The 144,179-nt window shown below is 40.5% G+C and overlaps 4 protein-coding genes across 12 annotated transcripts; 1 reads left to right on the forward strand and 3 right to left on the reverse strand.

Annotated features, from left to right (window-relative positions):
* Positions 1–30,234: 30,234 nt before the first annotated feature.
* Positions 30,235–36,708, reverse strand: LOC311222125 (uncharacterized protein C3orf38 homolog). The gene is made up of 3 exons (XM_084306255.1): positions 36,524–36,708; positions 34,706–34,926; positions 30,235–31,740 (listed from the first exon to the last, which is right to left on the reverse strand). Exons 1-3 carry the CDS (start codon positions 36,654–36,656, stop codon positions 31,165–31,167), a joined length of 930 nt encoding a protein of 309 aa, XP_084162381.1. The 5' UTR covers positions 36,657–36,708; the 3' UTR covers positions 30,235–31,164.
* Positions 36,709–38,472: 1,764 nt separating this feature from the next.
* On the reverse strand, positions 38,473–74,085 carry ZNF654 (zinc finger protein 654). Of its 2 annotated transcripts, XM_084300156.1 has the most exons (9): positions 73,953–74,085; positions 62,966–63,111; positions 58,406–58,487; positions 56,220–56,355; positions 52,125–52,327; positions 51,230–51,369; positions 46,682–46,823; positions 42,843–45,144; positions 38,473–42,408 (listed from the first exon to the last, which is right to left on the reverse strand). In XM_084300156.1, the coding sequence occupies exons 1-9, from the start codon at positions 74,070–74,072 to the stop codon at positions 42,401–42,403; spliced, it is 3,279 nt and encodes a 1,092-aa protein (XP_084156282.1). In that variant the 5' UTR covers positions 74,073–74,085; the 3' UTR covers positions 38,473–42,400. The 2 variants fall into 2 exon arrangements, with proteins under 2 accessions (XP_084156282.1, XP_084156283.1); XM_084300157.1 differs by lacking the exon at positions 73,953–74,085 and having other exon boundaries at positions 58,406–58,484; positions 62,962–63,085.
* A 248-nt stretch (positions 74,086–74,333) lies between these two features.
* On the forward strand, positions 74,334–81,442 carry CGGBP1 (CGG triplet repeat binding protein 1). 2 transcript variants are annotated; one of them, XR_014618406.1, is made up of 3 exons: positions 74,334–74,405; positions 76,575–78,116; positions 79,245–81,442. XR_014618406.1 is itself a non-coding variant. In XM_084286658.1 (2 exons), exon 2 carries the CDS (start codon positions 76,605–76,607, stop codon positions 77,106–77,108), a length of 504 nt encoding a protein of 167 aa, XP_084142784.1. In that variant the 5' UTR covers positions 74,544–74,953; positions 76,575–76,604; the 3' UTR covers positions 77,109–81,442. The 2 variants fall into 2 exon arrangements, 1 of the variants encoding a protein (XP_084142784.1); XM_084286658.1 differs by lacking the exon at positions 74,334–74,405 and adding an exon at positions 74,544–74,953 and having other exon boundaries at positions 76,575–81,442.
* Positions 81,443–93,325: 11,883 nt separating this feature from the next.
* CD200 (CD200 molecule) lies at positions 93,326–142,647 on the reverse strand. 7 transcript variants are annotated; one of them, XR_014619195.1, is made up of 9 exons: positions 142,493–142,647; positions 140,548–140,629; positions 139,468–139,794; positions 138,551–138,817; positions 136,466–136,582; positions 105,628–105,900; positions 105,381–105,485; positions 103,943–104,076; positions 93,326–96,622 (listed from the first exon to the last, which is right to left on the reverse strand). XR_014619195.1 is itself a non-coding variant. In XM_084303066.1 (6 exons), the coding sequence occupies exons 2-6, from the start codon at positions 140,618–140,620 to the stop codon at positions 96,585–96,587; spliced, it is 822 nt and encodes a 273-aa protein (XP_084159192.1). In that variant the 5' UTR covers positions 140,621–140,629; positions 142,493–142,647; the 3' UTR covers positions 93,326–96,584. The 7 variants fall into 7 exon arrangements, 3 of the variants coding, with proteins under 3 accessions (XP_084159192.1, XP_084159194.1, XP_084159193.1); XR_014619194.1 differs by having other exon boundaries at positions 105,381–105,819; XR_014619196.1 differs by having other exon boundaries at positions 105,381–105,900.
* Between the last annotated feature and the right edge of the window lie 1,532 nt (positions 142,648–144,179).

The following is a 144,179-nucleotide window of genomic DNA, read 5'->3' on the forward strand; positions in this document are numbered from 1 at the left end:
CAATTCAATTTCCAAAATTAGAATTTGGAATCATTCCAAGCATATCCCATTAAGAATATCAATCCAGTGAGAACAGTGAAACTAAACATCTGAAAAATAAACTCTTAAAAACTTTTTCTTCTTACACTGAAGAACATAAGGTTCACTCAGACAGAGTAACCCTCAATTAAAAACAGGGAGAGGTAACAACACCTAATCGTGGAGGCAAACGTGTGACAATAGCTCTAAAGCTTGTTGTCAATACACATTCCCCATTCAAGTAAAGGCTATTAGGCCATATTTTAGCCTGACGTAAGCAGATGAACTCCACTGTATTCCTGGATTTCCATCCAGTTACACTGGATGTGTGTTTTTCCATATTAATTATAATATGGAAAGGATTTTAATAAAGAGGAGAGAGGCCACAGTCAGATTTGCACTCAGAATTACCAGCTGCTGTATGGGATATTGCACAGGCATCAGGTCATGGCCTAGACTTATGGACACACTGTCATCAAAATGTAGGCTCCTGGGTACATGGCAGCTACTGCAGGCTAGGTCTTTTATTCATGTCAACTTTAAAAGTGCTTCTTCAGCCACCATATTCAGACATTCCCTTCTGTTGTCAAAAAGAACTATCAAACCTCCCCAGGAAAAACCTTGTGTCTTCCCCCAGAACACCTAGAAGTGATGGGCTTCGAGAAGGCTGGATCCATCTCTCAGCAAAGTCAGTTCACATTTAACCTAGCTGTAACATTTTAGACAGCACATCCAAATATAGCAAAGACAATTCACCAAAATATGAATTTACATGCACGCCTCTTTTACTTCAAGCCAAACAACATAACTCTTCAGATAATGCCTCTGCAAGATTAATGCAACACTATGCATTAAATGATGAATAAGCCTGTCCTCCTACTGTCTCTTTCTCTCTTGCCCCACTCAGCTTCTTCTCTGTGGTGGAGTGGATTTATTTAAAAGTAGGGTGTAGACTAACTGAGGGCTGCCCAATAATTTCTGCTCTATTGTACGCAGGCACTATGTCTCCCTCCTTAAAAAGGAAGAAAACCTAGGTTGTAGAGCTCTGGACATCCCAAATTGTGTTTGCAGGATAATGCCTGTGTCATATTCTCATAGAGAAGAGCAGTCACATACAGCTTTCCTACTCAAATGACACTTCTCATCTAAAAAGTCATTTTTCAAGTAGGTTTTCTCTCTCCGAGTGCTCAGAGTCACACTGCCAGCAGAGGAGAACAATCCCTTCTGGCTCCTGGCCCCGCTCCACATGCCAAACATCCTCCGGTGGCACCTCAACCACCTTCTCCTTTCTGTCATTACCATTTCTTCAATCATTTAGTGTTCTGCTAACCCAGAAAAGCAAAACAAAAAAAAAGTACCTTAAGTGGGGGGCTGCAAAGCCAGGCTTGTCACCAAGAGCCCTCCACCACGCTGGAGGCTGCAGAATCAATGTGCAGGATGGTGAGAGGGAGTCTCCTGTTGGCCACCACAGCTCTGTCCCCAACCCGCATCACAGCTCCGGGTCTCCTGCCTTAGCTCCCTACCCTCAAATCTGCCAAGATCTCTGCTAGGAGACTGCAATCCACCTCTGCTGGGAGACAACCCCAGCCACAAGAGAAAACAGAATTTTCTGTTGCCCCTCAAGCCAGTGGCCCATCTTGCTGCCCAGAACAGATAAGTATCTTCACTCCTTCCCTTCACTCTCAGGAAAACAGAAGCGTACATCCAGAGCAAGGGGTCTAAAGGTACTTTGGGACCAGCATCAGAACAACACACACATCATCATGTAGGAACACATGCTGAGCACATGCTTAAACACGCAATAAAGCCAGGGAGGTGCAGTGACAGAACGCAAACCCAGGCCCACCAGGTACCATCACGTGTCGGAGTATCCCCTGCACACTGCTTCCCACCAGCCAATGAAGGAGGCAAGATGGATCGCACAGGGCAGCTCCTTGGGCCCTGCCAAGCTCAGCAGCTGAGGGCAGCAGCAAGGGTTGGGGAGAAAATATGCCGGGCAGTTGAGACACCTTCTTAGCACAACCCCTCTGGGGAAAGCATTAAGTCACGGTTACTCAAGGCAGCATCTGAAAGGCTGTACAAATGGCAAAGCAAAGTTTCCACTGAGCGTGTATTGGCTGAATATTAACAAAATGCAAGTTGCTTGACAATCCAGATACAGGTGTAGGACAGCAATGGATGTAACTACAGCCTAGTGAAAACCTTATGAAGACATGAGCTGTTTGTTGTTATGCTCAATATTTTAGTGCTGTATAGTATTATGTGATTTTTTGTGAAGCTGTTGTTTAGCCTTCTTCCTCCTAAAACTTATTTAGGAAGAAATGCTGCACGTTTCCATCACCTAATTCTCTTCAGAAGTTCTTTTTGAAAAGACAACACATGCCACATACAAGGGGTTGAAGTTCTGGCTGTTCCCTACCTAGACCTCCATCCCCTGAGAAATTTTATTGTTTTCTTACCTCCAGGGACCTTATAGACTCATGTCTCCCTGGGTTTCTGATGCATGTGGGGGAAATGCCAGGGGTTAATGCAAAAATGGGTTTAGCTGCTCGCTGGGGAGGGAATACCCTTGTTCAGAAACTCTTCTAAGACAGCGCAGCCACTATGTTGCATTCAGCCAAGAAACAAAGAATATTAACCAGAAAATTAAGTAAATATGTTTTTTGCATGCTTTTGGAGTACATGAAGAGAATAGCTTCCTAAACAATTCTTGATGTTGCTGGTGCAAAACCAGAAACTAAATACATGCAGAAGCAACCCATCTTACTATTTCTGAGCACCCCTGAAAGTTTAAAAGGAGTCTAGCACCAAACATCAGCCTTCTCTCTGTTCCATAAAACCTATTCCAACAAATCCAGCGAGAAGATGGAGAAAATCTGAAAATAAATGTAGCAACAAGAGCACAGCCCCTTTCGCCAAGCCATGCCAGCAGCAGGCCCCACAGGGTGGGGACAAGATGTCGCCACAGGCCCTGTGCTAGGCTGGCCAGACCACTGCCACCCCACACAGCTTCCTTACATGTTGAGAGCCCGGGAGGGCTGATTGATCACATTTAATGGGGGAAACGGGACACCACACGTTGGGGGAAACCGATCCTCCTCTGTGGCAGTAGAGGCCCTGCCTGTCGCAGCAGTGGTGCTAAGCAAAGTGGAGTGGTTAATAGAGAAGAATTGATCCTCCCAGTCCTTGTCAGGCGGCCAACTGCTGCCTTAAACAAAGACGCCTATGTGTAACTCTACCAGGCAGTCGCTCAGATCATGCCACAGTTTATAATTCCTCCCCATACAGCCTCCACTTAAATCCGCCCTTCCTCTTTAACAGCTACTTATGCCCTAGACAACCTTCTTTTCTCCACGCTTTGAAGACTGACAGCAGGAAAACATCCCTGAGGTACGGCAGCATTATCCCCTGGCTCCCCTCAGGTCTCTTGCGCTTGCTCTCAAAAGCAGACCCACGGAAGTACTTTCAGAAGAGGCAAGGGAGTGCAGACCAAAGGATCTTCTCCAAAGAAGAGAGAGAGATGGAGGGATATCTTGTGAAACTTTCCCATCCTAGATGAAGTCAGTAAACAAAGGAGCTAGGCAGGAGGCTATGCGTACCCTTCCATGCTAAAGGGTATTTTGCCAAAACCTAGCTTAGGCCAGATACGCTGAAGTATGGCCTGTTGCCTTTTGGCAGTACGTGTCACATCTATTAAATTTATTTTAAATCTTGATGCATTTCCCTGAATTAACAAGAACTCTTTTTGTAATTCCTTGGCACAGTTGGGCAAGAGAGTCACGTCAATCCCCCCACGAAGGGCAGAAGCACACCTCTCCTTCAGCTTTGACCCTCAAAACTCATTAATTGTGGCAGCATCCATAGGGCCCAACATTTGCACATGATGTCCCCGAAAGGGGAAGGGATGGAGAGTAGACGAGAGCACCCGCAGTGAGAAGACAGCCGGCTGCTCCCCGCAGCTCCCCTCACTTCCACTGAATGAGCCCCCAGGGCAGAGCTCAGCGAACAGCAAAAAGGGGGTTGCAAAATCCCTGCTAGATGAGCACAGTTGCACATGCAGCTTTTGGCATCTGTTTATCATTAAGGATAACCTCACCTGAATGGCTGGGGAAACAGCCCACCTGCTTTTAAAAATAGGTTTCATCTCTTTCTCACAGCAATATGCCCGTGCTGAGTGATGCTTTAAAAATATACCAAGACACAGTGCTAACACTGGAGCATTTCCCTACCCAACCGGGCAGGGATAAGACCTGTATCTCACAACAGGCCAACATATGGTGCTGATAGCTCCCTGATTATGTCAACATTTATTAGGTAAGTAAAAATCACCAGTCTTCTTTAAAGGAAGGAGCCCAGATGCCTGCAATTAATATTTCTCCACCCCACTGAAAAAACTGTAACATAATTCCTAATGTCTCTACTTGAAAAGGCTCAAAACTCACAAATTATGTCATTAGAAACAGCAACGGGTAACAAGAGGTTCAGTATAATGTATTTTCATTAGCTGAGGCTAATTGGAGCCAAATGAGTAAAACAATGCTGTAAGGGCGAGCAGCAGAAATCCTTGGGTCTTTAGGAGACGAAATAAATGAGGGTAATCAGTGGCGTATGCAGAATACGGCATGTTCAATTAATATAAATAGGATAGCAGTCAACTGCAGCGCTCCACCGAGGCGCAGATGAGTGCTGGTGGGCAGCAGATGTCTTATTATATTGTACAAACACAAGCAGTATGGCAGACTAAACCAGCAAAAACACTCTGGTTTGAGGGACACCCAAGAAACAGAACCAGTGGGTTAAAAAACCCCACAGATTGCCCCAGGAGGAGACACTGCCGGGCTGAGCGTATGTGTTCAGAGAAGCCAGCGTGGTTGCTATCAACAGGGACCTGGGGAGGGGATGGAAAAAAAAGAGGAGGCAGCTGTCTGTCATGTTAGGGTAAAGACAGTCGTGGCAGCTCTACCCTTGGCAGCTTTAACACTTGCCACCTGCACACACAGATATTTTGTGGGGGTGGATTATCTGATCCATCCTCCTCCTCCTCCATCTTTTCATCACGTCAGTTTAATTGTTACAGTAACGATAGTAAATTGATTTTGCAATTTCAGCTTTCAGACCCTTCTGAAGTGAGAACAACCAACCTTGTCTTTCACTTCAATCTTCTTCTCAATAAGATCAAATCTGCTGTCCCTCAATTTTCTCTTCTTTTAGAATAGAGAATAATGATCCCTCTTCAGCTTTTGCCTCTGATCTAATCTGTGGTAAAGAATGACTTTTTTATTATTATTTTAATTTTTTCTTCCCATTAAGCAACCCCCTATTTTAGTATTATGCTCTGGAACTTATGGCTTTAGAGATTGTTATTTCATGCGTGTGTTTTCTAAGTTACTGGTGTTTGTATGTAATTCCTGGTTTGCTTGGGGTTCTCTGTGCAAATCATGAATAGGAATTACCAATAATTCTATTATTGTTCTCCAAGTACAAAGCTCAGAGATTCACATCCCTGTGTAGCCAACAAAGATTGAATTGTACCATAAAAAACTTACCAAATTTAAGCTACTTACATCAACGCTTAATGAGCTATCATTTATGGCCAAAGACATTCTGGCTATTTTTCATATTCTGCAAAACAGTAATAACGTTCTGCAACCGTTAAGAACATGACCATTTTATGATTAAGTCTACACTGACTCGGCTTACATCAACTAGCACCACCATCACTAGATGATACTCTGGTGACTTCAGCAGTGCACAATAAAAAGTCTTTGACTGAGAATGTGTATCTTTTACTAATTCATTAATTTTTATCATTTGATACACACAGGCTTTGGGGTTCTTTGTCGTACTTCCAAGATCTCCTCTCCCAGCTTGTTCTCCCCCTCCCCCCCCCCCCAAAAAAAAATCTGTCACTTTAAAGGAAGCTGCATAAAAGACAGATATTAAATGCTAAGATCAAGAAGTTGTTTCATTGTCAAACTGAAGATGAGTTAACATTTTTCTTTTGTGTTGTACTGCATGGACTAGTGTCTGAAGAATAAGGCAGATAGCAAATTATGCAGGGCCTATTTATGCAATATGGCCACAAGAAAAAAAAAAAAAAAAAAAAAAAAGTCAAGTATACAAGATGGCATATCAGGAATAGTTTAAGAAAGAGTTGCATACAGCATGTGGTGTTTTTACTGAGCTGGGCAGCTGAACTTTGCCACAGCTGCCCTTTCACACCCCCACCTCCCACCCCCACCCCACCCCCCAAACGGAAAGACGGAGAAAATAGAAGGAAAATGGCTCAAGGGCTGAGATAAGGACAAGGAGATTGCTCAACAGTTATCAACACAGACTCAGTATAGGGAGATTAATGAAATTTATTACCTATTACTAATAAGCTAGAGCAGGGAGAAACAAAAAAAACTGAAAACACCATCCCTGACACTTCGTCTCCGCCGCTCCTTCACGGCCCCTCTCTGCCCCTGCTCCCTGTGGGGTCCCTCCCACGGGATGCCGTCCTTCCCGAACTGAGCCGGCAGGGGCTGCCCACAGGCAGCAGCTCTTCAAGCACTGCTCCCACGCGGCTCCGTCCCACGGGGTCCATCCATCCCCCAGGAGCAAACTGCTCCAGCACGGGTCCCCCACGGCTGGGTGGCAGCTCCCCCCAGACCCCCTGCTCCTGCATGGGCTCCTCTCCATGGGCTGCAGCTCCGGCCCGGGGCCTGCTCCACCGGGGGCTCTCCATGGGCCGCAGCCTCCTCCAGGCCACATCCACCTGCTCCACCGAGGGCTCCTCCACGGGGGGGCTGCACCGTGGAGATCTGCTCCATGTGGGACCCATGGGCTGCAGGGGGACAGCCTGCTCCACCAGAGGCCTCTCCACAGGCCGCAGGGAACTGCTGCTGTGTGCCTGGAGCACCTCCTGCCTTCCTGCTGCATTGATCTTAGGGGTTGCAAGGCTGCTTCTCACTCCTCATTCTCCCGGCTGCTGTTGCACAGCAGGTTTCCCCACCATCACCCTTCTGTCTGCTCTCCCAGAGGCCCAACCAGTGTCACTCACTGCCTTGGCTCTGGCCAGCAATGCGTCCCTTTGGAGCCAGCTGAAACTGGCCCTTATCTAACATGGGGCAGCTGCTGAGCTCTTGTCACAGATGCCACCCCTGCAGCCCCCCACTACAAAAACCTTGCTATGTAAACGCAATACACAGTAGCAAATATTTGGAAATAAATGTGTAAAAAATCGTACAAAATTACTGAGGAGCAGCTGAACATTCATAACCATGAGCTGTTAAAATAACTTCCCAGTTCCTGAAGTTTGCCTAGACATTTTTCTCTTAACTGCTATATGTCAGTCCCAGATGCCTGTTTCTTAAGATAAAGATTTATCCTACTCATATAAACTCTCATAGTTATTTTTATAGTTAACTTCTCAGTAGTGACTTGTGGCTGGCTTAGGGAAGCCATCCTTGTGGCTGGCTTAGACCTTGATCATTTTCTTCTACTATATATCTAAATATCACACTCAGGTGTCTAAGGTGCATCTTGTCCCTTCCTTGGGTTCTATGAGCATCTCATCATCTTTTGGATTCACATCTTGACTTAAGGCAGATCTCTGATCCTTGGAAATGTCTTGGCTGACCATCCATTGGGTTCACACATGTGACTAGCGCTATTTGTTTTTTTTTGGCAAACATGGGACAGGTGGCATGCTGTAAATAAAGTTCTGCCAACATGTAAATTCAGTAATAATTGTTGTCTTAACACAAAATATGCACCTGATCTGGGGAGAACAATTTCAGGACAAAATTAGATGTCTTTCTAACCCCATTCTCATAGTTATCGAATAAATGTGTATTAACAATATACATCCAATAAAAATATATATATTCTAGTATAAAATCAAACAGCCCTCAACTCTTGCAATAAGTTTTTAGAAGAGGCTTGAGGCTATATTGTCCAGACTGCTTTTGAGCCTTATTGGAAGGCCACACATAGGCCCTGCTATTGCTGGATGTAGAACAAGTCCAAGTCCATGAAACCTTCAGCAAAAAAAGTTAAGCTGAAAGAATGAATCCAAGTAATCCACTAAATGCTTCATGAGCAGCAGTTGCTGCCTCTGTCTCTCTCCTGATGCTATTTTACTTATTCTGCACCAGCCAAATTGTGCTGAGATATCAACTTTTCTGCTGTCCCATGTGGAGGAAGTAGAATGAGTTATAAAGCAGACCACGCAGATCACCTGAAGTGACAGCGCACGCCTGAGCCGACCGAGTACGTTGGCAGCACAGACAGACAAATGACCAACTCCTTGGATCACTTGCAGACTCTACAAAAGAAATCTGACTTAGTTTAGTGTGTCCCTCCCTCCCCCAGTATTTCATGAGGAAATACCCTCAGAATGCAGTTTTCTATGAAAACAAAAAAATAAATAAAACTGTCTGTGGCATCCATTAATTTTTTTTTGTCCTGATGTTGTTGAATGGCTATTAAAAAAAAAAAGATAAATCTGCTTTCTTTCCTCAGCAACTTATAGCAAAGAGATAGTTGGAGGAATAATCCATAAACCAAAGACCAAATTTAAAAACTTTTAGAAGAATCACCTGTGAAGATGAGACAAAAAAACCTCAATATTTACTTGAGAAGAAATCCTCAATTAAGACATCAATCCCAACTAAGACAATGGTGCAATTTCAAGAAGTCTATTGATTTTTCCCTTCTGCTTTTTTTTTTTTTTTTTACTTCCCTCCATTTTTTAAGCAGCTGATTAAAAAAACAGTTAAAAGGAATTGTTTTTTTAAACTGTATTTAAATATTTTCACCATCATACAGAAGTAAAGCAGCCAGTAAAACTACATGAATACTTACTTTGAAAAGGACAAACTCTGATGACATATATTTCCATTTTAGAAATGAATCAGGATGGGTACTTTTATTAATAAATGTATCCTTTGATCTGGAGATGAGAAGGTGTTTTTTTTTTTTTTTTTTTTTTTTTTTTTTTTCAGAAGACCATAGAAAGAACATAAGTCAAAAGGTGTTACTCCCAAGCATAGGATCCAAACTATCTCAAAAATCAAATTCTACAGATTTTGCTGTTAGCTCTGTGTTTATTTCTCATAAGAAACAGTGGGAAGAGGGGTAGGAAGATGCTCAGATGGAATGAGCTGCACGTTTTTCTGCGCATAGCTGCCATCTACCTTTGTAAGCTTTAAAGTATCTTGGTTAAGTATCCCATTAGGAGGGGCCTGAAGGAGCTGCTCAAGGTCAGGAGCTTGAGCTCCAGGAACTGTGCCCTGCCTTGGTACTCGACAGGAATGCCACGCTGGGCACCAGCCGCCCAAGGAAGGATCCTGCCAGCTTTGTAGGAAAGAGCTAGGAAAAGAAGAGAGAAGATGCAGTAAGCAAAGGGTGAAGCCTTACACATTCAAAGAGAAATTTCTTTAAATCTGACCTTAAACTAGTCTACTTACTATAACAGTGGATACAAGTTGATTTTTTTTTCTTTCTTTCAAGTTGCTCTTCTAAGAATTGCAATCTCTCTTCCCTTCCCCCAAATAATCTTAATAGAACAGAGACACTTCAGGTTTTCCACATAAACAGAACGTGGAAAAAAAAAAAATGTTCTCCCACATTATATATACAAGTGTGTATAATTAAGTTGGTCTAGCTTTTATTATATAGGTCATGTTATGTAGGGCAAGTGACTTATGAGCCAGATCACTGTGACACCAGCGAGACCATCTGACAGGTTTATCCAACAGATTGCTTAGGTTAAACCTCTGTACTCCATTTCCCACTAACATACCTGTTTGGTCATCAGCATAGAAAGGCTCCCAATTTCCCACCAGCCCCACCTCCTCACCTTCCTCAGTGTCCCCTATATTGTCTTTCTATGCGGGTAGAAGAAAACAGTGTCTTACAAATACAGTAATAGTGATTTTTCAATTAATGAGCCCTCTTCTGTCTTGGGCTCAAATATCAGCCAAGAAAACTACAAGTGCTGACCTAGTGACCTTTTGGAGCCTTTCCATCAATATCAGCTAAAACACAGATCACAAATTCTTTCTCCTGGAACAAAACACATGAAATACTACTACTCACCCCCCTGTATCACTCTATAATAGAAGAATTATACAGTTATGTGGTGCTTGCATTTTACCATATTGCCACTCCAGTAGGACAATAGCATCAGTGACCATTTCCATTGCATCACAGTCAGAGAAACATAAGCCACTGGACACTTACCAATTAAATTTTACAATCAAAGAAGATGAAGACGCTTAGTTCAGATTATGTTTATTTTTACAGACTCACAGCTGGGGTTCATCTCCACAGTGCCTCACTAGGCAGATTAGCAAGGCATCAGTGAATGCTCCTCCACAGATGCTCTTTATTTGCTGAGCAGGAATTGCAGCAGGGTCAGGCTATCTTGGGCTTTCAGCTTTATTCCTCACACACCCATCTTTGCCAGTGAACATGGAGACTCACAGAGGCTATGGGAAGAGTCCTCTCCCCCAGTGAGGAGGCTTGCCATTCAGGAGTCCCATATCTGATATTTTTGAAGAGCAATCTTTTATTCTCCATCTCTCCTCTCTGGAAATGGTGTCAATCATCCACCCTTTCCCCCAACAGGCGAGAGTGCTCTGCAAGTTTCCGTCAGCACTGCAAGTCTGAAAACTATGTTATCCATGGTTCATTGCTTTGCCTTGACACATTTAGGATTTTCCCTCAGAGATGTAAGTTTTCTTTGGGGGCAGGGAGAGAACCTCAGCCACCACAATATCCCAAACACACACACTTCTCCTTTCAGTGCTCCTTGGAAAGGCACAAGGAAACAGTGCTGCTAGCATCACACACATTTACAAGCACGATGAAAGTCTTAATAGAAAGCTACAGACAGTAGCGAGGTGTCTCCCCCAACACACACACATTACTGATGAAGTGCTGATGAAGTTGCATGTAATTACCACTTTCCCCTATGCTGACTCAGCTATTCAAGTACATCTTCAGACTCAGATATATCGCTGCACTCCTACAAGGGAACCTACATAAATGGCTTTCTTTAAATATGCATTTGCTACCAACAGAACACAGTTTTCCTGTTACCATTTGTATGCCACCCTTGTCCTGATTTCTACCTCACACTACTAAGCTCACCCTCCTAGGCTCCTAACATGATATTGTTTGTATCAGTAAAAATTGAACCTAGAATCTGGCTGAGATAAGGTCTCAAAGGTCTTATGAGCAACTTCTAACCCTGAAGTGGATTTCAGCCACAAATAAAAAGAGCTGTGTTCCATCTATTGTAAAAAATATGTTTATTTCAGTCACTATTGTCACAGCCTTAAGCAGAAAAGCACTAGATGAAGACCATGGTCATTTTTAACTGCGCTGTTAGCATGCAAGGTTCAACTCTGATTCCTCTCACCTTCCTCTTGCACCAACAAGTGCTTCCCAGTTCTTTTTCTGTTTAAAAGGCAGATTGTTTTGATCTTGAGTAATACCACTAATAATTTAAAGCTACAAAAGAAGTAGAAAAACTAGGAGATGAAAGCAGGGAGAGTGAGAAAGAGGCAAGACTCTACAAATAGACTTCTCATAGATCATACATAAAAAGGCATTAAGGTTTCAGAAAGGTCAGCAGCTGTATAAATGCCCTAACATAAATAGAGGCTATATTTATTTCCAAACAAAGCACATAGTCAAAAATGCCTCATACCCAGCAATATCATTACAATAGCAGAAAACTCAGCAGCCTCTAAATAATAAGCCCAGAATTTTATTGCATTCAAGAGCACCAGAGCAGCCTTTACTGTCATTACACACAGGTAGCGTCTCTCATAGCTCTCAATTTCAGACCACTTTAAACACAATATTTTGTTTAGAACACATCAGAGTTGAGTGACACTTCAAGACCAAGTTTCCTTTCTGTAGTTTTTAATCACTTCAGAATACCTTAGCTCATCTTCACTAGGCACCATTCAGACCCTTTTTTTCTGCAGATGAGGAAGAACAAAGCCACCACAGCTGCGCATCATGAGGCCTCTTCCTCCTGGCAAGAACTTTCACCAAGATACTGAGGACCACTTCTGCAAGGAGCAAGTTCATAGCTCCATCCACTGCTGTCACCAGCTCACTAAGCCATACTTAAAAAGCCAAACTTAAAACCTTTACTCCAATTCCTCACTGCAAACAAGTTCAAACAGCTTTCCTATCTCTGAAATGACCAAGTAGGCTCTTTCTAATAATTAACTCTCTCCCTGACCATCACTAGAGCCTCTAGACACCTGAAAGACCAACGAGCAGAGAAAAGAGGAAAGGGGCCAGCTCACAAGATCTGTGTTGGTAGCTACATAGGCCCTGCAGAAATGCTCTAACCACACAAAGCTTTCCCCCCAATCTAGATTCAGTTCCTTGAAACCACATGGGATGAGATTTAATACCATTCAAACTGAGCCATGTACCATGGGACGGGGTCGTTGGGAAGTTCAGGCAACAGTTGTGCTTTACTCTGTTGTTCTCATCAGATATTTCTGTAAAACACTACAGAAATAACCCAGGCACCCCTCCTCAGGGGTCTCACTCACCAGCACCAGCCTTCTCTGCGCCAGGCCAGGGGCCACGCTGGGGACACTCAGGGGAAGAGCTCGCTCCATTTGAACAGGACTTCTTCCAAAAAATTCAAAATAAGCCTTGAGAAAACTGCTTTCTACTCCAGGAAAACAGAAGAGCTTGACCTTAACTGCTGCTTAATTTTTGTATTATGCTCCCATCATTCATTGCTATTGACAAGTCAGCTGCAATTAATATACATGATTGCATAAACCAAGACACTCCACAAAATAATAATTAGTAGATTAGCATACAGCTATAGCTTTGTACTCTCAGAAACCCTTTACAAGTGTTAACTAATTAGTGTTTCTGAAACTTCTTTCACCTGGCTCTCACCTGGCTCCTTTCCACTTTCCTTCCTCTTCTCCTGAGCTTTTGCTTGCTTTCAGGGAAACTTCTTTGCCTCTCCCAGCTGTAAAATGTGTATTCTGCCCTTTCATACCACACCTTCCTGCCCTGCTTGCTCCCTCACCTTCTCTTTTCTTCTTTTCACCCTCAGCCATCCTTATTCCAATTAAAAAATAATAAATTAAAAAAAAAAAAAAAGCAGCTGGAAGAGGCCTAAATACCTCAATGAACAGTGAGATATGGCAAAAGAGATATTTGCACCCTTATGACAAGGTGAGCAACAGAGAGGGAAGGAAATACAAATGACAGAAAATAGGATAAGGCACGTTAGCCTTAAAGTGAGGACAGCAGAGAGCTATGGGAATTAAAGAATTAGGAGAAGAGAAGAAAAGAGCTGTGCCCTTAATGTTTGCCTTTTCTTATCACAGAGGTGTCAGGTGTGGTGAGCTCTCTTGTTGCACAGTGCCCACAGAGACTACAGAACCTGTAGCAAAGACCAAAAACTGACAAATATTTAAAATGCAATCAAATTTAATAGTTCATGTTTCATTCCCTATCAATTTCCAGATATTTACAGAATTGCGAGATGTGGTTAAAAATCACTTTTTGTTCAAGAAAGAAAGAAAAATTCTAAAACATGTACCAACAATTAAAAAAATAATAATAAAATAAAATGCTACATTTATTTCGCATTCAGTATGAGTTTAAAAAAAAAAAAAAAAAGAAAGAAATTTCAAGGAAACATAAGAACCAATTAATCTGAAAGTAACACATACACAAAATCAGAGAAAATCAGAGATTTATAAATTGCTTATGAATAAGTTTTAAAACAACCATTTGAAAATTTATAAGAACTAGAAAAGTGAAGTTCTCAAAAAGCCTTTCAAGTAAAATGACAAGGAACCTCTGCTGCACCAGCTTAAGTTCAGTAACCTGACGGAAGTGACTGTACAACAGACTAGAGGAATCCACAGAGAAATAAAGCTCTGCTGGTGATACCAGACCCCCAGTGTCTCTGAGGAGGTCCAGAAGGAAGTGGGTCACTCCTAGCTTCCCCCTTAATTATGCTGCAGCAGCTCCATGCATCCAGGTGTGCTGTGGTCACATACGAGGGCCAGCATGGATTGTATTTCTTCCCTTGATACATAACTTGGCTTTTTCAAGAAAAGATTCAGGGCTCCTGTGAGGTGTTGAAGGCAGAGCAGAAATCTAAGTGGGAATTTCCTTGTGCTCTTACTACATGCTCTTGCTACTCAGGGCCTGATTGTCGGGTTTGAGGTAAGGCATCTTCCCCAACAATGAGACTGACAGGACCCATTTTGTTTTTAACTTTCGTCCATGAGATGCAGAAGGATTTGGTTTCCTGCAATCATCTGGGAATCTGGCATTGGAAACCTTGTATTTTCCCAGGGACCTACGACATTGGCTGATGGCATCCCCCTCCTCTGCTCTCATCCTGTGGCAAACAGCAGCTGTAACTATTGGCCCTTCCTATGAGGCTGTGTATGTGTTATGTCTGGGAGAACACCTCGGAGTTTGTGGAGAAGATGTTCTGCAGATGCAGACAGAATAGGAAAAACAAACGCTGGCTGCCCAGAGAAAATCAGCAGCTTTCTGGTATCGGAGAAGCCCTTCTGAGGCACTCCTGCTCTTCTGCGCAGGTCTTCTGCTGGAATACATCTCTGTAGGAGCCCGAGGTACAGGTGAGGGCCACACCACAGGGCAGCATCTGCCTTGTTCACACGGGGTGAGGCTGACTGGAAACCAGTGCATAGGATGCTCAGGCTAGGAATGACTTCTGTTGGGAAACAAAAAAAGTATTGTGGTGAAGCTGGCTCAATAAATTATGTGCAGTGGAGTTAATGCAGGTGTGCTTTCTTGGCCAGGGCTTTACGTGGAGCAGGCAGGGGACTCAAGTAGCGACTCTGAGGCAGGGAAATTTGAGATTAGTGGTTCTGCCTTCAGCAGAAAACTGATTATTTGGAATTAATGTTAATAAATCTAGCTTTCTTTTCCTATACTTACTCCCCCTCTGCCACCCCTTCCACAAAGACTCCCTGCGTGCCGCTGGCCGATTACGGTAGCCAACACAAAACGAAACCTCTCTCCTTTTCTGTGTGTCACGTACATCCAACGATACAAAACCTCTGTGTCTTTTGCCATGGCTGACATGCCAGTCAGCGCTAGCAATCTTCACTTGGCAAGAATTTCCATGTGAAAGGAATATTCTGAAGAAAGCCTGTGGGCCAGAGCCAAGGTAAAAGCTCCTCACTCCTCCCGCAAATGCTGCTTTTCCAGTGTGAAAGCGCGAGGCTCTGCCCCACAGCCGCCGTTCCCATGGATTTGCCCCAGGTTGAAGCTTGTCATCTTCACAGCAGGGACAGGACCAGGGTTTTGCAGTGGGATGCGGAGCGCCAACAGCACAAACATTGTTTCTTTGAGACAAAAGAAAAAAAAAAGGGCTGAAACTTCAGGCAATCATTCCTCTCCAGTGCCAACAGTCCTCAAACATGTCACTGTGGTGTGTAAGGATCCTTCAAGGGGGCAGAAATGCCAGGTAGCCAAGGGCGGCTCAGTCTAGCAGGGAAAGTTGTAATTGCAGGCAGTGGCTGGGAGCTAAATCCAGGTGATTTAAAATAAGAAGCAAGGTACATGCTTTAAACAGTTACCCACTGCAATGAACCACCAAAGGATGAAGCTGGGCTCCTTGCTTGCTTTGTTTTGCTTTAACTCCTCAGACCAAGGGTAGACGCCCCTCTCTGTGCCAGTCATTGAGCCTGAAAGGAAAGCAGGCCTGAGGGGACTGAGTGAGTTGCCAACATCCTCACACCACAAAAGAACACATAAAGCCAGGGTTTCAGCAAAAATATTGGAAATGACTGGTATTGGTGCCGCTACACTTGTGCCATCAGCAGGATTTGGGACCTTGCCACCTCGTCCTGACCCGTGCCACGGACAGCGGGGAGGCTGGGGTGTGCTGGGCCAAGGGCTCTGTGGCAGGGACAGGTGAATGAGATGCTTCACGGAAGATCCGGTCTGGAGAACATTACTGTGATTTTTCTCACAGCCCCACACTTGCTTTGTGCCACGGCTGGGCCAGGCAACGCAGCCGGCGGCAGCTTTAGGAGCGCTTGTCCTTACACGGGGATTTAAAACACCCATTTCCATTCCCTGCCCTTATTTAGGGAACACAATTCGGTTTCATCCGTAACTACCGGCGGCAGAGGCTGTAATTGCATTGCGGCCCAGGTTTATCGGTCCGTGTGTTAATTGCAATTAACCCCCCACACGCACCGAGGAGCCGGGGCCTGCTCCCCGGCCCGGCCGCGGGCCAACACCGCCGCTCGGCGCCCGAAGCCGGCACTGCTCCGCCTCGCCTCGCTTCGCCGCCGGCGGGGGAGGGGGGGGCAGGGGTTTTGGGGGAAAAGCTGGGGGGTGAGGGCTCTCTGAGGGCCACTGCCTGGCCTGGTGTGGAAGAGAGCTGCTGCTGGGCGGTGGGACGGGGCGCTGGGGTAGGGGGAGCCGCTGACTGAACGTGGGAGAGATCATGGATGGCATGTAGGGAGAGGAAGAGGGACTGCCATGCTGCGTGTGCTGAGGGATCCCTGCTCCGTGGGCTTGTTCTGACTTCCAAACTAGGCTCACGTAGGGTCGTGGCCTCTGTCCTCAGGGACTCTGACAGACACAAGGCAGCCACAGAGTAATACACACACCCCACATGGGTGCAAGGCACCCACACATGAGGGCAAGCATCACCGCTGCCTTCCCTAGTCCATGCCATGGACCTCTCCTGTCAGCAACCAGCCCAGGGTGCTGCCACCTTCCCTCCCTCGCTCCGTGGGTGACGCCAGATGCTCCTCACCCTTTCGGTTCCCCTGCACCCTTAAAGCAGCCAGGGGAAGCCCACAGGGGCTCCTCATCTCCTACCCTGTCCCCACAGTGCTGAGCTCAGCTGCTTTCAGATTTGGGGGGGAAAAAAAAAAAAAAAAAAAAAAAACCTCTGGGAATAATAAAGAATTCAGAAAGCCTTCAAATTCAAAAATAAATAAGTAAAGGGAAGGAGGGAGGGAGAAGTGTGTGCTCCTTTTGATTAATTCCCTTTCTTCCCACCCCAAAGGCCGTGCGGTAAATAACGTGAAGTATGGCCCCGACAGACACAAACCTTGACTGTCTGTTTACAGACGGCATGAGTGCCAATATTCCAGTGGGACCGTGCAAAACGAATCTGTCAGTGAATCAGAGCACATGTTACGGGGTGTGAAGGTACATGCTTCACATTAAAAACAAATCCTTCAGAATGTGCAGACTACCCTAAATCTACATCTGCCACACTAGTTATTTCTACTACGTTCTTAAAATTCATCCTGAATTTTATTTTCCACATCTTGGAAGTGTTAGATCTGCAAAACCATATTACAACTGCAGCTGTTGTGAAGTTTGGGTCCAAGTAAGTCTGTAGCTGAAGGCAGGCCAGGATTCTGCTATTTACCTCTGAATATTTTCCCAACCATCTTTTGGAAGCTGCCCTCTTTGAGAAAACCATCACTTCTGCCCACCGTACCACAACCGCTGACACCTGCCTCAGGCTGATCGCAAAGTGCGACTTCTTTGTGCCTGACTCTTTCCAGCTCCGCCATCTTTTCCTACTCTTCTCCTTCCAGCCCCTCAATATCAACCCGCTGCACTGCTGCTGCTCCTGCTTCCCTTACTTTGGCCACAGGAGCCACATTTAATGCCACTGAAACCACAGCCATAAGAGTGAGCTTCAAGGAGCAGAAAGCAGCCTAATACTGCCAGGCAAATGGCTAAATTATTTTTTTTATATCATTTTGTGACCCATCACCAACTACCGACAAAGGAAGTGGGCTGGAGGAGTGTTTACACTGGACAGCAATTTACAGTGTAAATTCTGAGTCAGGTCTTTGATGACACCAGAATTCATTCATATGCATTACAAAGCAAATGCAACGTAAGAGAAACATGTCCAATTATATGAGATGTTTTAGTATCAGCTAATAACCCTATGTACTAATTTTTCTTCATAACGAGTTACAGCTACATTATACACAGCCACTCACACTGGATTGAGGTTTGATTTTCAAACCTCATTTTTCAAGCATGAGGTTTTTATGAGAGTTTTCCTCACAACAACCACGCACCTTCTATCACCATAATAGGACTGCTACAATTTTGCATCTATAATCCAAAACCAAATTCAAACCTTTTTTTCCTCTAATCTGCACAAATACGAAAGCAGGTTGGACCACAGCAAAAGTACTGTGCTGTTGATAGCTACAGAAGAAGCCAGTTTTGCCCCCATCTGATCCCACTTTTGCTTGCAGGTGGGGAAGAAGGAACATTTCTTCTCTGCTCCTACATGCCAGTGGAGAGAAGAACTACAACCTTCCTCTGGCTGGACTCTGCTGACTGAACTGGGATAAAACATCATAGATCAGAGCTCCTGCTGTAGTTCAGCAATCGTAAATCACAGCCCTTCCTACAGTGCTTGGTCTGAAAAAATCTGTTTCCTCAGAAAACAGCTCAGCACTTCCCCAACAAGGACCAAGAGAGGCAGCCAAAACTGCCAGCACTCACCAGTTTTCAACTGCATGAGGCAGAGTGCTCCGCATCCTGGCCTGAAACAATACCTAAAAGACAACAAGAAATAAAAATAATAATAATAATAAAAAGACATCTCCCCCAACATAAACACACTACTGAAAGGATTCACTGCTTGTATGTCAAAGCCCACTGACACTTTTGGGACAGCCGTGGCAGCTCAGGAAAGCCCCCTGGATTACAGCTCTGTCCACACACACAGCCAAAGACACTCCACTGCCCTTGAGGATTTAGGATGTGGTCATACAGGAAAGATGCACTGTACGCTCACAAACTTCTCTCTACTCAATATTCAAAGCGGTGGTTTGGGGTTGACAGACTCCTCCTCAAAGCAGCTTCACTGCAGCAAAAGATCTTGCAGGATCCTGGCAAGCATTACGAGAGTGCACCCAGCTGCCCGGCGTGCATCCAGAAAACATTTGTAGCTCCCGTCCTGCTGGAGGAAAGGAGCAGAGAGCTCAGTTGCCACCAAGCCCACCCGACCTGACATGCAGAGGCAGCAGTGCTGTCAGAGATGCATCAGCAGCCCTGAGAAAAAGGTCGGGCAAAGAGCAGTGTGACTGACTGCTCAGGGGTAGGAGCAAAATTGGAAGAGGAAAGTGACTCGATCAATGCCTCTTCTCTTAGTTGAGAAGAAAAAGGGTCACTTCTCATCGTACATTAACTATCAGAACAAATGCTTTCAGGCACAACATTTGATGTAGCAAACAAGGCAGCAGTCACCAGTGTTACTGTGAAAGCCATCTCATTTCCTCTTCTACTCACCTACCCACCTCAGGTTTTGTGATACACCTCCAGATTTACAAGCAAACAAACAAACAACAACAACAAAAATGAGCTTGCAGTATCCAGTTCTACCCTCTTTGCTGAGGACATTGCCTGGTGTGTATTCAGCAGCTGAGATACTGCACAGAGCATAGAAGCTAGAGAATAGGAAAGCGGACAATATGCAAGTCAGTAAGAAAACCAAAGACAAATATAGCAGCAAGCATGGTAACTTGTACCTGTAGAGATCAAACTACACCGTGTAAAAAACAGTTACAAATAGAAGTCCAACCTAGCAGCCCTTCACATTTTGGGATCTGAAACCGTACCTTTCTGGCCCAATTTTACTTTTGTTCAAAAACAGAAGCACTGAAAAAAGCATCTCTCTACAGACAGTAGTACATGCAGTGCTCACCTTTGTACCTGGCAAGTCCACCTAACCTAGTTAGGATTTGCAAGATTAAAAATAGACATCGAAGACTGAAGCACAGCAGGTGACTTCAGCAACCACTGCCTCTCGCACAAAAGAATACTCCTTATAGGTGAGGGGATTTTTTTTTTTTTCCCAGACACATCCATGATGGACATCCAAGCCATTTTCTTGCTGGGTTGAACTATGGCCCATGGTGCAACAGAGATCCTTCCACGCTACCGATGATGACCCAAGCACCCAGTGCTCATCAGCAGGAGGGGGAGAGTCATGTTCCCTTTGTAAGGAATGCAAATTTAGCTCACAGAAGCAGATTTTTTTCTTCTTCTTCAGACAAGCTACCTTACTGGGCATGGGAAAAGGCGAACAGCCTCTCAGGACTACTGTTTCCCTCTGACATACTGGAAGTGTTAGGGTTTTGTCAACAAGGGAACATGTTACTAGCTTGTGGTGACACTGGGAGCAGAAGCGACCTGTAAGTGAAGCAGAGAACTCAGGATTTCAAGATGAAAGGGTTAATGCATCCTTCTTTTGTAGCTAAAGCTTTCTCTTGTATTGAGGAGAAAATATATATAGTATGGGGAGAAAACTTGGAAATGTATCCAGCATGAAAGTTAAAGGAAGGAGAATTAGAGAACTATGGAAGTAAAACTAAATTTCTAAGCCATGTATTTTTAGGCTAAAAAGGGAAAACCCTAGCTTTGAATGTTTTAGTTACTGTAAGCAGACAGGAGAATACAAGCAGTCTAATCCTCTGTGGCCTTCCATAAGGTGCACGAGACCAAGGGACATGACAAGCGCTTTCAGAAACGGTGCTGATTTAGGGTGCTCTGTGCCTTAGACACATGTTGCTGTCCCAAAACACTACCTATAGGTAACTGCACTATCTCCATGCGCCTGCAACATGGCACTTGCTAATTAAACCTTCAGGTGTGCAGCTTGTTCCTGCTGTTTGGGAGGCAGGAAATCACTATGTATTTCTTCGTGCATCTCCACAGTCATGCAGGAATAGGCACGTAACAAAAAGGCTGAGGACACTTCTGCTTAGCAAACTTTCTACTTGTGGAGTCACACCCAAAAAGCATTCCAGGATAACCAGACACACTCACCTCTGCCTAGGGCTGGTGGGGTATGGGTCAGTGGGCTTTTCAAAGGAGCTACAACGCCGTCTCTTCTGTCACAGGAGCACCAGGAGGAGTCTTTTCCAAACCAGTTTCTCCCTTTGGAGCCTTTGTTTACTGCCAGTATTTCCCATCACAGGGTTTAAAAAATTACATAGTTGATGCAGCTAAGAACAATGTGACTGCCAACATTTGTCAGCTAGAACTGAGCACATCCAACTTTCTCTCCCCTTGAATCAAAGCCCTGTTACATATGTAAAAGCACAAACACGTTCGCGTTCCCAGTGCAAAACCGCTTGTGCTTGCTTTTCCCTAGTGCAAAAACCTCCATCTGTGCTTCAATTAAAGTGTTTTAATGGAATATTGTTATGAACTGCTTTGTTGTAACTGCTCAGTGCACTAGTGACAGACACCGCTTGTGTGCACAAGTCCCCATTTACCATCCAGCTGCAAACTGGTGGCAGGCTGGGCTGAAGCGAGCGGTGAGCACGGCGTGCTGGCTTCCAGCTGCAAAACCTGACAGAAAACCCTGGTTTGGGCCAAGAGCATGGAAGCCCAACTAGTACTAAATCCCTGGCAGAATACTTTGCCTTTAGGTCCAGGGAAAGCAGTAGCTGAAGGCAGCTGTAAACAGCCTTTTCTGGTTATTACATTATTCTGGTTATCATGTTACCTGTGAAGTCAAGTGCCCCACAGCCACAGTGGGTACCTACCAGGTTGTGTCACGGGCTCAGCAGCACCCCCAGTATTCATGGCGTGGAGTCAGGGCTGCGGGAGGTGAGGGCAACCCAGCATGAGGAGCCAGCCCAGGCATATTTAAGGCTGAGGCAGCTGCCGGGGCTGGAGGTGGCCCAGGGGGTGCCACAGGAAAGGTGGAAGGAGACCTTGTAGGTGCTCCGTGAGGAAGGGGGGCACAGCTGAGGGACCATGGCACATGGGTGAACCACACCAGGGCAGGGACACCCTGAGGGACTGAGGGTGACATGCGGCCAAAGCAAGGGATGTGGAGACAAGGAAGAGGGCAGACAAGGTGTTTGACTGCACTGACCCTGGGGAAGACAGAGCAGGAAAGGGGCTTCCTTGCCTATTTTTTTAATTTCTTTCTTCTCAACACCCAAGTCAGTGATTAGAACTCTGTGTTAACTGGCAGTAAATTCAGTTCCGTAAAAAATTCCTCAAGTTGAGACATTTTTGCCCACAACCCCAAACTACACTTGCCCTTACCTTAAAAGATTCCCAGCTTATTTTCTGCTATTTCACGTGCATCTTTTACAGAGGTGCAAAACTAACAGATGCATCACTGTACAACGTCAGGTGCTGAGCGGGCAGGTTTGCACCATGTTCCCATTTCAGGTTCCTTTACATTACCTTTGTAGTCAGTGCATGAGGTGAAACAGGCAAAATCAGTCTTCACAGACCCTACAACTGCAACAAAGGGTGCACACACAGCACAGCCCTTGATGAAACTGGAGCTGACGAGGATCCATGCAACTACCAGTAAGGGGGACTGGGAGACCTCATAGTTCGGTCACCATCAACCTGTCCCAGCTGTGACAACATGTGCCACAGACAAGCATTTAAAGTGTTTGCATGTCATGATCTGAAGTTTCTTATTAAGAAAAAAAAAAAAAAAAGGGCTATTCAGCTGAGCTTTTCAGATGCATGTCACCTAGCAAGTAATTGAAGACAAACTGTTTTCAAAGTGTTTTCTCATAATAAGCCTCCATAAGGAAAACACCAGAGTAAAATCCTAAAGTTCAACTCAATGCATCACACTAATCTGCAGAATGGGATTTTCTCACCACTAATCTTGTTAGAGCTATGGCACTGTGCAAATACATCTAAACCCCTAATTACTGAAAAGATATTAAAAGGATCAATTTATTTCAATAAAAAACGCAAAATTTGAAAAGAATTCATTAACACTCAGAATCTGGCCATGCAATAAATAATACTAATGAACTGAGAAAAGGGAATAGATGAACAAGAACTGACATGATGTCTTATGCTTATTGCTGTTAGAGAAGGACTGACAATTACTGCATTTGAAATCTAATTCTGGTGAGGGAAATGCTAGAAAGTGAAAGAAAGATGTGTTAAAAGTACATACGCACACACATGCACATTTTAAAAATGAAATACGATGAAAACTAATTTAATTTAGCCCTAAGAAGGCTGTAATACCATTTTCAACACGATAAGCTGTGTTTATATTCGCAAACAGTGCTGTGCAACAGGAGCATAAAACAGCTGTTGCTGAGGTGCCGCCAGCACACAAATTACATATATATTTGGGGGGCTTGCTGCCAGCTAGCTCCAGGCTGGTCCTGTGGACTGAATGCCTCGCAGTGAGCAGCACAGCTTAGGGGCAGTGCTGGAGCATGTCTCTACACTGGTTTCATCCAAAAGGGATCAGAATACGTGCTCCAGGAGCGCTATGTAACATGAATGAAAACACAGTGATTGTCTGTGTGGCTGCAGTCATGAGATTTGCTTCCAAAGCAGCCACATGACTTGAACTAAAACACTTCCTCCATTGGAGGCAATCAGAGCACCACAGACAGTTTGCTCTAGGACAAGAACTGTGAGGGGCAGCAGAAATTTAAACACACCACTCACCCACATTAGTCAGACGAGAGCGGGACAACAAGGGGTAGCTGAAATAGCCTTCTAGGTACCAACGGGCTGCAATAGCTGTCAAGACAGTTTGTAAGAACATGTTTTTCCATACACATTCAGCAGTTTGCAAAGAGAAAGATCAAACATTTGGCCTGTTATTTTGGAATTATTTCTATGGCTATATTAATGGCTCTTGCAGTTAGCCAGGCTGCTTAAATTAAGCTTGTGATATTTTTTTATAGACTTCCAGTGCAAACTGAATCAAATTCCACCAATATCCATATGTTCACCATTCCTTAATTACAACCGGCATTTCACAGAAGGAATTCGTGGTGCCTCGGTTGCGATACAAAGAGCAGATTCACAACCTGATGGGATCTGCACTTAGCCACAGGACACGCTTCTCCACAGGAGATTAAAGCTTTCTGTACAACAGGATAAGACCTGGTCACATCCTATTATCTTTGAGGAATAACTTGAGAAAGAGGAAGGAGCTAGAAATGCCAACATGCAAAAGATGGCTGTCATAAATAGGCCAATGATCTATTATTATTTTTACCCCAGAAGCACCTCCCTCCCCCTTTTTCTGTAGCTGAACGGATGTACAGCATCTACAGCAACTCCTCAAACAAGTCACAACACTTCTGAAGACCAAAACTGCCTGTCCCGAGGGCTGAGACACTGCGATCTGACCAGATACGAGAGGTAAAGAAAACAAGTGGGAAAAGTGTAGAAGAAGACATATTAAAAGAAAAAATACACACATTGATCACTCTTCTCCAATACTTAACTACATGGGAAGAAGCATCTCCTCAGTGTTCTCTATCTGCTGCATGCGAGGTTTTCTCAGTTCCTCAGGTCTTACATCAGAGGAGGGGAGAGTTATTATTCCCTGCCGCCCATGGGTTTATCACCTTCCCCTTTCTGCCATCACCTCTCCCAGCTGAGGAGCCCCCTCCACTCACTCATTCCTCGCATGAAAGCTGCTCCTGCCCAGTTTTAAAGATGTAACTGCGCTTTTTTTTTTTTTTTTTTTTTTTTTCCTTTTTGAGTTTCTCAGACAATCCACTGGGCTCTCGGCAGAGGGAGAAAGCTCTGAGATAAAAGATGAGCCTTTCTTTTGTTTTGTTAAATCACGGTTAAGTTATTAAAAATCACCATATCCTTTCTCTCGCTAGTCTCATGTGGGAAAACACTGGCAGGGCACCAAGCCCTCGTTTAGATGAGAAGCTTGGGTTTTTACTGGTTTTAAAGTGAGTGATTTACTGCTGCACATACACCACGATGTTATTCCCTCACAAGCACACTCTCGCAGTGCAGAGAGCAGGCGGCTATGCACGAATTACATGTCCCTTGCTCTTTCCACCAGATGCCTGCCTCTCCCGGAGCAGAGGCCAACCAGACCAAAGTGCAGGATCGCAGGATCCATCTTCAGGCTGTACTCCAGCCTCCCTTCTCTTTTGAAATGACATAAACCTGCCTGGCAAGCTCAGCAACTGCCTACATGAAAAACAACTACAGCTGCTTTAACTGATGACACTGGACTTCTGGATGCTTCTTACTGCAATTGTACAACTGAAGCCAATGCAGCTTGAACCATCACCTCTCCACACAAATAAGAGTTTTCCACACCAAAAACTCCACTTTGCTCAAATCCATGTCTCTAAAGAGACATTCACAGGACAATTATTGTTGGCAACAATCCCAATAATTTTTGTATTTTCATTCTCTCCCTAAATTTATCACAGGAGGTTGGAAGTTTCTTTTCATTCTGCTCTGCAAAATGTGGTGGGCTGGGCTTGTCTAACTTGTCTGCTCAAATATAATTTCCAGCATATTGGATCTGTTTTCTTAGCATGTTCAGTAAGGACTGAGAAATCTGAAAACAAAACAAAACAAAACAAACAAAAACAAACAAACAAAACAAACAAAAAAAAAAAAACACAAAAAAAAAAACAGAAGGAGCACTGAACACAGCACAGCACAGAGAGCTACAGACTATCGCTGACCGTGGGCCATCTTCTTCCCCTTGAATCTGAGAGGTGATTAAGATTTGCAGTCACAGGCAATATTACGAAACTGCAGCTGTGCTGCCTTTGGCATCACAGGCACTTGAGGAAGGCAGTCTGAAAAATAACAATAAAAACAAAATAAAACCAGGGGAGCAGATACCAGACAAGGCAACCGAAATCTTGCAGGGAATCCTTCTATTGGCCATAATGCTTCCCTCTGTAACCCTAGAACAACAGGTTTCCTGAGTATCACAGCTTGGCATCGCTGATGGCCTGCTAACTTCAAAACATCCTTAAGATCCTTATCAAGGGCTAAAGAATTGCCTTCAAGCCTTCCCTTTGATCAAGGCAAGGGAGCCACAGGAAATGTTGGGCAACTAAATCACCCCCAAAGGGAAGGGATAAAATAGGCATTGCGTTCAGGGAAGAAGCTCCTCTGCTTTCGCCACAGCGAGCCGTAGGTGGCTGTGCCTGCATCGCTGCACGGATTTAAGTATAGTAACTCCGGGCAAACAAGGAATCTGCCACCAGATGTCACCAAAATGCTATTATGCCTGCTGAGAGGAGCCCGACTAAATCACACCTCTGGATTTGCCGGAGCTGGGTCAGGGATGATCACAGCACTCTTTAACCCTACACTTGGTTACAAGAGGTCATTCCTCCCCAGTACTAACAGCTGAGAACGAGTAAGAAAAAGAAGATTCTTTGCAATTGACTGGCAACACTGCCCAAAACAGGTTTACTTAGGTAACACATGCTAATTAACCTTTGCAGAGAGAGCCTTTAACTTATGTCCGTCCGTAGGATATCCATATGTTCTGGGTTGCTGAGTACATCAGACTCAAAGCTAGAGCCTGGCACTTCAGAATTAAATTTGTTTTGAGAAAATACTTGTTTACAGCAGATCCTGTTGATTTCAAGCTGTGTGAGAAACAATACATTTAACTTGGGATTTCTGCTTGGTTTTCTGAAAAAGAAACTTCCAAGCTGCAGTAAGTCACTAAAAAAAATCTTTTCAATACTGAAGTATATAGCATGAGCTGAAGTCCTGTGACATTTGTTCCCTCTTTACTGAAGGCTTATGTTTCTCTTTTTAGAGAGCTTGACTGCCTTGCAGAATTCACCCTTCTCAAACACGGGATAAGGCACCAACTATCAAGATAGATAAGGGACTGCAAGAAACAGCAAGCAATGCAAAAAAGCATCAGAAGGGTCTCGTGACACAGAAACATGGAAAATTTGTGTCCAGAATGAAGACAATTAGAATAGAATAAAATAAAGTAAAAGCAGAATAAAGAAATACTAAAGCTCCTCACCTGGAATGCTTTATTTAGCTACTCAGGCCACTCGTACTCCTGCAGTACTCAACACTGAATTTCAAATATGAGCATGCATTAGAGGAAATAACTAACAAGAACATGGCATTACTTCCCCATCTGTAGATCCCACTCTAATAAATATACCTGACTTTTTAAACCCGATTTGTCAAAAGTGTGTGCAATTTGTCCAAAATAATTGGGAAGCAGAGAAAAATATGTATTTCAAGCAAGCATTCTTCTCCTCTCGTTCTTCATACATAACAGTCAAACCTGTCTGCCTCAGTTCAGTTTGACAAGATCAAGAAATCAGTCACAAGCTAAAAAAATTGCAGCAGGTGATGCCTGAAGACTGGTACAAGTAAATACTGCAGTTCCCAGTGATGTCATGCTGGCAAGGCAACTGCATTTGCCCATCATATGTAATGTTAGACCTCCGCATCTAATAAAATATACAGACAGGGTAAGCCTATAGCACCCTGCAATCATATCGTTTTGCTGCTGCAATCTTCTTTCACTTTTTCTTCAAATTAAAATTTAAATTTACATTAAAATTTCTTCTGCCACCAGTTAGAGCAGCACATCACTTGGTAGGATACACATTTTACCTACTACTCCATCACCATCTTTAGATCTGTTGGTCTCGCTAAAAAATTATATAATTTGTACGAAATCAGTTTTCAACTATAGACCACAAAACTCAGCACTTGATTTTATTAAGTGTTCCAACTGCCGAAAAAGTCACTGAAAAGGTTACTAATAAAGTCAAATTCATATTATTTGAAAAGCATTAAATCCATGCCTACGAGGTGTACTAAATCAAGATAGGTTCCTACAGCCTGTTCTGAAAAAAACACAACAGATAATCTGGTCAAACAACTCAGCAGCTGATTCTCCTTGAAACACCTGCTTCCCCTCACCGCCTATAGCAGGGCTGTACTTGAACTTCTGGTCTTTTTATGGCCAGGTTGGATGGGGCTTTGGGCAACCTGGTCTAGTGGGAAGTGTCCCTGCCCATGGTATTTAGATGACCGACAGAAGTCAAAACTTGTTTGATACTCTGTGTAAGGTCTCCTTGTGTTTTACCTTTCTTCTTTCTGTATAAGGAGAGTAAACACAGCCAAACCTATACAGCATAACCTGCAGTCAGGTCTGCATAATCACAGAGGTTCTGCTCATACACAGATTTAATAAGCAAGCTTCCTACTTTAGAGACAAAAATATTAGATCAGTCAGGTGTGGCTGATTACAACAGACAGCTATGATTTCCACTGTTGAACAACCATATAATCCAGCAAGTTTTGCATGCTTTGTTGCAAGTCAGTGTTTTGCCTACTATCACATCACTGTTCAGAGACAGATCTAGAAAATGTAAATTCAGCAGCATTTCAGCTTAAGTCATAGTGATAGATGTAAGAAAATGTTACAAAAATATTTCTTAAGCCTTGACTAAATAGTGATACACGGGAAAACTGATGAATACAATTTTTAAAAAGCTTCATTTATGTTTTTCTGATTCTTCTAAATGCAATTAAAATGGTCACTGGCTCCCAAAGGCAAACCAGCTGTAAAAGTTACTTCTTCACTGAACAACAGCATCTAGAGCATGAGACAAAATCACCTAGATAAATATTTCAAGTACGTTTTTTCAGCTGCACTTCATTTACACAAGTCCTAACTTTTTCATTTAAGTCCAGGTTAAAGTAAAAGTAGCTGCTCAAATCTACCCTGCAGTTAGTGGTATTCTATGCTTAAAAAGAATTCAGAACTCTCACTAAGGACACGAATGTAAATAATAATCAGAACAGAAAAGTACCTGAGACATCCTGCTGTGCAGCAGCACAACCATGACCTGAGAAGCCTCCTGGGGCATGAAACAAGCATGCTTCTACGCACACAAAACCTGAAGGAGCAAATGCAGCATCTGCCCTATGACCTGAGGTGGTGAGGCTGAGAAGGGCAGACACTGAACTGGTCTAAGCATTTTAGGGCAGCAACCTGGCATAACCGCTGCTGTCTAGTTGTCACTTATGTGGGTTCTTAGCAGCCTGATCAACACCAGAAGAGCAGCAACAGCACCAAGAGGTCTCACCAGTGAATTACACAGCACCTACTCCATTCCATAACACAACAGGAATTTATAGACAGTGGTCACATTACGGTGACAGCATAACAAAAATTTTTTGCATCCTTTGGGTAGGAGAACTGAAAGAGTAAGAAAAATTTCATTAGCAACAACCTTTAGTAAAAAGCTGATTGAGCACAATTCTCCTCACATTCATTACTTCGAAGTAACCAAGAATGAACATTTTGAATGTAAGAATCAACTAAGACTGGTGTTCGATCACTTGTTTAATTCCAGAGAAGTTCAGGGTGGCACCACAAAAGGAAATTCTCATCTCTGTTCCTTGTGCTGGCACTAGCACTCACGTGGCCAGCCTTGTTACGGAGCTGATCAGCTGGAAGAGTTTCTGAGGATGTTAGTGTTCCCTGGGATCAGTCCCCACTCCCTCTTGTTCAGTTAGCACTGTCGTTAACGCTGATACAAGGATCCAAGGACACAGCTGAACAGAGGAAGGGGACAGCTCACACCACATCAACTTGCAGGAATAATGAATACTACACCCTTAATTATGATCGTATTTAACACAACTACATTAAGTAGTGGTTACAGTGCCAGTTACAAATGGTACTTCTGCAAAAGGCAAAACGTTGTTGAATCACAGATCTGCATGCTAAATGTTGAAGAAGTGCTCAGTCAGTTAAGCCCTTAGGCAGGCTTCTGTCCTCATCTTAAAAGGAATGTAATTCTTAATACACGAGGCAACTGCTTCTTCTGATATTTTAAATGTAGGTTGTTGTTTATTTATTATCAATTAGTAGCTAAAGAAGTCATACCACAACCGTGTATAGAGAATGCACATTCCAACAGAGTATTTGAACCTTTACTTAGAAATCATTTATTTTAGTTTTTGTTTGTTTGTTTGCTGAAGAGAGTTTTAGATTCAGACTGTTTGTAAAAATCAGTTTGGGGTACTTCTTGGTATATCATGTACCTGAACCTTCTTGTTTCCCTCCTCATCCACAAAGAATTTTACCATTTGTCTTGATGTGTTTGTCAGAAAAACAAAGAACTCTTCCCATGTTACGGGGAACATTTCCCTTTTCACTACTTGTACTGGTGAAGCTACAAAATTAAAACACAATTCCCAAACAATCCAAGCAAAATGTTAGAGAAAGATGTTTTATCTGGTATCAACATTAATAACTTATAATAATAATAATTAAAAAAAAAAAAAGAATGTAAAAAGCAGTCAAGTTCCACAATACTAATTATTAATGCTAGGAAGTGGTATTTGGATTATTTATTTATTTTATATCACCTCTTGTTGTAAATTCCCACTGTTAACAGGTTGACTTCTAGTCAAGGTAATAAAGCATTCAGGAGTAGACAAAGCTCCTATTTTGAGAAAATATACAAAAATCACTATTATTATATTAGAATCTCTGTTGTATGTATATACAAAATAATTACCTCAGCATTTGGTTCAGACAGTGCTGTTTTAAGTCACGGAATCAACTATTTGATCCAAGAGAGTCAGTGCTAGAAATGGATTCCTAGAAAGCCATCTCCAAGTTGGAATTGTAAAGTACGAGAAAGGAAAGCTATTAACCTAAACAGAACAGAATTAAACAATGCTAACTTCCCTGCATCGTCCTATTAAATTACTACTACTGGTTAGTGAAGAAACCACATTCAGAACATAAAAGGCAGCAATGTTCATTCACATTATTTTCCCTGTTCCCTTCAAAAACTTCCAAAAGAGCAGATGGTTTTCTCAGGACTTTCAGAAGTCCATTTAGACATTCACCGGGTCCAATTTCAAAAAGCCAGCAGCAATGACTTTCTGTTACAACTCAGGAGGAGTTTAAACCTGTTTCCTGAGAAGAAGCAAACTACAGCTTGTGAGCTCCAGGTCATCCAGTTCATTATACACCGTAGCCTTCCCATATTCAAAGGTAACCCATGTTCTGTAAGCAAGAATAACCTAAGTAATTTCATTCCTAACTTTAGTGAGTAGTAATCTAAAGTAATCTCAAGTAATATTTTGAAAAGTTTGTTGGCTGTTGGAAAGGTGCCTGAAAGCAGCACCTGTATAAGTACTTCAGACTCTTTATCTCTGTTTGTCATCTGGCAAATCTGACTCAAGAAAGAGACAACATCGCATGGCTGCAATCATTTCAATATTCAACCATGCACAACAAGTGCTGTACGCTTCCCCGCCTTCCCACCAGTCCCTCAGTTGTGGAAGAGCTGCTCAGAATCTATGAGGTTCAAACACAGCCAGTTCTTTCCCATCATACAGCTCCTGCAGTTGGTTTGACTCATATTTTATGGAGGGTTTTTCAATCTGCACTCCAGGCTCCAGAGCATTCTGTCCAATGATTTTAAGATTTACAATTTTTATTTTCCAGGTATTTCCCCGGATCGGACAGCTAATGAGTCCAAAAATTTGTTCAAAGATGCCCAAACAAACGTTGCCTCTATGTACCGTACCAGCCACCGCTACTAGTACTAAGCCATGCCGAGACATGACACATTTCAGTCCATCAGAATTCAGATTGGGGTTGAACAGAAGATATTCTTCTTTCACTAATGAGAGCAGACGAAGGCTCACCATTTCTGCACCAACATATTCTTCCATGTTTTTTTCTAACGTGTTGTAACAGAACTTCAGTTTGGCATCCTCCCAGAAATGCTGTGGTCCCCATTTTTCTTCAGATTTAACTCCCAAAGGATGTTGAGAATTCAGGAGTTCAAAGAACCATTGGCAGAATTCTTCTCCTAGATAATGAACATCATCTTGTGGTGACTTCGACCTCTTTTCATGACTCTGCAATCAAGAACATTTTTTCTTAGAATATTTAGTCTTAACATGTGAGTTCATCAGTTAGAATAGCCTAAAATTCATTTAATTCTTCTCTTAAACATTCTTTGTCTCCTTCAAATGTTCTGAGATGGAAAGGAAAAAAAAAAATGCAGTAAAATCTCATTGTATTTTAAAGATCATAATTACCTAACAACTAGAGAATCGGGGTAGGTTCTCTGAAATTCAGTTAGAACAGTCCTTCAGTTTTGTCTTGGTCTGCAATTTATAATCTAAGAAGGAAATCCTGGTTCTCCCCCTTTGGCAGGGGAAGTATTTTTAAAAAATTTCTGTGAGACCCGAGTTCTCACACCACGAGAAAAATCTTCTGCGTAAAAAGTACACTGGCCTTCCTGTTTCCAAAAGAAGTTACAGAAAAAGAAGGATACAGAGCCATGCTTAAAAGTTAATCTCATATTAAAGGATACCAATTCAATATAAAGTGCCTATAAATTAGGAAATACACCTTTTTTTTTTTTTCCCTCCTTTATCTTGCCTTCGGTCTCTTCTTTTTTCCTACCTTTTAAGCTTGCAAATTGTGGCGTTCTCTGCACCTTCCTACAGCTGATAAGAACAAAAAGTACTTACATGGAAATCACCTTTTGAATCAGCCACCTAACACCTGAAACTGACAGAATACTTCTGATTCGTGGGGTATTTCAACCATGACGGCACAATACGCTAAGAAAATATGCAATCGATACATTCCAGAACTTTCTCACCAGATCATGTGCCTGAATTTAGCATTTACTGTATGGCAGTAAAATTACTGAAATCATCCAAAAGATGACATTTGTAGCCTTCAGCATATACAAGAAGACCGGAAGTCAACCAAGAGTGATAGGTAAAAAAATTTTAAAGCCAAATGCATGGCAAATATCATAAACAAGTATCAGTTAGCAACCAATGATCATGTTAATCATCAATGATCATGTCAATGATCATCCATATAAAAGAGGGTTGCAAATCAGTCCAAGAGTTATATCAATAAATATGCACTGCATTATGTATTTTTTAAACACTATTATGGATCAAGCTAAAAAAAGTCTACTCCTTGCAGTCCTTCCTGGTATTTCTACAGCCCCATGTAGAGGAACAGCAAAAATTAGGCATAAACTGTCAGGAAACTAATCGCTTTGCAATTAAATATTTAAGAAAGGTTTTTAAGTCAGTTATAAAAACATATTTGGTTGAGAAGACACTTCTCTCCAAAGGAAGTGTCACTGTAACAAAGGCAGGAATCAGGTGCTCAAGTACAGTCTTGTTGGTCCATTTAATTCCTACATATAAGTAGTTCACCTATCCTCTGTTTTTTGCTTCTTTGTTTGTTTACAATAGCAATCATTTTTTACTTAAGAAAAATCACTCGAACTTTCCAGTGTAAAGACACATGCCCTCCAATTGTAAGGTGAAAAGATTTTTGAACAAAAACTAAATGTACAGTTGTTCTGATCAAAACCTGTTCCTAGAATTAAGTATGAAAAGTTTGGAGACTTCTCTACAGAAATTCTGTAGTTGTTAAAAAGCAAACTTTAATTCCTAATTCTGTTATGTAGCTTCCTGCTACCTGTGTCTTCAAAATGGTGAAGACCACATGAATTAAGAGAAAACAAAGTAAGATGTATATGATAGGTAAAGTAGCTGAATTTAAACAATTATTTAATTTAATTTTAATTTAGTAAATTAAAAAGAATTTAAAACAGCTGTCTTTAAGTACTTACTTAGGAGAATTTAATTTGCTTACCTTCAATCACAAAACTTCACCATTGGTGAGTAATTGGAAAGTGTTCTTGCAAGAGCATTTTTTTTCCAAACATGCCCACAAAATATTGTTTTAAAAGCAATTCTCAGCTAAAACATAATTTTAATCAGTTAATCCCTGAGAGAGAGAGAGCTGCATTAAATTATCAGCAGCTACAGAGCTCCAGCAGTCCAGCTGGTGGGGCTGTTGCCCATTATGTCTCTGGTATACAATAGCTGAAAGAGCAAGGCTATTTAGAACTTCATGGTAAAGATCCAGGAATAATAGAATGCTCAGAGTTCATTACACCACAGCAATCTTGCTGCATGTCATTATTTTGAGCCTCAAAATAACCTGTAATAGCCCAAACATACTTAGTTTCACAACATTAAGTGTTACTAAGATCAAGTAAAAAATGACATGGAACTGGCGCTATTACGGGCTTCACATTTCAATGACATGAAAATCCTCAAAAATTTATTCTGCGCCCTATTAACTGCAAGACATCAGGAGCAGAGCTTACAGACAGAGCTATTTTGATTGCACTGTCTCTAGAAACAGACCAAGGGCCCTTCCAAAAAAGCCGTTTTCTCTCTGTTCCCTCCCCCACAGCATTTTAGACCCCACTGACAGACCTTTCACCCAACAATCTACTCTAGTGTCTCTTTGCTCCGCACTGGGATGTGCCCCGCTGATAGTACTGCCAAAACCTGGTGTGACTGGGTGAAGACTGAAAACCCTAGGCCCATCGTCAAATTTCTGACAACATCCACCACACTGAAAATTAGTGAGGGACTATGCAGGGCTTTTACCATTTTACCATTTTTTACCATTTTACCATTTTTTACCACTTACATTGTTTTCAGTTGTCCTCAAATCCAAAGAATTACCTGTCAATACTCCCTATTCCAGTACAATTTAAAAATTATAAGTGTGAAGACTTCACATGGAGTTCAAATGCATTAATATGCTTTGCAAGATGGAGCAGAAGACTCTGCTCTGCAAGCTATGTGCTTGCACAGACACCATTAAATAGTGTAATTAAACAAAAATAAACAAGAAAAGAGATTCAGCATCTTCATAAAACACACATGAAGAGCCTCCTTCTGGACATAGGTTAGAACATTTACACTAGTTATTCTGCAAAAGCCAAGCTGAGCATCCACGGCTCTTTCAGAAAGTAGCACTCACCTCTGTGTGTGTTTTTCTCTCCCCTGACTCTGAGCCGTTTGATGGGAGCTTCCCGTCCCAGTACTGCTTTACATAAGCAATGAGTTGATGTTTCTCAGAGGAAGGAGGCACTGCAATTCCCTGTACTGCCAAATACTTAAAAATTGTTTCTCGATAGACTTTTCTTCGTTTCAGAAGTTCTTCTACACTTTGGCTGTAAACCAAAATGGCACTAATGGCTTCTGCAAGTGAAGAAAACAAAGTTAACACTTACTTTTCTCATCAATAAACTACAAACCTCTGCTATTTCTTATGCTCCTGACCAGCACTCCTAACAAAACACAACCCTAAGTGAAATGCAATTGATTATAAATTCATTTGTAAACTGAAATGTGAAATAACTAGATATAAGTCACATTAGACACAGTAAATAAACACCTGAAGCCTTGCAAACATGTTTAAGAACAAGTGGTGTTTTTACTGAAGAGCTAGCTACCTTATAATCTCTATTACCAGAATCAAGGATTGTTTGGAACCCCATGTTATCTGAGTTTGATGAAAAGGATGCAGTTTTTTCTTCCAAATGAAATTATGAATATTCCTTAAGTATGTTGAGATTTTCAAGCTCTGTAGAAACTCCAAGTGCCTCCAGAAGTATAAGGATTCTTGCACACAATGCATTTCACCCATAATTCCACAGACACAACTAGTCCTCCTTCCAAATTTAGTTGATCTGATTGTAACATGAAACTATTTTGGCCTTCCAGCTGCCATGCAGCAACTTCACTAGCGGAAGCTAAGTTTAATTTCATTCTCCATTTGAAGAGCTCTGGAATATTTTACATTAAGCCTGTCTTCTACCTGTCTTCTTGAAGGCAGGACTACACAAAGAAAGAACAAACAGACAAATCTTTTGTTGCTCTGCTGCATATGGAATTTGAATCTTAATTTCTGCATCAAATGGGTAGTTCGGTGATCCGGCCAGAAAACATTGCTATTTTGAAGAATGTGCCAGTATTCAAATGTTCCCTGAGAACAGAAATTTGTCAGAAATGCAGAAAGATAACCTCTGATTACTCACACACTAAACAACAATTCCAGTACCATAAGTTCACAGTTTTTTAGATAAGGCAGCATTGTTTGTGAAAAGGAGGTTCCCTCTGGGCTCCAGAGGATTGATGGAAATGAAATCCAATCTCTTCTACCTCTGTACTAGTCATATTTCTAATCCCAGGTTCATAAGAAACATCATACTCAGTAACACAATGACAGAGCACTGCAATGGGACTTTCAGAAATATCCAGCTGTGATATTCCACAGCAAAGTTAGGAAGACAAGCTGAAATTCAATTTTAAGGCAGTTGTGGCAACCAGTTCTCACCAAAACTGAGGTGAGACAATTATCATCACATATATTAAAACTGCATAAATGTGAAAAGGCCATGAGCTTAAGTACGAAATTATTTCGACTTTTATTTTACCCTATAACCACTACAATAGTAGATAAAACGTGAGAAAAAAAAATGCAGGCATATGAACTTTTGAAAAAAACATGCCCGACAAACCGTACTGGTTTGAGTTATACTGAGAAATAAACACACGCAAGGTTTTTGGGCGAGCTCGTTACAGGGCAACGCACTGCGCAGCCCTCAGCCGAGCACACAGAGGTTTCACTTTCACGAATGAGACCTGAACACCAGGCTCCGAGGCGCACCCAGACCAGGCGGGGCCGGGCCCGAAGCGGCCGGCCGGAGAGGGGCTGGGGGCTGAGGGCCGCCACCCGCCGGCGCCCAGCTCCCCCCCCACACACCGCCCCCGGCCCGGGGAGGGGCTGCGGCACCTTGGCGGCTCTCCGGGTGGACCAGGCGGTTGGTGATGGTGTCCGTCAGCGCCAGCAGCTCCTCGGTGCCGAGCAGCTCGAGCAGCTGGCGGCACCCGGCCTGCTCCCGCTCGCTCAGCCCCGCCGCGGCCATGGCTCGGCCCGGCCCGGCCCGTACCAGGCCCAGCCGCCGCCGCCGCCCGGCTCGGGCCCTTAGAGACGGCGGGCCCTAGCGACGGCCGCTTCCGGTACGGCGCCCCACGCGGTCCCCCAGCGCCGCCCCGGCCGCCGGCCGCAAGGCGCCGGGGGGAAACGACGGCTGGCACTTGAGTTCCGCCCGGCGGCACCCGTTAACTCCTTCCTGCCCAAATAGCACCGTGCCCAAGGCAATAAAACAAAATCTAGTAACAGCTAGTACGCTAACAGACGCGGCAAGGAATTTATATACATGGTATATACGTTCCCATTTCGATAAACATTTCGCCTGCAATGTGCACTTGCCACTGGATTTGAGAACCCTCGCCCTTATGCCAAACTGGCAAAGACTGTGTCAAGATTAGACAACATAGAGAATTAAACCAAGTTTGCAGTCAAGGTTACAAAGAAGTCACCATTTTGCGGAGGGCAGTCATAATCTGAGATCAAAACCCACAAGGAATTTACGGGACAGTGAATAATAAACAAGCCAGCGTTTGCAGAGGACAGTTCTGAACTTTTCCGAAAATGAAGAAAAAGTGATTAGGCTGCCTTTATCTTTGGACTACAGCATTCAATGAAGGAGACAACAGAGCAACAGAAAGGCGTGCATCACACCAGAAGTTACCATCCCCATTAGCAGCAGCGTTACCAGACGCAAACAAGCTCACGAACAGCAGCAGCTGAGGCTCAGCTCTCCACACTCACAGCGAGCAGCCTTCCCAAGAGGCACTTGGTGCACATAGCACAGAGTTGCTGAAGGATTTTAAGCATTTGATGATGGAGAAAAACAGACAACTAGAAGCAGAGATCTTTGCACTGGCACAACAGCTGAGGGGGAAACCCTCCCCAGCAGCATTCTGAAGCCGCTGTCTACCAAGAGAGAATGTTCTCCCCTCAACACCATAAAAAAATAAAATAATAATAAAATAAAATGAACACTGGTCCACAGCTTTCTTTGACCACCACCAATTTCCCTTGCAAGCTTTAATATATTCCTTCCATGCTTTACTACTTCTATCTGTCATGCCAACCTTACACTATTCTCTACATGCACATGAACACACGCTAAGTGGGTGACCCCTCTCCCACCAGGTCGGAAACTTCAAAAACCACCCCTCCTTCCCGGAGCTCACAGGCCAATTACTCAACAGGCTACCATTTGCCTATGCATTCTGATTGATTCCCTCTGTCAGAGTACATCATGCAGACAATGCACAATGCCAGTAAATTACTTATATGCATTAGTTAAATCCTGTTCCTAATGAACTTGGTGACTAAATAAACAAACCTTTTTGAAGGTAATCAGGCCCAGTCAATTACAAGAAGTGGGTTACCTAGTGTCTTATAAGGTTCAACCACTGATTGAAGCTTTTTCTGCAGCAACATGCATTTCAGACTGATGACCAAAACCCCCTCATCCTCTCCCTCACACAGACACGCTTCTCTCTTCAGCAACTACCGGTTCTAAAGAACTTGTAATACTGTGACTTCTTGAAGACTTTTAAATAAATAGTGACTTAGAGGTTCCAATCTTCATAGAACCAATAGTCTATTTTAATTTCCTTGGTCATCTTTGATATTGCTGGATATTCTTGAATAGACTTAAGTCTATTAAAATCTCAATACCTGCACACTTGGAACATTGAGACTTGGCAGCTTCAAAGAAGTGATAAGCAATTACACACACATTACACAACAACTTCAAAACATTGCAGCAGTATTTCCAGAGTGATTCCCCAAAGGACAAGATCAATTTCTATCAACAACAAAGACAATGTTTTATTGAACAAACCTATGTACAGTACAAAAAAGTTTTTAAAATGAAACACTACTGTTGATTTATTGCAGTTTGATGGCTCAGTTTTAATTTGTACTCTTATATAAAATGCAAAGTAAAATAATTTAACATTCAACAAGGAAGCACAAATTTCCTTTCTTGCTGAACCTGTAACAGCTTTTACAAATTAACAGAGTCCCAAAATGCATATGCTGCATTTAATCAGAAAGGTGTTATACAGTACCAAATAAATTAAGAAAATAGTAACACTACCACCCTCTTTGAGTCTTTTGTCCATACCACTGGTGTTAAACAACAGAAGAAATGAGTACAGCTGAACCTTCAATGTGATATTAAAAATCACAAAGTTTAATGTTATAAATTATCCAAACTATACAATTTATATAGTTTCAATGAATATGGCTAAATAACCAAAGTACCAGTGACCTTTCCCCCACAGATATGACCACTTTCAATTTTTATTTTTTCCATGAAAGGTGCCTACAAAGCGGCAACTCTTTGAAAATTTGAACTGGCATGATCTCTGCAGTGAACTAATCATGTTAGAATAGACAATCTTAAAAGGAAAGTTTAAATCCAAGTTAAAGCCACCTGAAGGCACATTATTAAAACATAATTATCAGCAATGAAATGCACAAACTTTGATCCAGCAAAGCTCCCATGTTGATGTGTAACTTCAGGTGACTTTACGGAATTTGCATGCTTACATTACACACGTACTTCAGTGTTCATTGAATCAAAGTGATATAACCTGATGAATTATTTCCCATTATATCACAATGCTTAATGCCTGGGGCAAAACCTTTCAATTCTGGACTTGGAACCTTTTTTCAGCCCTAAAAGTTGCAGGCTTAGTTAATAGGATACTCAACATCCTAAAGAATGCTAAGAAAGCATGTAGAATTATCCCACACACATTTAAAATATCTTTCTGCTCCTAATTAAAGTTGCTTTATATCAAAAGTATCTGAGAATACCAACAGGTATTCAAGAACAGTTTAAAGAAAATACAGTGTTTTTTGAAGTGAAATCATTACTGAAAATAAAAGTGTTACAACCCATTTCCTACTTCAAATCAATTTAACATATTTCTTTTGATAGGTGTTAGGTGACCTAATACTCACCTATGTTAGAACTCAGTTTTCAGATCTCTCAAGTGTGTATTCTGAACACGTGCTATAAACAAATGGTGGTGTCCAAGAAAAGCATTTTTGAACAAAAATGAGTTTAATACAGGTACAAAAAATTATGGTCACAGTTTATGCATGTACATAGATGCATTTATCTATACACTTTAAACCAAAAGAAAAAAACACAAGTCTTAATCATGTTTTTAAAGCATCTTCAAATACATGGAGCTCCAGGAAAAGGTAAAAAGCACCAAAGATTAAAGGTACACTTAAAAGACTTTACACAAACATTTGTCATACCTTATTCAATGAGTTCTCAGATTTTTAAAGCCATAATACTTTATAATTGTCTTATTTTTTTTTCCAAATATACCTAAGCAAATTTAACTGATTAGCAATGTTAAGCAAAGAAAGGGGAACCTAGGAACATTCAGGATGGTAATTGGGTCCTTAAAAACTTATTGGTAATTTGAAGCAAGAAAAATGTGAAAGTGCATTTGGTTGAGACGGTCCCCCTTACATTGAAAAATTTTTAATGTATTTATATATGTAAATATTTATATATAGTGTGTATGTAATACATATGAATGATGCATTTAAATCACTTTTCTGCAACTGCGAAAAAAATTCTTTGGTGCCTCAAATGTCATAAAGATCTCCCAAAGTGGGCCAGCCATTGGTATTAATGTAATGTACACATACCTGTGATCATAATTTTATAACCTTTTATGTTAATCCAACTCAAAATTAAGGCAAAAAATTTCTACAATTTAGAAAAAGTGTGATTTTGAATTTGCATTTTTATGTCTCAGGAGAGGAAAGGGAAGCAGAATTAATGCAAATATCTGCAATTTCACAGAGAATTATTAGCAGAGGCATTACTGAACTATTAAGTTCCAGAACTATTTAACAGCCTATTTTACGACGAAACCCTTAGGTTTACAAATATGAGCCATTGCTACAATGAACAGATCTTGTTTACGCCTTGATTTTTTTTTAGTTTTATTTTGAATTTTTGTGTATCTGTTGATTTAAGCAAGTTGATCATCCTCCTACGCCATCCATACATTGAGATGAACTAGTCAGTAAGCATACCAGCTGAGCAGGAACAGTTGGTCTTCGCTGTCCTACATTTCTGTGATGACTCCATCCGTACATACCATTTTTCATCATCGGACTTTGTGGCTATAATCACATGAAAATTTTCTCCTAATGACACATAACAGGATCTCAAACTTTTTATGGTGGCAAGGCAGAATAAGACAGTTATTAGAGGATAAATTACTACAGTAATTAAACAATGTGCATGTTTGCCACAACTCTTGGGCATGAAAATCAAAAACTACAACAGCATCTTTTTGGTTTCCAACCATCCTGTCTCTTCTATAGATCTCATTGAAAGACTCAAATTTGTTATCTTCACAACATCTTTCTGATTGTTTTTATGAACAGTCAGTTGTTGGATAAAGTGCTTAACATTGAAGTAAGTCCTTCACTAACTTCTGGGAAAGCTTATCTTTTCAAGAGATGCTGCCAGATAGGGTTGTACTATGTCTTAAGGCTCAGTTGATAGGTTTTCTCCCTCCCTTTAGACAGTAAATAATTTGTTACAGCACTGAGCTGTGACCAGCCAACATTATGTAATACCACGCATGTGGAAACAGGCTCTTCCAGGTCTATCCTAACTTGACATGCATGCTCTGATTTTGTCTGTCTTCATTACCTCCCCTTTATTATAAAATAAGCCTTCTGAAGTTCCTTTCAATCATACCAACAGCTGAAAGGACCTCTGCATTTGTATAAAATCAATTTAACTCTGTCCCGTAGTGCACATCTACCCCCCTGCACATTATGCATTTTTGTCTGCTTCTGGTAATATCCACACAACTTTTGCAGGTCCTGCTTGTATTAGTCTTCCTGCACCTAAAACCAATGTTTTACAGGACATTCAATGTGTACTGTAACCATAGCCCTGGAAAGGGGCTTCTCTGGCATGCATCTGATTTCCACTGTGCAGGACTCACTAAGTAACACATCAATGCACTTTTTCCTTGCATGCTCTGTACTTCAAGATTTTTTGATGTTTTGTTATTTATTGTTGTTGGTTTTGATATGAGAGCTTTCCATCCATCTTAGATTTCTTTCTACATTCCTCCTTTGGATTCTGAGTACAAGTTTATTTAATAAAGTTCCACTGATTTTAGCATATGATGGAATCACATACTCATACTCTGAAAAAAAAACAGCGTTTGGTTTCCATATAAATTTCTTATAGGTTTCATCATAAAGTGACACCATCTTGAAAGATTTCTTCCAAGCTGTGTGGATGGACTGCCTTTAATCACACTTTTTTTTTTTTTTTTTTTTTAACTACAGCAGCTTAAAGAACCAGCTGTTTTGGTTTCCATAAGGCAATTAATACCTCTGCTTTCTCTGCCTGCTCAGCTGTATGCATTGTTTTCTTTACACCTTTGTGCTAGAAAGACTGTGCCGCGAAGCTCCAATTATGCATTTGAAATGGATGTGGCTTTTTGGATAACTGGTACTTTGGGGATTCCGTAGCAACCTTTCTGGACTCAAAAACTGCAGAGCTCCTATTATTCCTCTGTGAGTTCTGTCTAGAAAATGTGCTTTGTCTTTATCAAGGTCAGGTTTTTCTTTAGTAATTTGAGACTGCTTTATGATTTAAGGCCAACTGGGAAACGAACTGCTGCTTCTCTATGTAGTGTTCTTACACCACTCCTTGTTTGATACATTTTCCCACAATGTGAATCAGGCACCTGTGAAATAAAATGCATAGGTTAGTCTTCTTTTGATTCCCCATATAAATCTTTCTTCCTTATGGAACATGGCTCACATGTTCCAACATGTAGTTTCTAACACACAAAGACAGACATGCTGAAATACTCCTCTCTGTTTTATAAGATTTTTTTCCCCTTAGAGCCGCCCACCAATTTTCACCACCTCTTGCTTATTCTCAACAGCATGTCTACTTTGAACTTACAAGTTGGTGTAATATTGTGTTCCAATGCTTAGGTACCTATTGATTTCAGTGATGTTCCCCTCTTTAAACTGTAGCATACTGCAATTGCTCAGAAGTTTTGTCAGAAGTCCTATCAGTTTGTCTGTTTTCAAGGACCACTACCTGGTCAGTATTTGCCTCCAAACAAACCAACCAACCCACCCATCCACCCAGAAGGACTGTAAGACTTACTTTCATCATCTGAATCGAATCCAAAGAGCGTCTGACACTTCTTTTGTGCAAGGTGAGCCTCAAGTGCTTCTGAATTACAGTAGATGGTCAAGCAGTTGCCACATCTAAATCTTTCTGTTGATTTGCTACAAAATTTGTCTTGTTCAGAGTGAGCATCTACTTTATCAGTCAAAATTTTTCTACGTTTTGGCATACTAATGTATCGTTCATCAAGGTAACTTGGAGGCAAGGGTCTAACATATGGTTTTGTTAAGATGACACCATATGAAGTATTCTCTGTCGTCTGATTTGGTTTAGAAGGTAATTGTGAGGCAGCAGCATTATTCTGTGGTATATCGTGACAGTTCTGTAAAACAGGTAACACCAACCCATTCTCTGTCCTTGTTTCATCTGACACTCTGTCCAAAGGTGTTTCTGATGACTTTGATGATGTCTGATCTGGGTCGCTGTGCCCATTGACTAGTTGGTCACTGACAGCATTACAGTTCTCCGGATTTGGCTGTAACACAGGTGTCTTTTGGTCTATCGAAACTGTAGCACTCCCCTCAGATGAACTTTCATTTCCATTCTGAATTACATTGTTTGCTTTTTTCTCTACACTTTGAATATACGTCTTTGGTTCTGTCGAATCCTTCCTTGACTTCCAAGTTGGAATTGGTAAATCTACAGTTTCTTTTTCATTAGTGGATTCGTCATCATCTTGGTAACTACAAAGTTCTGAAGGGTCATCTGAAGAATCTTTTTCACTTGCATCTTCTGAGCATTCTGGACTTTTATTTAAATAATGCTGAGCCTCATGTTCATACAGCAAAGGGAGCTCCTCAAACAGCTCACAGCACTCTGCAAAGTTACACTGAGCTTTAAAAACATTATGACTTTTTGTATGCTCTGCAAGCTCAGTTGACAGCTTAAATCTCTGATTACAATTAAAGTGTAAACAAAAGTAAACATTTGGATACACATGTCTCTTCAGGTGGTCTATAAAATGTTGGGAATCTGCAAATTTTCTCTGACAGAACCGACATTTTCCTTTATTCCATTTCATTATATGTTGCTGCACCTTCAAATCAGTTGGATGAGCTTTTCTTGCGTGTTTATTGAGGAATCTTATCTTTTTAAACACTCTAGCACAACCATTAGCAGGGCACTTAAAGCTTCCTTCTTGATCCATAGCATCAATGTCTTTTTGAGGACAGAAAGCTCCATTCACTTTATGTAGAATAGGTGACTCTTTACTGGAGCTCTCATCATCTTCAGGCAAACTTTCTGTACTTAAAGCATCAGGAATATTATTAAAGCAGCTGTCACAACTACTGTTTTCAGTAACATCATCCTGGTCACTTAGGTGGTTTTCTACTGCATCAAATACTTGTTCAGCATTCTCCTCCTCTGCAACTGCACTTGGAGCTACTGCCATCTCCGGTTCCTCTTCTTTAGAACCACCAGAACTCCCATTTTCAAGAGAGAGAGAAACATCAGAACATTCTAGTTCGTTTAAAACAGGGGCCTGCTGATCAGCCTCAAGAACTGCAGCAAGATGCTGCCTTTCTATCTTTCTGACATGATTCTTTAAGTGCTTCAGCATGAGTCCCTTTTGCCTGAACTTTCTGGTGCAAAGTACACAGGAAAAACTGCCCTTTTTTTGGTGAGCTTGTGCATGTCTCACAATGTGATCGCCAACGAACTCCTTGTTGCATATCACACAGCGGTGGCTTGGTACAGTATTATCCAACATTTTAGATGCCTCAAGAGCTTCATGGTTCTTTTTGGCATTACCTTTGGAGTGGGCTTCAGAGAGGTCTTCAGAGTCAAGCTCCCCATTGCTTACATCTGCTGGACAAACCTGCTCCTCACTCAGAGCCCTGTACTCCGTTAGCTTCTCTACATTTGCAGTAGAGTTTTCCAGTGTACTTTCACTTAAGCCAACAAAGGCTTTATCCCCCAATAATGCTAAACAATTCTGCTTGATCATCAAGAAATTCCAAAACTCAGGATCAAAAAACAAACCTTTTTTCAAAATTGGAAGCAATTCAAAACGTACACGGTTTTGAACAGAACTAGTGCATTCATTGTATTCTTCATCTGCACATTTATATAAATGTTCAACAGTGTAGTAAGATTCCAAGGTGCGTTCAAGAAAAAAGATCGAAAGCGCACAGATCCTGAGGATCTCCAAGTCATTTGGCAAAAAGTGAGCAATTGCTTTGTAAATAAGACTTTTCATACTGGGATCTTCACGGAGGTCCAACTGCAGGGCGCATCCACATATCTCAACGCAAATCTGAAGCCCATCCTCACCAACCTGCAGAAAGGAAATCATAGTATGCAGTACTGTATAAAGTTCCTTTCCTTACAGGATTACAGAAGTCTACAGCTTGAAAGTCAAAAAAAATCTAAGGGTGGGAGGGGGGGCTGACAAGCTAGTATAAACAGTGCCCCAACATCAATATCCCATGTATTTATATTTGTCTACTTACAAAATACTTAGGAGTTCAGAAAGCATGATACTTGTAAACATTATTTGAAGTCACGTGCATTTTAAAACAACGCTTAAACAATGAAGGACAGTATCTTCTTATCTGCACATTAACTAGGTTGTTTCACACTACAATTCTACAGTTACTCTCCATTCTGTCCCTGCTTTAATTTATTTAACTTGCATTGGAGAAAAATAAAAGCCACAAAATATTGCTCTTGATATTCAACAATTACCACCAAGAAAACCATAACAACCCATGGCCAAGCATTTTAACAAGCCTCAATTTTCAGAATTGACGAGCTCCATTTCCCTCTCTTGAACTTACATTTTTAAGTTCTTGAACTTACATTTGGGAGGGATGTTCAGAAACATGCTGCCCAACATATGGCAGATTAAAGAAAGAAGAGTTTCAGGGAAGCGTACGAATAATTAGAATCTACCTACATTTAAATGTGTGTTATAGTGGGTTATTAAATAGAATTTTATCACTGAGATGCAAATACAAATAAGATGCAACTCTTCCTAAAGCTACTATATCAAGTTATTCATGTTACCAGGAGCGTTTTAGAATACATACTGAGATTAAAACCTTGAACAACAGCAGATCAGAACTGCAGAACAGCACCCTTAACAAAATAATTTCTGATTAGTTTACCCAAATATTTAGGGTGCAGAATAGGGAAAAGCTCTGTTCAACCAGGCCAATAATAAAAAGCAACATTTGCTTGCAATCAGCCAGCACTCCTGAACGCAACGGATCACATATTACATTATCCACAGTTGCTCATGAAGTAAGACTAACACGTTACATTGAAATATAGCACATTGGTTTGAAGCAAACTGCCATCTTAGACTAGCTCTTCCTTTATGTTACATAAATCACTTTTTCACATCTGGTTACAACTGGTGGAAAGATTCAGAACTTTTAACAAGAGTGAGAAGCAGATGGAAAACACAGATATTAAAAAATTCCTAGTTCCATAAGGAGCCTGGCTTAAAACAAACAGACAAGAAATCTTTCGCATTTACTCATTTCTTAGCCGTTTCCCCACTTGTTTCCCTACAGGATGACATTGCTCAAATTTTCTGCAGCTAGAAGGAAAAACTTACTCAACAAAAATTCAGTCAAATAAGTCATAGAAATGCACTACAGTTCAAGGACAACCATAGTATCAACACATATTCTAGAACCTGACAAAGCTTTTTAATTTTATGTCTTTCCCTGCTCCCTTGACTTTCTACAAGAAGTGGCCATTACACAATAAAAACATCATTTCTCTTCACTTTTATTAGTAACAAAAAGATGGAAGGGAAGAGGTTAAAAAAAAAAAAAAAAGAAAGAAAACAGAACAAAACTTACTTCATCCTTAATGACTTTCATGAAAGGAAAAATTACTCTGACATTTGTAGCAATTCTTAAAAGCTGGTAGCACTGGTCGACAAATACTTGTTTTGAGGGGTTAGATTTAAGCTGTAGTTTACTCCAAATGAAGATCAGGTCCCTATAAGTACAGAACAAAGTATTTTGATTAAGCTGAGTTTTAAAGAACTCAATCACTAAGCATGTACAAAGAACAATGCATATTCTGCAACTAAACTCATATTTGAGGGCTTGTAAGCGATCTAATTAACAAAATAATTGTACACAACGTGCACAATGGAAAATGCAACTTAATCACTTTGTTAAAGCATTCAGGGTATCTTCTATCACTGAGCCTATTAAATATGCAACAACATATTAATGTACTCTGTTTAGTATCAGAGAACTGCATAATAAAATCAGACACTACACCACGCAGCTCTTCACACCACCGGCAGCAAACATCAGGCTGAAGAGCAAGCTCTAGACATACTCCAAATCTGTTTTGGGATTAAGTAACTTTAACAGTGAGGAACCCTTCTGGAAAAGACGTGCTAGATGTGGAATACAGGAGCGTTGTAAAAACCTAGTCTCCAATATGGTCTGCTGACAGAAAGTATTTTTATCCAGTTATACATACTACAACATAATTTTATTTTCTGATTACTGTCATCATCGAACTTTCTAGCCCACAGCAGTTATATCAAAGTATCAGGCTCTACTGCTTTTCATACATCTGTATCACTCAAGTTTTCAAACTGACATAAGGGAATGTAAGAATAGATTGCTAGATTCCTGCAGCAGAGCTTGTACACAGACAATGTGTTTAGTCTATAAAATACTGCTGATTGAAATCTACTGTCTGTAGAAAGCTCTACGCTCTTGAATTCAGAGACCTTACCAGGCAACAGATCTAATCTTTAGTTATTTGCCACCCCATCAAAGATTTTACACAGGAGTCAATGAGGTTAAGACCAGGCAAAAATCCCATTATAACATGACAATGAAAACCAGAGACTAACTAACTTTCATCTTCTGAAGGAAGACAATTGTTTTCCTTCCACCAGCCTCCTCCCTCAGGAAAAGCAAATAGATACTGACAAAATACTTGGCTGATATTCAAGAGCCCCTAGTCTGTGCCAGATATAAATCTTACACACTTTGTGAAATTAAGCTTGTCCTAGCGCGGTCAACGCCTGCATGAAGAGAAGTAACAGAACTGACTATGACAGAACACCAACCTCACTTTTATGTTTAGGACAGCTCCATTTCTGCTTGACATTAAGTGCTAATTGAGCCAGACATGAAATCTCAATGGTTTTCTTCCATTCAGAACCCAAGAAAACTGAATTTGAAAGAAAGATCATGCTTAAACAGCATAAACACTGCAAAACAAGTTCTACTGACAAAAATAGTCCTACAGGCTTGCTAGGGATACAAACTGCTCACCTCTTCCTTTACCAGGCTGATAATCTATCTTCTTGATATCTCTTTGCAAGTTTTCCACATAAGTTTTAAAAGAGTTAGAGTCTTTGTGGACCAAACCATTCATAAAAATTCAGTTAAAGTCACAACTTACAGTACAAAAAGAAAGAAAAGAACACTTTTGTTAAGGATGCTGTTTAGTAATGCAACTCAAACTCACTGCTTATTAACATTAAACTGAATAGCAGATGCTGCTCATCTTTCCTCTGCTTTGTCTCATACCATTTTAGACAAGCCATCTCAACACTAATCCTGGGGAAAACTCAAAGTTACTTTTATGATAGATAAGTGGTTTAAGTGTCATGCAATTTGCTCAGACAATGTGAGGGCTGGCAAAGAAAGAGCTGAAAAAGAAATGGAGCAAACTGAAAGAAGGAGCAGCTCCATGGGTGAACATTTGTCATTACATCAGTTCAACTAGACCCCGATGTCAAATATTTTAGGTCTATTCCTCCACATAGACATGAAGCCGCCTTCTCAGGCACATTTCTGACTTTCATATTTATTAATTGTTATGTAAAGCATTCCTAAACTGCTGATTGGACTCCATTTCTATGTCTGACCACACTACAAATGATATTCAAGATTGACTCAGATAGTTTGATAGCCATTTCCTTGAGCATTGAGTATATACTTTACTGAAACGTACATGCTGAATGCTGTTACCCAAATCACTAAAACTACCTAAAGGCCAAAGACCGATTGAACGTGTCCAAAGGAATTCCTTGACTTAATGAACGAACAGTAATCGCTTGAAAACAGCCAAAACATCATTTAAAGACTGCCTGACAGAGAAGGCAAGCCATTCTTCTACGGTTGTTCCATTAAAATTCTGTCTTCCTGGGGAGAGATCATTTCTTGATACTACAAAGTCTTCAATCATGTCATTATGGACTTATTTCTGACCAGTAACTTTGTACACAAATATTTCTAACAAGACCAAGTACAACTTTTTTTTTTGTTAGCAGTTTATCTATCAGCAGGCTTTCACTTCAGAAAAATAATTCAGATCATCTGAATCTGGAAAACTGTAGCGTTTTATGACAGATCTGCTTGAAGTCCATCTTCCTCAGAAATCGTAAAATGGTTTCAGCTTGAAGACCTAATTCATACAGGCTTCTTCACAGAAATACCTCCCATTTACAGCTTTCTAATCTGTTTTGGTTATCTTAACTTTGCTAGTAGTGTCTGCTGCTGGAACTCTAAGATCATCAGTTCCAAACAAGGCAACATGACTTATGCTGTGCTGAAGACATAAAAATCTTCTCTGGGGAAAACACGTTATGGGTTAACTTCACTCCTACTTTTTACAAAACTTGAACAGTGGTACAGTCATATTTAATTGCTACACAAGCTTTGTCCTGGCTTACATTACCTATTAAAGATCATCCATACTTCTCTTGTAGGCTATATAATCAATATGGCTCAACGTATGTAAAGAACTCAAGTGCTATTCTAGCTACTTAGACATAACTGCTCTAAACTCTTTTAAAGATCAACAATTTTTATACTTTGAAGATTAAAATAGTATAAGATATGGAAATTCTTTTCTTGATAAACAGGTACCAAACAGTACTTCAGTCTCTTCTGGTTAGCAATTTCACTGTTGACACCTGCTTTACCGGAACATAAGGGCAGACATCTTGTTTCAAAATGGCTGGAAATCAACTGGGCACGAACAAGGTTAACATGTATCTTATTACAACAGAAGGTGAAAAGCAAGTCTAATACCAATATGTACAGTGCCATTTCTTAAAAGACTGAACCCCTGAAACTGAAAACATTAACTGTAACTAACTAACACTAACTGTAACTAATAGGTTACATTCACAAATTTCCTAACAAGCATCAACTCCAGAGATGTAGCATTTGGGAAGGAATCAGCAAAATTGGATTACATTATAACACTTGTCAGTTGGCTCAGAAAAGCTATGTATCTGTTTTGGTTCAACTTGGTCTCATGGGGATAGTAATGGCCACCTTTTCTTTTTTGGAACAACTCAGTGAAAAATGCCACAGAATAACTAGGTTTTGCAAATAAATCATGTTAAAATTTAGATTGCTATAATTGAGATTTCTGAAGGTTGATTCAATGCAATCAACTACTTGTCCAATAGTTAACGTAAATGTTATTTCATTAATAAAACTTTGTTTCAGCATGTCTGATCTTCATTACTTTCTCTAGAAAAAGAGAGATGTCTCACTACAGTTTCCTTAAATCTGTAAACAGTGAAATACTTGTATAGATTCTAGACTCCATGTTAAAGCTAGCTATACAGATCAATCATTTGATCTCAGTTGATTGAAAAACTTCAGATCTTTGCTAAGCCTTTCTGCTTCAACTACATAATCAGAGAAATTAATCATACTTTAATCAAGATATGCAGACGTTACTTCAGGTTAAGAAATTATACAGGCTAAATGTAAGCATTACCTTCCACAGACATTTTTCAGTTCTGGCAATGATGAAATTTGTTTTGACACCTCTTCAGAACATGCTTATTAGCCACAAAAGTGTCCAACTATCAAGCTGATTCAGTGTATACAAAGACATTGTTAAACCTTTTTATTCTTAATCCTTTCCCAGAAGACTCTGAATTACTTCATAAACAGAGTCACAGTATGAAAGTTTGCATAATTTCGGAAATATATGTTCTTTTTAGACACATTTGTGACATAATAAAGTTTGGTTATTATAAACAGCGTGATCTAACTAGGTGGACAAGGAAATAACTGCATTGCAAGAGCCTACACATTACATACTGTTACACTTTGCTAATAATAAATGCCATATTTACAGGTATTTATTCACAGCCTAGTGTATCTAAAGGCTCACTCTTCCATTACTTGGAAGCAGTTAACTAGGGTTAGGTACCATGTAGAACACCACTGTACAGGACTGTGCGAAAAGGCAACAGGCAAAACAGATGTACTAGGAACGCTTACAAGTCATGTATAATCTGTTTTTTAAACTTAAACTACATCTCAAAGTCAGATGAATTTCATTTTGGCATTAAGCATTTCTTATCTGCTAAGCTGCTTCACCATAAATAAAGTATTTACCATATACAATACATGTCCCCATTTTGGAGCTGTGGGACTAGGAACGATTCACATAGTTGTAAGGCTAAGGTAGTCTTCCCTTCTTTTTCAGTGTTGCAGATGATCTCAATTCCACTCTTGCAATCAGTCCTCAACAAGTGCTATACAATTAAAATAAAATCAATTTAGATAAATTTGCTAATACAAATAAAAAACCTATCAGACCTCACTATATTAAAGAAACCACTGCAAACTTCAGAAACTTATTATTTCTTTAGAACAGCTTTTGTGTAGGTCTGCAAATAGAGACTTTGGAAAGATTTAAAGCTCTTTTAGATTCTGAGAATAATTAGTCAGAATAATTGTCTGAGTAATTAAAAGACTACACAAAAGCCTTTTTTTGAATTACAATACTTCATTCTTATAACAAAGTTAGGAAAAGTATTTTCTCCAGTAAGTGCTATCAGTGGTAAAAGTAGGACCACATTTAGACAGAGGGTGTCATTTTACATACTGTGGCAACATTAAAGATATTTTAAAACTGACAAAACTATCATCTATAAAACACTGGACCAACATCAAGTAGGCTCAAGTGTTTTTGATCCAATAGTAGTCAACTGCGAAGTAACAGTCAGTAAACTCAAGTTAAAAAATTTTAATGACTTAAGTTACTTTGGGAATATATCTGTAAGTAAACCTGACCAAAATAATTTCATTCAGGTCAACAAGATTTGTAGGCACTTACATTTATCTTTTCAGAGCTTAAGCCCGCACTAAATTAAGCAATACCAATGTAGTTGCCTGATTTTACGTTGACGACGTTTGCTTCTACAAAAATAAAGAGTTCAATATGCTCCTCTCAACAATTTGTACACAACAAGTACCACTTCATTAAAAAAATGTATACTGACAATACCTCCTGGAATAGCTGATCTTCTAATGGTGACATATAAAGACAGGTGAAAAGAGCTTGATGGAAATACAGATCTTTACTGATATCTGGATGATTTATGCAAGATTTGATAAGAGCCATTGCCTCAGGGATGCGTTCACAGGCAATAAGGTATCTGGCACGTAGTTCAAAGAACAGTGGATTTTCAGAGCTTAAATATTTGTTAACTGTACAGAAAAGAAAGATTTAAAGGCAATTAGAATATGAAGTCCAAACACCAAATATATTTAAATTTAATGTTGTTTTAAACAGTGCTATGTCAATAAATAATATAAAAAGGCTCTGCTAAAGAAGCTATCAAATATTTAAGTAAATGCCATCATCAAGAATCCGTCCTTTTACTCTGAAATCATTTTTCTTATAACAGTAGTTTATGTCAGTAATTTGTTTGTTTGTTGATCAACACAAGGTGCTGCAAAGGATTAGTGAAAATACATACAACTCAGAAGCAAATACGAACATTTCCAAGAAAAAAAAAAAATCCTTCCTTTCTCAGCACTGGAATCTAGATGATTGTCTGAACTACAGGACCTACATCACTTCCAATACTGTAACTAGAAATATTTAAAACAACTCAGGATATTCTTACACATTGAAATGGAAGAGCTTGGAGTGGGGAAAAAGTTACCTGCAATTCACAAGCTGTTGCTTTAAATATCTTTGAACACTTCTGTTTTTGCTTGGAGAAGTGGAATATATATACTGTTCCTTCCTCTAAAAATAATACTGGGCATTTCCCCCCCACACACACACACCTAAACGACTAGATACCCTTAAATATTAGCCTAGCTTGCTGGAAGTTCATTTTTTCCTATCTAGAAGCTAAGTATTTAAATGAAATAATTTCAGCTGAAAGAAACACTCAATACTACACATATTAGCCATTCAAAAATAATGAAATATGTCATCTTCTAGATGACATATATTACAGATGACAAATACAGATTTTAAAAGATTACACAGATTCTAGCATCTTTTATCATTACAAGCTGAAGTGTCACTTGAATCTACAAAATTCTATAATGCTGCTTTTATTTTGAGAACTGTTTGTATCTTTTCAAGTAAACGCACTTTGAGGTCTTAATAGTGCATTAATGTTTATGTAATATCTTGGACACTATGGCCCAATATGCCTCTTGTATTCTCCACAACTCCTGTGAGATAGAGGAGTATTCCAAAAAGACAATTTTAGTGCATAGCTTGTAGTACAAGCTATGTAATACTACTGTTTTCCTGAAATCAAGTATTACTTGTGTGACAAGCTTTCATTTAAACTTTAAGTTCCCATTTGAAAGTCATTCTTTATGTTCAGAAACAGCATTTTCTCTGCCATCTGTATTTCATGAAAGCAAGTGAACATTTCAAGTGCATTACTGAAAGTGATACAAGGTTTTAGATCAGATTCATTAGTACATTTATCTTAAGTTCTAACTTAATTGAAGATTTAATTCCCACTATCCATTAGCACTTTGGGGTACAAGCATAGTAAAGGTGAAGATGGAAAAGAAAAGACTGTGTCTAACAATGGTCACTGAACTGCAGCAAACAGTAATCATATAGAATAATCCTTAAGGCCATGTAAACACCTCTCCTTACATTTGAGTTAATATACTTCAGGTAATAAATCCCATCATCAGTTCGTTAAGCAAATAGTACAAACCAGATTATTGAACAATAATGTCAAAAATCTCAGGCCAAAAAGAGTTACCTGTTATTCTCTCCTAATTTCAAGAAAATGTTGTATGCGTGTATACTGACTATAGCATTCTCTTCCTTCCAACAAGGAAAGATTGTAGTCCACAATACTGCTTCTGGTACGTTCCCACTTGGTGCTGTAAATTCTTAGCTCAGTATGCCCCTGTTTTTAAACAGGCTGTGAGTTCCAGCTTAACAACATGCAGGGCTCTGCTCCCTCCCTGTCATGGAATGCCCTCTTTTTCCAAGAAGGCATTTACAAGGCTTCTCAGTCTTCAAAGCAGAAGACAACCACTAACTATAGTAGCATTTACACAAGTCTGCAATATATTAGAAACAGCCTGGGGACAATGTCTATTCTTGTTCAGGCAGCATATGCAGTGCTTTGCTTTGGAGAGATAGATGCCAACCATCAGTTTCAAAAATAATTAACCATTTTCAACTGAATGTTCCCCTGTCTACAGTACTCTTTTGGACATTCACATTAGGCTGCCCTACTCTTCATCACCTGCTTATTGCATCTATGCTGCAAAAAATTCCAACCCGTATATCAAACCCTGCTATTTTTCCTTAAAACCCCAGACTACCTTCCTTTCCAACCATCTCAATAAGCACTGCAACATCCCAAAGTACACTACAATTCAAGTAAGGACAGGCACAATGAAGTTTGTCTTGGCCTAACCTTCTGTGTAACTGATGAATCCAGGACAAGATTATGTTGTTCACATAGTACGTATTTATTCATCTATCTGACTTCCTTGAGTAATGGTTGATGACTCAGCAATAATAAGCAGTTTTCCCTCATTTGAAAGAGTGATCCGAGGGATTTCTATGGCCAAATTTCAAAAACATACACCAAATATTGCCAGCCTATAAAGCAGCACAGAATGTTTGCTTTAAGATTTCATAAGAATCAGATTTTAGATGAAGTAAAGCAAAAAAAGAAAACACTTCCAAAAGGTGTTATCTAAAATACAGTGTTTGTGATCACAGATGAGATGTGTGGAGGGGAGTTAATCAGCAGATTTGAAGTGGAAGAGAACACAGGCAGAGGGGAAGGAGACGTAGCCTGCCATTAAAGGAAACAAACTGATCAGCTAATGACAACAGGCAGTCTCATTCTCCTCTGCCAGGTAATACTGAAGAAGAGTTCTTGAACTGTTACTCATCGTAATCAAATGGCTTCATGCTGACCAAGGAAATCAATAAGGAAAAGGATTAACTAAATCTTTGCTGGAAAGATCGAGACTGAACAAAACATTTCAAATTCCTCCTGAGTCATACATGCTTCCATTCTTTCCTTACATGTTCTACTATATATTATTCATCTTACTGGATTACAACTATCTCTTCCATTTGACACCTAGCTCCAGATGATAACTACCAAAACTCCCAGTTAAGTCATGCAATGCAGAATAAAACAAGAATAATGTTTGTTTTCATTTTGTTTCTGTATGTATGTGCCTAGAAGTTTATCAGATACGTAATAAAAATCAAAGGTAAACTGGTGTTTAACTTCTTCACATGAGAGACAAGCAACAATCAAAGACTGCCCACTGAATCAGATTAATTTGCTATCAAACCACTTCTCGTGGTTCTTCCTCTTCCATTTATAACAATGTGCTCATTCCATAAAGTCATCAATCTGAATCATTCACTGCACCATAGTAACTGGAGAAGAACTAGTATTTTTATCACTAGCAAATGGAAACAATTCTCAAGAGGTCCTCCATTAACATTGCTAGCAAATACAGAAGAGGCTAGAGGCGACTTCACTGTAGATTGGATATGCCATTTTTACCCTTGCAAACATTCATTAACTGCCAAGTTACATTTGTCTGCATGCATGGTTTGAAAAAAATAATCCTTCTTTAAAACCCAACTCGAGTATATATACTAACATAAACACAAAGTAGCTAAACAGATGTAGCTGCTTAATTAGGCTTAGTTCTAAACAGAGCCAAGAAAAGCCCCAAACTCAAGTATATAAATTTAAAAGAAAAAATTGAATTAGTCATAGTACCATGAGAAAAGAACTACGTATCAGGACCTCTCTGATCACGATACGTTAGTAGCCTAACTGAAGTCAACTTTCTCTATGTGCTCTTCCTGGGTTAGAACACATGGATGTTGTAAACACATTTTAGAAGTGAATGCTCAGTAGCTTCTTTTATCTGAGTAACTTGATCCCTGTATTATAAAAGTAGACTGAAGCTAGCACAGAGATCTAGTTTTCTTTCAAAAGAAGGACTGAAAAAAAATGTGTTCAATACCAGCTGACAACACTTGATCCCAATATCAAAAAGGCCTAACAGCACATTTTCCAGCACTCTAAAAATAACAATTACAAGGTAAATTAAGTACCTAATTCCTGTGATACAGGCTTTGCTTTCAGAATTGCTTGTAATACTGGATCCTCCCAAGGTCCACCATCTCGAATGATTCGAGTCACTAGTTCCAAGTTCATATTTCTGTATCTATTTAGAAGGTTCTGACATTCCTACAAGTAAAAAAGAAAAAACACAGTTAGAAAGATGAAAATAAGTGTTGCCTAAAAATATATTTAGACCACCCAAGATGATATTAAACTAGAAAACCCATTCATGTTCAAGTATTTCCTTAGTCAACAATTGAACCTATGAAGTCTTGACTGCCTACATAAAGTCCTAAAGCAACAACTCTTTCTGTAACACAGAACTGTGGAAGCCAGAATATTTTCCACTGGCACTCAGCAAGGCTCTTCCATTTGCATAACAATGGCAGCACAACTCTGTGGGAAAAGTCTTCACCTGATGCTAGTCTGCACAGATTCAGGCATGTTGACACTAGAATTGTGATGCAGCGATGAAGTCTAAACTCTTCCAAGCTTAAGGGAAAAATTGAACTAAGCCATATGAATCACCATCCCTCAAGCAATCATTTCAATCCGAATTTCTAACAGAAATCACGGTTGCCTACAACAATATGTAATGTTTTTAGCCACCCAGGATTTTCATATATGCCGAGTTCCATACCTCCCTTCCCCAATTTTTACATGCTGGTCAAAGTATCAACATAAGAATTCTACTGTCGATTAACAGTCACAAGAAAAAAGTATCTAATTTTGAAATTGAACTAAAATGATATCTTAGCTTTCTTGTGGGTTGTTTATAAAGTGAGCTGAGATGACTAACAACACAATTGAAAAATAGCTTCTATCCATACACAATTAACTTCTTCACATGTTCTTTTTCTGTAAAATCTTTTGTTTTCAATTCCTCAATGTCTCCTTTCATATTCAGATGAATATGTTCAATGGTAGAGAACAGTTAAATAAATGAAACAATGGTTTTCACTACCAGTTTGATTATACAACAGATTCAGATGTTCTTTATCAAGAAAATTATGTAAAGATGCATTTTAATATATTCATCGTTTAAAAGTCAAGGCAATTGGGAATTGTAATACAAAAGCACACAGAATAAATTGCTATGCATCACACTTGGTAAAATTCTTTCTTGTTCATAGACTGTTTTTGAAAAGCACTTACCAAAGGACTACTGAAACACCCCACTACTCTTCTGCAAGAGACCATACCCATTCATGGGGCTGCTAAGCCACTCCTTGACCCTATTCTTGCACTAATTCTCAGTAAGAATATAATTGCTGCTGTTTAGATAATTAAGGTAAGCGGTGCTGACTTTGCAGCAGGGATAACAGAGGTGTCAATGTAAAAATCACAGGATAGCTATTCTTCAAACTGCGGTTTCATGGTCAGTCTAAACAGAAGAAGCAGCCTTGTTTTTCACCCTTTGTTTCCACATCAAGTTTATTCTCTCATGGTTGGCAGAAGTGCTTTTTTTCACATACACTGAACTCAATTCTCAAAACTGGCCCTGGTCCAAAAAAAAAAAAAAAAAAGACAAAAAACATGAAAACTCCAGCCTTATCTGGTGGAAAAAAAGGATCTATGTTAAATCTGGTAACATTTCTCTTATACGGTACTATACGGACATACCAAAAAATTGTCCCAGCCTAGCCAAGAGTATAATAGTTTTAAACAATGCCAGTTCATGCTGACCTGAAGAGTTCAATGAAATATTCAATTCCAAATTTACTGTTTAAAACCACAGAGGTAAACTTGACCTTTCATGTCATGAGGCGGTAAAAAAAAAAAAAAAAAAAAAAAAAAAAAAAAAACACCACACACCACGCTGGATGGCAGATGACCTTAAGCTCCAATTAGGCACAAACAAGCGAAGCTTCTTTCTTCTATACAGGAAAACCATATATTATGTCTTAAATCAAAAAATGGTTTTAAAAAGAAAAAGATTTACGTTTTACCTAGTCCAGAAAAATTCCAATAGAAATACTGATGATTAATATAAGAATAAATGGCTTTCCCTTAAAAATATCCTTTTTATAAATTTGTTGGTATAATTGCAAGTAAAGCAACTAATCTCTTATTATAATGGCATATTTCCTCTAGGTTACACATCCACAAAAAAGCTTGTCTTCACATGTACTAAAATAGTATTATCAAAGGTTTATATGAAAGTAGGCAACACTACCTGGATTGAACCTAATATATCTTTCAAAGGATCTTCATAGAACTCATCCTTTCCAAAGAACAGCAGCAATTCAAAAAAACTCCTAAAAAACAGAAGTAGTGACAAGTCAACCACACTAAAACGTTCATTCAAGAAATGAAACTACTGTAAATCTACTGCTCTAAAACAAAATAGCATTTTCATAAGTTTTGGGTCCTTGCCAGCACTGAACAGTTAATGTAAAAGTTTTGGCTAATACCTAGACACTCTAAACACTACTACTCAGTTCTATAATTTAACATTGGTCTTATACTCTGTGCTGGACTTTAGCAGTTAGACTTCCCCCACGCCCTGAAACACATTTTTCACCAATCATTGGGTCACAAGTAACTCATCTATAGCTGTTAATATGGTATCTAACAAATCCAAATTAGCAATAAAACAGAGAGTACTTCAGAACAAGTTAAAATCCCCACGGCTACACCGTTTTCATAAGTTCAGGTCATAGAGACTTACATACAGTACCTGCCTGTACTTCTCTCTCAAGGACTGTAACATCCGCCATGCTGCTGGACCCCACTCACCATTAAAAAAAAAAACAGTTATCTTCCACCAAAACATTTATCAGACATGTAGCAATTTTGAGGAAGGAAGAGAATAGCTATACAATTACTGAAGAGTGCACATTACACAACGTATACGGACTTTATGTAAGTGTGGATTCCCAGCAATTCATATTTTCAAGTATGATGAGCAACTTGTACTAACGCATTTTATTCGTTTTCAACCTGCCTTACTTTAACACCCACTGAAATCTCTCTAAAGAGATGCAGGTTTAACGGTGCTATTAATTTCATATTTCCAAACAAAAGCCTTTAAAGATTACTTCCAGAAGTAGCTTTTGTGCAAATGTGTAAACGGAACCACATTCACCTCCTGCTTGGCATTCAAATGAGTTGATTAAACTTTGATTTTACCACAAAGTTTCAGGCAAAACAGATCCCAGTGTAGTAATGCAAATTGTCAAGTGTTACCTCAAAAGAGGTGGCAGATAAAAGAGAAGGCAGGACTGGCCCTTGGAAAAGCAGACTAGATTCCAACTGACTTAGATGTTTTCCATCGTATTAAAATAATGTTCTAGCTTTTTTTTTTTTTCCATTTATTTTTTTCATTGCAGTGACTGAGAAAAACAATCCCCTGATAGCAGAATCGGAGAGGTTGGTAAAAATTAACCTTCCAGAGCTCAAGACAATTTTAAGTTTTCACTTACGGAAGCGTACTTCTAGATGCCACTTGCAATTCAGTCAGTGGCTAGGCGGTTGCATCTTACTAATCAGCAGACAGCTCCAGCACACCTGCTACTGCTCTGCCTTAAGATTCTGAGAGATATTATTTATATTAGGAAAAATAACTACTAAGTATTGTATTAACATAACCTGCAACTGCTGGCTGCATAAGTCATGAAGTATGACTTATTTGGCAGTATCTGAGTGACTCTGACAGGTTAAGGTGAAAATTCAAAGTTGAATAGAAACAGTGTGGAAAGCACAATGGTGTGCATCCAGTGTGTTTTAAAGGACAGAATAGCAAAGGCTTTTGGTCTCATAACATAAGAACACATGGATCATTTTCTTTAGGAAAAAAGATGAAGTAGAAGACAATAACTGTGTGAAGTTCCAGCACTCTTCCACTTGCTGTTCTTTGACTCAAGATCTTACTGCCAGCAATTCCTTTCCTGACTATCACGTTTAGTCCTTTGTTGCAACATCTCTTAAAATAAAAGGCAGGTTTTCACAAACTTCTGGACAAGGTACTATTCTGCATAACAATTAAATTCATTGTAATTATCTCCAAATTTAAAGTCACTCTCATATCCTCATTACATTTAAAATTTAAAAAAACCGAAGTATCCCTACAAAACAAAGTATTTCATTTTCAATAAAGCAGATACAGAATAATGTAAAGAGCAGTTATAAAGCATTTTTCCTCTAATTTTCAGAAATATTGTTGATTAAAAAACCTAAATATTCACATAAACAATTTTCTAAAATTTTCTTTAGAAGTCCAAAAATTTCAAAACTTTACTATGGGAATTGTTACGGAACTAATGCAAGAGTATCATAAAATTAAGTTTCCTTTAGATTATGCTGCAGTAAGCTTTCTCTTAGACAATTCCTAGCTAGAAAATTTAAGATATACATTCATCAAGTTCCATGACAGGATCTTTCTACAGATTAGGTCTTTGAATCTTAACTGAAATATGTAATAAAAAAATCAGTACCAAATAAGTACTTCATCCAGAAACACATTATCTCATCTTCATGTCAGTAACAAAAAATTGCAGCCTATTGACTCTCAGTAAAGGTTATGCTTGAGTCATGTCATAATCTGGAGAGCAGCCACACTGGAACTTAATAACTAGCTAAGACAAAGCCGTTTATAGCAACTTATATAATCATCAGTTTTTATTTGTTTTCATTTACTTAAAGACTAAAAAAAATGTAACTAACCGTGATCAAGCATGAACCACAGTTTTCTTCTGGATTAACACACCTGCTTCACAATCTTTTGAGACTAATCAACGAAGCTATTGAAGCATTTTCATTTCCTAGTCACCAATGTACGTTCCATTAAAATTGCTATAGCCAATTCCAGCTTGGCCTTGCTATCTTAAAACTGTCTGCAATATTGCACACCCACATTTATATCCATCTGTCCACAGTAATGGTGCTTCTGACTTTCCCTGACATCGCTTCTTCAGTGTTACCAGCACTGTCTAAGAACACTGACAGCATTGATAGAAAACGCTATTAACGTGGTACAGATGCTGTCTCAGTTGTGATGATGAGCATGGCTAGTACATACAGGAAACGCAACAGTCACTGCTGTAAATACTTCATCACCTAGTTACCCAGGAAGCCTTACTCAAGTGTGACAACATGAGCAGATTTTTGTTGTCTAAGAACTAGGACTTAATACACATGAAATTTTCAAAAGATTTGAGGAAGGTTTCCTAGGTAACTTGGACTGCTAAGTCCTAGAATGCCTTTATGATATTGCCAATCAAGCTGATTCAAAAGAAAAAAAAATCTCATTCAGTAATTCTAGAACAGGAAGAAATGTCAGCAAATAAACTCAGCTTCAAAAACCAAGACAGACAAGGCCATTAAGAAGTCAGCAATCAGTTCAGTTCTAAGTTAGCAGGAATGGTGCCCATCCTAAATACAAGAAACATCTGAATTTCTAATTCCCACCCCACATCCGCACTACTCTGATAATTGGAAGTGTTTACAGGTGCTGTTTGACCTTCGTGAAATGATTTTTTTCTGAAAACTAGTGAAAAAGAGAGGTCACCATCTTTTCATTTATTTGCTAGTTGTTAGCAAAAGATACATAAGCATTCCAGTTTTAAAAATCATTATCTTCTGATTCCATAATAGTCTCGTGTCAAATAGCATCCCCCTCCCTTTCCCCAGTAAGTCTCATTGGTAAAGTTTCACCAACATTTAAAGATAGCAGATATTTGGACAAGTATACCCTATAAAACTTCAATTATTACTAATAGCTCTAGAAGAATAGAAAGAGTTCCTCCAGACAAAGTAAAGCCTATGAGAACATTAACCTCCAAAGACTTGATGAAGCATGATGAGAAATGTCCAAATGAACTCTGAACTGGGACACTAGGCTGTATTTGAAAACAGTACTCAACAAGAAAGCTGGACGGATACATCTGCTTTACTCTAACTGAACTAGCAATAAAGCTAAGCTTTTGGGTTTTTATCTCCATCTGTTGATGAGAAAGATCAAGTACGCTGTGTCTTGGCTAACTAACTCAAAGATTTTGTTGTCTTCTTCTGTTGAACACTAAAGTTTCCGAAATATTAAAAGTAGGTTCTCACAGCAGAAAAAATTGGACTTCACTATGTATTGATCATCACCCTGACACTTTCAGCCTTCATGTGGGAAAACCACCACAAGAAAATCAGGACTATACACTCTGCAATTCTCTGTCAAATTGAATATACAGTTAACTAACCAAAAGTCATAACAAGTCATTTCCATATGCATTTTCATGACTTGAGAGTAAAAAAAATCAATTCTAAAATGCATTAATTTCTTAACCCATGTAAGAAATTTATCTCAGCAAACACTTAGCTTATTACATCACTGGAGTAGAACAATAAATACTTTTGGTAACATATTTACAGTTGAGTGCTGCCAAAGGTTGGTCTTCAAACACTCCAAAAATTGTTTTTCCTATGATAGCCATCTGTAAGGTGATCACTTAACTTCTTTCTTCAGATAATTAATTTCATCAGAAAACCCTTGTGACACAATACTGGAATATGCAGCTTCAATACTTAATTACATAAAATGACTTAACTAAATTAGTTTTCATATCCACAGTTAGCTGTTCTTTTCTGACCACATGTGACTTGGTTCTACACAGCTAAGTAAACTGGCAAAACTGCTCTTAAAAAAGCTCTGAGGACCTCTGAAAACCTATTCCTATTATAGAAGTGCAACACTGACATTCCACATTTTATGGGAAATAATAATAAAAAAATAAGATGTACTTACAAAGCTAGGCTACTCAATACATATTGTACGTGCTCACATTCAGCTGGAAATGATACACAGGCAGACGTGAAACAACAGAGCGCCGTTTGAAGCACCTGAAGCTGAGGCAAAGGAACCTGCCATCTTCCAGCATAGTCTTCAACAACCTAATGACAAAGCATTGAAACCTATATTACAAACCAAAAACATCCTCTTAAATTAGAAAAAAAGTTAATACTGTACCTCCTTTGTTTCCCCTCCTTCCTCAGAAACAGGGTTTCATCACCCCAAAAAGTCTCATTCCACAAAAACGGAACACCAACCATTTTCTGTGCCAGATTTTAAAAAATAGAAACTTTATGACTTACATTATAAAAGATGTACCATAAAGAATCTTCAACTGAGTCCTTTCAGAGGGTAAGTCCAGGAAATACTTTATTCTAATATAGTATCACAGTAGTTATTACATTCTGCATTTAAACTTAAGTTTTTATTTTGCAACAGCATACCAATTAGAGTGTCTGTAACAATACCCAGACAGCCTTTTCTAAACAAACTTTCAGAGAGGAAAATGACTAGCCTGCACTCTTCTAGTCTTCATGTCAGCAGAAAAGGGTACAGTCACTCCTTCCTATTTGAAAAAATAACTAAGTTTGGCCTTTTTTATGCGCATGACAGAACTTAAAGCAAATTGTGCCCTGATCAACAGTTATGGAACTGTACCGCTATTTATAAAGCAACACGAAGGTGAAAAATAAGTGTTTTAATAGAGACGCTGATTAAATCCTTGCCTGGTCATCTAGTCAATTTTACTTGTATTATTAAGTGCAAGAATACCCATGTTTCTGGGCTGCTCCATGAGTACAGCACTGAGTCGAGCTCAGCACTAAAACATCCATGGGTAAAAGCACGCACCAACTCTGCAGCAGACTGGTCATTACACTGCTGTCCCACAGCAATAAGGAGGCCAAGGGCTTTGGGTCTTGCCCACTCTTTTAACCAACAGCCAAGATGCAGGTCACAGGCAGCACCCGGCAAAGACTGACAGGGCCAGTTTCCTTCATGCTTTGGCATGTTGCCTTTCTCACTGCACTACTGCTCAGGCCTCCTTTGCTCATTTATTGTTCTCTCGTTTTTCTCCATCGCAATGGCACAGCTTCAGTAGAAGCAGAAGAGAGAGACCGAGCTGGGCACTAGGGCTTGGGGCACTCCACTCCTGCTGAGGAAACTTCACTGACATCTCCTACACCCTTAGGATGTGAGAAGCTGAGGGAACACAACGCCATCAGTCATGTTACAAAGAAAAAGCTAAAGCACACACAAGGAACCAGTGAGTGATTCAAGGAATAAATTGAAACAAAAATTAGATATATTTTCCTTCAGGATTTCTTTTCGACTTCAAGTCTGTGAATCCCTCTCAGATTTGTCCTGTTGCCTATCAGCTAAATAAAGGATTTAAAAGTCAATTTGAACAGCCAATATTTTTAGCTCCAAAGCTAAAAAGCTAAAAGCTTTAGCTAAGTTAAGTTCGGGCTCTGCAACACAAACAGGCCAGTGTCCCATTCCTGACAGATTGGTTAGAGCTGCTCTAACGCAAAGCAGCTATTCGTAATGGGACCGGTAATCTTTTATCATCACAAAAAACAACCAAGGCTGATTACTGTTTTGAAAATGTATTCTTTCTGCCAAATTTATTGCAATAATTCCTGTTTGAAAATCAGTTAGTTTAATGCAGCAAATATCTAGGTCAATTGGATGAGAATTAGCAGACTCATGAATAAATCCTCTTCCTCTTCAAGGAAGAACAAGCACTTAATAAAATTACACTGACACCGTCTATTGTGAGCTCTCTAATATTTCTAACAAGGTGCCTTGAACAGGGAACTACAGAAGTCTTCGGAAAAACAAAGCAGCACAGAACAGCTTTGGGTGGCTTTAGCAAGTAGAGGAAGTTTCCATTCCCACTGTGGTATTCTACAACAGTTAGGCTTGACAGCTACAGTACTGATATGGTCGTAAATAATTTCAACCAGTGAGACAACAACATTTTCTTATGATACTAATTTTTTCTTGGTAGCATAAGGTGCTAACTGTAAATAACTGTAGAAAGGATTTATGACAGCAGGTTATGAAATTCCACAGAGACAAGCACGCAATGATACTTGAGGAAAAAAAAAAACAAACAGCCAAAACATTTAATATGATGGCCTTCAAATTAGCAATTACTACCCTGGAGCAAGACTGTTATTATACTAGATGTTTTCATGAAAACGTCAACTCAATGTGCATCGCAGTGCTCAAGAATGCAAACTAAACATGAGGAGAGGAGTTAAGGCAGCAAAGCAGAGCGCTACCTACTCAAAACCACAGCACATCCCCACACGTTTCAAGTCACACACTATTCTGGTACCTACCCATTCGGATTTTAAAAGACAACACAGTAGGACTAGAACAGATGTGAAGGGAGGCAACAAATGCTATGTAGCAAAATAAATTTCACGTAAGGAGCAATGAGATTGGTAAACAGGAACAAAAGGAATTACAAGAGGTAGTTTTTCACACTGAAATCGAGCTATGGATCTCTTCAGTGAAGGGATACTGCGGATGAAAGACCGCATGAGCTGAAAAAGATATCCTCTGAAAGGTACTAACTACATAAATAGAAGGCTCTATCTGATGCTTATGAAAGCATATAGAGAGATCAAAGTTACTGTATTTGCTCATTTCATTCCTTAATTAGGCATATATGAACTTCTGGTAAGATTCTGGTACTAATGTCAGGGTTACTGCTTCTGCAGATAATCAGAGCTCAGAACGAATGCAACAGAAAGTCATGCTGAGAACCATGTTTGACACAGCAGTCTCCGACAGGCATGGTCCTACCTTACAAAAGCCTGTGCAGTCTTAATAGTTGCCTGTGCTGCACCAACAGACTCCCCTGATCCCAAAGCAAGCTAGCTCAGGGGCTAGCTCACCAGCAAACAGCCTGCTCTCCCCAAAGCCATCGGTCATTGGCATTGGCTTTGTTAACTGGCTGACCACCCGACCATGAAGTACCACAGGTAGCATAGAGAAGAACCTAGTCAAGAGCAACACTGCACTGGAGTAGGCAATTAGCCTGCAACTCAAATATATCCATAGAAATTCACAGACACCCTCCCCCCCCCAGACACACCTGAAACTGGTGAGGAGTAACATAGACCTGTTGGAATGGGCCCAGAGGATGGCCACAAGGATGCTCAGAGAGCTGGAGCACCTCTCCTGTGGGACAGGCTGCGGGAGTTGGGGTTGTTCATGCTGGAGAAAAGAAGGCTCTGGGGGAGACGTTATGGGGGCCTTCCATTACCTAATGATGGCTACAGGAAAGCTGGGAAAGGACTCTTTGTCAAGGAGTGTAGGGACAAGGAGGAATGGCTTTATACTGAAAGAGGGTAGGTTCAGATTAGACACTAGGAAGAAATTCTTCACTCAGAGAGCAGTGAGGCACTGGCACAGGCTGCCCAGAGAAGTCATGGATGCTCCATTCCCTGGAGGTATTCAAGGCCAGGTTGGATGGAGCTTTGGGCAACCTGGTGTAGTGGGAGGTGTCCCTGCCCATGGCAGGGGGTTGAAACTGGGTGGTCTTCATGGTCCCTTCCAATCCAAACCATTCTGTGGTTCTGTGAACATGAATGGCACACTTATTTTCGGAGTATGGATACCTGAAAACATGCAATCTGTCAGTCCCAGGAAAAAAAGTTACATCTAAAATTAGTCAAATTCTCAAGACTTAAAACTATCATCAATAAAACAGTGAAAAGAAGTGCTAAACTATGCATGAAATAAATTCCAAGCCACCCTGCATACACATTCTATTTGTAAGGGAAAAAAAAGTTTGTTTAGCAATTCCATACATATGTCAATGTCTGCTTTTAAGCACCCTCATGCAATAGCTTTTTCTTTAACAGGAACACCTTTTTTTTTGGTGCCATGCTTTGAAATGAGACTGTAACCCAAATAAGTCAAGGTTTAAAACAAACAACCAAGAGAATTCCCCAAATGAAAACAAAATCCTTAACTTTATCACTTCTGATATTCTTAAAGGAAAACAAAACTCTAAGGGACATGCATATGGTCACCCTTATCTTGAAAAGCTGTATCATTAACACCTCAGAAAAATCCAATAACTACACTGAATGCTAAATGCCTAAGTATTTCAAGTTCATGCTCATGAGCACATTTTTAACAAGAAAAATAATTCTGATTTAATGAAGCCAGCCAAGCAAGAAGCACATAACACTGCCAGAAGAGTGGCATGTTCTTTGTCCAATATACAGTGCAGGAAGACAGAAGAAGGTAGTTGGTTTGTTTTTCATGAATTTCTGCAGCAATTCCCTTCCTGAGCTCTGTTTGGGTGCAATTTTTTTTATACCCTTGTGTATAAGCGACTAAGTGCATAGCGATTGGAATATGCCCCAAACACGTAAAGAAATTAAAACATTACGAGTAACTGTGTTATTTGAAAATCTGTAAGACACGTGAAGCAAAGGTTTTTTGCAACTCTAGGCCTGAGGTTGCTACAACTTTTCCTGTCCCTCTCCGCAACAACAAAAAGAAATGGCAAAGTTTTGTCATGACTATCATTTTAAATGAAGTTACTTGTTTTTTTCTTTCCTGTGAGATGTAACAGTGAAGGATGTCACCGTGGGATTAAAGCCACAACAGTTCTGTGAGTACTGCTGTTTACAGTTATCAAGAAAGCTAGCTGGCACAAAAAATGAAGTAACAAATACGTGCTTGGTACAGAAAAAAGATAAAATCAACCAAAAAGGATTTAAAGTGTCAAGGAAATAATAATAATAAATTAAAAAAAAAAAAAAGCTTGTTTAAATATGACTTTCCTGAAAATTAAAGACCATCATTAAAAGCAATAGCTAACACTGGCTGACTACCCCAGAAGTACCAGCGCAGCTCAGATATAAAAGTTCAGTTCTAGAAGAGTACAAGTAAATTGCGAGTAATGCCAGATGTATTCTACATGGAGTATACTACCTGGAATCATCAGAAAAAAAATAAACAAACCTTTTACTTTTTTTAATCTTATTGAGTCGATGGCCATAATTTTGGTACATTTTGACATACAGTCAAGCTAACTGTATCCTTACAGAAAGGGATTAATCGGCCAAATAGGAGTAGGAAAGATCTTAAAAACTTTCAGGCTGCATAAAACATTATTTAATCGATACATCACACAAAACCATTCTGAATCACTAACTACAAGATAGATGTAAGTAATGGCTTTACTGCAATTCACATGTGAGTATTACATAAGGAGTAACCAAACATAACCATACTTCTGGCAAAAGAAAAAAGATCACCCAGCAACAGTATGACACATTCTATAAAGGCAAGTTTCTGCCAAGGCTCTACCCTCAGAGCTAAATGCTTCCCCCCACCCGCAGCCACTGAAAGCTCATGGATTTGGCGCAGCTTGCTTTAAGTATGAACACTACCTAAGGCAGCGTTCCACATATCCCTTACATTTAGCTAACCAAAGAGCAAGCTTCCATCCATATTTACAATTTGTCATTTGAACAGCAGTGAAATTATACATTAATCCTAGAAAACTAGATTTGACTCCCTGTAGCACAGAGTTAATGTACATGTTTAAGATTTCAATATAAATACTTCTTTCAGTCATGAAACAAGAAGGTGTAATATTTCTCCTCACCTTTCAATTAGTCCCTCCTAGAGTGAAAATCAACCAGTTTGTGGAATTGTTTTGATTACACACATAGACAGTTGACATGCAAACTGACGCATCAACACACAAGTTCAGATCACAAGTGATATTAGCAGGACACAACTTAAGGTGAGTTTCAAGTTAAAAACACAAGGATTTATTCTCATCTGAACAACTGCCATCTAAAACAGGCCTTTCCTAATTTCTGTGCTACCTTTTGTTTATCTCTATGCTACCTAATTAAAATAAATCTGCCTTTTATTACTTGAAGAAATTTGAGCAAGAAACCATCTGTAATCTGCCAGACTATGCTGCAGCAGCATCATTCAAAAGACATGCTTCTTTTTAGGTGTACAAACCTTCAACTTCTACATTACAAGAATCTTGGTATATTTTTCATACAAAACTGACAAGCTTATTTTTCATACAAAAGCTAACCTTTGAGAGAAGGTGTTATAAACTGGAAAAGAAGCAGTACAAAGAAGCTGCTGACTGAGTCATAACAAGTTCCAGAGAACTGGAGGAGAAAAACATTACCATGATGCTGAAAAGTATACAGGCACAAAGGAATGAAAACAAAATAATGCTAAAATCCCAGAAACCTATCCTTTTTCTAAAAGCTGAAAGAAGGGGTTAATATTTACAGCACTGGAGGTGATTTCTCAAGATAAAGCAGACAGGAGGTTGAGGAGACTACAAAGAGGGAATCAGTATGTGAATAAGAAAAGACTTCATGATGTTAGTGGGAAGGCCACTAAGCAGCACTAAGGACTGCCTCCTTCAGCGTACAAATAAATCTATCTGCAAATAAAGAGGCTCTAAGTCAACTGCTCCTGTCCTGAATTCTCCCTAAAAGTTGACTGATGACAACCAGGTATGCTACAAGTGGCTTATCAGGTTTCTTATCAAGTGAGAAAGGAAACAGTGCCATCACCACCATTCTTTGCAGACATGTCATCATTAACAGAACTGAAGCTTACATCTGGCATTCAACTTCTGGGTAGATGGTGCTTACCACTTGTAGTTTGTAAGGATTTCTTTTTCATCCTGCATCTCAAGCAGCACAATACTAAGCAGCTACCTGGAAGCCTACATGTGTTCAACAAATTGAACACATTTGTTTTTTTCCCCAGCCAAAAGGAGACAGACACAGTAAAAAAAAAAAAAGAACACACAAACTTTCAAATTTAAGTGTTTCAAATCAATATGGTATTCTTGGATGCTTTTTAAATTTAGTTATTACAGACTGCATAATTTGCTCTTTAATTTAATTAGCAATATCACACATTATGAAAACTAAAAATGTCTGTCAAATAAGACTAATGTGACTTGAAATAGTGCTCTCAAAACTTGACCCACTAACTATAAAGGTTTTTTTAATTCAAAAAGCTACAGAAAAAAAAAAACTAGAACACCACACCTCATTGCAAGAGGAAACAACTGGCTCAAATTTTTCCTTTTCAAAGAAAAAAAAGGTTCAAACAAATTTAAGAGATCACTTGCCATTACTAGCACTCCGCTTGCCAAGACTTCTTCGAAACAGTGTATGGATATCAAATGTATCCCAAAACCAACAGTCCAAAATTAATGATGGTTGAAGTCTGGCAAAACCTGAAGCCTTTTCTGTATAAAATACAAGAGCAATTTAACAACTATTGTCTTGAAGATCAAAGTAAGTATCAAGCACAAATACCATCAAATTTAAGCACATGGCAACAAGTGTGGAAGTGTATTACTCCCAAAGTTGGAAGTACATTCAAAGATGCGTCTGTTTTACTACCTTTGTCCACACAACGTAATGAAGACACCAAAACAGACATAGACAGTGGTATCGATATAGATGGTGGTTAAGCCATATACCACTTATTTCATTTCTTTTTGTGTGTGTGTGTGTACTAAAATAAATCCAGGAACCACCATCTTCTCTACTGTCTACTTAATACGTTTTACTTCTTAGCTTCTGAACTTAAAAACCCAAGAATTGCTATTCTAGCTGTGACTCAAGATACCACCAATTCACGTAAGCAAACCAGGCAACCTTTATTTCAGGAGGTCAGCGCGTACTGGAAAGCAGTAAGCTGATGCCCCAGTTAAAGAAGATCAAGTAGCATTTAGCCCTCGCAGCATTACTTTACACCAGAATCACCTTGTGTTTGAGTCGGTACTGAACAACATGAAAACAACACCTGGTACAGTTATGCAGCCATGTGGACAACTACAGAAATGCTGGGTGTAAGTTGTAACATTTTGATACATCTTGATGTTATGAGAAAAGTCTCTGTAGAGAATAATCTAGTTGATGAAGCTACAGCCACCTTAAGTGCAACAAAACAAGCTATGTTCCCTTCCCATCTGGCTCTTAAGGTTTGTTCTCCAGTCAAATTCATCCTTCTAACTATAGAAGCACTCCCTCCACCCTCACAGCAAAAGAAACTGCCTACACTACTTCATCTGCCCCTCTTTATTTCTTTTCCCTCATGCAGGAAGCTCCCAGGGGCTCGGGTCACAGAGGCAGGGCAGGAGTCCCTAAAAAATCTGAACAGAATTACAAATTCTGCATGTGACAGAACCAGTTGAGCTCAGGAAACTTTTGCAAATGTCTGGACTAAGGGGCTTCTCCTTAAGGTGCCACCTGTCAAATTTCTATCGAACTAGTCACAGAGGCCTCATTCTTTTGCTTGCCAAAGCCGGGAACACTAACCTTGTTTTTCCAAACCACTGTTTCAATACACAGTGAACTTTACAAACATGAAGAAATGCCAAATCACCAATTTTTAGAAGGAAACACAGATGCATCAACTGGGCACTTATCTTCCAATTATCTCTCTTCATTCCCAGCCACAGGAATCTTGATTTTGTCTCCCCCATGTTATCAACCTCAAGTAACCGAAGAAAACATTTTGTTCCATTTGCCTTGGAAGGGTCAGGGTGTAATGGCACTGTGCAGCCATGCCCACCTACAACACAGAAACAGACCCCCAGAAAACAGACATGGCTCTAGAGTCACCACATTCTGACTTGTTCTTGTATCGCTGAACTGCGATGAGGAGCACATTTTGGAAAATGCCTTGATATCCCAGAGTCACCTTTGGCAACTCTTACTTCATCAACTATCTGAAAGCGAAGTTCAGCTGCAATACTCCAGGCCTCCAGAGCACTCAACTGGCTGTTCACAGACTTTTTTCACCTTTTCAACAGACTCCTGAAACAAAAGGCATGCACGTTAACGCTTATCAAGGTCTAGGTCCATCTCTCACTCTAAGATCACTCAAAAGGTCTTTGCTTCCACCTTCATTAAATGACACCTTGTTTCGCTTTTGCTGCAGCTCCAAGAAGCATGGATGCAGGCACGTTTAAGACAGCAATGTAACTACAGGTAATGGAACTATATACATGTAACTACTGGCTACTAACACCAACAGTTAACATGAACAATAAAAACGTTTCTTTCAGGTAGTGTGAGCACATGTATTATTGCGAAGTAACTCTCTATAACTGTTGCTCAACTTTTGACACAAAACAAAAGGAACACACTACCCAAACTGGGACGTGTATTAGCGCCAAAGAAACATTAAGACAAGCAAAATTGTGTTATCAGTGTGGAGTGGAATGAGGTGGAGAGGCTTGATCTGTACAATAGTCAGAATATCTGATTTCAGAAGACCCATATAGGAAAGTACAAAGTAACATGCTCCAACATACTGTAGAGGCAGAGAGAAAAAACTAAGAGACATACCTGGAAAAATGAAAGCCACACCTAATTAAATAACATGATTTAAATGAGAAATCATCCTTTATAAGAAATGTTAAAAGGGAGAGGTGACCTAAACTTGACACACATTTCCAATACTTTCTCAAAAAGTAAACACAAAAACATTCCATCACTTCCTGAGTACACTGAGGGCCTAAAGCCCTCTGTACATCCAGGTGTGGATAGACACAAATATCCCACTGCCAACCTCAGGGTAAATGAGCTCACATAGAGGACTCAGAACTTCACTGGGTATAAAACCATGAGAAGTTACAAGCAGATAGAGGCTTTTTATGCTAGCACACTAGTTGAGACCCTGCATTTACATAGTTAAATCACTAGAGGAATATATTCTTACAAAACATGCTTAAACAAAACATGGAAGACCGTATTTTGAGTGAGCACATGACTGCTGATCACCAGGCCAAATTCCAGCACGAAAACACCCTGACGACAAAGTATTAGTGTATTATCTCACTTCCAACAGGATTATTTCAACTACGTGTTGTTTAGAATAAATTTAAAAGAAAAGAAAGAGACGCCTTTATAAAATCTGAGCATTGGCTGCCTGAAGCAAAACAAAGTAGGGGAGAGGGCCTGGCGCTCTTGCTATACAGAAGAAACTGCAGAAGTCAAGGTCAAGTGACTTGGATACTCTACCATCAATAACTGTGCTACAACCATTTCACAGAGAAATTTAACCCCGGGTCTTGTCCTCTTCCCCACTAATTCCTAGTTTTGTCCATGACATGGGATTGGCATTATATATAAAACTACCACCCTGCCTCCACTTCCTTGTCAGCATGAGTTCAACATGCAGCAAGTATGGCTTGAAAAATCTAAGATAGAATTTGTAATCTTGACAGAAGCCTGTGTAGCCTTCCGACCTGCCAACTTCATGAAATGCAGTTGTGACTTACAGAACCACCGCGTGATTCTGTGATTTACCCCATACTTCCAAAAACCTCTGCTGCTCTTTTTACTGGCCTTACAGATGTCAAAATGGATGTGTTGAGCCCGTACAGAATGGATATTATTGTCTGTTCAAAAATTTGTTTAAGAGGACTGAGATGAAACCAAAAAGCAACCTGGAGACTTACTGAGCAGCACACTGAGAGTTCCAGATGCCAACCGCAATAAGCAAATTATCAATTAAGTGTTCCACTGCGGGTTAAGAACAGAAAAGAGTAACGGAGAAGCCCCTTTATTGAAATGGAAGAACACAGGCGCAGCGCTAAGCGGCCGAGGAGTTGAGGCAACGAGGCGCTTCCATCCGACATCGCCCAGGCCGTGTGCTTCGGCGAAGGGCAGGCACGGCGGCCGGGACACCCCGGGTGCCACCCCATGTGCAGCCAGCACCCTGCCGGCGGCACCGGCCGGGAGCACGACCTGTTGGCGCCCCCCCCCCTCAGGCCCCTCCCCGCACCCCAGGGCCCAGCACACCCTCCCCCCCCCCACCCCCCTCACCCCGGGGCTGGGCCGTGCGGGCTCCCCCCCGGCCCCGGGAGCCCCCCAAAGCGAGCGCTGCCGCCCACCTGGCAGAAGCGGCGGCAGTAGGCCTGGCTGCCCAGCGGCGGCGGCGGGCCGGGCGGCGCCAGGGCCTCCAGCTCCTCGCTGAGGCGCTCCGCCTCCTGGTCGCTCTCGTCTTCCGCCATGCTGCCCCCGCCGCCCTGCGCGTACCCAGCGGCCCCCTCCCTGCCCCGCCGGAAGGGCCGCCCTCCCCGCCGTGCAGCTCACGTCCGGCCGCGCCCGCCTCCTCGCCCCGCCTCCTCGCGGCCAGCTCGCCATTGGGCCGGCCGGCCGCCCGTCTCCCCGCCGCCCCGCCGCCGCCAGCCAATCGGCGCCGGCCTCCCTGCTCGCCCCGCCCTCCCCGGCGGCGGTTGCTAGGCGGGTTGCTAGGGCCCGCCTACCGCGGCCGCCAGCCTGGGTAGGGCCGGCTGCCTGCGCGGCGGCGGGCAGGGCGCGGCGGTAACGGCCGCTAACGGCGGGTAACGGACGGGCCGGGGGCGGGCGAGGTCCCCGCTCAGGGGGAGCGGGGAGGCAGGGGCCGGGCGCGGGGCGGGGCGGGGGCGCTGGGTGTGCGGTTACGGGGTGTATACACAGAGCCCCGTGTGTGTGTGGTGTGGGCGCGGCGCTGAGGAGGCGCCCCCGTTCCCCAGGGGGTGCCCGGGGTGCAGCCCCCGCACCCGCAGCAGCGCCTCGCCGCCCGCGCGAGTGGGGCCGGGGGAGCGGGGTCCGCGGCTCCCCTCGGGGCTCCTGCTGCTGCCGGGAGCCTCGGTGCGGTTCCCAGTGCACCGGGGAATAAGTGGGGAATAGGCCGGCTGGGTGCACGCCTTCCCCCCCGCGCAGGAACCCAGTCATACCTGAGAATCCACGCCAAGCCTTGAGATCTGGAAAAAAATATCCCGCTTTTTACTATTTGAGCTATTCGTAGAACTGCCGTTCTTAATTTGGACGTAGCGTAACTGCAGGCACCCGGTTTCGGAGATCATTCGTTCTGACATGTCAAACTCCTGAGTGGCAGCGTTATTTTGGGGTAAGGCTTGTTGAAACTTTGATTTCAGGAAACTAGGTTGTCTGTGAAAGTTGCGTGGATAGATCCAAAAGAATGTAAAAACTTATCTTAAACATTCACATTCATTATGCAGTGTCATTGAAGGCTGATGGTCCTGGAAAGTTGCAAATTACTTTAAAAAAAATGATTAAGAAAATACCTAAGAGCAAGCATACCTTTGGCTCCCATTTACTAAAGGTTGTCATCTCTTAGTGGAGCGATGCGTGTCCTTGTTGTCTTGAGGACTGAATTCTCTGTTTGTTTACCCTTTTCCCAGAGCAAGCGAATGGCCTTCTGAACAGCAAAAACTATTCAATCCTTAAAGTTGGACAAGCTCAACTTGTTAATCGACAAGTTAGTTGGCAAATTCGGTCTTTTCAAGGCGGATTTTTAAAATGTTGCATGTGTGTAACAAAGTAAATGCAGAGAGTAGCACATCTAGAGGTATTCAGATGCTCATTCCTTCTTGTAATCAACACAGATAATACTAAGTTCCTTGAAGTCATTCATACCCATAAATAAATGTTGGCCATCATGTTATGTTTCCTCAGAATATTTGCCATGGAATTCTTAAGAAACCCTTTTTTTTTTTCAGTAGAAAGTAGGTAGAAAATTAAGTCAATTATTATTTTGCTTAAAAAAAAATCAAACCTGAACAGAGCTTTACTTTGAAAAAAGATTTAAATTATCCTGGATGAGATTTATACCAGCTCCTACGTTTTCCAACAACAAAGAAAAGAAATAGGTCCTGGTTGATTTTAGTACATTAGTCTAGGTTACTGCTTGCTTAGATAATAACATAATTTAAAGTGATGTTCAAAACAGTCCGGCTGTCTCGTCTATGCATTCTTTCATAGAGAAGTTGTTGTCTTCTTTGGAAAAAAATGGTTTTCCTTTGGAATTGAAATGTGCATATTCAAGTTTCTGTTCACAGTAGGCTGCTTTTGTTGCAGTTTCTTTGCAATCTCTGGTTGCAGTGACAAGAAGATTCACTTTTGACTCTAAGTTAGGCCTCTAAGTTAGTCTTTGAGTCTTAGTTAGGGGTTGAGGCAGGGGCAAAATTGAAGGGTACTCCCAAGTGAGTGCCATCAAAGCTTAGGTCTTTTTACTGGTCTTTGTAAGGGACAGAGTGGACTTCTTGCCTGATACTTGGACACCTGAGTTTTTTTTAACAGAAGTAACATAGATTTTCAGGAAGTCAATGGACAAATAGTGAGTCAGCATAACTAATAAACTGTTAAATTTGTTTAAACATTGAGAAAGCACCATTTTTCTCAAAAAATAACGGATAAAACCACCTTGATGAAAAAAACATTAAATTTGTGTGACTTTTATTGAGGAACAAATTAAGTTTAAGGATTCCATTGAGCTCTGTCCCTGTAGAAACTAAAAAATATTTTACACTGACCCCTGACAAACTTCCCTCTCCAAAGTTATTTGGAGACCTGTAGAACTGTTCAATGATAGTTTCACAAATGGTTTACATGTAATTGGCTTTTAGATGGCAACGAGCACTATGCTGGATATTGACTAGACTGCACTTAATACTATTTGATTGAAATCACCAGCATGCTTTAACAGCGTTTTATGTTATTCTTTTCAGCTTTTTGGGTAGAGCTCACTGCAGGCAGCAATGGAACGGTTTGGAGTGAAGTCTGCTCCATCACGTAACCGCTCGAAGACTGCTCTCTATGTAACTCCTCAGGATCGCGTAACCGAGTTTGGCAGCGAGCTTCATGAGGATGGAGGAAAACTCTTCTGTACTTCCTGCAATGTGGTTCTGAATCACGTTCGCAAGTCTGCAATCAACGACCACCTCAAGTCAAAAACGCATACAAAGCGGAAGGCAGAGTTTGAGGAACAGAACATCAGGAAGAAGCAAAGGACTCTGACGGCCTCCCTTCAGTGCAACAGTACTGCCCAAACAGAGAAAACCAGCGTCATCCAGGACTTTGTGAAAATGTGCCTGGAAGCGAATATTCCGCTCGAGAAGGCCGATCATCCTTCTGTGCGAGCCTTCCTGTCTCGCTACGTCAAGAATGGTAGCTCGATACCTAAGTCAGACCAGCTAAGGAAAGCATACCTGCCTGACGGGTATGACAATGAGAACCAACTCATCAACACCGAAGATCGTTGAGAAGAAGACTGTTTTCATCATCGTTGTGAAGTTTTACATATTGATGGTGTGGTTTATTTTTATATTCATGCTTATATACAGTGTTACATATTGATTTTACAAGCTATTTTGTATTATTGTAGAAATGACAATCTATTTGTGAACTGAGCGGTATGCCACAGGCTGTTGCTAACCCTGCAGTAGGCTTCAGAGCTACGCTGACGTAGAACTCGTGTTGAACGTGGGGAAGGTGCCTGGCATACGTCCTGTCTACGCTCAGCCCAGCTGTAACTGACGCTGAGAAAAAGGCACTTGGATGGAGGACCTCACTTACCTAAACCATGCATCTTAGCATGCAAGGAAGAAGACGCAGTAGGAATTGTTAATCATGTCAGTGGACTGCTTTGTCCAGTATCCTGTCCGTGAGTGACCAAGAAGTGCTGCGCATTTGAAATGCAAGAAGCTGTAAGAATGTTTAGTTAAATATAACTGGTCTTTCAGGGGAGGATTACTGCAAATTCCTAATCAAGTTGGCTTATAATCTAAACCAGGAAATGTTTTTCTTCTAGAATATTCTTACCCTATTTGATGGAACTGTGGATGCGTTCATTATCTAGCTTACATAGCTGTTCTTGTGTACTGACCTTTGAACTCCACTATTCTCATAAAGCCAGGAGTTTTGAAGGTTTACCATGCCTGCTCTTTTAAATCAGTGTTTCCTTTTCTCTGTTCAACACATTCCCTTCGGTTCCAGTGCCAATCTTTGGAAGCTGAATGGACAAACCAGTAACAGAGTGGTTTACAGTGCAGCTGCTGTCAAATGAATCTTACACTGGACCAAGATCTTAGTAGAGGGGAAAAATGCCTTTTTCTTACCAGCAGGACAAAAGATGCCGAATCTAAATTGGGTGTGGGAGAGGCACTAAATAGCGGAGTTGAGTGAGCTTTTTAGGGTGCACAGGAGAAGAGGCTCCTCCAGCTCTCCGTGAAGGTACTCTACTTCTTTGGCCTTGACCTCAAAAAAAGGAGGTAAAAATTATTAAAATAGTTTTCAGAATAGTTACCACAAAGGAAGGCTATCCAATAGCTGTACAAGCAAATAGGAATGCATATATACTTTGAAGCTATACTGGAATTGTACACCTGGACTATATTTCTTACTCTGTGCCAAGATCACAGCTATTGAACTGGCAAAAAGTACAGTTGTAAATTGAAAATTTTCAATAATACTCTTTCCCAAATCTAGTAAGCTATTACTAAGCTATTCCAAGTGATTATGCCAAATAGTCCACTCCACGTAAGTATGCTATGAAGTTTTTGAATGGAAGGAGGGAGCATTGTGCAAAGTGTTGGATTATGACCAACTTCTGCCTGTCCTAGATTTTCTTTAAATGCTCTGGATTCAGGGAGGTGCCAAGCATCTTCTAAGTAGCATAGAAATCCTCCACTCAGTGGGTATAGCGGTGTAAGCATGCTTCTAACTCCCTCAAGCGGAGCCAGTAGTACTGGTCAGCTTCCTGTCCCTGGTAGAGTTTCACAGCATCTGTTTTTCATTATTTCTTTTATTCAGGATATTTACAGCAACACTAAGTATTTGCTAAAAGAGACAAAATGACCTGCTCATTTTGTTTCCGTGCTGTTTCTAGAGGAGAGTCTCCTTTGCTGGATTAAAAGAGACTTATAATACTTAGTAACAGCTGGGTTTTATGCAATTAGCTCCTGAAGGAATGCAGATGGTGTTAGGTTATAGCCAGGTCTCCTGCTTTGTGAAGAGTTTGAGCAAATGGACAAAAGTAAAAAGCAGAAGGCTGCCTATCCACATGTACCACCACGCAGGTATTCAGTACCCCAGTGCAACTTTTGTCCCTGTTGAAAGTAGTGGGACTTGATGTGGTCACAGAAATCCTGTCAGTGATACTGGTTGCTGGTTTAGAACTTCCGGCAAATAACAGTAGTGATTTTTTTTTTTTTTTCTCTAATCCTAGGTATTAAAATATGCCTTCCCAAATATCATTTGCTATTGCACAAGCTTGAGTTTTGCTTAAGATAATGAACTGCCTTGGGCTAGAACTGTTATAAATTTTCTTAAGCCAAATGAAAGGTACACTGCCAATAGCCTTTTCTGTCCTGACAATAATTTAACGTGTTCTTTTACAGCTGCTGTCTCATTACAGTGAAACAATATCCTTGCTTTAATTTTTTTTTCACCTTATGAATGCCATCTTAGAATTGAAGCAAACAAGAAACAAAGAAGTGTAGAGAAAACAGGCTTCCACTAAACAAAAGTGTTGAGAGAATGGTGTGATTAAAAGATACAGATTTGAGCTAGTTAGCTCAGTCTTTGTGAACATGGGACTTTCCAGGCTACACCCCATAACCATGTCAGGCAGAATTGAACGTATGTTTTTCCTTGGACCCGCAAACTGACAGATATTTTGAAAAACCTAACGATAACATTACCTATACTCCTCCCATTACATTAAAAATAAAGAAATAAATTGAAAATAAAAGGTAGTGGTATCGACAGCTTTTGATAAAAAAAAAAAATAGTCAGTCATCCTCAATAAGGCAAAGTAGTATTTGACCACCTAGTTTATCAAAAGCTTATTCCCAACTTACAAAGTAGTCTGTAAATTTAGGTTCTGCATACAGAATACAATTGTGTAAGTATTTTGAGAAATTACTCTAGCTTCAATGTATTTTTAATGCAGAATTACTGGAGAGGATATGAGCCTGGTAAGGAACCTTATCAGTGTAGCCATAGGCTACCAACTTATAAGAGCTTGGAAATAAATCAGCAGGATTTTGAATGGAACTAAATGAATTGCAATGCACAGCAGTTTGTAGGACAGTGATGTCTTACTAGTGGAATATTTACGTTAAAAAAAATTGTGAAGCCTCGTGAAAGTCAAGATTACCAGATTATATGCAATATATAACGAGGTAAAACAATTGAAAATAAATTAGTTCTAGGTAAGCTAGAAAGAATAATAAGTGAGTTTATATTCATGGACATGGCCTGAATCGTGAACAAGACAGTTACGGTTGTTTTCTTTTAAAGTAAAAATGGTTCCACTCAGTCTTGGAACTGAGTCCTGCAAATAGTCAAGTTCATACCATAATTTTGCTGCTGTGGCCGTGGTTGGATAAAGCATAACCTTGATTTAATTAGTATTGATCTTAGGGAAGACTTACAGCCGAGGTTTTCTGGTATGTCTAAAACTAAGTAATAACAAATTCCTACCACAGAGGCTGTGGTTACGTTGATTAACAATCTCTATGGGGTTTTGCTTTTTTCTGCAAGAACATTGTGTTATTTTTTCATTTATTTCATATAAAGAATACTCTCAAAAGTAAAGGGAGGATGTTAGCAGCTTCTACTTTTTGTCATATGCGCATTTGAAAGGGACAGGCTATAAGGGATACTTTTTTTTTTCCAGGTGATTTTATTAATATATTTGAAACTAAGTGTAATTTAAAAAACAACAACAAAAAAAACCTACTCTGATCATGTACTTCCATTATTTTAGCCAACTCACAGCTAAAATGTCTCTGAAGTGCTTTTCTCAGAACAATACTTTCAAAGAGTAAAATACCAGACAAAAGGAACATTCTCTGTTTTGTGACTACTTATGTGTATGCACCATGTTAGTTTCAGCATGCATGTTCTTGAAAAAAAAAAAAAAAAACAAACGTGAGTTCTAGTATTTTGAAACACTTGAAGCCTGTAATTTGGCAGGTCCTTAGAGGAGGTGACACATTGGACATAATGAAAGGGAAAGCTGTTGTTCAATTGAGAGAGAAACTTGGTTCTACAAAGTATGGGATATTCTCATGATAGAAGGACTATTTTTAGTCAGAGCCCCTTTTAACAATTCTGTTGAACTGAACAGTGAAATGCTCCCTGCTAGGTTTTGCAGCATAATGAGCTGGTTTTCAGGAGGGGGAAAAAAAAAAAAAAAAAAAAAAAAGCTGGAAGTTTGACAAGGATTAACTCTATTTATATTTGCATATAAAGAGAGGCAAGACTCACTGTTACTGTGTTCGCATTGTACTCACTGCTAATTTTTTGTGTAATTTGAGTGCTTGTTGTCTTTGTACAATTTTAAGGTTGTGTCTAACTTTCAAAATAAATTTTTTTTAACAAAGCTTCTCATTGTAATAATGCTATTAGAGTTTAGTCTCTTCTGGGCTAGTGAAGATGCTGTATTTTTGTTTTGATGTTAAAGGATGTTTTGCTTCTGGTAAGTGGCCGCAGAACTGGTTTTACTGAAACAAGTGATGAACCTGTGATCAGGTACTAGAGTGGGGCTGAAACTATCTGGGTTCAGTCTCCTGCAGTGCCACCGGGCTTCCTGTTAGAGCAGAAAGACCAGAGAAAGTGATTTAAGTTTTTATATTAAAATACTATTGGAAGAGAAATACTTTACTTTGTAAAGTTTTCATTTGGTAATGGAAAAATGGTCCTTTTTTAAAAATAAAGGAATTCCTTTTTCATAGAATTTATGCATGATCTCTTATTTCAACAAGAAAGCAGATAAAGAAACTGTGGCAGTTCAAATATAACAGTAATGCAAGGCAGTGGAAATGGTTGGTGACATTGCAAGGGAAAGATGCGCCCATGCCATTGTTCTAGCTTTTACTCTGTTTTGATGCAGGTTGACTGTTGATGCATCTATACAATCACACTGAAGTATGTTTCAGGACTGAATGTACAGAATCCCTGTTGCCAGTCACGTATGTGACTTTTTCTTGCGACAGAAATTCCCTAATCACACCTCCGGTGGCAAGTGAATGCTGAGTGCAATAATTGCTATGCATTTTGAAATTACAGTAAGCGATCTGTAGGTATAGCATCCTGAAGCTGCCTAATGCTTCAGATCTTTTCAGTAAGGGCTTCTGCAACATGGAAGAATCAGGTCCTTCCAAACTATCTGCAAAAAGGTCAGCATTTGATCTCTGACTCCCTTACAGACTTAAAAAAAAGCAAAAACTTCAGCCTGTCAAACTAATCAAGTGGGGGGTTGATTATTTTCAAGTTTCTTTTCCTGAATTCTTGATTGGCATGAAATCTCATGATAGATCAGTGAGAAACTTTTGCAGCCTCTTGGTTCATGAGTTTATTAATCATTAATTTCCCACTCTCAATCATGTTCAGATGTCAGCCCCTTTAGATCAGGCTACTTTTTCTTGCCCTTATACCACATGGAAAAGCACAAGAGAAGTAAACATACCCTTTCGTAAAGTTTTCTTGCATGGGTAATTCCTCTCTGAAAGAAGGTTACATACAGTTGCTGAATCAATGCATCAGTAACAATGTGTGGGGAAGCTGCTGCAGAATCAGCTGAGATTAGCAAACTCATTAGAGGTTAGCAAACTCATTTAGAGTTTGCTAACTCAGCCTTGCTAAATTTTCACAATGACAGTTTACTTTCCTAAGTGAATCACATGGTTTAACCCATATCCAAGATGCAGTAGGACTACATAAACGATAATTAACAGTAGAAATATGGCCTGAAAGTAATTAGGTTGGGCATTTGTCATTTACATAGGCTGGACAGCAGAGACTAGAGGATAGACCGTCTATGGAAGTTCTGCTTAAGTCAGGTAAGGATTTTTTTCTGCCCATCGTGCAACTTCTCACTGACTACAAGGGGTTTGGAATTTATGGGTCTTCCAGTGGTAAGGACACTACTTTCGTATTCAAAAGCAGGGGGTAGCACATCTCACAAGCACAAGGTGCAGACTCAGATGGGATAGAGAGCTTCTGCACCTGTCACTCAGGCTTGTCAGAGGGCAGCCTCAAGACCAATCCTAAGTGTTACAGATCAAGTACAAAATAGAATTGTATTAAGTACAAAATAGAAAATTTAGTATAAAATAGAAATTATAAACGATTACCAAATACCCATTTTGGTCTCTTCTACCTTTGAGATGAGCTTTTTAGTGTCCCAACTCCATGCTCACTTTCAGTTTCAGAAAACAGAAAAAAAATAAAAAAGATTTAGTCTTGCAAAATAACATCCATCTTGTTAGAAGATCTCAGCTAGAGCTGGAGGAGGCCATAAGGAAGACTACTGGTTTCAGCTGGTCTATAAAGCCTGTCATCAGCTGAGCCAAATGACCCAAGCAATTTAAATTCCTTATTTAGATGTATATCGGTACTTGCTCTGTGTCTTCTCCAGCTCAGTACTGCACAGGTAGGGACAGAATGTAAGATCAGAGGGCTAATTAAGTGCAGTGGAGCAACCAGTACTCTTGTATTATCATGTGCTCCATGCACTAAAGTAACAGCACACATTCATTAGGCAGTTCCTACCATCACTCAGTGGATACTTGATCTGATCTTTCCCTTCCATAAGAACCACTATATTCCTGAGGAAAATAAGGAATTTTTTTTTTCCAGTTAATCAATAAGTATCTTATAGCAATGCAGGGGAGAGAGAGTGTCGTTCAGCATTTCTGTTCAAAGCTGGAGAAGAAAATAAGTGGGACCTTTAGAGGCTGTTAGGGTTTCTTTATATACTGCTTGCCTCAAGAGTTTTTTTTTTTTTTTTTTTTTTTAAATCTATCCTTCAGTGTACAAAATAGCTCCCATATTCAGTATTAGATTTCACTACAGTAAATATTTCAGTAAATGAGACCTCCTTACATTAATTCTTTCATAATTAGCCTTAAATTGCTTCCTCTCTCCCCTTATTTCTGAAACCTGTCATTACCATAAAATGCATCCAATAGCTGGAATACCCGTGCTTACCCTTATTGAGGCATTTTACATACAACAAAACCTTGAGCAGTTTCTTAACCTTCACTTTATTGAACAAAGAGCTGACACCCCTTGCCAAAAGCCAACAGGCCCTTGCTCAGCCTGCACTGTAGAACCTGACCCAAGATACACACATGCCAATTTATTGAAACCTAGCTCATCTGCTTAAACTGAAATTGCTCAGGAAGAGCAGGGAGATGCAGAAAGCCTCACTGTGATAAAGGGAGAAGCTGGTAAAGAAAAGAAGTAACCGATCCCTCATTTAGCAGTGAGTTGCAGTAATATGAGATGGGAACAGGCTGCAGAGACATGTACTGCGAGCTGCATATCATTAGCAACAAACAAGTAGCTGGATGGAAAAAGTTTGCTGAGAGACTAAATTATTTCATTTCTTGAAGATACTAAAGCTTCTTCATATAGTGTTATGAAGGTAATTTTCAGCAGACTTACTGGAGACCACTATCTAAATGCCATGTAGGTGATCAGAGGCCAATGCCTTACTACGTGGAAAAAGGGAAAAACAAACCCAGAACACAAACTGTCTTGTCAGAAGGAAAACTGAGGTATTTTCCCCCCGTTTATGTACAGTAAAGAAGAAACAGACACGACCAAGTAGACTGAATCAGGTGAAGAAAGTTTCTATTAACAGCAATCCTCAGATGTTAAGACTGTCCAAACTTGGCTCTGTATTCTTGGAAACCCTTCTGACAAAAGTGTTCAGCACACACACAACTATGCCAATTGTTGCGTTTGTATTGCACTGAAATATCTTCCTTCTTGAAAGATGTGTTATCTGCTAGGATTCAGCTGAGGTCTGATTTGCATATAGCAAAGTTACCACACAGTGGAAGTCAGTGCCATCTAGTGACATTTTTTTCATCCATCTTCAAACAATCACGTCTTGAATTAAACACATAAGCTCCTCCCTCTCCTTGTTACAGCGTCACATTAGGACTGTCCTTCCTTTCTTTTGTAAATAGTTACCTTATATTTTTATATCTATGGTATATTTTTTTATATTTTTATGTTTAAGTTATATTTGCTTAGTGAAGTGTTTTATATACAGCAAAATCTCTGAAATGTGCTTAAAGCAGAACTTGGTACTGTACTGCCTCAAATTAAGGGACTATTTTAAAAATTAGAATATAAATTCCTTTTTAAATATATGTTTTAAAAATATTATTTCTAACTTATTGCCATTAAAAAAAAAAAAAAAAAAAAAAAAAGCTTCCAGGAATGTCTCAAGGAGGTAAGAAAGTCTTAACAAGAAATATGATAAAAATCAAGTTCTTTGACATCTTTAGGCAGAATCTCAATAACAAGACCAACCAAACAAAAAATAAAAACTACAGAAAGGAAATAAAAAATAATGCAATGTAAGCAGTGATAATAGAAGTCACGTTTGCCAAAGTATTTTCAAGAAAAGGGCTCCAAAAACATAGATGAGTGCCTAAGATATTTACTATTAATAATACAAAGTAACAAATTCTCATAAATCACCTACATATGGTACAGGAAACACGTGCTCCTTCCTGCAGTTGAGACCACCTTCACCTCTCCTGCAAGGTTTGGGCAATGCTCCCAGACACATGGTCTGATTTTTGGGTGGTCCCCCAGACCATGTGTCTTTGGAGACCAAGGAGTGGGACTCAAAGGTCCTTGTGGATGTCCCTTCCAACATGGGATATTCTACAGGAGCGCGCATCTTACATTTCTGAACACCGACATTACAAACAAGCAATTATGCATATCGAGATCTAATCTCAAAACACCCTAGAGAACAGACAAAGCCTTGCCTTTTTGAAAAACGAGTCAGTAGCAAAAGTCTCAGCCCAAGCCGGTTACCAATTTTCCCTTCACATTACCTTCCCACTTTCTGCAGGCAGTTGAGGAAGCCCCTCAAACGTTTAATAGCATAAATAGGGATCAAACCGCAAGCATGAGTTACCTAAAGCTAGGGTTAAAACTCCAAAAAGATTACAAGGGTCAAAAAAACCCAAAACATTAGAAATGCCCTAGGGCTATTTATCAAGATAAGTATCTGAACCATAGTAATGAATCCCCTTCCCCGTCCCTCAAGGTCTTTCCTGGTTCTCATCAAAACAGGAGAAACAAACTTGAAATTTAAGCATTATTTGCCTATTTTTGAGTGATAATTTTACCTGTTTGTTTTGCTCCCTGATTAAACTTTAATCTTTCTAATGAGAAAGCAAAAATTAGATATCAACTACTGATATGAAATTCCTGGCAAAAATTTGCCCTAACTCAGCATTAAGACAACCAGAAATTACACTGACAGAAACACATCCCTTAATGACCAGTTCTGCTGTCCAAGCTGGCTATGGATTCAGCCACTAGATGTCTTCGCTATTCAGAACTGTGATCTGTGTTACTAGTATTTTTCTCTTCAGTGGACTCCTGCTGTGTGGGTGGAGTTACACTCCATTTTTTTTTCGTAAAGATTTTTCAGTTACACCTGTTTGCAATATTTGTAAGGCTATTTCCTCACAGCCATCAGTATGATTCTCATGAACATCATGGACTGGACCAGGCACTTATAACTCAGAAATTTTGGAAATTATTTCCTCCAAAATATCACATAAATATATATACTACATATATATATATATATATATATATATATACACACTACGTTCTAACAGACATCTATGTTAACATAGGATTTTAAAACTGCAGTATTTTCTTCCCTGGTTTCCATTTGTAGTTGTATTTGCATTATAAGCAGAAGTGGTTCTCGCTTTGGCAGCACATACATTAAAACTGGAATGATACAGAGAAGATTAGCATGGCCCCTGCACAAGGATGACATACAAATTCATGAAGCATTCCAGTTGCTGTATGTGACATTCCTGTTCAACCTTTGTTTGCTTCTAACTTTATGAAGAACCTCCGCATTCGGTAATTTTAGAAGTTTTGAGAAGTTTCAGATGTTTTATAAATATTTAGAGAGAAAAGTGTTTAGTGCTGAAAAAGAGCACACAAAATCCAAACCCTCGTTACTTGGCTTTAACATCACGAGCATGCTAAGGCTTGGAAATAGTTGACTCAATCTCTCATAGTGTAGGCTATCATAAATTTATATAAATTAAAACCATTCAGACATCTGGTTCTGACATCTAACAGCTCAGCTTCCTCATTTGATAATCTTTTATCAAACTAAGATTGAATTAGAGTAATACACAAAGACTGAACGAGTTTAATATACTACCATGCATACTCTACTTCTGGTATATTGTTGCTTGCAAAATTGAAGTCTCAAGTGCAGAGCATCTTTTAAAACTAAAAATCACTGGCTCTATTTGTTTCGCCCTTCTCTGGCTCTGCATACAGTCTAAGATGCTTTGCCTTGAATTGCAGATCACTTCTGATATGTTGTGAAATGATCAAGCAGTTCACATTTCAGCCACAAAAAAAACCCTACCGCCTAACCCATCAGATTTTTGCATACTATATTGCTTCCCCACCCCTTTCTTCTGCACTGTCTTGACAGAAGAGCTAGAAAAGGGAATCAGCTCAAACCTAACAGGATGCAAGGGGGCCATCTGAACTGCATTTTTTAAACCTACAGGAACCTCTCATCTACCATGCCCAGAGAATGAAGTCTCCAGTCATGCTGATAAAAAGTATCTTACCCTATATCCTTCTAGTAATGCTGGCTCAAAGCAACTATCAAGTTTACGGTAAGATGAGGTCTTATAATTTAATGTATTTGTAGTTACTAAACATTGAGGGGAAAAAAACAGAAACCAAAGCAATGCTTAACGTACCTTGGAGATGATCTCTGTCTTATTTTTTTTGCTATGTCTGAGACGTCTAATGTGATTAGAGATTATTATGACAGCAATTGAAATATTATGTACCTGGATAGACCAGAACTCTTGTACTGGAGGACTGAATGTATCTTGTTTCATGACCAGAGGCTCTGCTTGCAAGGGGGGCCACAGCATTCAAGCATTTACTTGAAATCCAGGATTTCAACTAGCTCCAAACCAGATGCAGTTCACAGTCAAATTGTCCTTACCAAATAAGTAAGAATACCTTTGGTTGTTTAGCCTAGCTCAGTCTTCATTTTGATCCTGTTTTCAAATTCAAACCTTCATAGTTTTTAAATGGAAAGGTTCTCCTAATTCAGACTGATGTGAGGACTACACTGGGCCCAATTTACTCCCAGTTTTATTTTTATTGCAGAGGTTATTTTGGTTCAAGTTCTTCCATGCTATTCTCATAAAGGAGACATAAATGATACTATTGAAAGAAAGGGAGCCATATACATATGATAATAGCTACTGGCATGGACGCACTCAGCTGCTCTTGGTACATTTCAGGTGTATCAAACAATACAGTTATCAAAATAACATCTGTTATAAAGCACTGTTAAAATTGCATAAACAAATTGAACAAGCTATGTGAAGCTTAGTTGACATGCATAACTGACTGTGCAAACCTATAGCATCAAATAGCATTTTTATGAATAAAATACATCATAAATACTTGCAGGAAAGGTTAAACGAACATCTGGAGCATCTGCCTAGGAAGGAAAACCCAAATATTTGGCTTTAAAGACACAAATTACTAGGTCAGTTAGACGCAGCTGTTTCTTAAATCAGAGTGTGGTCTGAGCTCAGGGACACTACTGAATTGCTTTACAGTTCATTTCCAAGTGGCTAAACTAACATCCTTCTGAAGGTGGTGCATCCAGTGCTTATCATCTCCTTTCTACTTCAGTTGAAGCCTTCTCATCTTGTGAAAGTTAACTACTGTTTCTATTCACTTCAATATGCCCGCCTGTGCTATCAGCACCTCACAGTCACCTCTCTGCATTGTCCAGTTCAGTTTATTAACATAATGGGTGAACTCCCATATTCATCTGCCAGGATCCTAGGTACAGTTTTTAAAACAGAATACTATTTGTATTATGCTGCTTACTGCATGAATCTTGTTTACATACGATCTACTCCACAAGGTTTTACTCTCTGATCTGCATCAAAATGATTTGAGGTCCTCTGAGAGCAATACTAATTCCTTCTGCAGTTTTACATTACTACAAATATCAGAATTGTATTTATAGGAGAATTACAGAAGAAAAACAAAACCAAACCGAAACAAAAAAAACTTTGCAAGCCAATTTCTCTCTATAAATACATATATACACATTTAAATCAATGTTCTGTATTTACATTTTAGCCACAGGTTTCCATTTTTTTTTTTATTTATTATTTTTTTTTTTTTTTTTACTTTTATTGCTTTTAAAAAGTAAACTGAAAGTTAAAGACAAGTTATTTAAGCTTCGCTTGTTGCAAATCTACCTAAAGTTTCCTGAACTCCTTACAGAAACCAAGTTGACAGTGGCAGATTTCATATACCAAGTTAATGCAAAGCCAATCTTTGTTATATTAGGGAAGGAGAACTAAACAAGTTTTGATAATTTACAAACAGATGGACCTTCCCTTCCTCCCACACCCAATAATTTTAGTTCAGATAAACACTGTCTCTTTTGAAAGACGACAACATAGGTTGTTCCCACCCAGTTTCACTGAAAGTGGTGGTTGTAGCCTAGACAGCATACATGAAGTCAACGCAGCATTTTATAATGACAGAAACAAAACCCAGAAAGTCCCCTGTCATCCCAAGCAGCCCCAGCCAATAACTATGTATGTGCACGTGTCCACTACTGGTAGACAGTTCCGCAAACACCACCTTCGCTATTGGCCTGCTGTGCAGCACAGTCTGCACATCCTAACATTCAGCTAAGTCAAAGTTCTACATCCCCAAGTTCCAGTCATTAAAATATAACAGTGTGTTTTCTGCACTTACATAGCTTTCATCAAGGAATTGTTATTTAAAGAAATAAAATAAAATATTACATAGCTGTATTTTTAAGTCATGGGGCAAAATAACTGAAAAGGATCAAAATGAAATTTCTGTTAGCTAAATAACATTCTTAGTCATTTTACATATATCACAATTTATTTTTTTTTTCTAAAATATTTTTAAATCATTCTTTGGAAAGCTTTCTCTGAAACTGGGGGAAATCTGACAAAGACCTATAGCCAGGAGTCACTTACAAAGTATTCTGTATTGTTTATCTTCCTTAGTACATCTTTTCTCAATTCAAGGAGGGAGTATATTTTTCCATGATTCCTCCTCACACCCTATTTCCTATTTGGTTAAATTCTAAAGGAATTTTGCTAGAAGTAATGAAGAACTTCATATTAAACCTGAAAAACCCTACAAATCAATGCACTTTCTGCTATAATTTTTTGCTATAATCTGATCGGAATTAGAATCTTCCCAGAGAGTTAGACTTGAGCTATAACTGTTGCTAGTGCTTCACTGTGGTCACAGATAGACCCAAAAGTCAGATTTGAGCCTAAATATAGCCATTTATTTCTCATGAATGATTGACATTTTATACTTCAGCCACTATCTGCCTTCAGAAATCATGCGTATGACATTTTATCTCACCCCTTAGTCCTCTTCAAAACAGCAGAGAAAAACAAAACAAAACAAAAAACAACAACAACAAAAAAAGATAAATCCTTTAAAACTAAATGTCTCTGAAATTCCAATCAGTAAGTCTTAGTTTACTGGAGTTCTTAGATGACAAGCTGAGAATGACACCTTTTAGAATACAAAGATTAGAAAGCTCAATTTTTAGCTATATTTTTCTTCTAATGGGCTGACTTAGATAAGTAGAAAGCTGTCTCCCATAATCTTTGCTCAATAGATCATGTCATGACTATGCTATTCTCTAGAGCATAAGGATAATGAGGAAAAAAATAAAAATGATTTTAATAAAAAAAAAAAATGCCACAAGTATTTCATTATTATACATGCTTTCTCCTGAAATTCTTATCCTAGCAGTACACTGTACAGATTTTCCTTACCTGTAAAATTAATCCTAGGTTCAGTAGAGCTTGGCTTGCCACAGCCTATCCAGGAACATGCTCAAGTGACCTAAAATAAAATTTGCTTTTGGTTAAATTGAGTCTCACCATGTACTGTAAATTTGAAGGTAATATATAAATCTTTCATGTTACAGGTTCTTTTATCCTCTTGAAAACTGCACATTCAAATATTTACTATGAACACCCATATACATACATACATATATTTATAAAACACTGAAACCTTCAGGCTTGATAAAAAGCCTTGTAGTTGGTTTCAGGTCTCTACTCATAACAGCATTCTATGAAAGCATAATTCAATACATTTTGCAATGTGCTTGCACATGTACAATATAATTGGCAGATAATGTCTCTAACATTGACTACTCAGCAACCACAGCAGGACAGAAAAACACTGTAAGGGGAAAAGTATTCCTAGCCATGTTTGTGCTTATTCACTAAATAAGATTTATTGAGTGTTTCCGTCAAATGACAATCAATAAACAGAATGCAAAAGGTTCTTTCTCCTTATCAGCTATTGATTTTTTTTTTATTCCATTTTAAGAAATATACATCTCTTCTTGCCTCAGAGATTACGGTTTATATTATTATTTAAATCCCAAATCTTCACTGAGACCTAACGCTGCTGAATGTTCCTTCCAGCAATCTGTGGAAGATAATTTAAAATTTGTCTTAAATATTTTACTCAGCAAAAAGGTCCAAAATATTTTGGTTTTACAAGTATTTTTTTTTCCCACTGTTTGTTATTCACATGAAGTTTATTTGCTACATGGGATTTGTCTTGGGAGATGAGAAAGTTTAACAAGAGATTATGGGGTGTGTTCTTTCTCAATTCCCACAGTTGGTTGTTAAAGACACTATATTATAAAATAATAATAATTAAAAAAAGTAATAAATAAATTATCTATTTTTTTAAATTATTAAACTTCAAAATAATTCTAGCTGACAATTTACTAAAGCCTAAATAAATACTTCTTAATTCTTATTCATTAAAAAGTCACAGAACATTAAAAAAAAAAAAGAAAAGAAAAGAAAAAAGCAATTACAATTGTTTTTCGTGTTCATATCATTGTTTTGTCATTGGAAGAAAAGAAAAAAATTACTTGAAGGCAATCTAAAGCTCAATCATTTTACACCTCTAAAAGAAAGGTCTTTTTGTAGGTCCTGAGGATGCTGTACAAATATGTACTGAAAAGCAATCAGTAGCTTGTATAGCTCCTGTTTAGCAAGTTCAAAAAGATCCTGCTTAACTAACAGAAGAAAAAAAAAAAAAAGCAAAACCGTTACCAAAAAAAAAAACAACAAACAAACAAACAAAAAAAAAACCACTAAATCAAATAATTGTGTTTACCTACCATCCACAGGCTGCTTGTAAGGGATTCACAAACGATAACTAAAAAATTAAATAAATTTTGAGTAAATTAAATCTCTTCTCCAAAGTGTACAGCTATACTGAGAAGGGGGTAAAAAAGTACAAATTAGAATAAATACAAGACCAAGTAAAACCTTGAAAGAATAGGAGGCTTTATTTACTGGGGTTAATTGACAGAAGGCTGCCAAACTCTTTCACCTGCATCAGCAGATGGAAATGAAGGCTAAAAATCTACAGGTGTGTACAGAGCAATATCACGTAATGAGCCTCTGCTGGTCAGTGAGATGGGAGGACTCTTGCCTAGAATAATGGGCAGGCAGCAATACTACCTCAGTCAGTGACAAGTACAATTGAAGATCTCCCGCATTGTTTTCCCCAAGCTCAGTGACATGCTACTCAAGTGGCCTTGCGAAGAAAGCAAGAGAATTGGACTCAGATCCACTAGGTGGCAGGAAATTTTGCTTCAGAAACATAATTTTAGCAAACGTAGTTATGTTGTAGTTACACTAGCATGGTGAATAATCACGACCAGCTGATGAAGGAATAAAATTGTGGCAAATGTTGGTATAGATATTTGGGAAAACTGGAATGCTTTAGAGCAATAGGTAACATCCATAAGACATGTTGCTTTCCAGTTATCCACAAAACTAATGTTCATCTGAGTTCATGGGATAAAGTACCCTGTTGTAAGTGAATGCAAAGAATTTGCTAAATGCTGACCAACAGCAGCAAAGTGCTAGCTATCCTACTGTGAACGCTATTAATACATTTCTGCTCAAAACTCGCTATTATTGAATGCTCTAAAATTTATTTCTGGTGTGGAATAGTCTGAGATTTTTAGCAAAAGGGCTCGCAAAGTAGAGGTCATCTGATCAAAGATTTTTAATATGACCTTCCCAAGTTCTTAAATATACCACCCAGGTATTCACAAGAATTGCCGCACCACTTGTATAAAAATCCTTTCTGGCATTGCAGATGAGACAGTCTTCCTGAGCCATTTGACATAACAGTTAGATGCCATCTTGGGGCCCAGAGGCTCCGTCCCTTGAAACAGCACTGGCTGCTGACAGACAGATCCTTCCCTTCTCCACACTGCTATTTCCTCCCATACGCCTTTCTCCTACCTACGAAACTTTTCTTAAAAATCTTTACTGTTTTTTCCACTCCCCTCTACCAATTGGAAGATACAGACACACCTACTATTTCTTGCTCTAGAGTTGCTAGCAACCACTCTCTTCAGTGCACAAGCACTCTGATGATAGGGAGCTGTTGGATATCACATAGTTTTTATTACTTCTACTTATCCAAAGAAATCAAGCACTACAAGAAACATAAATCTTTAATAAAAGCTCCAGACTTTCAATACTAAGACCCAGAATAAAGGTGACATACCAGAGTTTGAACACCGAGTTTAACAAACCTTTACAAAAGTGAAGAAACAGAGAGAGGATATATTTATAATTATTTTCATTATTTCAATTATGACATATCACTACCAAAAAAACAAACAAACAAAAAAAACTTTACTTTTGCAAATTATCAAGAACTGTGAAGTAAACAATAACCTGAAATAAATCTAAAATAACAGAAAAGATCTTTGAGAAGGATGACAGGAAAACCTTCTCGGTATATGTTACGTTTTTTCTCTCCAAACTTCAATTTCAGAGTTGGCTGAGATATAGACTGATATTTATATTGGACGAAGAAAGTGGATTTTAACAATCTTCCTAAAAATGAAGGAACCAAGAAGTCTTGATTTATCTGCAATGAGCATCCCATACAGAGATAAGATCTGAAAGTGGACAAGAGAAGTCTTGCATACTGAGAGAGAAAAGAAACTGATCAGTGTCATGGAGAGCATATAACAGACCCCACCACCACTATGATTTTTCTCATATTTTTCTTCTTTTATAGGATTTGATGCCAGTGACTGTCCAGTAGAAATTCAAGTTCAAAGAAACTCTGAATACGTAACTAATATTGGTAACTCCTTGATCATATACTGTCCAGTCCATTACTGCAAGGAAAGACCCTCCATCCAGTGGTGCAAGATAGAGGCGCATAAATGTGTACCGCTGGATAACAGCAAAGCAGAATGGAATTCCACTGTGTTTATTCTGAAGTTTTTCGCCATTCACCAGAATGATAGCGGGATGTATCGCTGTCAAGCAGCAACAGGCAACTTCTTCAGCGAGAGCAACGAAATAAAGGTTATTGTTGAAGGTGAGGCCCCTGCGTTACTAAAGAGCCCTTTTAAACAAATGGATCCCATGTACAGGAAAGTTCACTCATGCTGCACAATGGCTTCTCCGAACAAGTTTGTCTGGTGTCGTAGGAATAGCACAAGATCAGTTGTGCTGGTACTTACCACATTCTTCATGCTTCTATCCTGCTTCTCTGTGCTGGGGAAAGAACAAAATAAAGAAATAAAAGGAGGATCTGGAAGAGAAAAGCAAAGCTGCTGACACCTAATGGCCATTAGTGAACTACTTGATTATTTAAAAATATTAGTTGGAGCAAAGAAAGACTGGTTATGTTTTATAAGGACTAGACAGTATACAAATGGTCATGTATTCATAGTTGGCAATGCCACACAACAGCAAAGAGGACATAGAAAGTCAAGCCTCTTGCTTAGAATAATCTTGCAACAGAGTAATAAAGTATAGTTTTGTACCCAAGAAGTTCAAGAGCAGGAAAGATCACAATACCTTTAAATGCTCTTAAGGATTTAAGTGCAAGCCAGACATTCCTATGAATTTAAACAGTTGGGATGCCAAGTCTAGATTATGGCGAGCCACGTATGCCCTCCTCAACATTGCTTTGCAGCTATAAAGTGGTGTGTGCAGCTATGGTGTCCTATTGACCCCAGGTAGCTGAGTTATGAAATTGTTCTGTTTCTAGTTCCTCTCCTGGTAAGTTAATGGACTTTAATACCTTGTTTATTGACACAGGAAATGCTGTAGCAAAGGGAGCAATGTCAAAATTTATGGTTGTAATGTGATAGCAGACACAGTATTTCCCCAAATAACATGATACAGGCTTTCCTTGGATGTGAGAAGAGCAGAAGACATCCTTGAGTGACTACAGAATGCTATATTCACAAATACCATTCCATGAATAAGTGATGTAATCAAGCATTTGCAAAATATTTCTTCTCTTGTTCTATTTATTTGAATGCCAGAGGTCTGAAACACAGAACTGCTCTGTCAGCTGTGGGAGACCAGCACTTCATTCTTCTTCTCCCAAAATACTGCGCCCTTTGCTGGATTTTGTTCCCTCTTCCACCATCAAGCTAAAGGAGAGGTTTGTCGAGACTTCAGTGTGTGGTGCAGAGTACACAACTGCAGAGCAAAATATCAAGTTGCTGATTCATTTCCCTGTCTTTTTTTTTATTTTTTTTTTCAGAAAAGTCTGAGAACATTATCACAACTTCATCAGAAAGTAAGTTCTGATTCTTATTTCCTTTTTAAGAGGAGGGAAAAAATTTGTGTTGCTATAAATTTCCTAAGTAGGTTGTTTTACATAGGACAAATCAAAACTCATTGCTGAAGAACCATTGCTTTCTTCCTGCTTGAACAAAATACAGTCTCTCAAGTGTCACAGTTTTCAAGCCCACAACTGTCCAGCAGATAGCAGTGACAAAGACAATTAAATTACCTCCTGCTGTGGTAATCTATACTTCCAACATGCTCTTTAATACCCCAGTGACACATATGGCTTACACTTACAGAACATTAGGAATCACAGTACACCACCACTTTAACATACCCTGAAGTATGTTTTTTTACTCACAGTTGGTTATTGTTACCAGTACAACTACTGTGAACAGCAACTCAAGCCCATATAGGGTTCATTTGCTCTGTCTGTTCTGTGATGCTCTTTCTGCATTTCCTGCATCAGAAGGCAGCAAACCTCAAAACTGTGCATCAAGAATCCTTATTTGTAAGAAAGTTCAGTAACATAAATTAGGCATATGACTATCAATACCTTTCTCACACAGTTTTCATTCCCATGAGTAGGATACAAGGACAGTTCCTACATTCTAATGCATTTCCCCTGATAAAGTGATTTATTTGCTGAATGATGCCATGGGTGTATACTATAACAGCATTAATTTCCAGGCTTGATCATCACATATTTTCATCACAGCTGATACAAACTTGTCAAAAAGCTTCTTATTTTTGTTCTTGCTGTTGTTTACAGTGCAAAGACTATAGAAAAGAAGACAGACCATAACATTAAAATATATTGGAAGTTTAGAGCAGTGCTTTAATTCTGATCCTTTGTTTCTGCCAGCCTTGTGCCATGCATCATTTTTCAATGACACTTTCCATGCACTTTTCCTTCCAGTACCTTCATGCTTGGTAATATACCAACGAAGATGGTTATCCTGTGAACTGATTGCTGTTCCAAACTACAGAATGCTTTAGTTATATTAAGAAGTCAGTTGCATCAGAAAGAAGCAATGCTGAAAAAAAAAAAAAAAAAAGTTAAATATTATTCTATTATTTTATGCTAATACATGTTAATGCAATTTTAGATACCACTAGTATATCAGAAGAGTCCCAAGAACCTGGAAAAAACAAGATATTGCACATTATTTATTCTTCAGTATCCGTGGGTCTATGTTGTCCATTCATCTTCATATGCATGTTTTCATGTCTCAGAAGGCACCATGGTGAGGAATTTTACCATATAATTTTTTTTAGTGTGTATTTTATCACATTTTTTTTCACAGTTTAAAGTTCCATTCAAAGCTCTACTGTAATCCCCTAGTAATTACCCCATTTAATTTCTGAGATGTCTTTGTCAAGTGCACCAGTTAGGGTACTGAATTTTTTTAAAAATAATTTGTCCTAAGTATTGTTCCCTTCCAGAGAGACCAGGACTGGAAATAAAGTGAGAACAAATCAAATACTCAGACTTCATAATAATTGGAATTCTTTTTACTATTTTTTGAACACCAACTTAGAAATAAATAGGACTGTTAGCCATATAAATGCAATCAAGTTCTACCCAGTTACTTTTCTATATTTCTACTTTTCTTTCTGAAGTATGAACTTGTTACAGTATTAATCTCTCCTGTTTTATGGGAACTCTTACACAGCTTCCATGCTCTAAATCAAGAGTAGATTTTGGAGTTCCCCATGTCTTAAATTAAGTAATTATTTGCCTATTATAATCCGATGGATTATTTTATTTTAGGAAAATGAAATTATTTCCTCTTCCAAAAAATTTAGCATGTTTTCTTATAAGGTGGCTTGGTGATTTTTCCATGATTTTTCACTGAATAGAGAGAAAACTAGCTGGAAGTACACTGGAAATTTCACTATTCCTCTTCAGAGAAGCTCTGAGGAGCACAGAAATGCATTCTAAAAACATATTGTTTTATTTTGATTTGTTTTTATCAGAACAGCAATTCCTAAATCCAGTTTGGAAATAGATTTTTATTCTTTGAGGTGCACTCAATAAGGGAAGGACTGCTTTACTAGTTAATACTCTTTCCATGAGCAGAAAGGCATCATCTCAATGCTTATTTATTGAAACATCCTTTTTTTTTTCTTCTTCTTCTTAGCAAAGCAAAAGAGAACTCCATTGACACCGCAGAGACTAGAGAGCCTGGTATGTTTAAATTTTGCCATTACTGAAACCTGAAACTGCATAATCATATACTGAGAACAAATTTTTGTGTACTATAAAATGTGGAGTAGGATGAGGGACAGATTTAGTGACCCTCTTGGTGCCTGTACAGAATGACTTCCCTGGTGTGAGATATCCCCTTGGTTGAGCTGAAGAAAGGAATTGAGAGTTGTATCCACAAAAGTACTTTAAGCATCTAAACTCCTGTTAAAATGTATTAATTTGTAGGCCCGTTCCAGTAAGAATTTAGGTACATCTGTTGATGTACCTCTGTTGACCTGGTTTTGACTGTCTGCATAAGACAAATGATGCACAGAGTAAGGAAAATGATTGAAAAGAATTTCCTGTGTTGCTAACATCAACTCACTCAGCTCTTGTAATCAGTTCTAGAGAAATTAAATGGGCAGAAGGCAGAACATGAAAGATGCCACAGGAGCTGACAGCTATCAGTCACAAGGGAAGTATTGGCAGGGATTGAAGGCCACCAAACAGATTGCAGAGCTCCCAAAGGGAGAGGTGGGAGAAAGGAAATTAAAAGCAGTAGATTCTAAGTGGTTAGAAAAATGGATGTCAAAGAGGATTTCTTTAGAGAGAGATGAATTTATGGAGGAATTTGCAGATTTTGGGAGAAGAAGAAAGATTTATTTGGAGAGTAACAAGACAAAGAGGATAAGAGGCAAGAGATCAGGAAATGGGAGAATGGGTGTAATCAGGATAAGATAGTTTGGGATTTGGAGGTGAAAGTAAATAAGATTTAATAGGACTGGAAGGAAAAGCCTGAATGAGTGGTACAGAAGTGCTCTCACAAGGATAAGCCAGTTTTTCCTTAAGTTGAAATCAGGCAAGGAAAGACATGACTGAATTTGGGAAGGGAAATGGAGAAAGGCTAGAGATACATGTGGTTTATAACTTATTTCAAAGATCAGCAGAAAATCCAATGATCAGATGAGTCCAATGCACCTGAGTTCAAAAGCAGTTTTAAAGGGACACAAAAAAAGAGAGTAAAATTTATATGCCCCCTGTTTAGCAGGAGCACAAGCAATAACCAGATACACACAGAGCTATACCCTGTTCTGCTTTTCACAGGTCAGAAGTCCAGCAGCTGTTCCATCCCACACTGCTGGGACAACTCAAGCTTCAGATGAAAGCTCTTTGCTTTACTGCTCTATGGCTAGCCCACAGCAGCTCTTGTATGCCAACACAATTTATGACAATGATGTTCCTCGCTGGAATGTTAAGAGGACAGCACCTAATGCACCTAATGATCCTTCCATCCCAGCTTCACCTGAAAGCCCAGATGTCCTCATATATGCTACACTAAATCATTCTGCTTCTGCAGAAAAATGCCAGAGAAGGGAACTGCCTGTAGAAAATGAATTTACAGAATATGCCTCCATTAATGTAAATAAATAAATATAACAAGGACTTCTCCAGACTACCATTTTGCATGCTGTCTCAGATCTAGCTTCCTTCCAGGATGCTGTTCCTTTATCTCCCAGGAAAACTTCCTTTTTGTTTAGAAGAACCTGTTACATACCGGAATTCAAAATACAGTCCATGCTGTGTGAATGGGTGGGTATTTCCATTGTGAATTTGTCTCTTAAAGGGGCGAATAAAAAGAAACAGTCAGCTTTTTCATTCTTCCTTTGTTCAGGACTCTGCTTCTAGTTTGACCTTGATTTGGTTGTGGTTTGAATATAGACAAAGGAGAAGAGGAGGTTTTTCCTAGGATATAAACATGTAAAATGAATCCATGAGGAGGACAATACTGAGACAGATTAATTCCTCCCAGGTAAATGCTAAGCATGTGTGTGGGACATTTTTTTTTTCCTGAGTTTCTAAGATAATCATCCTAAGACTTCTGTTTTTCATTCCAGTTTGGCTCCTTGAAAAATTCTCTGAACACCATGAATGTCTAATCTTCATATTAACCAAAATCTTGTTAACACTCATTTGCTTGTTTCTCATGGGGAACAGGAGGAGGAAAAGGTTGTTTTCCTTTTACAAAGAAGTCAGAAGATGTGTGACAAAATGTCAAAATACAGTGTTCTCTTTTTTTTGCTATTGGTGCGATGATTGGTTAGTTAAGTTAATGCATATTGCTTTTGTCCATGATGATTCAAAGGAAATAAATGATGAGCAGCAACCGACCACAGCCAAAATCAAAAACTTCTGTTCACTAGTAGCTGTGTGCAACTGTGTCACACTTAGCTTGCTACCCAGCACTGGCAGAAGAATATCATTATATTTCATGCTCAGGTTCACGGGAAAGAAGATAAATGCCAAAGCACCATTTGAAGTTTGAGAAGAATGCTCACACCCTTCTTTTGCAGCACTGTGCAGCTAGAGCTTGGATACCACACATCTGCTCCTGCAAAATAATGCTCTGAAAAATTACTCTTAGCAATGTTTGCACCAAGAGGTTTACAGAAGCAAATGGGCAGTCTTCAAACTGGTTAAAAATTTAGACCACAGTTGAAAAGGAAGGATATACCAGTCCTCAGGGTGCACATAACACACCAGATAATTTATGCTAAACTTAGTAGGAAAAAGTCAGGCTCCTCTGTCTTCATAATTTACCTTGGTACAGTTCCAGCTAACACCAAAGCTGTTATCAGATACATATTAACCCTGGTATATGGATAATTTAGATGGTTTATTATGCTTATGGCTCACTTGTACTTCATCCCCCTTCATCTCCTCCAAACCCAATCATCCATCTGTGTGGAGAAAAATCAATGGATTTCTGCACTGGTAATTAGTTCAGGCCACAAGGTATGTTGACCTTTTTTTTTTTTTTTTTTTTTTTTAATATGTAACTTATCAATCCAATAAATCACTGATAAACCTCATTAAAAAAAAAAAAAGTGTGGAAAAATATCTCCTAGAAAAATTCATTAGCTTACATATGAAATAGACAGTTAATTGCATTTATTGCTCAGCTGATAGAGGCAACAATATTTTTTTTAGATTTCAGAATACAAAGAAACTGTCTCTCTGAAAGAGCTTCTACCTCAGTGGTCTTAAACTGAAAAACAAGGACAGTCATTCAGTGAAGAGAAAGCCTCAGCAAAAGGCATCAAACTTCTCTAATTTCTTTCTATGACCTGGACACTGGCCTTGCAGGCAGAAAGGGAAAAGGCCATCCTTTCAGGAACAAGTACAAGTGAAACCATATGTTTCTCACGGATGTTTTGCAGTATAAATACTCCGCTCATACCATAGTACACAGAGAGAAGAGTCCAAAGTCCCTCTGAGAGGTGAAGGGGTGCTGGGTTACAGGCAGGTTATCTGTGTGACTTCCCAGCCAGCTCTGAGGTGCATTCACCGACGCACACACAGCTTTCCCTCTGTCATCCCAGCCAGCCAAAAGCATCAGCAGCTCTGCTCAGAGCAGCCCTAGGATGATGCCCTGGTGACCAAGAGCTACAATGAGACTGAGTGCATGCATGAGAAGTACTGCACAACCCCCAGCTGCAATGCTAGTGAGATCTGAATGTGACACGTTTTACCTTTAGAGCAAGGCATGGCTTAAGAAGAGGTCCCCAGAGAGTCAGGTTTGATTTGGGAGATGAGATTTTTGTAGATAAACAGGAAGCACCTTACCACCTTACCATAAAATGTGCTAGCGTAGAAAAGCAAAGCACAGGAGTCTGTGGTAGGTTCTTTTTTTTTTTTAAGCAAATACATCGAGAGTCTGTCTTTTGAAGGAGGGAAGCAAGAGGTGTTGACTGAAACCATCTAACATTTCAGTCACGAATTTCTGTGTACACTTTCAGTCAAGAATTTTCATGTTCATCTTAATAATCTAGTGTACCTCTCAGAAACACAATGGTTACATTTGAGACATGACACCTAACAACAGTTGTGCTAAGGGTCAGTGGATGGCCTTTGAATTTTCTGGAGTAGCATCCTACTGACAGGGCAGGACGCCAGTGGAAGCAGTGCCGTCTCACAACTTGTTGCATGTGCTCAGTGTGTGACTGAAAGAAACCAATACCAGAGTTAAATCATCCACATGACCACTATAACCCGTTGAAGAAAGCAAACAGGCATGGGATGCATTCTGTGGGGGACGTACAGCACCTGTGCAGCCTCACGAAGATGTAGCCCAAGGGCATCCAGCCTACACCACATAATTTTCTACTTCTTGACTTCCCTTTTCTATTTTTGCACCAAATACACGGTGCAGGTATAGTCACACAGGAAGCCCAAAGAACACAAAGCTGTGCTGCTCTGTTACACCCACACACAAACATGGAAGGAAAATAGCGAAGTCTGCGGAGCTGAAGGACTGTAAGTGCATGTTACTGCTCTTCATCATGATCCAGTGCCCTTTTCCTGCAGGGGAGGAACATGCAGCTGCACTGCCTGGTTACTCTCTCCCGAGCAAGGCTGCACAGTACATAAGTCTCTTACAAGCATACATGGAACAAATGGGTTCTTAGACTGTAAAACACACCAACCCTTCTAGTTTCATTTTCTCCAGTTATTCCCTCAAAGACTCTTGCTTCTAAGAAAAACAAAACAAAACATATATATATATATAACAGTGTCAGGTTTATTCATTTCCCTACTCTTGGGCCCCAAAGATCTATGGATCTATGAGATGGGACTGCTTCTGGCAAACAACAAACTTTGCCATACTGATAGATCAAGCGACAGTTTGCCAAGCCTTGCTTCTCCAATTACCTGTTTTGAAATATTTCTCCCCCACACCTCCACAATATTCTGCCCCCCATTTTGTATAATAAGGTGCACAAGCAGTGAGGAGTGTGCAGAAGGAAGTGGTACAGCTAAAACTACTTGAAAGATGAAGTTTGCATCTCTGCATAAAAGGCATAATCTTGCATCTGGGATCTTCCCAAAATCCACCGCTAACATTCCCTGGGTCTCCCTATAATCTGTGTCTTAAGGGGAAACAGGGCACACAAACACAGGGCTGAGCCCTGGCACCAGGCCACACCACCAGGCTGGGTGCACAACCAGGCTGAGGGGAGAGGCAAACATCCATTTCCATGCCTGGCCTGTTCCCCAGCCTGCTCCCTGCAGTGGGTTCCCCATTCCGCGGCCTCCACAGATCTGTTTCCCTACTCTGTTTCAGATCAACAAACACCAGCCCAGGCAAATGGGAACCACAGACAGTGGCCAGGGATGAGAGACAGGAGCAGATCTCGGTGGAAAACAGAGCAGGAAAAGCATACCTGAAGGGGTGCACAGAAAAGGATCGCTAAGGAGAACCACCAGCACCTAGTGGACAGCAGAGTTTTCTGCTGAGCTTGAGATGTAAACAACTGCATGTCCCTCAGTAGAGGCAAGGACTTGTGAGGTTAAGAACCCTCATTTTTGAGTGAGTTTTAAGTGGTGACTAGTATTTTTCAAAAACAAAACAAAACAAAACAAACAAAACAAACAAACAAACAAAACCCTACACCGGAGGCAGGCCTGCTCATGTGATCAGTTCCTGATCACCTAATGAAAAGGAAATGCCTAGGAATCAAGTAAGCCCAAAGGTTGGATGGTTTCCATCCACACAGGCCAGTGGTACGTCATCTGTGTGAATCAACTGCACTCATACCCTTTCAGTTTCACACAAGTGATCTTACTATGCCCTTGAAGTTCCAAACCACTGTAATTTACTACCTACCCCGAAACCCAACTTCAAAGTCCTATTCTGCTTTCTCCCTTCCTAATGTGCACACACATCTGCAGGGATCCACAAATAGAATACTGCTGCCATAGTTACTGTAACATAGAAAAAGAAATGGAAAATCAATACTGGAAACATCATTAAGAGACTGACCTTTTAACTGTTATGAATCTTGGCCTGTGAGACAGAGGACTTCATGTTGTAATGAACCTGTATAGTTAATTATACACGTTTTGTGTCGTTAATTTTAGTCTTTGTGTTGAGAGGAGACTTGCTTGGTCAACTGTCCAAGTTCGGAGTATACATGTAGAATATGCTTGGCATGAGATGTCAGCCAGCTGAGAACCTGAGACTGATCATTTTGCATCAACTCAAGAGTAGCACTTTGCTGCCTCAAGCTAGTGCTGTGGCAGCTAGGTTTTCATCAAGTGACCTTTATTCACAGCTCTCTTTTAAGATGAGATTTCCTAGATGAGCTAATTCATATGCATTACTTACTACATGTCTCTGTGCGTAGTGTTTCTGGGACTCCACTCAACACCAGTGCTGTGCCATTTTCTGCAGCTCAGACACCACCACCGCTGAGACAAAAGCCTTCCCTCTGATAGTGAATCACATGCTCAGCTTTCACTCTGCACGTTTGGAAGGGGGAAAAGTAGTCAGAGGCAGGCATGTTCAACAAATACATTACAAAAAGGAACTTCATAATACTGTGGTTAGAAACTGACAGTAACTAACAAATAAACTCTCCCGTATATCCCAGCAAGAAATTGTGGTTGAATGCCCTAAGACCCAACACTTCCTAAAAATCAAGCTGCCTTGGCTAATACAGCCCTCTTAAACAACCTATCTATCTATCTTTCCATCTGAAACTGTGGCTAATGACATCTTCTGTAGACTACTTGACCCCCCCAGGTTGGGGCAGTATAGGTAGGAAGGCACACGTACTGCCTATGTAGCATTTCTACACATAACCAGATGCACCAACATATATCTGGTGACTGAGACCTGCAACCGTGACCACATTTCTTCAGGTCTCAGCACCGTTCACTTTCTGTTCACGGAGAACCAGACCTCTACCTAACACAAAAGGACTCACCATGACCAGAAGCTATGGAGCTACTTCGCCTGGCACTAGATGGTGAATAGATGTTTAAGTTTTACAGACAACTATTCTTCAAATAGGGCCCAAGATAATCCATAAAGTCACTACTCAGATTTCTGGATGCAGCCTCAGAGGTTTAATGGATTACGTTTGCTTTTTCTCAAGTAACCTATTCTACAACAATTTCTACCTTGGTAAGAGAGATCTGCTTGTCAACTTCATGTGTACTGAGAAATTCACCTACTTTCTACTATTTCTGGATTATGGGAAGGATGGTGAAGCAGAGGTGGCTTCTGCTATTTTTTTTTCTCCTTTTTCAAGCTGCTAATACCCAGAAATATATTACTTAAAGTTCATATTAGGGATTTAGCCTCACTTTGCTGTATTTTCACAAACTCTGCAGAGGCCCAGAATCTTTTGGAAATGTCATCTCATCTAGATTTAATAAAATAAAAATAAAAAATAAATTACTCCCTTTGTCTATGGCCTAATCACTGACAGCTGTGGTTTTCTGGAAGAAGTAACTTCAGTAGACCCCTATTTTCTCAAGAAATTTGCATTTAAAAGATAACTACAGCAGCAGCCTCTAACACAGTACGAGAGTAAGAGGCAAAAGCACACCTTACATAATTTGTGGTTACAGAATCACGATGAGCTCCCCAGCCAGGGACCTCACGGTTGCACACAGTGGTTGGTTATCTCTCTCAGGGGCTGAAAAACCCAGTGATCTACTGGCTTCCTCTTCTCTGCCTGTCTGGCAACAGGCTTTAAGTGGTCTCACATGTAAGCATGTGATGGGAAGCAACATGTACTTTGATTTTATACACCTACTTTTCTTGACGAAACAAAGGTTGAGTAAAAACAGCTCTCAGTGCCCACACAAGGCTCTCATGTTCCAGGGTGGTGTTTCTTCTTTCTTGTAAGAGCTTCAGAGCTCTAATCCCATGAAAGAGAAACAAAAGACAAGACAGAGACAAGACAAAACTGTGAAAGTAATTGGCTGATCTTAAATTAAGGGATAGGGTGCCAAAAAGCAAATTCAGAATGGAAGCGAACAAAAGCAGAGCAAAAACTCAACCCTGAAATCCTGGGGACATCACATTCCTTTGCAAAAATCTCCAAGTGGTGCAGCCCTTGCTGAAGTGCAGATTTCCATGCTGAAGTGCAGATTCCCACTGCGCTGTACAAGCTGAGAAATTCACAGGGAGAGATTTTAACTGGTTCAGGTGGCTTCATTTTTTCTTCTTTTGAAGAGTTTTGCAGCATTGGTCTGTTGGCAAGAGGATACCCGGTATCAGAATTAGCACTTCAGCATCTTTCACTAGCAGAGAAGGCCCTGGGAACTTTTTTCCTAGTAAGAAAGAGAAGAAACATAGGTCAACCCTGAAGTAGCCTTTGGAACACACTTCCCAACATGCTGTACAAAAAATGCACCCATTTCTTATAAAGGAAATGTGTTAACTGCTTGGAAGTCAGACAGTTTCTGGCTCAGTTCCAATAATGAAACAGAACTGCCTTCTTGAGAGCCATACGCTCCCATGTTTGGCTCTAATATGGTACGTGTACTCTTGACAAAGCCACGTAGAGCTATACTTAAGATCACAGATCTCACTTGGATAGGGCCCTCTGGCCACCCCACGGGTCCAGCCTGCAGTTCATTGGGAGTGAACTTTATAAGTACACGCTGGGTACTTATCAGCCCTCTGCCTTTCCTGTCTAGAAAATTAAAGAAATGACTTTTGCAGAGTAAAAGAAAAGAGAAAGCTGGTTGGGAAGGACAACATAACCTGACGCAAGATCACAATACTGAAAGCCGTTACCTGCGAGAAGAGGTCAACCCCTAGCTCCCCACACCTTCCTTTCAGGTAGTTGTAGAGAGCAATGAGGTCTCCCCTGAGCCTCCTCTTCTCCAGACTAAACAACCCCAGTTCCCTCAGCCGCTCCTCATAGGACTTATGGTCCAGGCCCTTCACCAGCTGGAAGGGCCTCAATTTCCAGCGCCTTGATTTCTATTCCAGCATTTTATAATGACTACAAGTAGAAGCTTTTCCTATCATTTAGCCTAGACATCCTTCCATGAACCTAGAACCATTACTTCCTACTCTGTCTCAAGTGGAAATGGAGAATATTTTCTCCCACCCTTTTTACAGGTGTGCATTTGTATATTTGAAGACATCACATCTCACACTAGACTGAATGACCTCAAATCTTTCAACAGACCCACCAACAGTCTTGCTTTTGTTCTCTCTGCTCTCTTGAATTGGTTGACATCTTTCTTGAGGCACAATGATTGAAAAAGCAGAGTCAACACCCTGGAGGATTCTATTTTTCTAAATCAGCAACACCGTTTTCAAATAATTCCTTATTTGAGAAAATAATAATAGTAATAATAATAATAATAATAGCAAGAACAACAACAACAATAAAGTTGTGCCCTGTGCTAGATAAAAGATTGTGAGTTCATTGATTTGGAAACAGCATTCTTGCTCCAGAAAACAGACAGGTTAGCAAGCTTTGACAATAGCATTAAAAAGTCAGTTATAAGGTCATAGTATTAAGGGAAGTATGGGTTCTTTACACATATAAAAATTAATTTTCAAATTATACACATTGATTTTGGTAGAAGTCGTGACAATCCTGAGCCTCGACATGCCTGCTAATACCTACTGCAGAGCCTGGAAAGAGGAGCCAGCACCATACTTTCTTCCTTCCCCTGCAGATGTGACATAATATCTTTTTACCTTGGAAAACAGATAAACGCATTCTGATTAGGCCAAATATTTAACTGAGCTCTTTCAGTGGTGAGTCTGCATGCAAATATAGCAGCGATAAGAAAAGGAGTAACAGCTTTAAACTAAAAGAGGGTAGATTTAGATTAGACATTAGGAAGCAATTCTTTACTCTGAGAGCGGTGAGGCCCTAGAACAAGTTGTGCAATCCACATTTTCCCCACCTCCAGGAGGATTCACTAACCACCTCTGGCTTGAGCACCTAGGTGCTGACCCCACTCAGGGGCTGATGCCCTGGCCCCAGGAAGGCACCTGATGCCCGGGGCAGCCAGGACCTGCCCTACCAGCCAGGGAGCCCCCTGCCCCCTACCCCTGAGTCAGGCAGGGGAAATCATCTGCTTTTACGCACCTCTGCTGCGAGATATGTGGTGATTTTCCTGGGGAAGAGAGCAGGTGGGAGAGGAAGAGGATATAAGTAATAAAGACACATCAATCTCCTGTTTTTACTTTATCTCATTACCACAAAGGGTAAGGTGGAAAGTACCAGACTTTTAAAACACAATATTGTTTTTCATTTTCTATATGGATGGAAATTTTGGATGAATGAGTCAAAGCACTCTACTTCCTCTAGGAACTGTTCTTACAGTGCAGTAACAAAAATCCTGATAACCTGACAAGGCTTGCAACCTTCCCTGAAGATTGGAGTTGGTCAGGATTTCTTTCTGTATATAAAGCATCTGGAGAGTAGGCAGCACTCAGTGGCACGGTGCCACTGCTTGGGCACCAGACTAACCTAATAGTTGTTTCCAATCAGTTAAGTGAGGGTAAAGACTCACCAAAAATAAAATAACAATAATAATGATAAAAATAAAAAATTGGAAGCTTAGTTGTTTGGCAACTTCCAAAAGTGAGATGTTGAAGTACTTTTCAGTCTAGATGAGGCTGGAATCAGCAAAATCAGCAAGAAAAACCTGTGCTACCCAGCCATGTTCTGGAAAAGAGAGCTCAGACCCGAGGATGCAGGAGCGTTGTGTCCACTTGGCTAAGAGAGGGCAGAATGCTTGTCGTGCCTCGCTGCCTCGCTTCTCTTTCCCCCAGAGCATACTGCATCCTGCCTCTCTCTCTCTCTTTTTTTTTTTTTTTTTTTTTTTTTTTTTTTTTTTTAATGTTAGTTGCTCGGCAGAAGACAGGTTTTGCTAACCACTAGATGGCACAAAGCAGCAGGGATTGAGCACGGGCACAGCTGTGTCCAGCAGGACCCCCAGCTACGTCAGGCCACTGTGTCCCTGCTGCCAGCCAAAGCTGGCTCCTAAATTTAGGAGCTCTGTGCTCCTAAATTCAACAGGTGCTGCGCTACACCCAGCAAACCTCAAATTAATTTCCTCTTTTTTTTTTTTTTTTTCTTCTTTTTTTTTGGGGGTGTGGGGTGGGGTGGGGAGAGAGATTTTGGGGTTCTTTGGTTTTCCCTTGTATTCTCACAGTGCTCAAAGAAGACGTGCCACCTATTTTGAGATGGCAATGAAGTGTGGCATGGTGGCTGTGTGTGAGCAGTCTGATCTTTTTTAGGAGAGAGCAGGTGCTTTTCTGCAGTTCTTTGGAAAACAGGACAGTGTGCCATCAGACAAAAGTGGCTTTCATTGATTAAGAACGAGACAAAACTTATGTTCCTTAAATTATATCCTCAATTTCTCACCCTCTTGTGCCTCATTCTCCTAAAATGCTATATGTCTAAAGAGAAAATCCCACAAAAATGTTAAAATTTCAGAGTTAGGCACGTTTACTCCACACATTTTTTAACAGTATTTGAATTTTGGCTGAGGATAACACTAATTTTCTCAACCAAAGAACACCAAGTGCAGCGAGTGATGACAAATCCATTTTAAAATACGGATTCAATTTGAAGTCTTTTCTCAAAGTCTATGCTTTTTAAACACCCTGGTGTTAGTGAAAAACCTTGACATCTAAAAATTTATGTTCCAAACAGAAAAAGAGCAAGACTTTTATCAATACCCCCACCATCTCCTACCTGTCTTTACCCAGAGGAGCCCGCTACAAAGATGAAAGTTGTTCCATCTCTGCCCTGAGCCCTGCCTGTGCCTGGCTACATGAAGCCAAGGAAAGAAGTTGCACATCTTTCATTTTGGTGACTGAACGCCAGAGCTCCCAGTCCCTACCCTGTTAACAGGCTGCCTTAACTGCAGGGCTTTCTTCTTCTACAAATTAACTGCTAAAGTAATGGTCTTTCTTTGGATTTTCTTACAAGAATGTGTAAGGAATACTGACTACACTTCTGTCCAGGGCATTCTCTGCTCCCTTCTAGCTTCATATCTGACAAACGCAAGGTTTCAAAACATGTTCATTTTTCCTCTGTTTCTTTTTCCTTAAGAAAGTAACTAACTAAAACAAAACAAAACCTTATCTGTCACACAGGACAAAATCAAACATCTCCAAACAGACCTTATCATCTTCCCACTGGACCCAGACTCTCATGTGCGATTCATCCCACCTGTTGCAGACACCTGAAGTAGAATAGTGCATCTGTGTTAACTATCAACAGGCCCCCTTAAGACTCATGGAAGGAAAATGAATCATATAACAATTCATACATGTTACCGTTAAGTGGGCACTGAATCACACCATAAATGTCTAATTCATGCCCCAACTATGAAGAAAGCCTTCTCACCCACAGTGGGACCCAGCGACTTGGCTATGTTCACCAAGGAGAACACAACCTCCTTCATCCTGCTGTTCTATGCCTATTTTCCATCAACCACAAGCCTCCTTTCCAACTGTAGTGAAGTGCTCCACCTGGATAATCTCAGGCAGGTTTAAGAAGGATATCTGCTCACCTGATCTATATGTTGGGTCTGAGTTTGATGCACTGAGTCTAGATCCAGAACTGAAGATCCTCAATTAATGTTAATTTATGGACGTACTGTTACAACAATAGATAAAAAACTGAGCAGGAAGCAAAGGTACCATGAGCTGCTGCATAAAGTACTTGTCTCAGCCTGTCAGAAACAAAGGAGTGAAAGAAACTGCTCTATAGCACTGTTCCAAAGAGTTCAGAGGCAGCAGCAAGTGCGACAGACAACACGAGGAAGGTGCCAATATGAGAGCTGGAGCACATCCCTCCATAACATAGAACAGAGTCACCTTCTCCCCCCTGAACATGAAGGTGGCAGCAAAGAGAAGTCAAAGATTTGTATGAGACAAAAGCTCCAGTCCAGCCCTTAGGCTTCTGTTTCTCTGATCCTTGTAGCATCTACATCAAGATCACAGGCTTTTAGGTAAACAGGGAAAAGTAGGATGTATCTGACATAATAGTTTTCATACCAGGTAATAACAAATACAAAGGTTAGTGGTGGTGAGAGTTTGGATCCCAGCTTTCTGTCACACAGAAAAATAGTTTGGTTACAGCTGTTCCCCAGGATACTCTGGCATAAACAATTCCTAAGAACTCATAGAAGAAGAATTCACAAAGATGAATGGGAAGGAAGAAAATTAATAATAAAAGAAAATAATATTTTTTATAGTTTTGTGTTAGCCTAAACACAGAACATGCCAGAGTAGCTGGAGCTAGTGGAACAGACATACCATATTAGCTGTAGCAACTGCAGTTAACCCCTTCCCATCATGGAAAAGGACAATTCCTATATAATATGTGGAGGCAGGGAAAATTCCCTGGCATGATTTACTGCTAGAGGAGCTCTATTAAAATCATTGAAAGATAACCACTAGAAACACACAGCAAGTATCAATGTAGAGAGTGAAAGAAAACCATGGACTAAATCCTGATCTGTGACTTCTCCCCGTCTTCCTTACCCATAAACAGAGCTCCTGGAAAAGCCATCAGAGCAATGTCCTTGAAGTCAGGGGATCAGTAGGCCAGTCACTTAACCCTCTTTTACAAATTACAGAAGTGGAGGTGAAAGATGCAATAAAGGAGGCAAAAAGTAAAAGATTTACTCAAGGTCCACCAAGTAGATCAGCATGAGCACATGTAAGAGGAGCAGAACCTATGGTTTGTAGTGGGCCCTTGGGATCAGCAGCAGGACTGCAAAGTGAGAGAAGCCTCCCTGCAATTACTAGTCTGATCCTGTAAAATGCCTTACCCAAAGGACTGTCCCAGCGAGGCATGCAACGTACATCTTTCTATAATCAGAAAACACACTTATTGCATTTAACTATCACTTATCTCCCAAAGAATAAAAAAATAAACATACCCTATGAAAGGGCCCCAGAAAACTGTAATTTGCCCATATACAAAGGAAGAAGATTATAAATTTAAGCCTGAAAATTTTAACATGATGTCTAAAATTAATCTCCCTAGCATTCTCTTAGTTCTTTTTCCATACATAAACGTCCTTTAGATAGCTAGCTATTCGTCCAGAATGACGGCTCTATTACCAGCTTATATATCTTTTATTAATAGTTGCACAGGATTAGATTATCTTTAAATTTCTGATCTTACTTTCTCTGTTTTTTCATTCTTAAATGCTAGACATACTTTCTAGCAGGTTAGTCTGTAACTTCAATGCAGTTAAACTCTGTCGAAAAACTGTATGTTATGACAGGCTATGTTTTGACAAAACTCCTATTTTTGAAGCAGGACACAAATTATGGCAGGCAATATTTTAACAAAGCTCCTATTTTTGAAGTAGGACACAAATTCCTACTGGTAATCCCACCGCTGCTTGCACACTGCTACTAGAACAACACTTCCATGTTGTTGAAACCATTTGATGCCTTAGAGCAAACTGCACATGCAGAGAGGACACCATGCCCCTCAACCATTTTTCTTTCCTATAGAGCTTCAGCCACTGGTGATAGCAACCAAGACATCTGCATTCCTGAAGGAAAATGACTGTGGCCAGTGAGAAAGCTTCATTTAGAGGCGAGTTTTGCAATGAGCCATGATAAACATACTCAGCCCCCACTTACACATACAAGACTGGGACTGCAGAGGCTGAGGCCTGCTGCCCATCAGGCCAAGGCAGCAGGGCTCTGTGTGGCCTCCTCCAGCCAACGTGGCCAACAGTGGGCAGGGCTCACAGGAAGACTCGAGACCTCTCATTAGGTTATCTGATCCAGCACACACCTCTGGTGCAACTTTAGATTTCCTACAGGGTTACTCAGGAGCCACAAACCTACGGCAACAGCTACAGCTGCCTAAATTAACAACGCGGAGTAGACAGGGAGTCAGACCCATGTCATGTGTCATAGGAGCACTACGGTGTTTGTAGGTCTTCCAAGACAAACAGATCTGAATAATGAAGTCCTGGTTTTCCTTCTAGGAGTGGTCACTGCACTGTGGCCCTTCCCAGAGAGGAAAAGTTAGGATGAGAAATAAACATTTTTTTTTTTTTTCTGGGACTGTCCAGAACTCGTAAAGGTCTTTGGGAAAACAAGCAGACACTATGCAGATGTTCAGGTACAAAAATAGAGGCTTTAATGTACCTCCTCTCAAAACCAAAATATTTTTCTCTTGTCAGCCCATCTTTGTTTTCCCTAAATCTGCCACAGATGTGTATTTACTCCCATGTGGCTGATAAAAGAGCTATATTCAGGGCATCACGCACACAGAGCAATGCCCTACAATTCTTACACATGCAATGTGTCACCTCAAAGTAATTGCTTTACTACTTTGAAATGACAGGCTTGGACTCTGTCAACAGCCATGGGCAGAGGAGAGGGGTGCAGAAGAGCAGCTGGCACTGTCACCTGCATGGGACAACTGAGTGCCACTGATATCTCCACTGCTGGGCCACAGCGAGGTGTCACCCTGTGCCTGTGATTGAATGCCGGGGCTTGGTCTGATAACAGTCTGACAAAGCCAACCCAGCCTCTTGGGGTGGGAGAAGAGTCTGGAAAACCTCTAGAAGTATAAAAACTATTTTTGTCTGAACAAGCGGAAAACGTGTTTCACAGTGTTGTCCCAAAGGCTGTGTGCTCTGGAGTAGCCCAGAGGTGAAGGGGTGCTCAGGAGCAGCAGCAGGGGATAAGAAGACACAGGCCTTTGAAGCACTCATAGCACTGAAGATCACTGAAATGACATCTCGAACAACCAGAAAGTATGAGTGTTATCTATTTTTGTCACTGAACAAGGGAGAGTCCCTTGGGTAAAACATAGACTAAGACTTTCGCTCACACGCCCAAGGAGGCCAGAGACGGATGATGTGTTACCATCTGGTCTGGTTCTAACATTTCTTAACTTCCATCCACATAATGGCATAATGCTGTTTTTCCTATTATTCATCCTGTTATCTGGCCAGCCTCCTTCTTTTGGGATCTCCTTTCCGCTTTTTAATTTCAAGAGCAAATAGTGCTCTCACTGGCAATCTCTCAGCTCTTTCCTTTCTCCATGCAATTATCTTCAAACCCTCAGCACGCAGTGGGAATTCACACACCCTTTTCCTATGCAGTGCTCACTGCCCTTCCACCAGGGTGGTCCTCAGTGCCCATTCCTGTTAGTTTCCACAGTCCTCTCTAATCTGTTCAGAACAGACACTGTCTTCAATGGACAAACACCCTCTGTCATGTTGCCGACTGAGAAAAACTTCCCAACAGCACTCTGAGGGCAGCGTGCCTTCCCTTCAGCTCCCCAAAATGTATTTTCAGCCTCACTCAGTATTTTGTGGTCCCACCAAATTCTGGTCTAAGCAAATCCCAGGAAACTCAACAAGTAGCAGCCAAATGCAAATGCAATTACTCGGTAACCAACACCTGGGTTTGGACATTTCAAGCACAGCTTTCAGGAAGTCCCCCTTCCATTTAATATGTCAAAGTAAATCGAAACAAACTGTTTTTTCTGGACTAATAATTCATCAAATAAAAGTTCATAGAGGCTTGCAGGACAGTTCAGAAAATGCTAAAGCATTGGTTTAATTTGGCTTTAATGAAGCTTTTCTATCTCAATGAGGAGAACTGCAGCTCAGTTCTCGAACACAGTTGGTCACTGTTACCACGGACGTGACCTCTATGGGACAGATTGCCTCTTATCCGGTCAACATGGAGTTCTGTGCAGGGCAGCCCAAGTACACATTCCCTTCCCAAAAAAAGACATTCTTTGTGGTCCTTTAAGGCCGAGCATATTAACGGTTTTATCTGAGCATCCCATGAATAGTATTTTAACACCATAACACTTCAACACCAAGTATTTTTGCATAACTAAAAACTGGACTGAAGACATAACCAAGAATTGACACTCATCCTGTTTGAGCTTCCTACGTTTGAACTTCAGCCTCTGGATGGAAGACTTCCTACTACAGTGTTTGCTGCAATAAACATCCAGGATGTTTATCATCTGTGTGTTCCTCCAAGGGGTTATAGCAAAAGTCATCTAAAACCATTTATCTCAGACAAATTCAAGAATCCGGTCTCATAGGGCTAGTTCAGTACTTCTGAAGCCCAGCCTAAAGCATACTGGACACCCATTCAGCAACACTACAATATAGTATCAATCAATGCCTGCCACCCCTCTTTGTATGAGCTGAACAATAAATCCAGGTAACTGAAGACCACAACATGGAAAATATGTGACTGTTTTATGCCAGTAATTACTGTTTGCTTTACAGAGAAAAAAAATTAATCTTGCCCCACCTTAAAATAACTAACTAAATAAATTAAAGAAACAAAACTAAAACAACAGAAATCTCACTGAAATGAAATAGGAAAAAAAAAAAAAAGGCGGTTTAGTACCTTACAACCACAAGCTCTACACAATATGAAACATCAGAAAGACTAAAGAATGAATCCTCACATCCTCACTGTAGGCCTTTATTTCCTGAACTAAGATGTTGTGTGTGATGTATATGTTCTCACTTGCACAGGAGCTAGAGATGCCTCCGCAGCTTGAGTTACAGAGTAAGACAGCACCTTTCAGCAAGAGAAGAAACAGTCTGTGCTTCTTTCTCTGTGTTGTGGCTGATTAGACAGGGAATATAGCAAATACTGAGCTAAACTGAGGACCCTGGAACTCTCTTGCCAGAGCAAAGGTACTGGGGTTTGCTTTGCCACAGGTAGATCTCTCTCCAACAAATATCCTGTTTTACCTGCTTGCAGGCAGACCCTATGGAGGGTACCACATACTCCAAACATGGGCCAGTCCCACTGTTCAGTGGTCTGTACTCCTGGAAGCTGCTGGTTTGCCAGCTCAGTAAAAAGAAGTAAAGCTACTTCTTGTCTAAATAAATATCTGATGACAATGCACAGTGCCAGTAAAAGAGCTACCACCTATATCTACAGGGTTGTACCTGTCTCCAACTTTGGCAAAACACTGGGATTCATGTATCTGTCATCTTCTTAGGATCTATTTCAATGCAGGCTCTCTCTGGGGTTTCCTGTAATCCATCCGTTTGACAGACTTTCCTGGAATATCAGTTTGATAGGCTGTTATTTTTACTGGAGGAGAACTGAATGCCACTGTCCAGATTAGATGCTGAGCAACTCTGAGAATACCGATGTTGAATAACTTCCTGGACAAAACAATAATAATTATTTTAAAATGTGGTTTGGTTTGCAGAAGCATAAAACCTGGGAACTGACTATATCATCAACTATTGTAAAGTAAGAACTTCCTGCAGACTGGCAAGGAAGGACTTGAAGCTTGCAATGTGACCTTGAAGAAGCCAGTAATAGTGTTTCATTTAAACAGTTAACATAAAACTAACATGAGGTGTTATTATTAACAGTTAATATTATTGACTATTTTACTATTATTAACCATTATTATTACCCCATATTCTATACCAACACGTAATAAAGAACAGCATGCTTCATTCCATGCTAGCTCTCTTAAAAAAAAAAAGCCAGGATGGCACCCACTGAGGTGAATGACCATCTAGCCTCTTCTGCCAGCAGAAGGTTGCTACCACATACCCAACCCTCCCTTTTCTGTTTCTCTCACTCTTCATGGGCTGTAATGATGTTAAAAGACTTCTGGAAAGTCTAATACGTCAGCCTGCCTCTGTGCAAGAGCTTTGTGTGAGGACAGGTAAGGGATTAATGATCATCAGGGCTCCCCAGCATCCCAGGGTGCATTTACAGTGGCAGAAGTTGCAGTGCACGCACTGCATCCCCCCTGCTCCAGGGCTTTGGAATAGCTGCACTTATGTAATCAAAGTAAGAACGTCACACTATACTCGATCTCTGATAACATTTCAGTCTTTCCAATAATCATTTGTTTTTCTATAATTTCTTATTTTCCAGAATTAACCTCAGTGATTACTGGCGCAAAATGTTTCCTTATCTTCACAGCCTTTGAATTACTCTTAGTTCAAAAATAAAATGACAAAACATACTTGTATATCAGATGCACACAAAAACACTGGAAAAAATAACATGGAAAGTTACAGCTTATCAAATTAATCATAGCTTCTCAGATCTGAAGGTGGAATACTTTAAGATATTGACAGTGGAAAGAATAAATGGTGGCATGTTTGTTTTTTTTTTTTCTGTCATGGGAGTGAGTCACTCAGATAAAACTCAACTATTAAATATCAGGATGTACAGTCTGTAGTAGTTTCCTTTATAATTATCTTTTCATCAAGTTCACAGTAGCAAGTTCTAGAAAAATAGGACTCTCAGACTTTTGAACCTTTTAATTGTAAAACTATTTTTCACCCAATCCCCTGCCCCCCTCCCACTCTACATCTGGGTGAGCTGATAACAAAATCAATGATGCTTATTAGACTAATCCCACACCCTCACAGCATCTGTCCACTAATGAAAATAGACATCATGAGGCCTTCCTCTGACCCACATCTCTATACTTTTCAAAGCACTTCAAAACATACCTTTCTATTCACAATCACAGCTGTATGAAATCTGCCCATAAAGATCCCTGAGCCTCCCAGCAGTACTGGCAAAATACTGCCAAAATGCATTTCACTGGGAGCCAGAAAGTGCTGGTGTTTCAACTGCACCATATCTAATCTTTGAGTATGGCAGGGTACAGGGGCAATGGCAAATTCACAGCCAAAAGGGCAAACAAATATGAGATGGAAAAGAAAAAGACATACACACAAAATTAAAAAGAATTAGCCTGTGGGTAGTAAGCAAAGTTATGACACAAGAACAGAGGAGGTACAAGATAAGCAGGGGAAGACAGAGAAAACCTTTGACAATTTTTGAACCTGCACCATTAAAGTCACTACATACTCCCATCCACACCAACAGCTGTGGCCCTCCTTCCTCTTCTCTCCTAACTTTTTCTTGTGAGCTAAAACTCACAGCTGCACATTTTGTTCCTCCCTGGCAATTTTCAGACACTCAGGCAGTGAAGGTTACAATATAAAAAAAAGCAATTCATTGACCAACTTGCCCCTATCTATTCCACCTCTCACACTCCCTTCCACAATGTCCTGCTTGTAGTAATTAAGTGGTAGCCACCAGAACCACTTAGGGAAAACAACGGATGGGAGTCAACCAGACAGTTTAGGAAAAGTTTTGGTACAAGAAAAGAACAGTTCATTCCTAACCCTTCCTTCCTAAGCCTGGTCATTATGTCAACAGCATTTCTCACAGGGAGCAAGGCAAGCTGTGGTCTGATGGGTCTTCACCTCTTCCTGCTTGGGAAGGGAAAAAGACATGCAGTGAAGAAAGTAATCTGAACTTTCTCAGGATGTGGAGCTAAAGCTCAAAGGTTGCTGGCGGCTTGCTCTCTGGATGTTATGAAATGTAAAGAAAACATGTATTCAAAATTAGGATTCAGTGAGTAGTTTGAATTCCTACTCCCATAGGACAAACCAGAATTTTTTTTCAAGTTAGGGCTTGGAGACTTCATTCGTAGTGCTTTTTCTCTTCTGCGCTACACTGCTTCAGTCATACATAACACAAGATGAAAAAGAAGAGACTGCTCTGCACACTAATACCTAAAGATTTTTCCCAACCTAAATCCACCAGGTTTACACACCTGGGTCATGCCACCTGCTCTTCCTTTATAGGGAGACTAACAGTACTTTTGGTATGGCATCTTTTACATCCAAATCCTCTCCTACCAGGGGAAACAGAGGACTGAGGATTTCCCTAATGGTGGTGGGGAAAAATGAAAATCTCTGGTAATTAGAAAAATCACATGTTCCCCACAGAAGACAAGATAGCCTGGGCAATCTTGACCTGCACACACAGAGACCTGCTGTACAGCACAGCAGTAGTTGCACCCCAGTAGCTACTTATTGCGGGTCCTTTAAGATGGTCTCTTGCTAGATAGATGTCTTCCACTAGGTGTAAATATTTTGCTTCTGAGAGAAGAAAATTCTCCTGATGTGACTTTTGGTGGTTTGGGTTTTCCATTTTTACCATTTGAGCAGCCTGTGTCTTTAGTAAGGGGGCGATTGGTTCAAGTTAGCAGTTGGGAAGGAGGAGACAAGTCTTCTTTTTCTTGAAAGTAACTAGATCTGTTCTGGAAATGAAAGCTCCAGCCTGGAAACTATTATGTAGAAAGAGTCCCAGCCAAGAGCCTGGGACCTGCCACCCCAGAAGAAAGCACCAAAAGGAACCGAGAGCAGATGAGGAGCAGAAGGATGAACTCTCATGTGCTAGAGGGCACTGTGCCATCTTTGCTGAAATGCAGAAAAACACCAAGTTGTCTGAAGTCAATCATGGAAGCAAGGACCTACCTACAAGGACACTGTGAGGTGGCAGCAGATAATTCTGTTCTGTCATGTCAGTTTTCTCTGAAAGTCTATCAACAAAATATCAGAATTAATTATCATTAAATCAGCATTTAATTATCATTAAATCATCTAGGTTGGAAAACACCTTCAAGATCACCATGTCCAACTGTCAGCCTGATCTGCTGAGTGCCATCACTAAACCATGTACCTTGCCACATCCACACGTCTCTTAAACACTTCCAGAGACGAGAACTCCACTGCTTCCCTGGGCAGCCTGTTCCAGTTCTTCACAAACCCCTCCATGAAGAAATTCTGCCTAATGTCCAATCTAAGCCGCCCTGGTACAACTTGAGACTGTTTCAGCTCTCCTGCAAATAGGTGAGTTCATACATGCAACAAAATCAGAGGAGGCCCTGTGCCTCCATAGGGAGAGGCTCTCCTACAGCACCTGGAAGCACAGCAGGCCTCAGACCTGCCCTCTCGTCAAATCCCACAAAGAAGCAACCCTGTAGTCTTCTCTTCACAAAGCTAAACTCTTCCCTGTAATCCACATAAATCCTGTAATCAAGCCTGCTACTCCCCGTGGTTTCTCTTTGCCCAGTGCTTTCAGCACCCCCATCAAGCAGGTCAGGCTCCATACCTCTTCTCTGCCTGAGGCAACTGGCTCCACCATTGCCTGTCTCTCAGCGCCTTGAAGAGGTTCTCAGCTCATCCTTTGAGACCATGCCACTTCCTATAAGCAAAGACAAACTGTGGCTACTCCATTTCCAAATAGTTACAGGTTTGGAAATGCCACTGAAAAGGAAGATTAATAGAAAATCCACCCCCTTACCTGAAGTCTCAGCACAGTTTATTTGGTTTGTTGTATGTCCTAATCACTGTCATCACTTACCTCCAGCCAGACCAGCAAATTAGAGCCTGCAGATGGAGAATTTTACATTGCTTAGTGTTGTTTGCAAGCTGTCTGTTCCTTACCATGAAACATTTTCATCATAATTTATGTAAGTAGAATAAAACATTATGGAACACCTACCAAACCTTGAAATACCTCCCAAAAAATATTCATTAATATCACTGGAGGCTCCCCCCATCATTTCAGTGGGAAAGGAAAAAACACAATTGTTTATATTTACACTATTTTTGGAAGCAAGCTTTTGACAGCAAAGATGGTGAAACACTATTTTATTTCTTGACTTATTTATAGTATGACAAGATGAATATAAATTCCTTGTTTTGAAAATAAATACTTTGATACATACCATATATGTGCATGCCAGCAGGCAAGAATGATTTGTAACCATCTAAATAATGTATCAACTTCAGACAGACAGACTAAGATAGAGCTGTATTTTGAGACATGGCTGTATCAACAACCCCACTTCTCCTGAAGGCCTGTTCAGGGGCATTTCCTCCGTGGGAAACAACCCCACACTAAGTGTTTTCTCAGAAGGGCATAAATTCCACTCAATTCTAAATACAGCCCAAAACTCTCTCCCAAAGGTTTCAGCAGGAATGACTAACAACTGCATATTGGTACCACCAGGAGCACATATGAATAATAACCACATGAAAGCTGTATCTGCCAAAATCCATTCTGTAATGGAGTAGATTTTACACATGGTTAAAACAGCCTCACTATACATAGTACAAACAAATGAAGCAAGGGCATTAAACTAAGTCTACTTTCACTGTCCCAAGAGTGGTGTAAATCCATTCAGCAGAGGTTTTATAGTTTGTTGAATAATTTGTCATAACATCCGCATAATACAAGGTAGGACAATAGCAATTAAATTCATGCTTACTGTTTACCGCTTAAAAAAAAGAATAAAAAAGAGGGAGAGAGAAAAAAAAAAAAAAAGAAAGAAAAAAAGACGCAGTTTCTAGGAATATCTCCTTTCTTATACTAAAATACCAAGCTTTCAGATAATACAGAAAAGACCGAGGAAGAGAGACCTTTTACAGCAGAAACTTCACTTTTTGAAGACAACAGGAAAATATCCCAAGGAGAGTGCTTCCAGGACACCAGAAGTCTGCTCTAATCAGTGGGGTCAGCTGCCTGTACCATATGAAATTTCCACTTCTAATCTTCTGCAGTGACCCTGCATTCAGCATGACAATTTTTCTGGATGCTGGGGTGCCCATGTTGTTTTCTGTGTTTAGTTGTACCCCTTGACTCTTTAGATTACATAGATTAACATGGAACACTACGTCAGAAGGGAGAAAGAAAATAACTATTTTAGCTAGCCAAGGCACAGTTCCCATTCCTGTGGGAATAGTGGGATTTTTTTCCATAGATGGGAGGACTTTCTGCACAGTGTTGTTTACATGCCAAAAAAAAAAAAAAAAAAAAAAAAAAAAAAAAAAAAAGCTTAACAATGCTTTTGTACTGACTTTTAGACACCATGCTTAGCAAAGAGTTTTATCTTGTCCAAATTCAGCATTAGATTCAATTTTTTTACCCAAATTTGGCCTGCACAGCACTAGCAGAAATGCATATGAAAACTCTGAGAGCCCAGACCTCACGTGAAGCAGAACAGCTAAGGCCAGTGGTACACTCAAGAAAATAAACTCTTCACAGCTCGAAAAATGCTTCATAGTAAACAACACTGGGAGGCTATGGCAAAAAGCTCACCCTCGGGTTTTCAGCAAGACTGTGCTGAGTAACTCCTAGGGTTTCATAATGCCTTTGCTCCCTGTCTGGTTCAAGGGGACAGGAGGAGAGGGTCTGCCCCTCTGCATCCCTCACTCTTGGTAGACCGCCAACCAGCTCCCACAAGCATTCAATGAACTCGGGTCACTACTCCTCCCAGCACTGGGATTTCTGCCTGTCCAGTGAAAAAAACTGTTCAGGAGGAAGCCAGCCCATGCAAGAACACTTCCCAGCTTCTTGGGAGTGATTTTCAATTTCTTCTCTTAAAAACTGCAGCTAGGCAGCCCAGCTACAACACGGCTGGTCAGCATGGGAGAAGGGAGGGAAGGAGAAGCTCACCATGGAAGAGCTCTGGCCAACAGCATGCATGCTCTATCTGTGATAACATTCCAGCAAATTCCATCTCAGATTCCAATAAATACTGCACAGTTCAGGGAGAAAATATTTCCGAACGGTTCATCTGAGATCCTACCATCACTCCAGATCAAAAAAGATTAATTCACCTTCATTTAGCTTTAAATTCAGTTCTGCCAGAAAACACTTAATGTATCTCTCCTCACATCTCCCTGTACATAGAGAAATACTGGTCTGAGGAAGCATTAAGAACACATGTTCAGGGGCACATCAGAGACTCCAAGATTAATGCTCAAATACTCTTTGGAGAGCAAAGGAAATTTTTCTGTTAAATTTGAAAACTTAAAAAAATATATTTATACAGAAAACTTTCAGAAAAGTAAGTTTCCCTTTACACTCATTTCCTTTCTTTTAAAGTTTGGTGTGGGAGGAGTCAGGTTCTACTACCTGAGCCCTGTGCTAAACTGAGTTTTTGTGTAAAAATAAACAGGAATCACTTCACCTCCTACTCAACTATAGTGAGCTACAGCCATGGGGAAAGAGCAAGTAGGAACAATGTTGCTAGGCAAGACTGACATGTGTTTCCCACTGATATGAAGCAAATCAGACGGGTAGAGCATTGTGTTTACCTGGAGGTGAAAGGGCAGCACCTGCTGCAGCAGACACACCTGTGCATTTGCACCCAGAGAAGTCAGTGGGACAACGGGAAAGCACAGGTGAGCACATGCAAGCACCTCCTTGACTCCAGACATGTGATTTGGAGGCTGAGCAAGACGTGTGAGCTCCCTCTAATCTCCTCCAGTGCAACCACTCTCACTCAGATTCCTTCTGAGCTCATGGCTGCCAAGGAAACACGTCACATTTCTCTAACCCCCAGGCAATTCCCATGGCTATGCCCTCGGAGATGTCCAAAAAGATATTTTCTATGTATCCATCAAAGCCTTGCACATTTTCCTAGCATTGCTCTCAGGGTCACGAGGAATGCTGGCTGGTGGGTTCATCAAGGAAACAAGCTGTACGAAAACAATTTTGTACTTACCTTTTATCTTCTTATCCCAGGTTGTTCTGCCAACAAGGAAGGCAGAACTGTGCCAGTGACTGCCACCTCTATGTAAACAATCAGCAGAAATCCCCAGCTGCTTAATGTAAATCGAGCTTAACACTAGCAGAACAGAGAGTTCATACTTCCCTTTTTCTCCACCATGAAATGCAGAGCACGCTGTTCTGCAGGGCCCACAGTTGCACGTTTTCTCTTTCTACGTGTCTCAAAGCCCAAATTCAGGCAGCTAAGGAGGAGAGGATATGCGAACGGGTGACCTAAGTGCTGGACAATGCATGCCCAGAGTGCCAGGAAGGATCTGGTCTCTGTGGAGCTCCGGCTGCTGGCTGACAGACAGACAGACAGTCACTTCCATTTTCCCCTGGTCTATGTGATGGTGTCCAGGCTTTTTTCCTCTCCTAGGGAGGCTGACTTCGTGTTTGGAAAGATGGACAAGAATTGGCGCAGCTCTCACCACATGGCTACTGAAACCCCAGGAGAGGGCAACAGCTTCACACAGGACTGCTGCAAATAGTTGGCTATCAGAGAGAGAATGGGACGAGTTGAATAGAGAGATAAACAGAAGATAACATTCATTGGGCAAAATCACTTAAAAAGAACAAAAGAGAGATAAGTAAGGAACAGCTGGGAGCAAGGAAGCCTGAACAAAGGGAAGCACACAATCAGAATGAAAGGAAGTGAAATCAGAAATGCTTTAGGTGAAAAAGCATTTTAGTGGGTGAAATCAAACAGTAATCCTTCACTCTCTCATGGCATGTTTAGCTACTGAAATATGACACTAACTACTTCACTAGAGGTTTGTTAACCTGTCACTGTCAGAACAGGCAACCTGCCTGAGAAATGTCTACCTACCAAGTGACCAGCTTAACACCCCCTTCTAGGTCAGCTGTGGGAAATATCTGACTTCCTTCTTTTGTTAGCCTATGGCACTCAGCTATGTTGTTTTCTGGAAATTAATTACCAAGCTGAAATTAGTAAGGACGTCCAACTCCTTAGTTTATTTAAGGAAACCCTGATTAGCAAAGCCACAGCTCTAACCCTATTCTTTATTGCCCCATTCTGCCCCTCCAGGGGACCACGTTTCCTCCCACAGGCAGGGCATGTTACTGGTCTCCAACCAGAGCACTGAAAGCCTGTAATTCCTCTCTCTTTCGAGCCACCTTTACATTCACATGGCACAAGGAGCCTCATCTGCGGAGAAGATACCGATTCATTATGCACGTGGAAGCTGCAGATCATCTCTCTTGCTTCAGCATGAGGACCTCAGCATTTGGGGGTGCCGACTAAAAACCTCACAGCCTGCTTGTTTTCCTACGGAGGCACAACAGACAGCCTAGGGCTCTGTCCAGTCCGATTGTGTGAAAACAAAGCTGCTGGATGTCGGGAAGGACGCTCACCACTGAAGCACTAGTGCTGATGAGCTTCCCAGCATGCTAGAAAACCAGCGAAGTGAGTTTCCTCTGGCACACCTGACAATCTGTCCACCATTAGCTGGTTGCCTATACAGAAAGACATTTTGGAGACTGTTGGTTTTCATCTGGATGTCATGAGATTAGGGCCTGGGAAATAGACATGTCCTATTCAGAATGAAAAACAGCACAAGGTCCCTGAGAGAGGACAGCATGTGACACCCATGTGCAGAAAGTGAATGCTGCTCACTACACACGATCTCAGAAAAATCACATTTATGTTCTTTCAGCTTAAAAGCTCTTTAACCCTTTCTGAGTGATAAACATCAACATGCACATTCTCGCCCAGTGTCAACTCTGCTGCTAACTTCAGCCCATCTTAAGAAAAAAAATACAGTCAAAAAAAAAAAAAAAAGGTACAGCCTTGTAACTTCTATAATTATCCCACACTTCCTTCCCTGACGTCTTGTTATGCAGCAGACTAAGAACAGTTTCTGCCACACTCACAAAGGAAAAGGCATTTTAGTTACCACATGGGATGACAGAACAGGGAAGAAGTTCCCTGGAAGTATCCAGGAATATTTCTTCAGATTGGGAAACTGGAACTATGTTGTACAGAAGCAAAATTCCTGTATCAGTGAAAGATGACATAAGGATACAGGTAAAAGCCCAAGCATGCATTCACCAGTTCAGAAGCAGCTGGAGCAGCTGGCTCGATGTCAAGGTGAGTGGTCAGTGCAGCAAGACGAGGAGAAAACAGCTGAGGCAAGAATGAAAGACATCCTGATATTGCCATCAAAAGTGGTAATTCCATTTTGCAAACTCCATCTCTGCTAGAAGCCTAGCCCTGCCTGCTGGCTTTTCACTCTTTCCATCATTACAGCTGCGCACAGAAATTGTTCTGTCTAGCAGAGAACTCACCTTCCTGCCCCGTCTGTCAGCACAGTCCAAGACTTAGAATAATAGCATCCTTGAGCATGCCCAGGACAAAAGAACACAAAGAGAGGACACATCTGTAGGAACTAAATTCATTATGACCTCAGAAGAAAAGCAAACATCTTGATAGGTTCTGAGGAGCAGGCAGCCAGACAAAAAAAGCAATTGTCAGACAACCTTGGCATTTCCTGAGGAAAGTTGTTATTCTGCGTTTGTTAACCTTCTATAAAGTTACAGATGACCGGTCTAGTTTCCTGAAGGTGATTTAACCCTGCTAATGAATATCAGCCCCCTCCTGAACTCCCCCAGCCCTGGCTTCTTGATTCCTACCCCACTCTGCTAGCACAACGCGCCTCAAGCGGTGGGGCCAAGCAACACCCGGCCAGCTCTGCCAGCAACTCCCAGGCCATAACGAACAGCCCTTCTGCTGGTCTGCATAGGAAAAACAGCTCTTCTCCCTGGGAAACACAGTTTGCCCTGCACTGTGCTCCAGGAAGTGGTGCTGCCAGCTGTCTCCCTTCCCTTTGCTGTCCAGCCTTGGAGAGCCAAGAGGAGAAACTACCAACTCCCACCTCTCCAGATGAGATATGTCAGCAGTGAGACTCGTACTTCTGGCCAGCCTCTACTAGGAAGTTCTTCAGAACTCATCTGTAGCAAAAGAAAAATCTAAGTGGCAGTTCATGTTGTGCTCTCAAAATCTCTGGAAATCACCCATTCCACCATCTGCTGGAGCTCAGGCAGACTGTAAGTTGCTGTCTTTCACTGGTATTGCAAGACCCACGACCTAGTCCAATGAACTCATTTAGGGAAACAGGAGTGTTGCTACACGCTTTTAACTATAACCAAGTTTCTCACTACATTTTTTTTTTAAAGCAAACAAAAACCATTGCTTCACAATTCACTCCCAAAAGGTTGTATGTCTTTAAGAACGCAGAAGGCCACTGCTGCCTTTTCCAGAGAAATTATTCACGTACTTAGAGCTTGTGCATGATGCTTCTGTCATTCTACACTGCTTGATTTACAAAAGCCCACACATGCTGTGAGTGTTACTTACAAATAAAAGGAATCATGTGGTCTTACTTTACAAGTCACTTTATTTGGCTTCTTTTCAGCAAAGGCACATACACAAAGCAGGACAGTCAATACATAAGTAAAGGGTACAACGTCACATATAGAACAAATAAGCAACAAACATGAGACACCACTAAAAATACACATTTGATTAACCAAAGAAATTTTCGAATCTGAAGCAAACTGCAGGTGCTGTGGTTAAAAATACTTATGTAAATTCATCTCAAAACTTATTTCACTTGAATTTTTTTTCTGGAAAAAAAAAAAAAAAACACCTTAAAACTCCCCTGCTTTCTGTACAGAAAAGAAGGAAAGTGCAAATTGAGACTACAGAACAGCCCAACTTGGAAGGGTTTCTGGTATCTCAAATCTACAAGCAGACAAATACAAACCAGTTGGTGTTTGGAGTGGATCAGATATTTTTTGCTAGGAAAAAAAAATGAAATAAATAAATAACCCATATTGCACCTGCACAGAAAATATCACCCCTCACACTCTCAATAATACACGTGGACATGAGCATGCACAAAGTTTTGCCTCTCGAAAGGCAGCCACTCTGGATGGCAGTACTCTGACTGGACTAGTTCAGAACAAAAATTCTGTTCTGAATGAATTGGCCACAAGTCTCACAGCTGTCAAACCTTCTCTGCTGATTTTTTAAATAGGCCGTTTATGCAGTTGGCTAAGACTACCGCCACGTGCCTCCAGAGCTTCCTTCCAACCTCAGGTATTTCACGCATCTGGGAGAAGGCAGAAACCAAAACACCACATGCTTCATGAGATAGAGTACGTCAGGTGCACAAGCAAAGGGTTATCAAACCCAAAAGACTGGCAGTGATACAAATATATTGGCAAATATTAAGACGGAACAAAGACCGAGCAACACCTTAAACATCAGCATTTGGAGTATAACAGAATTTACTGAAGGAACCCTGCAGTCCTCCTGTCTATCTGTTCTGTCAGTAAAATGGGCCACAAAGTTGGCATGCCCGGAGGTAGGCTTGTTTTTAGCAAGGTTCACGCCGTGACATAGGCACAGGGGTCCAGTGAGAACTCAGGAGGGAGTGGGCATGCTTAGGCATTGACCTCCTACAAAAAAGATGAGCTGAAATGCAGTGCCCGGGAGCCTGCCCTCACACAACCATGTGCTGCAGCAGAATGAGCAGGTGGGACAGGCAACCAGATAAGTAAACCTGGAAATGATCATACCAGCAGACATGGGTAGGCATTTAAGTGGAAAGAAAGACCAAAAAGTAAATAGAAAAAAATGGAGAGAAGGGTTCTAGTCTTAGCTGGGGCAGCTTGCATGAGTAACACAAAGTCTTTATCTTCTACCAAAATCATGGCAAAGTAGTAAATTCAGCTTCTGTAAAACTTCCCACTGATACCATTACATTCTCAGTAGTGATGCAGGGTAGTTATCTCGGGGTGTAACATCCCAAATGACAAAGTCAAAGTATGGGAAAAATTATTTAGACCAGCAGAATAATTTGTTTGTGCTTAAAAGAAAAGTCAAAAAAAGTCAAATAAAAATAAATTACTTAACACACTTTCTCAGCTGTATTTGCTACTGCTTCTAATCTGTCACTGGCCCTGGACCCTATTGACCTTTTACCAACAATCTTTGGCAGATTTGACACAGGTTGAGCCATCTCTAGAGACAACTCAGAAACACAGTTGTTGCACATTAACCGAGGAAAAGGAGTTGCATCAGCTGGATAAGAAAGAAGAAAAGGTGATGTCAGGAAGGAAATGAATGAGGATCTGCACCAAGTGAAACTGCAGACAGCTATTAGCAAAAATACCCCCCAACCCACCCCCATCTCTCTACTGAGATCAATTAAGTGCTGGAAGAGGATCCCCGGAGAGCTCACAGAGCCTCCATCCCTGGACATCTTCAAACTTCCATGGGAAGAAGGCAAATATGTTTGGAGACTGGAGGTACCAAGATTGGTACAAGCATAGCAGATGTAGCCTGGCTGCAGATGGGTGGACTACACGTTCCCTCTAGTCCTGCTTCTTGTGATTAACGGATAACAAGCATTGTGCTAGTCTTTCAGTGATAAACATGCCATCTAGACAGTGCAGTGCTCTGGTCCTGATGTATTTTCCTTTTATCACTGCTACTTTCTAGCCACGGAAGTCACTGCTTTTAATGTTGACTTCAGGCTGCCAGGCCACAATGGTCAGGTAAGATGAATGGAAATCCTCTAGTATCCTAGAAAACAAAGGAAAAAAGGAAAACGGATGAATTGTGACCATAGTGTTGCTGACCCAGGTCTTGATGAGCAGTGTGGCTGCTGATGGAGTACACTCTGGGAAAAGGCAGAGAGGGACAGTCCAAACTGCCCTCCAGAGAACTCCCATAGGACCTTCCCTGCTACGTTGTGAGTTACCCATCTTCTTAAAACATCATGAGAAAGGCTTCAATCTCTGCTCCCCTTTGCTTCTTCTGTTTTCTACAAGTGGTACCTTACCCTCAGAGAGGAGGGTCACATGCCTGTCACACACAGGGTCATTACATCAAGCAATCCATGACCAAATTTCTTAAGGAAGAAATTCTTCACTCAGAGGGTGGTGAGGCCCTGGCACAGGCTGCCCAGGGAAGCTGTGGATGCCCCATCCATGTGGATGCTGGTGCGACCCCAGGTGCAGCCAGTGCCATCACTGGCACAGCTCTTTGCCAGCTTGCCCTGCACTAATAGCGTCTGTGCTCCTGTCCTCCCCAGCGTGCCCCAGATGGGTGCTCTCAGGCACCCATCTTAGGTCTCCTCCTTGTTATGCCCCAGGGAGGAATACTCTTAAAATTCACAACCAGCTTCACCTGGGGAGCAGTCAGGCACCCCACCTCAGCAGCAGCTGCCAAGAGACTTTACTGGCACAGAGTGAAGCTCAGCAGTGGAAAAAGGGTTTATAAACCAGTCTAGATTATTTACATTACACAAGGTATCAATGTGCAGGTGCATTTTAGTTAATGACTGATGGAGGAAATCATGCAGTTACTATGGTACAACGATGACAGCAATCTTTTCATATTTAAAAAAGTAATGAAAAAGAGAGGAGCAGAAAACATAATGCCAGTGGAAAATTTGCATCAAAGCCTGGTGATTTTGATCACCAAAGTTTTAAAACCAGTCAGAGAACAACAGAACGATTTGGGTCAAGAGGGACCTTAAGGATTATCTAAGCCTAGCTTAGAGTACCCTATTATTCTTATTCTGAAGCAGAATAAGCAGAAGGCTTCAGAACAAGTATGCCATGACGTTCATCTGCTTGCCTCATCTGGAAATTTAATAACATACCTTGAAAGTAAGTGGACAACAGTCATGTCCCTTTTTGAATGGACAAAATTGGCAGCTGAGTGAAAGGCTTATTGCATGTTTAAAGAGAAGAACAGAAATAAAAAGGTATTTCCAAACAAGTCATGGGGAATACAGAATGAGAAATTTCCAGGATTAGTGTTAATCTATTTGCATATAATACGAATAATTTACTGAAAATAAGAAAGAAAAAAAGTAAAACATCCTCCATTTCCTACAAATAAAATTCCAAAGAAATAGGCTGCATTATTACAGTGTTCTTTGTTTCCATTAAACCATGACTACCAACACCCATTCAAATGATATTTCAAATTTTGCAAACTGTTGATCTGAAGACAAGATTATGTGAATTTTAAACAAACTACATATCTATGTAACCACAGAATTTTAATTATGGCTAATGCACAATGCAAAATTCAGGATATTACAGTGTGATCGGGAACATATCAAACACTAGCTTTGTTTATAAACGGTGAAAAGCAAGCCAACTTTCCTAGTTTTGGAAACTACTACATCCACAAATAGGAATGTTTGCTGAATACATAGTTTGGTATTTCAGAATTTAATGGTGATGTTTGAAATCCAATTTATAATGCTATTTTCTGTGTCTTTGAAAAAAATCCTTCTTGCATAGCATGACCAGGAATTAGGAGACAACTATTAAATCTATGCAGTATGACAAATGCTTCGAAAAAAATATCAATGGAAGAGACTTCCAAAATTAGTTAGTGTTTCTTGTACTGGATTTATGTCTGCCCTACGTACCATTTGCACTCATTTCAGTGACAAGTAATTTATTCAGAAGGGGTCCATATACAGGACAACATAGCAACCTGCTTAAAATTTGACAGCTAACAAGTTTAGTTCAAGTATGAAAAATATAACCCCTGGCATCCTTGCTCTTTGTGTAGGAGAGTAATAAAAGCTTCCATCTCCTTGTCTAACAACACTGTCTACAACTAAGGTATTTTTTCATAACTGAGCAGATAAATAATATCTACGAAGGAATGAACAAGAAATAGAAGCAGCCAGACAACTTCATATACGCAATAGGAATGCAATTTACCATCCTTTCAGCTATTGGTCTTTTTTTCCGGTTATACACAAAGTACTATTGTTCAAATAAAAGAGGGCAGACTGGGAAAGTCTTTTATTGTGTTAGTCACAAACAGTCAAGGCCTCCCTGTCTGCTGAGGAAGGGCTTTGTTTTTAGTAGCACATACTTAAGCTGCTAAACAGAATAACACCTGAGAGGTTTCCTATGCCAGTACGCTCATCTTGTCGGTGGTGAGCAGGATTAGTTTAATCCTTCTGGACAAAAAAAGCCACACTGCAGTGCAAACAGCCCTAATGAGGAAGGGCCACCTCGCACGGTGGTGCAGGACCTCAAACCCAAAATGCTGCCAAGAGGGTTGGCAGCACCTCTGAGCAAAGCAATGCAACCCCAGATGCTCATGCAGGAGCCACTGAAGGCCCTGCTGGCACATCTGTAACTACATCAGGGGCTGCTCTGCCTGTCATGCCAATGCTTCGCAAGGGTGTTTGCACCTTCCTGACACAGAGAGGTACCCCTGTGCCTGCCCCAGCCAGCGCTGCCTTCTCCCTGCCTGTTTATCTCCAAAATGGAAAGCAGGATGGTGAGTATAGCTCTCCAGCAAAGGGGACACGCACAGAGCACAAGCTCTGCCCACCGTTAGCCATGAAAACAGGTAATATTAACATATGGAAAGCTCTCAAAGAGCGCCCATACTCTACTCTGTGTGTGATGAAGACTGGAAGGTACTGCTACCAGGCACGGCTTTGTAAACAGAGCAAACTTAAGCGACTTACTAAGGAACAGAAGTTGTCTGCAAGCAGAAGCAGTCTGCAAGTGTGTCATGAAACCCAGAAAGAATCTTTTGCTTCCCTCGTGTTGTGAAATATTTGTATCTGTGGGATGCCAGATGGGCAGTCAAACCCTGATGGCATCAAAATTCCCCCACTGCTAAAGTGTTCGCATAGGTCCTTTTTGTTTTTCTCTTTACACTGTTTAGGTCTTCTGGGCTACAATATTTTCTTATGCTGTTTTTTTTTTAGGGTGGGAGTTGTTTGTTTTAGTGTCAAGTAGGGTAAAGGAATGAGGTTATTGTAAGCAAAACAACTTTCAATTACACCATGGCATGTTTTTGCTATTTTGGGGGATTTCAAAATAGAACGACTAGAATCTCTCGCTCACAATAAAGCCACATTGCAGCAGGAACCAAGGTGGTTCTGGGAGGAGCCTCCCCCACAGAACACTGTGCCTGACAGAGACCCATTCCCCTGGGAGCAGCATGATGTGCCCCACTGGCTCCGGACACAGGGGGCCTCTGAAAGGCTGACATTTAGCTGTCACTTCAGGAAAACTATTTTGAAAAGTCTCATAATACCGACCCATTATGGTGTTGTTCTCAACTCTTCCCCTACTATTAAGAAAAACAGATGCTTGCTGTGTGTCAAAGCACGCCCACTGAAGAAACAAGCACTTATACAGACCAAATAAGAACTTGTGTAATTTATAAGTCAAAAGTGATAAACACAGCCTTCCTCAAAATGAATAACCACTAGAGGATTCTTCTGAAATAGTACTTACTTTCACTGTAAACAAGAACAAGGCAATGGAAAGCTTGTTCAGGTGCTTGTTCCTGTAAAGTTTCCTGAATAACTGGAATCTACCACATGTGACTTCCATATTTTCTAGCCTTTCAGGACATCTTGTGCCCCCCAAATTTATTTTTTTTCTGTTTCCTATATATTCCAGCTGATCAGCAGAAGTGTTATCTGCAGCTTAAGAGAGCTGGATCTCTATTATTTGCAGCAACTTCAGGAATTAAAAAAAAATAATAATCAAGGAGCCTTAAATTCCTGTTCAGAGTAGTAAGTGATATCTAGCTGGAAATGCAGAGATTTTTATTGTTTTATAGCACTCTTGTTACAATCCAGGTATACCAAGGTTCAGCTCCTTGTCAGCTCCAAAGCTTGTTGTCTGTATTCTGACAAACATTTTGAAACAAGGATTTTAATGCTTAATAAAATAAATAATTTAATGGAAAAGTTCCACATGAAGGAAAACTTGAATGTTCTGATTTTCCAACTGGACAAACATATTGCCATGTTGGAGTTTTCTAGAGAACAGATTTTTTTATCAGTCTTTTCTTCTCTGACTTTTCAAGATTTTGTCTTCCAGATTCACTTAATCTGATTGTCCTCCTTAGGTCACATCATATCTATTCAATAACAAACTCCAAGAAATTGTCATGGGAATCATAGGATCATTTAGGTTGGAAAAGACGTTGAAGATCATCAAGTCCAACCAAGAAGAAACAGTCCCTTTTTTTTTTTGTCATGTTATTGTAAGTTTTAAACACAAATATACTATTTGACTGTTTTTAAAGCTTTGCACATAGCAAAACATGCATAAGCCACCCAAGGTAGATAATTTTTTTCTTACTTGGATACCAATGAAAAAAAAAAAAAAAAAGAAAAAGAAAAAAAAAGAAAGAAAAAGAAAAAGAAAAAAGAAAAAAGATGCTGGCCTCTATATCCATTTGTGAAATAGACTTTCCTTCCAGAAAACCACAAGCCTTCAGAGAACACTTTGCATGGAATTTAATCCCCCTGCAGGCTGTAAAGCTCTTCAAATGGCCAGATTGAAACATGAGCGTCCTTCAAGTCTTAGAAAAATGAGCGGATGCTGAGGAAACCATATAGGTTGAGACATGTATGCGGTAGGTGAGCCACAGAAATCTGTTGCGACTAAGAGCCATTATTTTGCTTGGGTACAAGCAGCTGGCTTGTTAACTGGACTGCTTGACGTTGGCATGCTTTACAGTTAAGCACTATTAGCTGAACCAATTAGGAAAAGGTGCAACTTTTTCCAGAAAGTATCACCGACAAACTCCTAGCATAGCTGTAGATACATCTGCAGAAAGGTGATTCACCGCAGTCTGCTCATCACTCTTAATCAAGTGACAACACAGCCAGGTTTGCCTCTGTGCTTGGCAGAGGGTGAAGATGCAAGCTTTCCAATGTTTTTACATCCCATTTTGCTCCCAAATAAATGACTTTTTGCCAAACTTAAAAGGCTTTGTCAAGAGCCAACCCAACACTCGGGCTGTTTTTGTAGAGAACTAAAACATGTATATGATCTGTAACTGTTACTTATGGCAAATGCCCAAGGAAGGAGCCTCAGCTCTTCATCCTATTCTCAAGTGTCTGCCACAGGGAGAAGGGAGAAAACAAAAATGAAAGCAAAGCAGAAAACAACAACCCTATTCTTAGCAGCAGAGGAGGAGAAACTTTGACAGAGAAGGCTCCCCAGCCACACAGATTTAAAAAAAATAAAATAAAATTGTATTTTAATTAAAAAAAAAAAATGGACAAAACTGGAAATGCTTTGTTTTCTGTCTAGTGCAGAATGAAAGAAGTATTGAAACCCCAGACAATGGCCTCAGAGAGACATTGGCATCCTCCAGTGAGTGCTATCAGCTCTCTGCTAGGCTGCTTTTAAAAGTGCGTGCAGAAGTATGTGCATGTAGGCACTGCTTCTTGTTCTAACAGAATCTGAGCACAGCAGAGGATAAAACAAGACACGAGCTTTCTCCAAGATGTTACTCTCTTCTGAGGGAATCTTTACGCTTTAGAGAACATGAACAGATTTCACGGATGATCAAGGAAAAAAAAACAAGTCACTGCAAAAACAGACTAGGATCAAAAGTTTACTGTTGACAGCAGAGTTAAGGATATGGAAGGGACTTCCTCATTACTGTGTGGCAGCTAGGAGTGGTAACACTGAATACAGTGCAGTACATTAAAAGAACAGACACCCAAAGACTACAAAGCCTACTATATAAGTCACATCTCAGCATTACCAAAACCCATGGTAAATGGGAAGGAACACTAACAACTGAAGTTCCTAAAATCTTGCTGTTGTTCATAAACACTAGTACAACAAACTTACATCCATTGCTAAGTTCTGTTCACCTAATTTTCCCCTTCTGCCCCAGGTATTAACAATCTCATTAATGCTGACTTGTTGGCTACAGGGGCTGTAGGCTGAGAGAATCCACTTCTCTAATGGCTCAGAGCTTGGAGCCAGCAGTGTGTTGGGTCTGTCTGAGCTGGAGTCACCTTTTCCCTGCAGCAGCCCGCACAGTGCTGTACTCTGCACTCGTAGCTGGAACAGCACTGATATCACTCCAGTGTTGTGTCTATTGCTGCGTAGTGCTGGCATAGCATCAGGACTCCTTCCAAACCCCCAAGAGCCAGCAGGTTGGGGGTGGGCAAGTGATGGGGAGGGCACATTGCCAGGGCAGCTGACCTAAACCAACCAAAGGGATATTCCATAACACCTGATGTCACACTCAGCAATAAAAGGGGGGGCTCTCTTGGGGGAGGGGGCTGTTCCTCCTGAACAACCACTACGTGTTTTGAGGCCCTGCTTCCCAGGACGCGGCCGAACACCGCTCGTTGATGGGAAGTAGAGAATAATTTTTTTTTCCTCTCTCTCTGTGAGAGACTGTATAGCGGTCTCCATGTCCGGTCACTCTCTGATCCACTCCAGAGGGTGATCATGGACCTCTGCTAGGCCACCCCTGCCTCAGGGTCTCTCCTGCTTTGTATAAGCTCAATGGTGTTTGGAAGAGGGTTTCCTAAGAACAGAACCAAATTACAGAACCAACTCCTTGTTCTTTAACTTCCAGTTCGGTCTGAAAATTCAAATGGAATTTCCTCTTCTGAATTCTTTATAAGACTGATGCAGAGCTCAAACACCTTCTACTATGAAGTAGTAGTATTTGGTTACATTTGGGGTCTAAAAAGCATTAATTTCTCTTTCTTCTCAATGAAGAGTTTTGTGTCCCTGGCAGAAGCAGCTCTACTGGGTTCCCCTCTCTTAATAGTAAGTGCCATAGGTCTAGACATGTCTGATGTTCTGGAAATACCTCTTTAAATTATCACATCATCATGAAGTGTCTGAAGATTCAGAAATGAACTGAGTCAATGTGGACTGGCTTCTGACAGTGTTTCTAAACATCATGGTAGAATTTAAAGCCAGGTACATAATTCTTATCCTGTCATGCAAAAACAAAATTAGCAATGACCATCAAATCTGAAACTTAAGTCTTCTCCTCCTCTCTGTTATTTTTCCCTTTCCGTTTTGTTCATAGCAAAACGAAGAGAGCTGAGCTGGTCCATTATCGGATCACCACACATACAAGGACATTGCACTGCCTGCAGTTTCTCCTTCATTCAGCATTAGGAACCAGGCTCACATGACAAGTTTGAGCTAACTTCTCCATCGCATCACATTGTGTCTTAAAATGCATACGCATGCTGTGACCAGAAGAAAGCCCTTCCTTGAATTTTCTCACCAGTGTACCAGTTCTCATACGAAAAACTCTATGAGCAGACCTACACTTAATCCTTTGTTGTCCTTCCATGAAAATAAGAAAGACCAGCAAATTACTTCTGCTGAGACTTCCACAAGACGGCACAGCAAGGCAGTGTATCCTGCTCTGCTTGCATCCTGCCCTCCTGACTTGTAGTCTTGCATTGTCCCTTAGCAGTAGCAGTGGGAAAACAGCTCTTGAAATTGCATGCAACTGAGGCAACTTCTAATAACCATTAAAACATTATGAATTTTAGCAATATGACAGCCCAGACTCCTTAATGGTATCTCAGCAGTTTCCATCTTCTCTGTTGACAAGACCTTATTATGGTTCTATGGCTCAAAACATTGGCTGCGACTCACCGCCATACGTCCTCTTGCATATCCTCTTCCTCCAGCTCAGAGTGATCAGAATCAGGACCAAGATGACTAGTAAAATACCCAGAGCAATCATCAGACCCAGGAATGAGAATCCCTCCTCTATTAAGGACAAAAAAAAAAAAAAAAAAAAGCAAACAAAGATAAATTTATCTATGAAAAATAGCAAAGAGAGCCAAGAGAAGTATCTGTTTAATGACAACTGTTCCTAATCAAGAGTTTGTGAAAGTTATTGCTAAGCTACATAAAAGCAGGAATTGCTTAGGAGACAGTGTGTATATCTTCAAAAATAAACATACTTGCCCACTGCTTTCTGGAAAATGCTTTGTAAAGAAAAGATGTTCATCCCCAGCACATAGAATTGTTATTCCCACCCTGATACGATAATTGTGATACATACACAAGCAGAATTTTATACGCCCTAACACTTTATGAAGAGCTTTTTGTTCACCCAGAATCTGCGTTTTAGGTTGTAAAACAAAAGCTATTCCTATTATTGTTAAGCACATAAAACTGTTGCAAAGACTAAATGAACTTTCAAAAAAGAAGATAGTGTGTGTTTTGATTCATGCGAATAGCTATAAACAACATTTGATTGTAAATGTCCCTCTCTAGTTGGGCATTAGCCGCTTGATATGACTGCCATTAATCAAAATAATAACGTGAATGTTCTGTTCAATGCTCACTGATATTAGCGAGAAAGCTTACCAAACTGAAATCTAATCGAATTGAGCCAAAGCTATTATGTCTTTTAACACAGCTAGGTTGAACTAGAAATGCAATTAATTTGAATTTCTCCCTCTCTAAAATATAAAAAGATTGCTAAAAGAACAAGCTGTTCCTGGACTCTTCATTCTCCTAGTAAAGAATAACAGGAATCTCAATTTTCTGCTTTTAGAGATACACACTTACCTTTTTAAAAGGCCAAACCAAAACAATATTGCATTTGAGACAGGATGGAAAGATTTATTACAATTCTGCAATTAGCGTCACTCAGAATTAAGGACTAATTTGCTGTTGAAGTTCGAGAGGGATTTTACAAGTCAGATTTCATTTTTTTTCATATAACAATAATTTCACAAGCATGTAATATGGGAAATAACCCTCAAACCCAATCTGCTTTTCTTGTTTTTCTAATTTATGAAGTAGCAAAGTGATCTTCCTTTTAAGGTTCTGATTTGTTTAAGTGGATTTTAAACCACCTGTGCCAACACTCCTGTGTGAACTGAGGTTGGTACTTCAGCTTTTCATATTTCTATTTCTCATCCATAGGACTGGGGCTGAAAGCTTTTTAGCAGAACAGAACACTGGAATAAGAAATAAAGTAGCGCTACCAGATATTCAGAAGTTAAATAACCTGTATTTAAGATTTCCCCATAATACCAATTTAAGTGTCTTCAGCTGATCGCCTTCCTATCTCCCCTAAAATATCGTTCCTCCCTGATCATTAGTTCAATACACGTGTCTCTTGTCAAAAATGTCAGAGAAACTAAAGCATATTGCACAGGTTAAATGAATACAATACCAAAGCATGAAATAAGTTTATCTGAAACATTTGCTTAACTGTTGTTAACAGAGAGCTTATTATTCATTTCAAAACTTCCACTTCAGTAATTACTAAGCCACCCACAGCATTTTTACTTCATAAAAATGTTTTTCACCTCATACATACATCTATACCTATCTAGATAGCTTTGGACTGTCAAAGAGACCAGGAAGGCTTGCCTGAAAAGTGACATTCAGCTTGCCACAGAGTCCATGGTGCCTCTAAACCCTGTACCTCCCTGGCTGACTAGTGTTTATCATTATTATTTTATTTTTGTGTGTGTGGGGGTTTTTTTTTTGTGTTTTTTTTTTTGTTTTTTTTTTTTTTTTTCCCCTATTGGAGGAGGCGACAGTATATCCTCATCTCAAAGACAACAATAAACGCAGAGCAGGGTTTCTTTCCTCCTTACTTGGCACACATACATCTCACTCCCTCTCTTTCCCAGCAGATTCCTATCCAAACATGTTATTGCAAAACATAGAGGCCAAGGGAATGCTTACAAGGACTTGATATCATTCACCTACCATTTTTGATTTTTATGGGCAATTCCATTTCTTCATTCTTGTTGCTTACTCTGCAGGTCAAGTCCTGCTTACTGATGCTCTGAGAGTCAGAGATCTCCAGTTTACTGGTGATGGACATTAACCCGTTGGTGTGCCTGACCTTCTCCTGTGTAGGGGTGTAATTGAACAGGTTGCTCCAGCTGATGGTGGGCTCTGGGAATCCAACAGCATTACAGATGGCTATCAAATGACCTTTGGAAATGTTATAGTGGACAGACGCACTGAGACCTTCCAAGACACAAGAGAGACAATCCATCACCACAAAGAGCATTGGTCAGAAGCAGTAACGGCAGGTTAAACATCATCAGTCAGAGAGAAGCTCACTGGATTCTTACACAGCCCCATGGCACAGGAATGCAGAGAAAGCTCATTGGGCCAAGTCCCCCTTGAGATTTAATGTTTCTTCCCTTATACTGAAGTGATATACCCCAAAGGTTTCCCTCTATCCCAAATCCCAGGTTTTACAGTGGTTTTCTAAATTAAAACTATTATTTTGTCCATTCTTTTCTCCTATCTGCTAATCCCTGGTCAATGTTAAGGATTGGCAGGGTAGCTCACAGTGCTGGGGTGGTACCTGACACCAAAAGGACACTGCAGTGGGCAACATCGGCCCTACCATGTTCCAGCTGGGACTTGGCTTCCAGTTTGGCTTACAAAGATCTCACTCCTCGCTTTTTAGCTGCTACTAACAAACACGGACAGCCCAGAGCAGGCACCACAACAGGCTTGAATATGACCCCAAGAAATCTTGCTAATGGCAATAAAGCTCTATTTCTATAACATGTCCTACTGAGGGTTGCTCCTACCACTGCAGTTTGAGTCCACTTGAAGAAACCCCTCCCTTTCCACTAGAGACATACCCCTGCAGAGAACCTCACCAAAGACACTCAGGCAGGTCCGTCCCGATATGGAGCCATAAGGAAAGACGTTGAAGAGGCAAATGTAACACCCAGTATCATCCAGGCTCGCAGCCCAGAAAGTGATGCTTGTGTCATTGAGTACCAGACTTGTGAAATTCATCCGGTCTTGGTAGGGATCATGGATCTTTAATCCTAGCATGGTGCTGTACGTAGCTATATTAGTGTATTTTTTTTCAGAGTCCTTCTGCCAGGTCACTTGCAGAACATCACTGGGCTCTGTCAGGGTACACCTGAGAGTCGCAGCGTCGCCCTCATTCACCTTCATGTGTTCAGTCTGAGTAATCACTGCAGCAACATGAAACAGTTTGCAAAATGGGCAAATATCACACTTATTTAGAAGCCTGACAGTATTCTGAGCCCTGGCATACCCACGGACTTAACAATTCAACCAACTAAGCACTATTTCTATGTTCTTCTCCCACCAAGGATTATCCTGAATCGTCCTAGAAATCAATGGCATTCTGCTGATTCGTATCGGTTGAGGATCTGGCTTCTTCTAAACTATTTACAAGAAAAAGACATCCTATGTCTGTACCCAGCCCTGCAGACTTCCACCTCAGTTTTATTATATCAGCTCGTGGTTTCCCATTCTTAGCAGAGATGTAGACAATTTTGCTTCCTAAAAGACAGAGGAAGATCGAACACAGGGGAAGTGCATGCAAATCCATTCTTAAGAGTACTGAAAGGCAAAATAGGCTAAAGAAAATGTCTGGACTATATAGCTTCAGAGTTTGTGGTGCATTTGAGAGGGATGGAGAGAAAAAGATAGATTTGTTCCAGATAAGAAGTTGTGAACTCCAGCAAACAAAAGTGTCCAGCGTCATAGATACTGGATGTTGCATGTCCTCCCCATCTCCAAATGCTGCTCCAGGAGATCTGGTGTCACATCTGCCAGCCCCAGCTATCTAATATATGTCAAATGGCACCAGCAATCTGAATTTTACCAATTTTTGCCCCTTAGTCTAACTGGTGAAGGCTTGGGAATCAGAAACCATCTCACCAGCCATTTGTAAGCAGATTTAAGGAAATTGAACTTACCATTTGGCTCTCCAAGCACAACACAAAATAGACTCAGAAACAGGGCTTGGAAAGACATTTTGGAAGGGAGCATCTGCTTCACCTGAAGGAAGATGAGAAGAGATGCATGGTTTAATAACAGATCATCTTCTGGTTATATCGTGACTCCGAGGTGTGAACGCTAATGATTGTTTTGCCATTTAAGTAAAACAAACTGATCTGGGTAGGTGACAAGTAGTACAATTAGACAACAGAGATACAGCTGAGGTTAAGGTGTGAACGTTGCATGATGAAAGCTAGAAAGGCATTAACTTTCTGGATTGTTCTTCAAATAATAATGTTCATTAAACATTTACATACAGAATTGCGAACTGCAGTTTATTATTTCATAGAGCTTGTGGATCTGGTTTTGCTGAATGGATGAACTGGTGCACGTGAAACAAAGGGTTATTACACTCTTTATTAGACATGCTTTTGAAAGCCTGGCGCTTTCAGCTCAGAGACCCACAGACATGAGCAGATACAAGCTTTTACAAAATTGCACTTGCAGAAAGATCTACACAAACACTAGTGGAAGAAGGTGAACAGAAAAAAAGAGCCAGCATCTGCCTTCAGACATTCCCGGCAATGATTTTCCTCCACATTCACACACAGCCTGCATTGTGTGCCCAGTGGCTTCCACCAGGAGCATAACATTGGTGTACAGCACAGCTCATGAGATCAAGGGATATATTGGAAACATCTCGACACAAAAAAACATGAATTGGGGAACCTTTGGGGCATACATACCTAATACATACAAACATTTCCAGGGAGGCAAAGGGGACAAAACTGAGATTGAATTGCTGCTTTCAACTTACTTCATCAATTAATATTATCACAATGCCACCAAATTGTTGAGCTGCCTGGAATTGTAGCTGCTGTCGTATTTAAGTGGAAACATTATTTCATCAAATAATAGTAACAACAATATTTGTAACACATATCATGTACACCTTCTTGCCTATGACTATAAAACTAGCTGATGCTTTCTGGGAGCATCTTTTACCAAGAACACAAGCAAACCCCTACTTCTGTAAAATTTTCACAACGTGGAAAAAGCCAGAAAACAGAAACTGTAAAGCATTTTCTCTTATCATCTGCCTTAAAAAAAAAAAAAAAAAAGCTAATGAATTAATAAGTGAATGAGGAGAGAAAATTCTGTTTAAAAAACAACTTCCCAACAAACTCACACATACAACATGTACGCTCTCCAGCCTGCCTTTACATGTCAGGCTCACCGTGCTAAAGTAACTCCTGGTACAACTCCACAGACACCAAGTGTGAATACAGACCAAAATCTCGTGCATAAAATCAAGATCTCAGCAACGAGCTCAATGCATCAGCAATAAGCTCAATGAATAACAAATTGATCGTGGCTCTGCCATGTTCAGACAGCATTCCTAAAAACATGCAAAAAGTAGGAGCAAGCACAGCAAGCCAGAGGAAAGTTTCACGTTACAAAAGTGCTTATAGACCACAGAAAGAAGTGCTACACCCGCTTGAAAGCACACCTTTCATAGCAATCACGTCTCGTTGCTTTTATTTCCCATGGTAAGACCATAACCTGGTAGGACAGTAACACCATTGCTCCCATCCAGTGTAGCTACAAGATCTCCTTGTCACGAGCAAACAGTAGGTCGTGGAGCTACTCTGATCACCCAAAAAAGTCCCATGGGGTCCCATGCCCACCCTAGTCTCCTGGTGGGAAGGGTGTAAGGTGATAGGGCAACCCTTTGCCGCACCCTGCTCTCCACCGCCGCACCCCAGAGGTCTCCCGAGCCCCAGCGCCGCGCTGCCCCCCGCCGTCCTGCCTCCAACCCCGGCCTCGGCAGAGGCTGAGCCCCCAACCCTCAGCCAGCAGGACCCGGGCAGGACCCGACCCCCCCCCCCCCCCCCTCCCCCAACGAAAGCCCAGGGTACTCACGCTCCGCGCCCTCGGGCGCCGACGGTGTCCGCGACAAAGAGTCAGCGGTCGCGACACTCACAGAGCCCCGCTGTAGAACGGGGAAGAGCAGGGCGGGGCGGCGCCCCCACCAAAAGACTCATAACGAGGGCGGGCAGCGCGCTCCGGACCCAGCGGGGGCTTCCCCCTCATCTGGGGCCGCTGCTGGCTGTGACGGGAGCAAGCTGGACGAACAGCGGAACAGCGCCAAACAATGAGCATTAGGTAATAACACATCCGTTAACATTAATATAAATAGCATTATTTATTAATTTAATATTTATTGTTATTATGATTGCATTAAAGGCTTTCATTTTGCAACGAAATGCTAAAGGTAGAATCCAACAGCAGGGACACAACGGATCAATAATAATTTGTAAGAACGGCCAAGAGCAGTGATGTTCTCCATCCAGATATTAGGAAATCAGCAAAAAAAATAAATCCCTGCCCACCAAAATATCTTGACGGAGATGCCCATGGAGTGGTCAGGAGCCCACATAAAATGGAAACCACTTCTTTAAGACAGATATGTATGGTCAGGCACTGGCTCTTCCAGCTGGACACAACTGTTCTTGGAGACAGCAACTCCACCACCATGCTTGGTCCAGAGTAGCCCTTCCTCTGACAACTAACAAACCAAAGCCCAAACTCTGTCACTGTCTTTTTTGATTATCTTCTTCCATCTCCTAAGACCAATGAGTAGGTCTTGAGTTCATCAGATTGCCGTCCACCAGTCTTCCCTTTTTTGTTTTGGGTCAAGAATGGGTGCCCTCCAAAGTAAGTCTGGTCTCCAGCAGCTGTTCTACTGTCCTACTGCTTGTTGCTTGAGACTGACGTACCTATAATCCTCAGACATGTTTTCCTTTTTTTTTTTTTTGAGGAAAAAAGTATCTCCTGTATTTACCTGCCTTCATAGATGTTGAGGGGATTTCGGAGGGAACTTTAGAGACCTGCAGACTATACAGCTTAAAATAAGTTTATCCAGAAGTGCACTGTGCCATGAAAGCAACAAAAGCAGGGAAGTCCCAGGGACATCTTCCTGCACTTAGTTCATAATAATAAAGGGGACATTCAAGGGACTTGAATGGTATTTTTTTTATTAGCTTACCCAGTAACCCCAGTCTTTTGAGGTGGAAAGGTTCTATATTTATCTAAATTTTCCATCAATAGGCTGGGGGAACTGAGAGAAGAAAGAAGGAAACAATGAAAGGGTCTTATTCTTTGGAAAAGAGGGAGGAAGCCAGAGCTGAGCAAAGAGAGGATAGTTCTGAAGCAATAAGTGAAGACTGGAGGTAACCTCAGGACAGAGGCAAACAGAAAGTACTCCAGGCAGACCAGAATTTTCAGAAAATAAAACCTTTTTATATTCTTTATAGAAGTAAAAGGCACAAAAGTCCCTTTCAGCCCCATTCTCCACCCCCATTTCAATTGCTTCTTTTATCAAGCTCCCAGCTCAGCTCAACAATTTCTGCCCAATTCCACAGAGTTCTTTGTACATGGTGGTGGCTGGGCTGACACTGACTGTCTGGTATGCCAAAGCCTTTGAATTCAGTGTGAACAAAAGTGAGTAGAAAGCTCTTGTCTCACATTCTGGAGAGTTCTTTGTGCCCCTCCTTTTATTTTTTTTCACCTGCAATGCTACCTGTGTGCTAGTGAAAGAGGAAATCTG

This window comes from Netta rufina, assembly GCF_964035555.1.
Source record: "Netta rufina genome assembly, chromosome: 1".
NCBI classification, from domain to species: Eukaryota; Metazoa; Chordata; class Aves; order Anseriformes; family Anatidae; genus Netta; species Netta rufina.

Bases quoted from the DNA above. Each gene is read 5' to 3' on its own strand.
- LOC311222125 (XM_084306255.1), bottom strand. From the start codon at position 36,656: ATGGCCGCGGCGGGGCTGAGCGAGCGGGAGCAGGCCGGGTGCCGCCAG. The intron at 34,927-36,523 runs GTGCCGCAGCCC...CTTCACTTGCAG, and splicing joins CCACCCGGAGAGCCGCCAAG to AAGCCATTAGTGCCATTTTG. The intron at 31,741-34,705 runs GTGAGTGCTACT...TCTTGATTGCAG, and splicing joins AGAGAAAAACACACACAGAG to AGTCATGAAAAGAGGTCGAA.
- CGGBP1 (XM_084286658.1), top strand. From the start codon at position 76,605: ATGGAACGGTTTGGAGTGAAGTCTGCTCCATCACGTAACCGCTCGAAG.
- ZNF654 (XM_084300156.1), bottom strand. From the start codon at position 74,072: ATGGCGGAAGACGAGAGCGACCAGGAGGCGGAGCGCCTCAGCGAGGAG. The intron at 46,824-51,229 runs GTAAATACTTTA...CTGTACTTATAG, and splicing joins GGGGACATGTATTGTATATG to GGACCTGATCTTCATTTGGA. The intron at 45,145-46,681 runs GTAAGTTTTGTT...TCCTTTCTGCAG, and splicing joins TGAAAGTCATTAAGGATGAA to GTTGGTGAGGATGGGCTTCA.
- CD200 (XM_084303066.1), bottom strand. From the start codon at position 140,620: ATGCTCCCTTCCAAAATGTCTTTCCAAGCCCTGTTTCTGAGTCTATTT. The intron at 136,583-138,550 runs GTAGGTGAATGA...TGTCCTTAATAG, and splicing joins GCCCATAAAAATCAAAAATG to AGGAGGGATTCTCATTCCTG. The intron at 96,623-136,465 runs GTGAGTCGCAGC...TTTTTTTTTCAG, and splicing joins ATGCAAGAGGACGTATGGCG to CATTGCTTCTTTCTGATGCA.